The sequence below is a fragment of the Oryzias latipes genome, chromosome 5 (genome assembly GCF_053564925.1).
Source record: "Oryzias latipes strain Hd-rR chromosome 5, Olatipes_Hd-rR_3.1".
In the NCBI taxonomy this organism is placed as follows: domain Eukaryota; kingdom Metazoa; phylum Chordata; class Actinopteri; order Beloniformes; family Adrianichthyidae; genus Oryzias; species Oryzias latipes.
The window spans coordinates 33,254,503-33,395,325 of NC_136241.1; the positions used below are offsets into that span (position 1 = coordinate 33,254,503).

The following is a 140,823-nucleotide window of genomic DNA, read 5'->3' on the forward strand; positions in this document are numbered from 1 at the left end:
AATTTAGGTTACAGAATGTCACCGTATGACTGACTTTCAAAAAGGTTTTGTAAAGTAGATTCCACCCCCCCTTCCTGTCTGACTTACTGCCGGCTATGCAAACCAAGCTCTTACTCCGGTCATACAGAGACGGGACAGCCCTCAGTAAGGCTCCCCGGACCCCATACTCCCAGGATACCACGGGGGACGCGGTCGAACGCCTTCTCCAAATCCACAAAGAACATATGGACTGGATGAGAAAACTCCCACAATCCCTCCAGCACCCTAAAGAGGGTGTAGAGCTGGTCCATTGTTCCACGACCAGTGACCACGACCACAGAAATCCCACTGTTGTTCTTGAAGTTCTACTATCGGATGGACTCTCTTCTCCAGTGCCCCTGGCATAGACTTTCCCAGGGAGGCTGAGGAGTGTAATTCTCCAGTAGTTGGAACACACCGTCCAGTCCCCTTTCTTAAAGAGGGGAACCACCACCCCTGTCTGCCAGTCCAGTGGTACAGCTCCCGACTGCCACGCGGCATTCCTTCCACCGCCCGACAATGTCCCCAGTCGAAGTCAACAGCTCCCCACCTGCACTGAAAACGTTGCCTGTAGAGAACTGCGTTCCCCTCCTGAGGCGCCAGATGGTTTGCCAGAATCTCTTCGAGGCCAACCGATAGTCCTTCTCCATGGCCTCACCGAACTCCTCCCAGGCCCGAGTTTTTGCCTCCGCAACAGTCCGGGCTGCAGCTCGCTTCGACTGCCGATACCTGTCAGCTTTTTGCATTTTGATTGAGGTATCAAAGTTCTAGTAATGTCGAAAAAGCACAATGTTGCCATTAAATCATAATCACGCAAATAAACACAAACCAACTCGTGCAATAAGTCACTCAAAAACATGGATGTAAACAATACTTTGATTGACAGCAGATACATCCAAAAATCTGCCACGGCATTAGCACTCATCATCTCTCAAAGGAGACGTCGGCGTCTTCTTCAGGTCATGGAGCGGCGAGCTCTTTACACGTGGGAGGGGCTACGGATGAAGCCATTTTGGGAAATGGTGGTTGGTGGTTTTACAGAGGAGCTGTGGTTCCAACAACTCCTCATGACACGCTCAACTTTTGATGAGCTGTGTGACGCTGTGGGACCTCTGGTGGCGCCCGCTGTGCAGCGACCAAGGCAGCCAGTTCCTACCAAGAAGAGCAACGCCATTACTATCTGACTCATTTAATTTTTAAAAAGCGTTTCCATTGCAGTTGTAGCAGATACGTCAATTTCAATTTAAAAAAACACCTCTTCAAAGTACAAAAAGTTTTTTTTTCTTCCATAAATGCGAGGTTGTTTTTGAAATGGTCGAGTTTCCATCAGGGGAATTTTCAAACCATGCACGATTATGGTTATTGTCATATATATTAAAACAGCAGTTCTTTTAGCAGAGGTGCTATAACTAATGCTGTTATTCCAAAATGGGGGGGGGGGGAGTGGGGAGGGAAGGCTTTTTACTGGGTGGCAGCTGGCCCCCCTACAGCTCCGCCCCTGGATAATAAAGTCCTTACGCATCAAATGGATGATGCAGCAAAAATTTGGTTTTCAGCAGGAAAAGGTGAAATTATTGATCAATACGTGTTTCATGCTGAATATGATGTATTAACATTGAACAAAACGTTTGGATAATAGCTAAATCAAACATTTAAAAATTAAAGATTGTTGGTTTTATCAAAACTGGAGCCATTTGACTTCCACGGTACAGAAACACAACAGTTTTTGGAAAAATCCACATCTTATCTTTGCTGCCGGGCCACATACAGAAAAGACCTCCTGGTTGCCCTCCCCATCTCATCTCCTCTCCCCTCTCCGTCTCTCATTTATTTCAATTTGTCACGCTTTACTTTCCCCTTAAGAGAGCGGCGCTTGCTGGTGAGCGAGACCATATAGGCCAAGAAATTGTGTCTGCGCTTTGGCTGTAATGAAACATTTAGATGCAGAGGAGAGTGATGGTTATGCATTAATACCAGCGGTGGTGCCTCCAGTGCAAAGCCTCCGTTTCACGCAGCTGCCGCAGCACGCCGCTCCAAACAGCATGCTGGCAGAGGAGGGAGGAGGAGCCTCCCCTTTTTATTTTTTTTTTTTTTTTGCTCTGTGTTCTTGTTAGTTAAGGTGTAGTCAAAGATTTTCCAGTGGTCATAAACATTTGCCGACATCTGAGGAAGTAATAACTGCATCCGCTGACATCAATAGAAGCCGAGGATGCTGATTGGAGGAGCTAGCAGGGTTCGTTAGAGCGAATCGTTTTGTGCAAAACAGTCGTGTGCATAAAAATCAATGTCAAACCTGCACTTTCTACACTTTAATCATGCCTATTTGTACAAGTGTCAGCCATATTTCCTGATAGGTATTGAATTATACTTAAGAACTCTCTTCCAGGTTTCATCTTTCCTGTGAATTTTTAGTCAACAATTATCAGTTGAAGAAGCATCAGTGTTTTCCAGTCCTGCATTCAAACAATCAGCAAAGAAATATTTTAATACATGTGCGGGGAAACTTAAACATTTGAATAAAATATAAAGTAAAGACAAATGCAAAAACATTATTCCTTAAAACGTGTCTAATTGAAACATTTTAAAGTCCCACTCCAATCATCCTTTGCTCTATAGTGTTGGCATGGAGTAAGCCAGCCCTCATTTCCCATCATCCTTGTGTAGACGCTCTTGCCTGACAGTTTACAGCCCCTCACAACCTCAAACAAACATTATTGGTAAAGCAAAAATGGTGAACAATATCAGAGCCATCCAGCCGTACAGTTTAGATCCAGATTGCAGCTCAGACGAGGAAAACAAAGACGTTCATGGATCTATTTGTCTCACAGTGGATGCATCAGAAAGGGGAGGAGGGAGGGAGATTGAGGCCCACATAGTGTATTTTCTGCGTCACAAATACGATCTTTTTCCAAATTGCAGTCTTGCTTGCCCCTGGTTATCAACAATTTGAATAAAGAAATACTTTTAAACCTAAAGTTTTTATGTCCTTCATCATAAAAAAACCAAACACCAAAAACTGATTTTCATCCGAGTGGATCTTTAATGCCTATTTACATTTTTTACCCGTAAGCTTTGTCTAAATCTGTGTTCACATCACCCTCGGCAACCCATGTTCAAGCGGGCACTTTCAATAATGATATATGTAAATGCGCATTTCGGGCATTCAAAACTCTTCCATTCACGCATAACTGCTTGTTTTTGAGCTCTACATACAAAATGTGCTGCCACTGAGCATCAAAAGCCTCCAATCAGGGACTTGGATTTGGTCGTGACATCACGGAAGCACAAACCGTTTGAAAATTGATCATGAAGGAGAAATTAATAATAGTGGTTTCTGTCTTTCATATCGGAATAGAGCTGTGAAAGAAAAAGCCTGGAGCTAGATTCACACCAAGCCTCTTCTAACTGTAGGTGGAGGACATGCGCTGGTAAACCGTAGAAAAAGAAGTAGTAACCTCTCCAGTGGGAACACCATGAGCTAAATGCCCGAAGAGAATGTAGATTTACACTTAAATGCTCTCTCTTTAATTATTTTTAATCCATTTAAGTAAACCAAATCTAAGATCATTGCCTTTTAGGACAGCTTTTTGATTAAAAAAATGCTCTTGGTTTTTCTCTTGCTGCTTAAGTCTATTTTACTAAATGAACTTGAAAGATTAAATGTTTAACTTCAGTACTTATTATTGTGCTGATGAAATCTCAAAAAACAAAACTAGAAAAGAAGCTTTGGGTCTTAAAGCATTGTTTCCTGGAGCTTAATTAACCTCTGGCACCTCCGGCTGTGCAGAATCTCAGCTCCAGGTGAGGAACTGCCCAATCAACAGTCGGGCCCACGCTGCTGTTGCATTCCACATGTTGGTTGCTTTGTAGTTGTTAGCATTTCAAAGCAACGCATCATTGCAATGCAAAAGCATTAGTATGCTCAATGCATTCATGGCGTGCAGAGTTCTGTTTGCCTTGGGTTGCTAACCGAAAGAAAAGCACAGCTTGCTCTGACTTATGTATGAATGCTGCCTGCAGACTCTGGCCGGGCTGCATGTTGCACTGCAGATCAACTGGAACGGCGGCGTTAATGTGTGAATTTGGACGTGTTTAACATGAGTCTCACATCACATTACAAATGCATTATTCATCATATTTGGTTCGTATTCTGTGTTCTTTCATATTTCCTCAACAAATGATCTGAACACCGAACACACCTTTGGATGATAAGCCTTTAATCCGTCTTAAGGAGCCGCTAGCCAAAAAAATTCTCCAAACTTGAATTCTACTAGACTTTTCACTCTGCTTCATTTTATCCATCATCTCTGAAATATAAGAAAGAAAGAAACGTGCTGTAGAGTTGCCAGTTTCTTTTCTTATTTTCACTTACTTTGGCTTCAGGCGCACAAACTTTCTTGACTAGATTCGCTCAGAAGGGGCTTAAAACCTTTTCCAAATACAAATCTTTTCTGCGTGTGTTTTCCAGAGCCTGGTTAAGGGTCTGACATTATGAGACAGGAAGCAGCAAGCGCATTTGTGTTAGGAAGAGATCAAAGGCAGACGTGCCATTGTGAATTTTTTACATCTCTTTGCTGCTGCTGCTCTCCCAGGTGCTACTTTGAACTTTGAATGAAAAAAGGGCTCCGCAAACGAATCCAAAGAAAGGATTGGAGCTGTTGAAACCAAGGCTTATTGCGACCCGCTATGAGTCCAACATCAACCAATAAAATAAAATTATATTCAGTAATTCAAGAAACTGGGAAAAGGAAACTTTCTTCTGATGAATTGAGATCTCTTTGTCATGATCTCAAGGCTTTGCCTGCGTGTTTTATACGATCCTCGATCTGCAGATCTGGATGCAAAAACTGGAAAACGTTAAACATGCATGAAGGGTGGGAGCAGAGGCAGAGGAGAAGAACTGGGGAACAACATGGATGATCCACACTGACATGATAAATATGTCATAAAAATAGCATCTGAATTTAAACACCAAAAATTGATCCTTTTGATGGGACATAGAAGATTCTGAGCCCTCAAACCGAGTGACCCACAATGGCATAAATATGAAATCTGCACCATTTGACAGGTTTCTATATGCAAGTTTAATGATTTTTACGCAATATATTAAAAAATAGAACTAAAATTCTTAAACAGTTGCTTCACTACAAAGACATTTTGCAAGGATACAAACAAAAAGTCAACAGAACATTTGAACTATTTCAAATGTGATATTTAGGAGCTCCACAAACAAATATTAACCCTTGTGCTATCATAGATGACCCCCCCCCACCCTTACATTGACGCGTTCTCCCTACCATAACAAAGGTGGATAATGGTGGAAAGATTTCATGTCATCCATGGGCACCAGTGAAGATCACAAATCATTGAAGAAAAAAGGTTCATTTTGATTATTCTATAAATGCTCATACAATGGCATATTTGAGTTTGGCTCTTCAGCATAGACCTGACAGTATCTATGGCCTCCCCTGTAACCCTTGTGCTATCCTAAGCACTTTACCATTGGGAGTTGGGTCATCTAGACCCACTAGACAGTGCTCTGAACCTTTTTTCTTCAATGATTTGCGATCTTCACTGGTGTCCATGGATTACATGAAATCTTTCCACCTTTATCCACCTTTGTCATGGTAGGGAGAACACGTCAATGTAAGGGTGGGGTCATCAAAGATAGGACAAGGGTTAATGAGTCCATTTTATAATGGAAACGTTCAAAGCAACGTTCAAAGCAAAAATGAAATATGTGTCCAAACAAACAAGTAAACAAGACTGAATGGCAAATCCATTCACATGTTAGTTTCCTAAAATTCAGCCCACAGTTGTCTTTCCACATCGAAAGAATCCAAAGGGAACATTCTTAGAACATTCTAGCACACTGGATGGTCACATTACATGTCTTTGCTAAACTCAGTGTTTCCACACATTGGACTTTATTGATGGACTGATCAGTTTTTTGTTAAAATATTGTTTAAAAAAGGTGCAAAACATACCTGCTTCTCTGTCATGTATGTTCTAAAAAAAAACTCAGGTGAAGCTCTGGAAAGACAGTTTTCCACAGAAGAACAAAAAAAGTGGATGAGAAAAAGACTGCATTAGTATTTGACAAAATACCCCAGAAATGAGTCTGTCAGACATTCATTTATTCATCTAACTAATATCTTCACAGTGAAATCAGTCTGCATTATGTCGAAACCTCCAGCTAAAAAAAAATAACACAATCCATACGCCCATGCGTTTGCCTGGCAGGTTCCGGGAACCAATTTAAAATCAGCTCAGATCTTCCCTTCCAACTCAATTCATTTGCACCATGCAAAGCAGGCCGGCAGAGTTATGAAATAACCTTCATGACTAAAATAATTAGTCTGTAGTTATAAAAAGAATGGTGGGAATGAATTGTTTCATTTTGGAGCAGTCGTCATCCATCTACCCCCCCACCAAGTTCTGGCATCTCATAGCAGCCCGTTCCCTCCGAGGGCCGACATCAGCCACACTTGTTGAACATGGTAGGTATCTGCAGCACAAATCCTGCTTTAACACACGAATGCACCGTGGTAATAAAAGTGACAGAATTGGGCGCGTGCACGCGATGCCAGGTGCATCATAATATCCCGTCCTGTTGGCCCCGTCACTCTGATCTCCCCCTCAGGCAAAGGAGAGGGGCAGAGGTGGAGGGACTCCAAGCAGGAGTGCCTCTGGTCTTTTACCAAGGGGCCCATACAGGGTCCGCTGTCTGCTGGAGGGTGAAATGAGCCCAGGCAGAGCATACTGAGCAGCAGCTTATGCAGCCAGACCCGATAGGAGTTCCTTCCATCTTTGGCACTCCTGCATGTTTTGCAGCTGATAAATTGCATATCTGGCCTGGGTGTGAGGAGTGAAGACAGTCTGTCAGCTTCCCAAGTGGAGAAGCACTGAGCTGGTGAATGTGCAGCAAGGCTGGTGATGTCGGAGCTGTTAGCCATTAATGTGATGGTAAAAAAGAAAAAGAAAGCATATGACCTATGCATCTGATCTTTACCAGAATGATTCATTGGTTGATGGTTGTAAAATTAAAAAAAAAAGTGTAACCTAGCCACATGAAAACACTCACTGAGAAGGAAAAGATTCAGACAATTTGCCAATGTGGTCCTAAACTCACCTCCAGATTTGGTTGAAATGACCCCATAACCCGCATGGTGCCTGATGATCGGATATGTGAAGGAAAGGAAAGAGGGGTGAACAGACAAGGAGAAATGAAAGCTATTGTCAACATCACAGCTTGGTTGAAGTACTCTTGCTTGCAGTTAAACGCATTTGAAACAGTTGCAATGTTTTTCACCAAGTCCAATAAGAATTTCACTGCTGAACCAGATGTTTTTGTCTCAGGTGAAAGGCTGCAGATCGTGTCAGAACACAAATATCTGGGTGTTATAATTGGATTCAAAGCTGTCTTTCAAATCACATATCAAAAGGGTCTGCAATAGAATCCAATTCAACCTCAGTCATTTCAGACACATTCGCCATCAGATGTCCACACATTCAGCATAAATGTTCATGCACTCCATGGTTTTCTCACATACAGTATCTGTTTACCGGTCTGCTCACAGGCTTGTAATACATCTTTAAAACCTCTGCAAACATTATACAAACAAACCATTAAAACTTTGGATAAGATACCCAACATTGTTCACCATCGTCCCAGAGGCTGTCCTTGCCCTGGGCGAAACACTGGACGGTGCCCCCCACCCTCACCCCCCATTGTCATTGTAGCAGCAAATGGACACTATAGTAGAAGCATAAAATTTTATCAACTTTACGTAGAATTGGGCGGTTTAGTCTAGAAAAACTGAAGGGAAAAAACTGTCAATATTTGTTTTTGTTTTCTGGGTGATTCTGCGCCCCGTACAAGATTGCGCCCTGGGCTACCGCCCACATTGCCCAAAGGAAAAACCGCCACTGCATTGTTCTATTGTACTATTACAAAAACATGGATTACTGAGTTAGGAAAACATGGTCAAATGTTCAAATCTCTGTCTCATGCACAAAATCATTCATGGCTCATCATCCCCTCTTCTTCACCAGTTTGTTAACATCCGATCAGCTGATCACAACAGAACTCGGAGTGCAGTCAGAGGAGACTGTATCATTCCCTTTAGAAAAAGTGTTTTTGGTCAGACTGCTTTTTCTGTTAGAGCTGCTACTGAGTGGAACTCAGAAATCAAAACACTTAAAGAAATGGCTCATTGACAACCAGAGCTGTCAACACTGAGTAAACCTCCACTCACCAAGCCGTGCAATCATCTTGTCTTGTATGTGTGTATAATGTTCATACCTTTGGTAAATGGCGTATACTCATATAGCGCTTTTCTACCTTAACCTAAAGCGCTTTACAGTCACAGTCCCATTCACATATTCACACACTGATGGCGGCTCCTCTGCTGAACACTGGCACCAACCTACCACCAGAGGCCAGGGGGTTTCAGTGTCTTGCCCAAGGGCACTTTGACAAATGGGGCGTGAAAGGTGTCAATCGAACCTGCAATCTTACGATCATGGGTCGACCGCCCTACAACGCCCAATTACTTTTAGGTTCACTTCTAATTTTACTGAATGAATGGATTAGTATATGTACATAATGTTATGTAAATATGTTATTTTTATTTTAAACTTTTATAGCAGGGTGTCAAACTCATTTTCACCGAGGGCCACATCAATTCAGTTCAATTCAATTTTATTTGTATAGCCCAAATTTACAAGAACAGTCGTCTCGATGGGCTTCGTATCGGTAATTGAAAAAGTGAAACATTAACCTCAAAAGGATCATGAAAACATAAAGTTCAATAGGAAAATACTAAAATGAACTAACAATCTGACTAAGCTATACTGGCATCCCTGCCCTTAGACCCCCCTTCGCGGTAAGGAAAAACTCCTAAAAAAAACGGATTCCGGAAAAAACGAAGAAACCTCAGAGGTGCCCACATGAAGGAGGGATCCTCCCCCAGGACGGACAGGCGATTTACCAGAACTCTTAGAGAAGAATTAACTTTTCTAACTCTACAACTACATGTTTAAAGTCCAGCAGACGAGCTTCATCCAGCCGGAGTTGGGGAGACAGTCAGGGGGGCAGAGACGAGGTACTCGGTCAGGTACAGAGCACAGACGAGCCAGAGACGAGCCAGAGGCAGGATCCACAGTGAGGTGTAGGAGCAGGAGCAAAGACTAGGTACACGGTCAGGAACAGGAGCACGGATGAGCCAACTGGAATCTGGAAGCACTCCCACTCCCCAGGAGGGGAGAGGGGAAGATGGAGCGTACATGAATCGCACTGCACCAAACAGAAGCATGGAGAACTAAATGATGAATAATGATCAAGAATAGAGGAGAGAAGGAGGGTAGAAGTAGATGAGAAAAGAGGACAGAACCCCAGTGCACCATAGTTACCCCAGCTTCAAATTCTAGCAGCCTACTAAAAACAAATTGTTATTGTTATTAATTTTAATTTAAACACATTAACATTAAATATTCTCTGAATACTAGCTAGTCTGACAATAAGCCTGTCCAAAGAGGAATTTTTTCAGTCTAACTGTGAATGTAGAAACTGAATTTTCCTCTCTTACATGAGCAGGGAGTTTATTCCATAAAACAGGGGCTTGGTGGCTAAACGCTCTACCTCCAACCGTACTTTTACTAATTCTAGGAACCACAAGCAGTCCTGCATTATGCGAGCGAAGCGTTCTGTTTGGGTGGTCAGGGACCATGAGGTCCTTAATATAGGACGGGGCCATACCATGTAAGTAAGGCCTCATAGGTTAACAGGAGGATCTTGAACTTGATTCTGGAATCAACTGGGAGCCACTGGAGTGAAACCAACACAGGAGTGATGTGATCTCTTCTGCTAGTTCCAGCTAATAATCTAGCAGCTGCGTTCTGAACAGCATAGTGTCTATCCTCAAAGGGCCAGAAATAACTTATACATGTAACTAAATGAAATGAAAAATAAACTTAACTACTCCTGAATGTTAAATAACTCTTTTATTTTTATTTTTTAGCTTTTTAAAGTGACAATTACAGTTGCATAGAAAATATATGTTTGCTTGTTACTGTAGCATAAATCCTTTTAACCCTTGTGCTTTCTTAGATGACCCCACCACGCTGTTCATGTGCAACTCATTGATTTGTGTGTCAATCATGTAATTTTAACTTAATATGTGCGCTGCATACCCTGATTTAACCCTTGTGCGTTGCTTTGAACGTTTCCATTTTAAAATGGACTCATTAACCCTTGTGCTATCTTAGATGACCCCCCCCCTTCCATTGACGTGTTCTCCCTACCATGACAAAGGTGGATTAAGGTGGAAAGATTTCATGTAATCCATGGACACCAGTGAAGATCACAAATCATGGAAGAAAAAAGGTTCAAAGCACTGTCTAGTGGGTCTAGATTGTCATGATTTCACAAGGATGAGGAACCCAGATGCTGCAACCCAGAAGGAAGACAGGTAAGTGGATGATGAGAATGGATTTATTGTTTTCTCCAGATGTGAAGATGGCTGGTTTGAGGAGTGTCCAGATTAGACGTGGCTGTGGCGTGGCTGGAGGGTCTTGAAGCGGTTAGCGGTTGCCGAGGGTTTCCGTTCTCCTGAGGCGTAGAATGGAAGGTCCGTGCTGCCGTCACTCGTGAGCGGTAGGATCCTGAGACAGGGAACAAAGAATTAGTCAGAGTCAGAGACTTGGAACGAAGCTGTAACGAGGCTAGAACCAGAGCAGTCACCATAAGGGGTAACAAACTGGCGTCGAGTAGTGGCGTTGATCTCCTTTTGAATCCACAGAAGATGATGAGGAGAGTGATGGCAGCTGGTGGCAATCAGGAACATCAGGGCAGAGCTGGAGGGGGGAGGAGACCGCCAGGCACCGTGACATAGATGACCCAACTCCCAACTTTAAAGTGCCTAGGATAGCACAAGGGTTACATGTTATTCTGTCAGGTTAGGTCATATGGACAGTGTGTAAGTCCTAATGTATAGTTGCCCAATCCGATATTTCATTCTTTATTCATATTCATATTCATTCCACCTAGATATGAATAAATACACACCAATTTTTATTTTATAACTTTTATGCTCTTGTGGGCCACATAAAATGACATGGCGGGTCACATTTGGCCCTCGGGCCTTGAGTTTGACACATGTGCTTTAACATCTACCAAGGGACTGCAGATGAAAAATAGCCCTTTGGCTAACTCTGGCATATTGACAGGAATGTTTATTAATATGCGCTGTCCCTGTATCGAATAAATAAATACATCTCAAAAAATAAATCAATAAATGGATGATAGGCTAATGTAAGTTCTGGATAGAAAGAGGAAAGAGTACAGGGAAGAAATAAATGCATGAGTAATGTGGGGAGTCTGAGCAAAAGGCGACGAATAGGCGGGTAAATGATTAGAAACATAAATGTCCTTAGTCACAACTGCCCTTACAGGTGCATACGGGCTGTCAGGGGGTGAAAAATGTGCAAACCTGAATCCAGGTGGCACACAAGAAATATCTGTGATACCGTAGAGAAGATGTTACAACACATTATTTTAGTAAGTAACTGTGAAGTATGTGAGACGCAGGCATGTCGCACAGATTTATCTTCATTTTAAACCCCCCTTGCAGATTGTGCAAGGAGCCGATTAGTGCTGTTCACGTGATGATCGCTCGCTCCTCGCTGCAGCCTGTTTTTTTTAAATCAGGAAATTAGCCAATCAGATTGTAGTTTGTGTGGACATCCTACCGTCGTCCCACAGGCACCCTCGTATCACGTACTCCCTTGTGTGCACCTTACTAACGAGTAGAGCGTGATGTCTGGACGACATCACCCGTTTTTCATATGTGTGTGCGACTTCCATTAGTCTTACAAATGCTTTATGATACACTTACCACACACACAAACATGTTACGTTCCTCTTTCTTGACCTCCTTTGAGGTGACCGTACTGAAAGACACACCTGTGCTTCCCTCAGCTGCTCCTCTCTACAACCATCTACAGGCCTGGACAACCAGAAAAATACCTTTACGGGTGCATGTAAGCAAGACTAAAGGAATTTATGAGAGGGGAGTGTCAGAAACAATAAAGAGGAGGTCAGGAGAACGAATACCACGATTTTACAGAATGGGAAAAGTCACAATCATCAAACTGACATCCACTGAGGCATCCCATCTTTGACAGGTCTCTTTGGGAAGGGAGAAATGTATTTCATTTTGGCTTCAACCGTGGAAATATCTTCTAAGATAAAGTCCTGCTGAGGAATCTTGAACCCCACAAGCTTGGACTTTAGCAAACCATTCGCCTCTGCCTCACATCACTTCCACTGGACGGATTTAGAATCAACCGTCGTCCTCACCCACTGTAAATATGTCACTTTTCCCCCTATTTTCTACATTCCTCCAGCCTTCCTCCGCTTTGCAAATTGGGTGGAATGTTTGTGACAGCTTGAAGCTGGAAGAAGCAACAGCAAGCAGAGCTTTGGATAGCAAAATGTTCCCTGAGGGGACCGGCACCAGTTTGATACCCTTAATAAACTGCAAATCTGACAGCATCACAGAATGATGCTTCTTTTTCTTCCTTCTCCAAGCCAAACATGGCGTCCTGCGAGAATGAGAAAGAGAAATCTGAAGCTCTTTCTTGGAAAGATTCAGCAGAGGAAGATGCATGTGTTTGTGCAAACATCTCTGTGCTTCATTTTAAAGGTAAATAGAGTCAAACCTGGTGTGGTTACGTCCTATCAGGGTGTAGGAACGTCTTTTTGAAGACTAATAACAACAATTAAATAAATTTAGATTTTTTAAATCTCTTTTTTTAATGATCTCGTGTATTAAGCAGACGTAAACTCTGAACATGGACATTTCCCTTTTCATTCACACAAAATAACTCAACCTTAATCTTTTTTTTTTCTTTTTTCAAATATTTACATTTTATTTTCTGCCTGAAGATAAGTCAGACCTTTATGGCAGCAAACAAAATCTTTGTTTTTAACCTGCTTGGACTAAACTGTCAAAAGTTCCAGACCTTTCCTGCACAGAACAGTGGGATTGGTTTATTTCAGGCAATCAGAACAAAAACAAATAAAGATCCGACCCTTTTTATGTTGATGTTTGTGATGAATCGCTTTAAAGAGAGTAGGAAGAAGCGAACGTCTAAACATTTGCAGTATTTACACTAAATATTTTGGAGGAATATGTGGACTGTGCAGCTTTTTGTAATCAGGTTTTTGTCATTTTTGCACAAATTTGATTCTGGAATGACCAAGAAACAAGTAATGATCTTGGGCTTGTTTGAGGAAATAAATCATGCACTTACAGTGAATATGCTATTGTTACTTGTGTTAAATCTGATCATGAAGCTAAATATCTTAGTAAAAACCATAAAAAGTGACACAAAACCACATTCAGTCCCGTCTCTGACTTGGGACTGTATGAAGAGACAAATTAATCAGATTCAGGATTTTAGTATTTTACTAGATGTGGTTTTGAAAGGATTTGTGCAGTAATTTTAGGTGAGATTAAGTAATTTTTTAAAATAAATGTCAAGAAAAAAATCCCTAGTTTAATTTTTTGCACTGTTTTGTTGTAATAATTTGTGTGACAGCAGTTTGATTAAGTTCTAAGTTTCAATGTGAAAGAAAAAGAAAAACATTCCACAAAGACGGAAATAAAGAAATTTTCAACTTAAAAAGAAGAAAAGGTTTTTTGATAAATAAAAAGCACAGAAAAGCCAGCAATAAATAAAAAATGGATAAAAAAGAAATTTTTTTTTCTATCTGAAAAGATAGATCTGAATTAATTACCAGTTATATTCTTTGGTGTTTTTCTTTTTCTTTAAGGTGAAACTAAATTAAGTCCTGGATTAAAGACAAATTAATGACAAACGGTTAACAACTTCTGAAGAAGATTGACAGAAAACTTCTTAATAAAATGTCTGTGTGTGTCAGAAAAGCTTCTCTATCCTCTACGCTCACGCGATGACTGCAGAACCCCTCAGACAGCAGGAGAGTCGAGGATCCTCTGGACGTTTCTCCAGCTGATCACAGAGCTGCTGGTGTTCATTCATCCTCTATGCTGTCCATTTCAATCATCCCCAATGTCATTCACCTTTAAAACAGCAGCAATTGTAATGCAAGGAGGAAAAGGAAAACCCAACTCGTATGAAAGATTCTGCAAGTGTCTGCAAGATTACTACTACTAATAAAACTTTAAATCATTTAAATTGAATGTACTGACATTAAACGTTCTATCCCAGATACTTCAGACTAATGCATTTCCTGTGTCCTACACCCTCCTCTAAGTCTATAAAACAATGTTCGTCCTGCAGTTAAAAAAACTGTAAAGTGCCATAACATAATCCTACAACATCTCTCAGGAGCTCCTTTTAATCTTCTTTTGATGTCTAATTAAGTAGAATGCACACAACAGAATATCCCATTCAAGCCCCATTATCGAGACAGGAAAGTGCTCACAGCTACCGCCGAGTTTCCTGTCAAAAATGTTCCTGATCTGCATTTCCAATGACGCCGACTCCTCTCACGCTGATGAAGAGACCGGGGGGCATGTGAAAGAAGACAAAAGTCATGCTGATGACAAAATTCAGACTTTACAGGTGACTTTGTAGGAGCTCTACTTCACTTTTGTTATATAAAACAAAGACCAAACAACCAGCAATTTAAACCTACATGTATATATTAAATAAATTAGGGATATGGACTAACTTATTTAAACCATAATTAAGATATTATTATTTCAGTTTAACCTTTACCATAATATGGAAAAAAAAAAGTTTTGCTTTTGATAACACCGACAGGAACAGCTGTCTATGGGATTTTGGCTTCTTGGAGCCACTTCCTGTTTGGAACGCCAGGGGGAAAGGGGTTATTCTGTTTATTTTTTTTTATATATACAGTTAATAGCTACAAAACAGCTGTGGGTTGCAATATTTGTATATTAACATATGGTGTGCACAATTAGAATATAAAATAATTCAAGTTAATTTATGCTTTGGAGCTTTCATGGCCAAACTGCAACATTACTGATTGGTTGCAGAGGTGCAGCTGCAGCAGCAGGAGCGTGTCTGTGGTCTGTGGCTGACGGTGTGAGCTTCTCTCCTCTTTCCACTGGCTGTTCTGAGGCAGCCATGTACTGACATTTTCTGAAGCCCTACCACACTCTAATAAGCCCCTGTGGGACCTGCTTGAGCATAGCTGCAGATACAAGCCGGGCGTCGGAGAAGTGGAAACGCCAGCTAATTTCAGGGGGGCGGGAGCCTAGCCAGACAAGTGTGAACATTTACAGTTAGAGACTAATGGTCTAATATAGCTCTTTGCTCCGCGACAGGTTATTGCTAAGCGCGGTGGGGATACCAGAAGATGTCAAAATCATTAATGGTTCAGCGCCCAGAGTCGCATTAAATGTTTCGCTCCACGTATAAACTGAATCTTTTAGATCTGAACGTGCACGTAACTTTCTCTTATAGTGCTGTGGAAAAATAACTCCACCACTACATTGCAGGTCATTTCTTTAGCACTAAATGACCCTGAAACTGGCAAAGTTTAGCACTAAATGACAGAACATAGTTCTCTATGATTCAAAGTAACACACCTGTTGCTTTTTAGCTCGAAAACAATGTGAAATTTTCCATTTTGAATGCAGAGTTTTAAACCAAACGGTTTTCTAAAGCAGATTACACATTTCATTTCCAAAAATGTCTTTTTGTTCTCCCATCACTTTTCCCACTTCAGTCTGCTTTGAGAAGAAAAAGCATCACTGGTATAAAGAAACTTTAGGCAATGCTAAAAAAAACATTGGAGAAAAATTATTCTAGAAAGGCTAAAGGCTGTGTACGGAGCCCCTAAAGGGCCATTGATGAAAAAAAAAAAAAACTGGAGGAAAAAAAATTTTTTTTGAAGTAAAAAAAAAATTTTTGTGAGTAAAACATTTTTTTTTGAAGTAAAAAAGAAAAAAAAATTACTGTTGCGCACCAGCTAGTATCAGGTGCGCACCAGTTAGTTTCAGGTGCGCACCAGTTAGTATCAGGTGCGCACCAGTTAGTTTCAGGTGCGCACCAGTTAGTTTCAGGTGCGCACCAATTAGTTTCAGGTGACAATAAGACATTGTCAGTAATATTTTGTGTTTTCATAAAGTTTACAAGGTCTGTATCCTCAACTTTAACCATTCTAAAGACAACTGTAGCTACTTGGTGCAAATGAGCAAGCAGGTCAACTATCTGATATCTTCTGAAACTAACTGGTGCGCACCTGAAACTAACTGGTGCGCACCTGAAACTAACTGGTGCGCACCTGAAACTAACTGGTGCGCACCTGAAACTAACTGGTGCGCACCTGAAACTAACTGGTGCGCACGAGTTAGTTTTTTTTTTGTTCTTTTTTTTTACTTCAAAAAAATTTTTTTACTTCAAAAAAAAAATTTTTTCCTCCATTTTTTTTTCTATCAATGGCCCTTCAGGGGCTCCGTAGTTGTGTCACACAGCCACTGTGTACATTTTGCACATTTTCCACGTATGAATTTTCGGTCTTTCTGGATACATAATTCATATGTGTTTCTTGAGATCGTCATTCGTCAATGTCCGCAGATGTCCGTCGAGAGTTTTGGTTGACCGGTTCTTACTTAAATTCAGTTTTGAGCTGTTCAAAATTTTGGGTCGGTTGAGAATTACGCAGTTTATGCGTATTTCATGTAGCTTATAATTATCATGTCAATTTTTGGTGATTTCTGCAAGCTACATATGCAAATTTGTGGCGATCCACATATGTCTAACAGACTTTTTACTCACACCACCAATAGATAACTTTTAACCCTTGTGCTATCCTAGGCACTTTACCATTGGGAGTTGGGTCATCTAGACCCACTAGACAGTGCTCTGAACCTTTTTTCTTCAATGATTTGTGATCTTCACTGGTGTCCATGGATTACATGAAATCTTTCCACCTTTATCCACCTTTGTCACGGTAGGAGAACACGTCAATGTAAGGGGGGGGGTCATCTAAGATAGAACAAGGGTTAAATCAGGGTATGCAGCGCACATATTACGTTAAAATTACGTGATTGACACACAAATCAATAATGAGTTGCACATAAACAGCGCAAAATCATGCACGGTTCATGTTCTACATTGATTTACGTGCATGGGGTGTGCACATGATACATAAGTGGCCATAGGATGTCCACACAAACTATGCTCTGATTGTCTCATTTCCGGATTTCTAACAGCTAGAATGTGTGCAAGGTTCACAAACATTTGCATTGAGCAGCACTAACAGGCCTCTGTGCAGTCTGTAGAGTTTGAGGGGGTACGCTTCGCCTGTGTCTCACCTATTTCCACCTAGACTATCAGAAAACCGAACTTGAAGCATTTCTTGAGCTGCTTCTAATAATTCATGTCCCTCGCTTGGTTCAGATTGCCCAGCTGTGCTGCAGCTGCTGCATCAGATTGCACAGCTGGACCAACTGAAGTGGCCTTGATCGTGTGAGTGAAACAAACACACAAGAGACTTGCACTGTTGGATTCCCACCAGCCTGATGTCTCCATTGTGAGGCTGATGCTGAATGGGCTCCGCCTGTGGACACACCAACCTTCATCCCAGCTTGCCGGGCTCTCCGGCAGAAGCTCTCGTCAAAGGCATGGAAGGAGGCGGTGCAGGGGCTTCGGTGTAATTAATTTCTCTTGGAGCCATCAGCCCGGGGAGCCTCTTCCTTCCATTTCCTATCTGGTCCAAAGATCCTGCCCCCTCGCAGTTTGCATTTTGTGCTGTCGGGGTTCTTCAAACCGTATCAGTGGCCCCGTCTTATCTCAAGCTTGTCCCTGCAACCCGACTGGTGGAAGATTAAATCCTCACCTCTTGAAGTTCTTGATTTTTCCCTCCAGCAAAGACAGAAAGCCGCCCAACAGAAAGCCAGATTAAGTTGGGGCTGCAGATGTGTTAACAGTGTTCTTCTGCAGCTACATTGGCCTGTCTAAAGGTCAAAACCTCTAGGTGAGCCTTCACCTTTCACAGGATAATGGAAGGAAGCTGCAGTTTGGGAGACGCAGCGTGTCTTTATGAGCGGCGCACATGTCCACTGATGGGCTCTTTCTCTATTGGTGGAGATCAGGCCAATGTTCCTGATGTGGGCGTTTAATAAAAAGACAAGACAGGGGAATGTGCTGGGTGTAGAGCGGTGTCATGACCACTGGTGCGTTGCAGCAGATCTGGGTCAGTCGTTGGCTCTGGGCTGTCACGGCGAGAGCGCTGAAAGCAAGAAGAAGCTGAAGGCTCTCTTGACAAGACCTTCCGGGAGAGATCACAAGCTCTGCTAATTAGCAGCTGAAAGGCCGGCACTGACCTCTGACCTCAACTGCTGTAGTTTTATTCTACAGAGACATCTCATTTTGTTCATTAAGTCCAGTGTGGTACATTTCCTGCCATCTACAAGTCATTCCAACATCAGAAGCAAGGCCGCACTTGGTCCAATTAGGATTTGACTTCAGCATTCTGACATGAAAAAGAAAGAGTTGTTTTGCAAGGAAGCAAAGATTAAGACTATCCAGAGACCTTCATCCTCCACCGCCCACATTCTATTATGACATATCAGGAGCTATTTAAGTTTTTATGCACAATTTTCTGGGATGGCAATAGTTTGTTTAGGTTTAACCAAAACTTTTACTCCAAAGATATAAGCTGTGCCTCCCCGTTTATAATTAGACCTTGACAGAATTCAGCTGCTCCCGTTCCCACTCCTGCCTCTTTCAAATGAAATTATTTTGGAGGGAAATAATGGCGCATACGTGTCAATTAAATCAAACCTGAATTCCCAAAACTGTCTGCCTTTTCATCTGCCACCAAGAATAAACATCAAAACGCCACCATGAGATGTTATAAATGACTGCTGGAGTGGCGTAAATAAAAACTCTGAGGCAAATTCCAGAACAACATTGAATCCAGTCGACAGAGAACTGTCTGCAAAACAAAAATAACACCCAAAAAAGCCTTTCCAATATGTAATGAGCATTTGTGATATCATGAACACATTCATTAATCCATCCATCCAATTTGTAAACCCACTTAATACTGTTATCTGAGTTCACATGGTTGCTGGAGCCTATTCCAGCTACCTTGATGTTAAGGTAGGGTTTACTGTGAACCAGTCCATCACAGGGCCACGGAGAGACAAACAACCACACAAACTGGTTTTCCCACTAAGGCTTAGTCTCATCTGGCCTTCTGGGTGGACATGAGCTGTCTGTGGGTGGACAATGGACAAAACTGTACGTGGCACTCAGGGACGAAATCTTCAGCTCATAGACCATTCAGTGAATTCATGGAGAGAAAACGTATGTATGCTGAAAAAAACACACAACCGTGTCTGATAACAGAAGAACCTAAGAAGTCAGTTAATAATACAGACACTATGAACATCGTTGATCTAATTAGATCTAGTCGTTTGTCAAATTTGCAGCAGTGGGCCTAACTGGTCTTCAGAAACGTGTCCTTGGGTGATTTCCGCACCTGAGGGATCTAAAAAACCTTTTCTGTCGATCTGCAAACTTTCTGATTTGTTTTTCTCTCTCACCTCACAGACTTGGTGGAATCACCGTTTTCCAACAACAAACAGGTTACTTACTTCACGTGCAAAAGTCTAAAAGTTGTTTTTCATTTTCTCCTTAAAAGCAAAATTTAGTGCAGGAAATCTAAATTTACCAGGGTAGAATTGTGCAACATGTAAGAATATTTTTGGAATTGATGATGGAGAAGTTTGCCTTTAACACGTGATCTCCACAAACTAATTGTGTTTCATTTGGCACTTTCACATCTCTCTTTGAGAAGAGGCCTGTTTGTTCCTGTGCGCTGCTCTGTTTGCACGAGCACACAGGAGAATTCCCATTCCGACTGTCCGTATTCAAATACGGAAAGCCTTGCGTCACCGCAAAACACTGGACCATCTGTGGGGGTCGGTGGGGACGGGACAGCCGGGCAGTGACTAAACAGTCAGCCTGCTGTGTTTGCACTGGAGCTCAGTCTGAAATCTGTTATAGTTTCTGTTGATATGAAGGGACTTAATCACATTTCATCACTGCAGTTTGCTTTTTATTTTTCAGAAAGTAACTACATTATGTGTCAAACAAACTTTCTCTAAACTGTTTAGACTAAAGCATAGCTGTTGTTTCTGCAGAGAACAGGATCCTTCAAAAATTTCAAGTCTTAACACAACACTGAGCCACTAATAAAACCAAAGAAACCCTGCAGGTGTTCATGAACATTTAATATGTTTGAATATAAAAAGCATTCTACATATTAAAGAACCCGTCATCGGAAAAAAAAAAAAATCAACACAGTTGTAAAAGCAGGAAATCACACCGTTTATATTTTTGCTACTCACCATAAACAAAGATGCATAACATTAAAAGATGCAGCAATAACCTTAAAATGTGACAGAGGCATAACAAAGAAAGAGTGAGGCTGCAGCCTACTAATAAAGAAAAAGAATTTGTGATTTCTCTTTTCATTTTGAGATACTTTCTCTTGACTGTAAACATTTGAAGTTACTATGTTGACAGTTTTCTTTTCTCATGTGAATTTCTAGTGTTTTTCCATGTCAACTGTAAAAAACCTAAAGGGTACACAACTGATGGGGGAAAATAGTACTGCAGCACTTAAACACATGAGCATACAACAAAAATGGAATCTTTGACAAAAATTTTAGCCAAGAGCTAGCCTTGACTGTACTGTATATTGAACTGGAGTTAGTGTGGTGACACCCATAGACAATGTCTTACTTCTGGCTCTAAACAAAGAGCCAGACGTCCTCAGTAAGTAAAGATTGGGCCGAGTCGTATGGAAGGCCACAAGGGACAAATGTAGGCCTTGATTTCATGTCTCAAGCATACAGGAGAATCTCTAGTTCAAATGTTTTGAACGTCGGACGTGGTGGCCAGTGGGCACCATCTACTTTAATTGAGGCATCTTATTGGTCCGTTTATGACTTGAATAACTTGAACAATAGAAAAAATATCATGAAAAAAAAGAGGATTACCAAGAACATAATAAAAAAAAATCAATAATAGTGTAGGAGCTAAAGGCCTATCAACTGTTTGGCAATGTTCTAGCTCCTTTGAGACACTGAGATGTGCGACGCCAGACTTGACTGACGCGCCAAGCGGGTTGTCGTTTTCCTGTACGACGAAGAAAATAAGTCTTTCACTCGGATCAACTTTGCAATTAATTTGTTTCTTTTACTATTTACATTACCGGACGGATGTGACTTCCCTTTTGCTTCATTTCCTGCACCGGCGGTCAAAAACCATTTCCCCATCTGGCTGATGCACACCTGCCTGAGGTCAGGTAATCAATCAATTTATAAATTGACAGCAAAAACCGAAAACAGCGACAACCATGGGACATGTTTCTCAGTAGGGCTCCTACAATGGTTATTCTGACCAATAGAATGACTGAGAAAAAGCTGTTTATTTCTCTATAGCGGTTCATGGGATTTTGGCTTCTTGAAGCCAGCAGGTACTTCCTGTTTAGAACGCCAGGGGGAATGGATCGCTCAGTCCAGTTATCATATACAGTCAATGGGAACTGTCGAAAAAACTTTAACCAGTGTTTGAAAAACACAACTGAGACAAGAGTTCAGCATGACCCACACGTGACAGCTGACAGGCGGACAACAGATGGAGTCACTGCATCTAATTAAAGGAAAAGCAGTAAAGTTTATGAGAAGGCATCACTGAATGCACTCATATCTGTCAATTCACCTTAAACTAGCCTGTCAGCATAACAGACTTCTTAAATGTAAAAAGGTTGACAGTCATCTGACATATTCTAACTCTGAAGGCTGCTGAATTTCTATCTGAAATATTCCGTTTCATTGCTGTTGGTGAAGCCTGGAAGCCTGATTCTTATTTCCCTGTACGTATTGGTATGCATGTGGAATCAATCAGCAGTGCCGTGTTAAAGAGGCAGTCCCTTTAAACTGTCATGAGTCTTCCACTCCCTGCTCTTTATTTATCTTTTGTGTGCTTGTTAACGCGCAAACTCCTTCTTGTTCGACTGGGATCACTTCCCCAGATTAAGAATAGGCCATTTCGGCCAAAACAGAAAGTGCCTAAGCAAGGATTTTGGCTTTTCACTTCACCTAATTGTGGTAAAAATGTCGAGATGTCTGTGCAGAAAAACCACACAACTGGGTAGAAATGAAAGTTTAAAATTCAGCTAAACTGAACAATACTGATGTAAATATTACAAAACTAAAAACAAATTAATGTATTTGAAAGGTTTTCAATATTTGAGTATATCTGTTAATGCTTCAAAATACTAGCCACTTTGACATGACAGCATCACACAGTTGCTGCAGATTTGTCTGAGATGATAACAGCTTAATGACACGGCACCTTTTCCTGCTGGAAGCGTAGCCACCAGAAGATGGCACACTGTGGTCATAAGGGGATGGACTCGGTCAGCAACAATACTCAGACAGACTGTGGTGTTGCAACCATGATCAGTTGGTACTAAGGGACCCAACGTGTGCCAAGAAAATATCCCCATACCATGACACCACCACCACCAGCCTGAACTGTTGGTTCAAGGTAGGATGGATCCATGCTTTCATGTTGTTGACGCCAAATCCTGACCCTATCATCTGAATGTGGCAGCAGAAATGGAGACTCCTCAGACCAGACAGCGTTTTTCCAATCTTTTGGTGAGTCTATGTGAATTGTAGACTCAGTTTCCTGTTCTAAGCTGACAGGAGTGGCAGCCAGTGGGGTCTTCTGCTGCTGTAGCCCATCTGCCTCAAGGTTGGACGTGTTCAGAGATGCTCTTCTGCAGACCTCAATTGGAACCAGTGGTTCTTTGAGTTACTGTTGACTTTCTTTCACCTGGAATTAGTCCGGCCATTCTCCTTTGACCTCTGGCATACCCGCCGACAGAAGCGATGCTCACTGAATATTTTGTCTTTTTCGGACCATTTTCTGTAAACCCTTCAGAGGTTTATGGGTGAAAAATCCCAGTAGATCAGCAGTTTCTGAAATCCTTAGACCAGCCTGTCTGGCCCCAAAACCACGTTCAATCACTTCAATCACCGTTTGTCCCTATTCTGATGCTCACTTTGAACTGTAGTACATCGTCTGGACCATGTACAAAAACACTATATGTTTTAACCCAAGTATTTTTTTTTTTTTGCCACGCTGGTGCTGTCAATCATTAAGAAAAAATATTCTACGAATTCTGGGATTAGCAAACATTGATCATTTTTATTAACTCACATCTGATGCTATGGTAGCCTCGTTTCTGTCTGTGTTGCATCAAATGATTGATAGTTTGAGTAGGTTAAGAAAAAAACAGCAAGTTCAAATCAATTGAATGTCTTTACCAACATTTTATTAAACTGTTTCACATTTTTTAAACATGCTTTAAAGTTTAAAATTGCTTTAAAAAAATGAAATGGTTTGCAAGGACTCTTGGTTCTCCAGTTTGACAGAATACATCAGAGCAAACGTGATGGTTTTAATTCACAATTTCAAGAGGAACAAAAAGATCAACTTGATCACAGCTACTTTTGATGTGAACCTTTTACCAAACTTTATTTTGACTCATCTTATCATCATATACTTTTTAGTAGTGTTGGAACTAAAGTCCTCCAGATCCGGAGGAACAGAACCAGAACCAGAAGACATCTCATCCAGTGGCAACCGTTTCAGTTGACTCAACTGGTGCTGTAAGCTGTCTCGGTCTTTTTCCAGAGTTTGATATTTCTTCAGGAGGTTGTTGTAGCAGGAGCACAACACAGTCAAGTTCTGCTGTAACGTTTCACTGCAACACAGATCTGTGTTTCCAGAGCTGTTGACAGGAAGCTGAGAGAGCTTCTCCTTTGAATACACTGGAATAAAGAAGGGAGAAAAGGTCTGGCATTAAGGACTAACACTCTGATTGTCATGTTTTGCACAACGTTTGCTCAACTTACATGCAAGACGCAACGACACATTGAGGATGGCTTGTGTAAGACACAAAACTCCCAAAGCTCCAACCCAAAGGGCAGGAATTCTTCTTTCTGTGAACATTAAAAAACATGCAAAAGCATAAAAGTTCTGGATGACCAATCAAATTCGTAAAAGTTCTTTCTGGGTGACATTGCAAGAAGTTGCAGATGATGTTAGTTTATGTCTAATAGAATCAATTTTACTTTTTCTTCTGTGTGGTTTCTTGAGATCTCACCTGGTCTGTCAGACTGACGGTTGGTCGTCCCGGTCCTCTGAGGTTTCTTCATCGTGTCCGTTATAAAAGTGTAGTCTGAGAGCTCCATCCCCTCTGCCATGTTCACTTGCCGGCGGTGGAAAAGTGAAGGCTAACACTTTCCTGCTCATAAAGCTGGAGCTCTTCAGTTTTCTGTTGACTAATTCTGCTGACGAAGTTACTGTTAAAATTAAAACACAGGAAAGACGCTGGTTCTTGAGTCCTATTTTTATTGGCTCTTGGAGTGATGAAACGTAAGAAAAGGGAAGTCCCTTTTCCTTCTTGTTATATTTGTATCAATCATTTCCCATTTAAAAACCAGGGGAGTTTACAGACCCACTCATGGAACTATCAAACTCCATCCAACTACTTAAGAGTTTCATTAACGGCCTGACTCAATTAAAACGGTTTAGACTGAACCAACGATCTAAACCCTTAAATCAAGTTCAATTTATTTCTATGAGACGTTTAAACAAATGTAAATTGAAAAGTCAACTGGAATGTCGAGCATCAGAACGTAACCCTTGTGCTATCCTAGGCATTTCAACATTGGGAGTTGGGTCATCTAGACCCACTAGACCAGGGGTGTCAAACTCATTTTGGTTCGGGGGCCGCATTCAAGGCGTCTGATCCCAAGTGGGCCGGACCAGTGACATAAAAGGCAAAAAACTGTTTTCCTTTGTTTTCTTTTACTTAGTTGGAAAAAAAGCCTCAGCCTACATCGTAGCCTAATAATTTATTATTACACATTCATTTACAGAGGCCAATGGATGTATGTAATGGATCATATTGAACTCTTTGTATTCGTGATCCTTTTGAGTTCATGTTTTACTTCGAAGCCCATCGAGACGACTGTTGCTGTGATTTTGGGCTATGCAAATAAAATTGAATTGAATAGGAAAATACTAAAATGAACCAACAAACTGACTAAGCTATACTGGCATCCCTGCCCTTAGACCCCCCTTCGCGGTAAGGAAAAACTCCTAAAAAACCGGATTCCGGAAAAAAACGAAGAAACGTCAGGGGTGCCCACATGAAGGAGGGATCCTCCCCCATCACGTGACCATCATGTGACCAGTTCACTCCAACATAGTCCAGCACTGTAACTAGAGAGCTGACTATGTCATCAGCTGTTGTTGTGTCCATCATCTCCAGAAACTCCGCTATGACGGTCTCTTCAGCACCTCTAAGAAATATGCACAGTTGTGCAATATCTGTATCTGTGCTTTCATTAATAGAGACCAAAAATACAATAAATGACTGGATTCCTTAATATGGCGCCCAAGTCTCCTCAGAGATGTTGGATCTGTAATCATAATCCTTGACAGACTGCTTTTTGAGAACAAGACTTCTGCAGCCTTCAGTATTTTTCAATAGGTTCAGCATCTGAAAATGGTTTGAATGTTTGCTCCAACTTGTCTGCAATCAGGTGTCGGTCACTGTTCCATCACTGACGTCACACTGCAGTAAATGCAGACGTTTGTTTTTTCAGTCCAGCTTTTAGTTGGTAAATCCTCTCTTTTCTTAACTGCAAATGGTGAAACTTGTAATATGTAAAATGTAATAATTGTTGACAATAAATGCACATTTACTTAGTCTATAACGTCACTTTAATAAACCTTTTATTTGTTTTGGTTTAAGGGTCATAAGATTACTAAAACATGGAGAAGGTGTACTTCCTTTATCCATGATTTAATGTCCCATCAAACATCTCCTACCTGCAGGGGCTGTTAAAATGAAACCAGGAGCGTGTGATAAGACTCCCACTTAGACTGATGTCTGTTCAGCTTACATTTATGTATGAACTCTCATCCACCCTGTTTGATAGTTTCCCTGGAGGTGAAATCCAGGAGAGGAAGATGTTAATGTCTGTCACCTGAGTGCGCCGCCACAGTACAAAGCATTACTTTATCATTTCAAATTAAAGGCTCCACGTTACAAATGATACAAACAGTGACAACGCCACACCACTCCCACATCCTAACAACCACGGGGGAGAGTTACATGATAGAGATGTGGAGATGGGTGAGATTAATGGGTGTGTTCTGCTGGGCCTGTGGCATGGAGCTGCATTAATGGATGCAACAGTGCATTCTAGAGGACAAAGTGGAAATGACTAGAAGATGCTGAAAACACGATTGATATTTTTTTTTTAAAGGAAGAAAAATCAGGTTTTTATTAATGATGATGGGAAGCACGACAGTGATTGGTTCTTACATCTGATGCTTTGTGTCCCAATCCAAGCATGTTAGTCGTTATCTTTTGAGGTGGGAGATAAGACGCATTTTAATACTCAAACGATAATTTAATGTTGCTAAGGTTAATCTCAAGCTAAACCGGCGAACCCAATTGGTAATGCCAGTCATGCTCATGAGACAAGACATCATAACAATTACTGCGATGATAGCTGAGGAGTGTGGTTTGGAAAGATAAGAGCGTATCTCATGTCCTGGACAGTATTTATAGCTGCATCCATCCATGCAGCAGAAACAATCCCAAGATCAGAGAAAGGGACGCACACACAAACACACACACACACACACACACACCTCCTCATGTGGTCATTACGCACCCTCACCAGAAAACCCGGATGTCAATCGTGCTCACAAACCTTTTCTCTATCCCACATGAGGCAAACATCTGAACAGAGATGCGGTCAGGTGGAAGAACTCATAAAACGACATTCAGCTGCTTCCATTCAGACCTCTGTGCGAATGTTTGGCAGGTTGGTGCATTAATTACTGATTAAAACCAGTCGACGTGTTTATGTGGGTGTGCACAAAAATCCATGAATGCATATGAAACAGTGTTGGGAAGCAGCGCCACTCAACCGCCAGGAACGCTGTAAATCAGTTTTGGAAGAAGCTTTGTTCCTTCAGCACGCGGATTTGTGGAACACATCCCTAAATCTCCAAAGAAGACACATTTTTGGGGTAAAAAAAATGGATTCTGGTTGCAGCTTTGACTGAGATGACCTCATGGAGGATGGCCAAGGATTCATCGTCTGAGAAGGAAACGAGGCAGATGTGACATGTTGCTTCTCATCAGTAACATCTCACTTTTTTTTTCTCCTTCCCACAAACTAAAACAAATACCCCGCTCTGAATGCGACAGCTGGAGATGAGTGCTCAGCTAAGTGGAGGAAAATGAATGGAAGATCTTTTTTGTGATGATTTGTCTAATTCTTGTCTGGGATGTTCAGCAGAGATTGAGCGGCAGCAGGGAAATGAGGAGACGTTTGTGTGTGTGTGTGTGTGTGTGTGTGTGTGTGGGCTACCAGCATAAGTCATAGAGATAGAATGAAACGTGTGTTTAGACCAGCTGCACAGCAAATCTGTTTATTCTGCACAGTTTGGCATCAAACACAACAGACTGCTGAGTGCCTGCTATTGCTAGTGGTGCGCCCATTAAAATAAAATGTATTGTTGCCTTAGGAGCTTTCCTGAATCAGACTTTTTTCTTCTTCTTCCTCTTTCTCCTGCTTCCTTCCTCAGTTGCATTATTTCCCAGGCTGCAGCGGTGTCAGGGCTGCGAGTTCCACCACTTGTCAAGCTCTCAGAGCTGCTCATTACACACCGTGGAAGACATGCCCACCTACCAGCCGTCCATCACTGCTGTCTCCGCTGTCACCTGCCTGTGTGGCATTCAGATGTCACCACTCTGACATCTCATCCAGCTTAGTTTCTTAGTAAACTTTTGCATCGTTAGTGAAACAATTAAAGCGTTATAGTACCTGGTGAACATTTCTCGCACACTTGAGGCCAGCGTTCCTGCTGGAAGAAGGAGCGTGAACCCTGGGCCCCCACTCTGGGCACCACAAATACCCTCAGCCAATGATAGATTCATATTTAATGACCGTGGCCATTGTCTGGGAAGGAGGAGCATTCTTTCATTATTGCCTCTTTCCCCTGCTGCTTGGTCGAGATAATTGATTTCTCTGTGGTAACAAGGTATCGACCATGCACCGTAGCGCTAAGACGCCGGTTCGATTCAAAGGAGGGGAGGAGAAGGACGGGGGGGGGGGGGGGGGGGCATGAGGAGCAAAAGATAAAGCTGAAGAAGAGAAAGCAAAGATGACCAAAAGCCACGGAGACGTGCATTTGTGGTGTAGTCAGACAGTTTCGGTGCATTCGTGGGTCTTTGTTTTCTTCACCTGATCAGCAGCGTTCTAGATAGATTTAATGAAAAGCTAACAACCCCGTGACGGCCATTATTAGCATTTTTCGACCTCATTAAAAAGGTAGCATCTAATAAAAATTGTCAGATAATACAGTGTCTATATATGTGTTAAAGCCTGATGAAACTTGCTCCATCTGAAGTCAGAGCCTCTGTCCGAAGTACCACCCTAACTCCTAACTACTAAAAAACTATCAAGTGCGGCACTATGTAGTGCCCTGGATTTAAAAAGCAATTCGGACACCATGCTCAGCGGATATGACGTCATCGATTTCAACAAAGTTCAAATCGAATTAATATGAGCGTTTTGCGAAGATTATTTATGAGTCCACTGCCTTCTGAAGATAAAAACATTGATGGTTTATTAAAAAAAATACATTTAAATAAATTTTTTCTGGCAAAAATTGTTCCGACGCAATACATTGTATCTATATTTGTCGATCTAGAGAGCATCGATGCCCAGTGGTTTTTCGCAGGGAAATTTCTAGGGCACTGGATATTGGAATTGTAGATTCAGACAGCTCTACAAAATGGCTAACGCACTATATAGTGCACTATGTAGGGGTTAGGGTTCGGACACAACCAGACTGTTATTTCACACAACGCAAACATTTGAGCAAAAACTGTTTTTTTCTCTGAAAAACTGTAGAAAAATGATTTTTTTAAAGACAATCAAGATGCAACTTCAGAGAAGTTTAACAACGACAAGATGGACACAACATCACTTAAACTGTACATCTCTGAGGACGCCAAAGTAATGGTTTTCTATTGTTAGAAACTGGTTTGTACAGTTGGTCTGTTACAATCATTGACCGTTTATGAAACATGGACAGAGTGACCCCCTCCCCCCCTGGTGTTTCAAACAGGAAGTGGGGTGAGATTAAAGACTTATTTTAATTTCTGTTTTTAATTATAAAGCGCTTCAAGCTGTGCAACGTAGAAGCACTTTGGATTGTTTTTTTTCCCCCAGGATATTTTTTTTCTCATTCAAGTTATGAACTGACCTATCAGATGCCTCAATAAAATAAGGCATCTGATTGGCATCAATAAAAGAACTCAACCCTACGTTAAAACAATTGGCAGATTTCATCTTGCCCAGTTTCAGTAGAAAGTATGGACTTCCAATAAGCTCACTCCTGATTGGCGAAAGTGGTTTCCATAGAAACGGAGACTCAGACCAACTCAGATCAATCACTGCCTCCTGGCAACGTCTGGCTCCAACATGGTGGCGTCCGTATTGCGAAAAATGGCGACTGAATTGACTTAATTTTGTTTGGAGCTGGACTAAGCCATTTTACTATGGGTGACATCCCACTCACTCAGTCCAGTTCTCACTTACAGTGAACGGTTACAACAAAACAATCTGAAAAACATAAACATACTAACTTTTAAAAGTGGACAACGTGGTTTTTGACACACTCCAAATTTATAGATTTGAATCAGCAGGAGCCACCAACCAGCTTTGGAGGATGTGATCCACTAAGAGAGCAGAGAAGTCAGTTAATAAGGTATTGCTACCAGCTCCGCAGTAAATTAATCCCAAGAAGAATTTTCCATTTTGATTTCTAATTAAAACAGCTAGTTGGTTAAATGCTATAAAGCATTCAACCCATAGTTTTCCTGTTTCTCTTTATCTCCTCCTACAATGTTTAATCTATTTTAACCATTCAACTTCAAATGTTCAGCTCCTTCTGCTTTTTCCAGCTATGACTTTTGGTCCTTCAAATCCTTGAACTTTTCCAGATATTCCAGGATTTCTGCCTTTCTGCCTTTATTTAAATACATGGGGAATCTTTGGTGCAGAAGCTCACTGGTTCGATACCCGGCTCTGGCATTTTTCACAGAAATATCTTTTTCTGTTATTGCGCTGTTTTTACTTTATTTATGGTCAACTTTGATCATTTCTTTCTTCTTTTAATTTTTCTTTGCCAATTATTACCCTTTAAGTTTCATTTTCATTCAACCCTGCATTTGCTTCTGGAAATGAAGCTCCTTCCAGACACAGAATTCCAGACTCCACAGTTAATTATTAAAGAAAAGCAACAACAAAAAAGTATATATATATATATATATATATATATATATATATATATATCAGACACATTTTTGAGACCACCCTGAGCAGAAGTTATTTGATTGAACTGAGGGTTGTTTCAAACTCAGAAGCAGGAGGTGAGACTTTACTCCCACCCGAACGCCATGCTCTCCGAGACAAGCTGGTCATTCATCAACCCGCGGGTCAACACTCCATATGGGTCTTGAGGCTTCAGACCGCGATGACCATCCCTGGCCAACGAGTGACGTCACATTTTAAAATCGACTCTAAACTGAAGCCATACTAGCAGATTCTACCAACAATTCCCAATAAAATAACAATAATGAGCAGAGCGTGCAAAGAAACTCTGCTTGACAAGGTATTATTAATTATTTATTATATTATTATTTATTAATTATTAATGCTATCAACATAATAATGCATCAGAGTTGGATATTAAGATATATTTTTTATTGGACATAGACGAATACATATATTGACTCGTTAAATGAACACACACATAATTTCTTTTCTCAAGCAGCTTTTTCTTCATAGATTAATGTTTGTCAATATAAAGCAGCGTCCGTCAATACTTCAACAGTAGTCATAATACAGTCGTAGCCTCCAGCAGGAGATACAACACTATGAATATGTCGTCACGTGACACATTTCCATCCAGTCATGGTATAAGCCAGACCTTTGGTTTAAGGATTGATGTGGATTCTCCATCTGATTAGACTGGCAGTACAGTCAGGTGGGTGGATTTGGTTTGCAGCTATTGAGCCGACATCTCCGAGCTGCTGACATCATTGACCCTGACCTCCAGCAGCCAGTGCTGCAGGAGCCGGCTACACGCTGCACAACAGCTTGACACATATGGACTGCTTTTACAATCAGTCAATAGCAGCAATAACTAAACCTTATGACTTGAGTAATTATTGATTTGATTCAGCTTCCAAGGCTGGTGGTGGGAGCTCTGATGTCTCCCTTGGCGTTAAGTCCTGCGGTTCACCGTATAAATTGAGGAATTAAGCGTTGCTGCTGACGTTACTCGCTCCCTATCTCACTTTGTTATTTATTTAAGCGCTCTTAATTGGACTAGTTACTCATCTGGCCCCTTGTTGGTCCCACAGCAGAACGGAGCGCCGTCACTGCACGCCGGGGCACTCTGGAATGTGGCGCCGCAGAGATACAAGGTACACAGCCAGCTGTTTGATGTCTGCAGCGGGCGAGCGTATGTTGCTCTGCATAGCATAAATAAACTCACAATCCCCCAGTGGCGGGGCAGAGACACACACCGGAGACCCTATTTCAGGCTGATGAACTATTCATGTTCATTATAGATTCTAACACTTCTCTGCAGTTACTCCTGGTTAAATGTGTTTTAAAGAAAACCAGAACAGTCCTTTGGGTAAAACGGGCGCGCCACACTTCTGAAACCCCGCCCCCAAAATCCCAGAGAAGCTGGGTTGTATCCTCGTGGGTCCTAAAGTGTTGCTGAGGCTCTGCTTTAAATGAGGGCACATAGGATGTGTGTCATGGAGTTCATTCTGGCGTAGCACTCGACAATAACTGCTAATGGAATAACTATAAAATGTATAAATGATCCCTGCTTTAATTTGTAATAATGTGGGACCTCGGCACCGACCCGCTCAGCCCAATAGATTATGAAAATAGGCGTAATGACTATTGGAACAATGAGCCACATTGCATTATAATTAAGCTTTGGAATATCCAGCACTGTGCTTTTACCGAAGGGTCGACATAATGGCCTGTATTCCATTATAACCAAGGAGGGGGAAAAAATGAACAGCACAAAAACCTGAATAGCAGACCTCTGAAAGGAAACATTTTCCCGTTTCACACTATAAAAGGCTTTTGTTGTGCTGGGACTGTTTCAAAAACAGTCTCTGCATGTTCAGTCTCATTTCTGTTTTTAAGAAAATTAAGTCAAAAAGTGTCACGCAAGGTTTTATTTGCAGTTCAGCAACAGACTTTTTTTTTTTAAACCAAGAATGAAAAAATACATAGCTATGCTTTTCCCAGAAATCTTTGGTAAAGTTATGCATGAGTTGCAAAACGATTCATTTGTAATAATACAAAAATATATAGAAAAATGTAGAGTAATGTCACTGGATTCCGTTTTTTTGTGTCGATACATAATTTTTCACTGCTGTAAAGAATACCTTTTACAGGTTTGAGCTCAGCAAATATTAAAAATCAGAGCTATGACTGCATTTATCTATATTCCCTAGGTATAAAAATCGTCTTATATTTTAGTTTGAACACAAATCTGAATTATTAGGCAAATAAAGCAGCCAGTTTTGACTTTGTGTGGATTGTTTCAAATCTATTAACTGAATAGATTTTAAGCAAAGTATCCAGTAAATGTGACTAAAGTGATCATATCAAAAGTGGAGCAACATCAGCCCCTAGTGGCGACGGCGTCATGGTGTTTCCAGGCGGTGCAGCAGCAGCAACGTTCAAACATTTCTGAAGGAGTTTCCTTTTCTAAAGTATCACTACAAGCAGTTACCATCAGTATAAAATAGAGGTTAGATCGTTAGAACGACTTAAATGCCAACATTTTACAAAGTGTAATATTTTAAACAAACACTGGCCAATATTAAAACTCTGTGTTTACATCCACAGGATTCATGCCAGAAATAAAAGCAGAGCATTGCACAATAAAACAGTTTTTTTTCCTGTTAGTAAAAATGTATACAAATATGCCCACAGTTAGGAACAAGAATACAAAATAAAAAGATTAGAAGTAAAAAATGGGAACAAAACATTCAATTTTCTTTTAGAAAAGCATAAAGCCCTTTGGTTTAAAAGGTTTCTGCGTAGTCATTTTTTTTGCATGATAATATGAAGAGATGAGTTATTGCATCAAAGACGTATTACTTCAGCTGTGGAGATGTGAAGAAGTTGCCCTGTCGGTGTGGGGCGGATGTTGCTTTGCTCTTGCTTCCAAAGCTGAAGGTGAACAACCATGACAGGAGACACACAAAAAAGAAGCTTAGTGTTGTTTTTGTGCACACTAATGTCTTTTGGTTTCTTTTACCTCCAAGTCTACAGCAGCACTAATTTTGTTATAACTTCTGATTTTTCCTGTTCCTGTAAAGTTCAAACCTGTTCGCAACTTAATTGCAAGCTGGTTTTAACATTGCATGGTAAGAGAAAAAAATTCTTCCACTAAAGTTGACTTCAGATTTGTTTGAAAGTGACAGATATTTAAGGAGAACCAGTTTCTTACAAGCTGGTGCTGGACAGGGTCTGCATCATCCGCTGGGACAGCGAGCCGGAGGAGGGAGTTTTGGTTATCGTCTGGTGTTCTGGGGTGGTCACTGGTCCCAGGATGCTCACTGCAGAAAAATAGGAATAAAGTGTGTGTGTGCGGGGGGGGGGGGGGGGTTAGTGTTTTTACTCTGCCACATCTGTACGTTAGTCTAAACCATTGCCTTTATCTGAGAACCATAGAAGACCGTTTACTTCCAGCTCTAACCAAATAAAGTCAATTCAGTCGCCATTTTTCCCCAGACGCCGCCATGTCGGCGCCAGTAAGCGGTGCTTGGTCTGAGTCCTTGAGTTAAGGTTGCTATGGCAACCACTCTCACCAATCAGGAGTGAGGCCGCTGGAAGCGGGCTACACGAATTTTCGTCAAACACTTTGAACGTGGAGGGCCAGCCAGCTCTGCCTACTTTTATTCAAGCATCTGATTGGTCAGTTTTTAACTTGAATAACTTGAACTACAGAAAAAGTATCATTGACAAAAATGCAAAATGTCATGAACGTGCTAAATAAAATAAAAGGTATCAGATCAAGAATGGTGATTCTGACCAATAGCATGACTGAATATCAGCTGTTTATTTCTCTATAGAAGTCTATGGGGATTTTGACTTTTTGGAGCCAGCAGGTACTTCCTGTTTGGAACGCCAGGGGGAGGAGTCACTCAGTCCAGTTATCACATACAGTCAATTCAGCAAACTGACAAAACTTTATGGCACATTTCTACAAATATCTGAAAGAAAATTTCCCATTCATGTAATAAAAGAACCCAAGGAAGACAAAGCTTTTAAAAGATTCCTGATTATGAGTTTCTCAAGCTGCTTTTGGGTGGTCGATTGGAGGAAGATCAACCGTATATAGGAGCCAAAAAGGGGTAAACGTCCAGATCAAAGCCTGTAAACATGCAGCTACATATCATGTGCCATTTTCACTGCACCTTCATTTTGTGAAGAGCGTTGACATGTAACTATATCCAGATTAGTTTAGGTAAATTCCACATTTTTAACCTAAAAATGTCTCCCCTGTGGTAACTGCCTGTTAACATGGTAGTGTCTGACTTAAATGATCAGATTTGAGAGTAATGAACCAGGACCACGAGTTTAAGAGCCGACAGGAAGATTTTCTTTAACCGTTTCTCTGTAACTTGATAATTAGACCAAACAGGAACCGTTTTTGTCAGAACTCCAAGCTTTTAGCGCCTCTGAAAGTCGGCTCAACAATGGTTTACCTTTGTGTTTGGGAGAGTCGGGCTGATGCGAAGAGTCCATGTCTGCGACGTCTGGATAAGCAAAGCGGCGCCAGTAACTCTCTGGAATACTCATCAGGAGCTCTACAACCTATGAAGGCAGAACATGAACCGAGTACTGACAGAACATTCTCTCAATTGGTCCTAAATAAAGGAAGAACCAGGAAAACACGCAGAGCTTCAGCTTTCATTCCAACAAACGGAGAACAATAATTCAGAGCGTAAAGAGTGGCGCCACCTTTGGTTGTCTGCTGGTGTCGTGCAGGATGGTCATGGGGTCCGGATCAGGAACAGCGTGGCCCACCAGAGTGGGGCCAAACACACGGGCCAGGTTTTGGATGTCCATCTTAGTGTCAACACTTCGGGCTACCCTGGTTCCGAAAGAATTGAAAAAAAAAACTAGAATAAAGTCGTCATGGAATGTTTTCACTGACTCTTTTAGACGTATTTTAGACGTTTACTTGTGTAAGTGGATCACGAGGAAGGCCAGCGTGTCTCTGTTGGGTTGAGGCAACTCACTGATGGTTTGATACAACATGGCCAGACAGTTTCCATCATCCTGGATCTCTACAACGATAGAAAAGGCAAATGTACTTTTAGATACCCAGCGCTCATCGATGCAAACAAATGAAAAACTCTGCGGTGAACAGACTGATGTCGCAGCAGCAGACATGTCTGAGGGAACATTTTCCAAACCAAAGTCCGGTGAACCAGGATTACCGTTTTTTAGAGCCGTGCTTTTGTTGATCTGTTCTAATAAACCATATCCTGTTGAAAATCAATCATTCTAATGTTTACATTATTTTGGGGGAATAAATAGGTTTAGCAGCACGAATAATCTGAACCACTTAGAGCTGGACTTCTTCAGCTGCTCGTCAGTAGAATCATCGGTGTGACAGAAACCTGCAACAGGAAACCTTTAGGCAACATCTGAGCCCACAAGCTCACCGGCTGCTTCCATGAAGACCTTGTTGAGGCGAAAGGTGAGCAGCGGCTCTGGAAGGTTTCTGAGGAAGTCCTTCAGGACCCCCGCGACGACGTTGATGTCCTCCACTTTGTTGAGCGAGGGCAGAGTTTTTCCTCTAACCAGCTTCTCCTTCAGCTCCTTCACCGCACGATCGTGACCAGAGACTCTGTACAGACCGACCTGAGGAGAACACAGTCAAGGATGGGATTAAACTACTGCTGTGGCATCAGATTACAAAACAATCGCATCACCTATTAAAAAGGTTACCAACTGCTGCATCCATTTATGGCTGTGGATCGTAACTTAGGCAACGATTTGATTCATGAATCAAGATCAAGGCATCACAAATCAACCCAGCATTGTTGTTATTATTTCATTTATTGTGTTTTAATGGTTGCTATATGTTTGCCTTTTCTGGGTGTATAGAAATGAAAATAATGTGTATTTAATCGCCATAATTTGATCCTTCATTTAGAAGAGGAGATCAGAATCAACAAAACAACAGATAAAAACACAAAGATTTAGAAAGAAACGGTTTGTAGCACTTTAAACAAAGTCACACACAAAAGTTTTGATGCCAACTTCCTGGTTAACTTCAGCAGTAAACAAAACCTAAACATCATGGTTGCTTTGGATCATTTATCAATCTTGAAAATGTTCTCCACAGTTCTGCTGACTAAGATAGGAACGAGAAGACAAAGTAAGACCTCAATAAAAAGGAAACAACTAGAAAACACAGTCCTTTCATCTAAATGGACAACAGCGTTTCCAACAGAAAACATGTTTTACAAACTGACTTTTTCTCATCTTACGACTTCTCTGCCATGGTAGCAGACACACGACGCCACATAATTAACCACAAGATCTTCCTAATATTCCTAATTAAATACAGTAAACCCTTGTTTTTCGCGGGGGTTACGTTCCAGAAAGAGCCCGTGATAGTCAAAAACCGTGAAGTAGAAACCTCTATTTTTTTTTTCAATTATGATACAATTAAATACTCTATTATACATTGAAAAGAAAGAACAACCCATTTTATAGGCTCAAGCATTTGTTTCACAAATCAAAGTACTTTAGAAACGTTTTTTAACAAATAACTTCTGTTCTGTACTGTCAAATAATAATTTTAATCATCAATGTGAACAGAAGGCGTCAAATCGCGGAGATTAGCCCCGCCCACCGCGACCCGCGTAATTGGATTAGACGGGAGAAAATATAAAATGATGATTATGAAAAAATACAAAGTACAGTCGCACAAATAGTGACTCGGGTGTATTTAACTGCTCTAAGTTCAGACTGAGCCGCTGCATCCTGACTCCGCTCTGCAGATTTTTCTTCTTTTGAAGCCCGCGGTGCAGCTGCAGGTGTGTTTGTTCGGGAGAAGAACATAGTGATCGGCAGTTGGTGTCGCTCTTTTTTTCTTCTTCACAAAAACATCCTTATACATAGACATTGCCAACATCAAGAGAATTTGCAAGTACATAATGTAAATTTGGCAAGCTGTTTTACGTACGTGTACATATTAAACTGCAACGTTATTGACGCACAGGTAGAGAAGAAGCAGAGTGGCTTTTTAGCCAATCAGAATGCAGAACACAATGCACGCTGCAAATCCGTGAAGTAGCGAAACCGTGAAAAGTAAACCGTGTTATAGCAAGGGATCACTGTATTCATAACATCTTTGGTTCAAAATGTCCACTATATTTAAAACCAAACTGAACTTTTTTTCCTATCTACAATAAACATTTGATACTTTTTTGGTTCAAATTCGGTTTGTTTAGCTTATATGCTTAAAATCCAACATTATTCTGAAAATCTTGTGCGTTCACTACATTGCCTGAAGTTTATTTGTACTTTACTATATTCATAAAGACATATTAGCGATCTTGGACATCACAAACATTCAAAGGTTTTTTTTCTGGAACAGATCGCAGAGATCCAAGTATTCCGACACTCCATACAGCTGTAATTTACAGAATGACGGTTGACAGATCTGCAGAGAACACAGAAGCCTGGCTCACCTCATGAAGGCCTCTGCGCTCAATCTCTTTGATGCAGTAGATGATCAAAGGTGGGATCATGGGGGGCGTGGAAGGAGCAAAGTCAGCCAGGGTGGCCTGCGCAAAGAGACGATCATTTTCTATGTGTACAACCGGAGGGTCGTCGTGGGCAGGAGAACACGGTACCTCTGTGTTTCTGATGGGGGTGGCCTCAGCTGGGGGGTTGCAGGGCAGAGGACAGAGGTCACGGCATTCTGGATGAGCCACGACTCGGCAGTCTTGGCAGCGGAGATAAAGCTTGCCGAACTTGGTTCTTCTTCCACAGGGTACACAGAACTCGGACTTGATTACCTGAAGAGCGGGAATAAAAGCGGGTCGGGTTAACAGGTTGGTTGTGCTTAAAAGAAGAGCGAATATTAATTTAATGGTAGTCTCACGGTTTTGGGGATGAAGTTATGCTTCTTTCCTCCTCTAGCTCGGAGGGGTTTGGGCGGGGCCGTAAAACTGGGTACCAGGGTGCCAGAACCCTCACTGACGGTGTCCGATTGGTCAGTTGTGGTTGTGTGACCAAACAGGAGAGCCTCTGGTAAAACAACGGTTTTGGTTAGTCTAAATAACATGTGGTTTAGTACGCAGAATAATTTAAACTCAAATTTAGATTTATTAGGCATTTTTGAATTTAAAAACTTAATTACTTTGTTTTTTTTTGTATTTGTATTCATTATCTATCTATGGCAACAAGGAAATTTGACCTTTGCGTGACCAATAAAGTTTTATTCTATTGTATTCTCACCACTTCTCTTTCTGCCCCGCGTCCAATAAGGCACAGCTTCAATAGTGGAGACGGCCTCAACAACACCCCCGTTAGTCGTGATGGTTGTTTTCGCCACAATGGACTCGTTAACCTGAAGAACACAGAAATAATGTTTCACGTCATCCAAACTCCTCAAGCTGTGATGTCTCGGGGTTACCTGCAGGGGGCGGTATTACCTTTTCTGATGTGCGTCCAGTGGAGCGGGATTTCTTTGCTGCCAGAGGAGGACCTTCTGAATGTTTTCTGGAAGATCGCTGCAGATGGAATCGGTTTCAAAAAATAAACAGGAATAAAAAATAAAAAAAACAATAACTAATTAATGAAATGTTTTTATTTCAAATGTTAAACGTACTCGTTTTGGTCTTTTGCGGAGTCTGACATTCTTCATCGCAGAAGAATCCCAGTCCTGCAGAAAAATTGAGGATGTAAGACATTTTACGGATTCCTTAATTTCTTGTTTTCTTTAATTAAATTTGTACATTTTAAGTAAGTGTATTTGACTTTAACTAAAAGGCTCAAATAAAAAGGACTTTTAAAAATCTAGTACATTTACCAAAGACTCGTCCGTTTGGTCATAACTGATGTCCGACAGCAAAGAACCAGATTCTTCAATTCTAGTTAATCTGTAAAAAGGATTGAAATCAATGAAGAAAAAGGTTTTTTTCTATACTCGATGCAACAAGTTCAGTTAACCTTTTGGGTGTTTCTTTTAAAGAATTCTAGTCAGACTATGGGTTGCTGACCTTCTGCTGCCGTTCAGGTTTGTTTTAGCTCCTTGTGCTGCTTGCGAGTGGGCACTGAGGAAGGCCAAAGCTGAGCGCTGCTCTTCACTGAGATGGACACTGCTTCCATTGTTCTCAGAAACCAGGAGATCCCGGATCAGCTGCAGCTGCCGCTCCTTCAAGTCCCACAAGGCAAGCAGGTCGATGGAGACAAACAGAGGTCCATCGTGTTAAATGCAAATGGGCGTTTTAATGAATATCTCTTCAATAAAATGTGACACCGACCAGCTTCTCATAGACTGCCTCTGCCTTTTGCCGTCGACGGATCTCCACGTCCACCTGGTTTCGAGCGTGCTTCAGTCTGACCTCCAGCGCCCCCCTTTCGGTCTCTGCCTTGGCCAGCATCTCTTTGCAGGAACCCAGCTCGTCGCCCGCCAACAGCCACTTCTTTCTGCATTCCTCAAAATGGACGGCCATCTGGAGGAACTCTGCAAGTCAGCCCATAGATGTTTGTGAGGAGCACAGTTGTGTCAGTCCGAGGGATCATGTACATAAAAGGCAAAAACTTTTTGATTCAACTGTTTGTGTGATATTGCTTGTGATTTGTAATGTTATCATTTTAAAATGTCCTGTCCTTTGATAAATGGGTAATAACGCTGTTGCCATGGTCACCATATACTTCTGACCTTTCAGAAAGAGCCTGAGCTTAAGGTCAAGTTTCTCTGCTACACAGCGTCATTCATGAGCTCTTTCTGACCTAAATCAAGAACTTTTTCCGCTGCTTGAGATGTAGGTCAGAGCGCTTTTGGACGCCATTTGTCCCAGGGACAGTTCGGCTGTGGAATGCGGCAGCCTAAAGAGGGAGGAGTGACCTCACCTGCTGTTTTAACTATTTATTTGTGGCTTTATAAACTGTGTATGAGGCTGTGTCAGGACGATGATGTCATTTATTCTTATTCATTTCATGATGTATGAAGACGCGTAAAGAATGGAAAAGTTTAATTTCCCTTTCAAGGGTGAAAAAACTGTTGAAGATCGACAGTACAAGGACTTAATTACAGCACCAAGTCATCAGGATAAAGTATGAAATGACTGATCACAGATTGAGTTTTTCCAGACAAGTTATTCTTTGAAAAAGTCTGATTTTTATTTTTTAGTCTCAGAATCTGATCACATCTTGGAATGAATACAACCAAAGAACACGTGGAAATGCTATGAACTTTGTTTTTTCTTTAACTAAACTGTAACGTCTCCTTGAACTCAGTGGATGGTATGTTGACCAAATCCCAGAACAATGTGAGGAAATAACTTACGAGGTTCCACGCTCTCATTCAGAGCTTCCACTTGAGCTCTGAGACTCTGGAACTGGTTGTTCAGGTTCATCACAGAAGACTCCATCGGGGTTTTCAGTCTAAATGTAAAAAAAAAAAAAACGTGGAGTTAGTTAGTGTGGCAATAATCTGTCTTTTAAAAAAATTAAAATATACAGTCAACAGAAAGGACAACTATTCAGACACAAATTCCACACTTTTTTTACAAGCCAAAATTTCGAAATCGTTAAGCTAATTCACCAGAATAACATATCCACATAACAAACCGGTAACGTAAACATTAGCAAAAACCCCACTAATTGACAGCAGGAAACGCGTACGTTTGAATAAAAACAACAGGATTTACCTGCGCCTTCCCCGTGCTGCAAAATCGCCGTGAACAGGTATTTTAACCAAATTAAACTTAGTTGTAGACAGAAGTCTGAACTAAGCAGTGGCAGGGCCACACCTGCTAACTTCCAGCATTCCTTTGCAGTTCAAAATCAGCGCCGGTTTTCTTCTTCGTTGGTTAAAGGCAGAGTCTTCGCACTTTGTCGCCCCCTATCGTACACTGCTATAACTGCGGGGTTTTCGCCTGGACAGGACCTACATAAGCAACCTTGGAAAGGAATTATCAAGTACATTCATTAAAAAAAGTAATATATATAAGCAGTATAATATATAAGCAAAAAATGAGAAATTAATTATTAAGAGAGTATAAAATGATAAAAATGCCTTAAATCAGACTAGTTGAAAATTAATAAAAGCACAAGGCAGATATTGTCTTACTCTTATCTATCATTATTCCCTTTTTTTTCTTTCTTTTTCCTGCTAAAAAAATAAATAGGTTCAGGAACCTGGATCACCATATTGGCTGTTTTTACCTGCTAGTAATGCTGAGCTGAAAACTAATGCATGTAAAGAAACAGACTGTCTTTATCCTGACACTGGGACTTTCACAAGAGAAGCAGCACCATTAATCACCCATGGCATATTTAGGCTCAGTAGCTGTGTGACACTGTGCTACATTTAACAGACTCACATGGACAACCTCACATTTTATCCAGAAAAAATATGATATAATTTGTGCACAAACTAAACCTTTTATGGGTTTTTTAATGCCTAATGCTTAACCAGAAAATTCTGGTTAAGCATCGCAGTCTGATGAACTGCAAACGTGTCTTTTGAGCACTACAAGTCCACCAGAGTTTATTTGAGATAATAAGATTTCTCAGTCAATACATCCTCTCTGTCTTTATCAATAATTCATCTCCACAGGTACATTTCCTGCAGTCATGGATCCTTTTACTCTCTTTTCCGCCACTTGCTCTCTGCCATTTTATGAGCTAAGTGGAGCAGATGTGCTAACTGTAAATAAAAGCACACAATTAATCAACGAAAGTTTGAAATGATTACATTTTCAAGGAAATGCTTTATGGAGACAGAGATTTTCTTTTCTTTTAGAACATTCCTCAAATGTAAGCATTCATTAATTATTGATCACTGCTATGAAAAAATCGTGAAAGGAAAGAGATGACATTAAATAAAATATAATACATAAAACAGTTGTTTAAAACAAAGCAGACATGTTAAAAATGATCCTTCAGGTGCATTATTTATATGTTTGTCTTAATGTAAACATTCACATTTTCTGTGCCTAGTCTGTGTTGTATCTTGTCTAATGAGCTTTATGCCTTTCTCTTTGTTTCTGTGTGTTTCTTTAGCTTTTACCTGCCTCTGGACAACACATATAATTTAGTTTTTGAGCTAATTCTGGCATATTTATGTTCCAGCTATGATAAAACATTAATAAATGTGCACTGTTCTAATTTCCTATTTATTTAAACAATTTTTTGATGTATATTCTGCATTTAAAATAATTGTTGGATACCCAGCATCATTAAAAAACAGAAAAAAACTATTACTTGACCAATAAGTCTTAACATTTTCCATTGCTTGTGTGAGAGGGCGTGATGATGTGAAACCGCTCAGAATTGGATTTTCAAAGGGTTTGATGTTTCGTTGCACCGTAGTTTGCGAGAAAGCACTTGTGGATTATGCTGAGTCAAGAGTGAGGTCTCCTCTCTGGCACCACCGGAGGGTTAATGGTTTCAAAAACACCCTCAGGGGTAACATTTGGCAGATATGCAATGCAAGTACTCAGGAGAACACACCCTCTTCACATCATGGGTGAATGGGAGTTCGCAAGGCAAAGGAAACTTTTCTGCAAATCAAATGCGTGCATTAGGGGCTTGTTTGAACGCTTTGTGCATGTTTTGTCTATAATGGACCAAAAATGATGCATGGTGACTATACTCAACGTTTTTGTTATGTCTTTGCAGGAAATTAAAGCAGACGTTAACATGCAAAAAGCATCTGAAAGTGCCTTAGTGCACCAGTTTATCCCTTTCCAATGAAAAAAACTCATTTGTGTCAATGAATTTCTTAAATATAAGAAGATTAGTCTTTAAAATATTGTTTTTGATGCTTAGCTGGATCATAATTCTGATAATAATCTAAGCCTCACTTTAAAGTTTAGCGTGAAAAACTGAGCTTAACTGAGTTTTTAGGGGAGATATCTAAAAACAAAACAAAAAAAAGGTTTAATTCTCTTACAAAAGACATTTTGTGATAGTTGTGCTCTAGACCAGAACTGTGTGACTTAACCAGACGTTTGAAGAGAATCCCTCCGTCCTACAAGTGAAGATGCACCCACCGTTGGTTCTGAGCGCCTCTGTAAGTGTGCCAGAAACCAAGTCGTTTCTAAAGACAACATACAAATAGGTGCACTTTAAAGTTCCCATCAATTGGATTACAAGGGGAATCTCCCACTTAGAGAGCGTTTACTGGAAAAAAGCTCCCACTTTCCTTTATTGCTTCTAAAGCATCGTCATCAACAACAATCTTTCTAGCTGCAACCTGAAACTTTAGTAAACACTTTACACCACAAAGAATACACAATTTCAAGCACAGCAAATACATCACACTTTCCTGTTAGGAAAAAAAAAAAGAGGAGGAAGGGACTTTATGAAAATACTATTTTTATTGATTTCCACTTATTTTAACAGCATTTCTTGTTGCTTTAAGGAAGTACAAGAATGCTTGAAATGAAAAAGATGCACCAGTCAATGCTAATATACAGTACATTTGGGAAAGTGTCTAAAATCTCACCTAGTAAGGAATTTTGAGCCCTGTGTTGTTCTGAAGAAGAGGAGGAACCACTCAGGCAGTTTTCAGTGCTGTCATTGAAAAGGTACCCTGCAAAAACCGGCCCCCCAGGAAAAGATTGTTCTTTAAATAAGCAAAGATATCTGCCAATGGGCTACGAAAAATTCAAGTTGGGCTGCAAGACTAAGCTTTCTTTAATAAGAGGATTTTTACTTTCTTAAGATTAGGTTTTTTGCAGTTTATGGACAAAAGACAGAAGTCAGACGGAATTGGCATGTTTGCATTGGCTCAGTATTACTAGTTTAAGACTTTATTATGCAGCCAGCTGAAACAATCACAGCAATTTGAAGAAAAACTCTTGGCAGGATTTACAGTTTAATCAAACTTTATGCACAACTTGCATTCTCTCTGGAAATCAAAGATGTTGCATCGTGCCAAAAAAAAACCACGAGGAGGTACTAAGAGTTCACTTGATCACCATTTCCCAACTCTGTTAGGATGACGTGCAAGTTTCAGATAACAGCGGACGGAGCGCAAAGAAAGGAAAGAGGATAGGCAACAACGTGAGTTTCTGTGAGGGGCTTTAAGAGACTACTGTGCAAATGGGGATGACGATGATGAGGGTAATGGCCACCACAATGGCGACGAGGGCAACCAGCTTGCAGATCTTGATGCGGCGGAGGTTAGCCTCCTTCCGTCTGAGGAGGGCGTCGTAGCCGGGAGTGTAAATGTCGTCCACCCAGAAGTCCATGTTGGGGTTGAGAGAGTCCTGAGCCTGCAGGACAAAATCCTTCCTCTGTTTTAATCATTTGTGCATTTTTGATGACAAATACAAACAGAATAGGACATTTTAAATAATAGAACCTTAAGGCTTTTACTAAATCGACACTTTTCTTTAGATTTTTTCATAAAAAAAAAAAGTATCTATAAAGCTATGGAATATGTTTCATAGCATTAAAAAAATAACAATTTTAACCCAGATGCTTTAATCCTTCAAGCAATCAGTTCAACTTTTAAACGGAAAAACATTTCCTGAGGCAAAATGAATGAGCTTTTAACTGCTCAGTAAGAACAGACCCCAAACAAATAAGTCAAAAATGCTTAAAAAATTGGAAAAACAAATGAAAAAAATATCATAAAAGTAAGAAAAATGCTCTTGCCAAGAATTCTAGTCATGTTTTCTTAAAGTAAACTGCTATTGAAAAACCTTATCGCTATATTTTTTTCATGCAAGAAAAAAAAATTAAACTTTTTTACTTTTGCCTTTAAGATCCAGGTTTTCGGTGTACCTGTAGATCCAGAGGGGAGATCCGGGCTTCTCTGTCGTCGACGGTCCATATGGGTCTTCCTCTCCCCTCAGCCAGCTTGGGGTCGATGACCTTTGCCGTGGCGAGCCCCCGTGTGAGACTGGCGTCCTTTTGATGGAATAGGGAGGAGTTTAACACTTGTTCCACCATGCTGGTGGGCTTTTGGGAGAGTAGGTTGGTGGTGCTCTCCGACTGATCAGCCTAAAAGGAAATGCATAATTTAGAAACTGCTGACGGTGACAAAGTTGTATCTGGAATATCATATCGGGGACACTTTATGCATGAAAGGATTATTGCAGATGCTTCAGCCTAAGAAAACCTAAAAGCCAGTTTGTCAATGCATCCTTCAGATTATCATTCATGTTGAAATTGGCGTGCAGATGTCAATGCAAATGCTTTTTAAATCCTGGAATGAAGATGCAGATCTGTGCAGTACGCGCCAAGGGGAAATACTTTACCTGCCCCAGTTTTCTTTCTGATGATTTGCTGCCTTTTCTCCTGGAGAAAGACACTTTCCAGTCTTTTGCAGAGTTGGAAACAATCGGCTGTTTGTTGTCAGAGACGGTTTTCTCCTCCGCCTGAGTTTTGGAGGCGCGGCGGGACGTTGCGTCCTTCTTCCCATCTTTAACCCCTTTGGAATCTCCCAGGCTTTTGCTGCTCTCGGTTTGATCCCCGGGGGTGTTCCAGCGGTTCCAGTCCAGGCTGCTGGTGCTGGTCCTCGGTAGCAGATGTCCGGACGCCGACAAAGGCTGAGGATCCGACAACTCGGAGGGAGTTATGGGTTGGCTCATGAAAGAGGAGACCCCGCTGAGGGCCTCGTACCATCTCCCACCAGTGCCTTGAACCCCCCCGACGACTGGCTGCTGGATCTTCTCGTCCAGCCGCTGCAGAGCGGAGAGAACCTGAGAGATCTCGGCTTTGACGTCGTTCAGTGACTCCAGCTGTCTTTCTATCTGACTCATGCGCAGCAGCAGCTTGCAGACGCTTGCTTGGAGTCCATCGTCACTGCTCTCCAAAGAATGGAACAGTCTTTTGAGCTGACCAAGGCGCCCGCGTCTGCCCTCGGGGGTGTCCTGGCTGATGCCGCCATCGCCGGAGTGCAGCACTCCCGTCGAGCCGCACATGCTGATGTCATCTAAGAAGCGGAAGATGGCACTGACGTCATCCTCACCGAACTCAGGGTCATCCAAGGAGGTCATGAATGAGAGGCGGTCAGCATGAACTAAGCTTCGGAGCCTCCTGGGATCCGGGGGGTCTGTTTGTGTTCCCTGAGCCTTCACGCCATCGCCTCCACTTGGTAACCCACTATCTGCACTGCCTCCACCCAAGGACCCCACCAAAGTGCTGATTGCAGGTGTGGAGCGCCTCGGAAGCTGTCCTGGTTTTGCTCCCATCCCCATATCGACACTACCGGCACTTATCTGGTCCTCCAGACTGTGACTCTTGCCGCTCCAGGCGGGCCTGGTCCTGGTCGGTAGAGGAAGGTGTATGGGCGAGGGCTCTGGGACCGACCCCGGCCCAAAATAGGTTGAGTCCTGCAGATCCTCCAGGTTTTGTTGTTTAGAGTCCGGCAATTTGTGCGTTGCCGTCGGCGACGCGTAGGGATTTTGGATCATGTTGAAGTTGACATTGTCGAAGCCCATGGGTCCCGCTTTGGGGCTTGGAGATTCGCTGCTGATGGTCACCTGCGGTATGAGAGGCGGCTGGCGATGGAAGTCCTTTCTGAAGATGTTCCTCTTCTGGTCAACCGAGGATTCTGGCTCAACCTCAAAAACATCCATGGAAGCCGAATCGCCACTGGAATCACTGTCCGTCTCCAAAGGAAGGTAGATGCTTCTCATAGACTCCTGGGGAATCGGACTCGTGGGGTATGAATGCGTGGTATGAGGCAGATCAAAAGACACCGCCCTCGTCCTGATGGGAGGGGAGGGCACAAAGGAGATGGGATCTGGGGGCAGACTTGCTCGTTTGCGGGCAGAATAATTCGGCCTTGGAAACAGCAGGTGCTGCTCCACAGACCTCCCTCCAGGGTCAGAGTGAGCCCAAACACGTTCCCCACCAGAAACCTCCAGAGGGTGGATTCCGGGCAGGCTGGGGCCCGGAGACAGGTCGACGGGGAGGACCGGCTCAGATCTCATGGTGTGGCTGGAATCAGAGACTCCACCCGTCATCTGAAGGAGATTAAAGATAGTCACTATGTCCGCAGCGACCCCTATGGGTGAAAGCCCCTGACCCCTGGCGGCAACCCGGTCTCTGAAGAGGGTGGCTGGAAAACAGGGGTCCCTGCTGGCAGCGGCAAACAGCAGACTCCTGAGCTCCACGAGGTGCTCCAGGTCGAAGCGGGTGCTGACCATGCGGCACAGGTCCTGGAAGGTCAGCCACTGCCGCATGTTGGCCAGTTCCTCCAGGATCCCCAGGAGGACTGTGGGGTATTCCTGCTGCATGGCGGCCATAGCGGCGCCTCTGGAAGAGAGAGACAAGCAGTTAGAGAGACAACTGTGTCGAAAAAGAAGACAAAAGATTTCAAAATAAAACCAAAGAGAAAGATTAGATGAGGATGAAATCTGAAAATTATTTTATATAACACAAAAAAGTGGTTGTGATTTGATACAGAAGTTTGTTAATAATAATTTGTTTTAAACATAATATATATCGTCAATTTATAATGATAGAACAATATGATACATTTATGTACCTGCTTTAATTATTTTCCTGTTTTATTTCTTTGCTGCTTTCTTACAGATTTAAAGTTCGGTTAGAGCAAAATGGTTTAACATTTTTTCAGATGGAATCAAAGCAGCAGTTCCAAGCGACCTTATTTCCAGGTCCTAAAATAACCGTCCATCTGAGCTGATGACGCCGTCACACCGTGTGGTCTTTACCTCTGACGGTATGCTCCTGCTACTTTCACCTTAAACAAGTTGGGGGATCTTTTATTATATTTTTTTTAGTGTGGGATGTAAATAAAAATGAACAGAGGCTGCAAGCTGTTACAAGTTTTTGTCTGCAGGTTTTATTACAACAAGATGCTGCATCAAACACAATATGGGTCATAAACATGTCTAATGCTGTGCCAAAAGTCAAAGTCAGCCGGAGGGAGCCGTCTTACCTGGATTTACTGACAGGTCAACACAGTTACACTGTTGTCCATCGACAAAATCCACATTTAGGGAGAAAAGCAATGACAGAATTCCATTTCCTAAAAAGGTCTCGTTTGCTTCATGTCCTCACTCCTTTCATTGAGCTCTCTGTAGCAGCCACTAGCCCACAGCGCTGGCAAGCAAGGAGAAAATTAGAAATCAGGTCATCTTCCCACAAGTCCTTGCAGTCCCCAAAGGGAACTCAAAATACATCCGAATGGTTTCCCCTCATCACAGATCAACAGTGACGACACCTGAGAAATCAGCCAGACATTCAGATTTCAAACCCTGAGAGTCACACGACCAGCCGCCCGGATGCAGCGCCGAACGGCTGGAAGTCATGGCAAACTGGGTGATGCGTGCAGGCAGATCGTACAATTACAGCGAGAATGCACAATGGACGTCTGTTAATTGACAATCCCCAGGCCCCAAGATGACAGGAAACTCACCACTAAATTGCAGCACACAGAAATCTGCCAAGGCTACAACTCAACCAGACTTTGGCCATCTCTGTGCATTATTGGCCATAAAGGACTGTACTTAAAACCCCATTAGAGGCAGAGGAGGGTGAGGCTTCCATCGCTGAGTAGCAGCACTCTGCTAAAATCAGGAAGGACGTCTGTAATTCATCTCACAATTGACTGAGAGGCCAGCATCCGTCGTCCCGTGCACTCAGGAATCAATGCAGCCAATGAGACATGGGCCGGGTGTAAATATTGGCAGGAATGCATTACTGCCAGGTTTGCTGTGTTACCACTTTAACAGCCGGTGGAAACAGACAACAACAATCCACGCACCGCACACAAACATCTCAAAAAGACACAAAGATTTAAAAAAATGTAAACACCAAAGTCCATTTATGCATTAAAACCCATGTTCAAAAAGAATGAAAGCAAAAATCTTACACAGCAGAATAGTATATTTTACAAACTATAAATGGTCAGTCATCTTTTTAACCCACTGCATGCCACAAATTAAAAGAACTCTGAATATTTTTAAATCCAGGCCGAGATTGGAGGAGAAAGTCACTTTTATCTGTACCTATTTTACATAAACTCTATTTTTGATTTACTTTATTTAGGTTTTTTATGTTGACATTTTATTGTAAATGTAATTTGTTGTTTCCCCCCAGCCAGGACTCCCTTGGAAAAAAGATTCTTAATCTCAATGGGACAATTTCCTTGTAAATAAAGGTTAAATAAAAAAATGTTTTCAAATCCCTTTCAGAGTCAAGGAGCTGCCTAACCTGGCTGCTGTCGGGCAAAGGCGGAGTACAGCCTGGACGGGTCCCAGCCTATCACAGGGTCACACAATCACACCCAGGGACACCTTAGAGTCATCAATCAACCTACGAAGCCTGATTTGGACTGCGCCACCACGCAGCCCGCTAAATCTTTACGATGCAGGTGAGTTTTTCAGCTGACAGGAGCCTCTCGTTCTCTCTTCTTCTTGGGTCTGGACTTTGCCGCTGGAGCAACAAAAGTCGGAGTGAGTGAAGGATTCAAGGCTGGATCTAGAGCAGGGTTGAGGGCCAGCAGGTCCAGCACAGGAGGCGGACACGGGTCACCTGGGGAACAAACACACAAAAGGGGCAGATGCTTTACTCACCCAGACGGAGACACAACCTTCAAGACTTCATATCAAAATATGAATGCAAGTCATAGAATGAAAATAGATCTGAAACTCGACTTTCCTTCCACCAGCGGAGGACTTGCGTTTGTCCAAAACACAAAGCGTCTTCACAAGCCTTTCACAACAGTACTTTGACATGGATTTGTAGCATTTTAGAAACGTCTGGTCTTATTTTTCTGGTTAGGGAAGGAAGAAAGTAGGAAAACTGGGAGTTACTAAACCCTCAGTTCAGTCTGATCCAAAAATATTGTAAAGGTTTGCTTATGGAGCAGAGGTCAGCAGCCGTTACCGCCCAAAGAGCCATTCGGGTCAGTTTCCCACAGAAAGTAAAACACAGGGAGCCACAGCACCCTTTGGAAAACCCGGTGTTTCCAGTGAACGGCATTATTTCACTCGTTTTTAAAGTTCCTGAAGAGATGTTAATTTTTTCTATCCTCTGTCATTTAATGGTTTCCGATAAGAACTATGTCCCCAGAGGCCACAGAACTAGCAAATATGTCATCATTAACTAGCAGTTAATCCGCTTCTCCAATAGACTTTTGTCAACAAACTTCATTTTCTCATCTCAATCAAGATGTCTCTGGGCAAAAGCTGCGTATTTATTCTGGGACGTCTCGCCACATTTGAGACTTTGTTGTTTGCTAATTCCTAATTACATATGAATCATACTGGTAAAGTCGTTGAAAGCAAACGTTTAACGTACTGTTTTCTTCAAGAGCTTCCATTTTCTCTAAATTCTCCATCGTTTTTATAACTGAATCAATGAGAAATCTTTGTTTCAGTGTGATGGGGAACCTGATAGGAAAGAAAAATGAGCACCTCCTGGTGGTGGTGCCCGTACGGGGAGGTTGACCCGTACGGGGAGGTTGACCCGTACGGAGAGGTTGACCCGTACAGGGAGGTTGACCCGTACGGAGAGGTTGACCCATACGGAGAGGTTGACCCGTACAGGAAGGTTGACCCGTACGGAGAGGTTGACCCATACGGGGAGGTTGACCCATACGGGGAGGTTGACCCGTACAGGTGGCTCATGCGGCCACCTTCACCCTAGAGCACCATCTCTGGGGGATTCTGACCCGAGCAACACTATCTACATGAATTTGAATATGTTGCATGTCGTGGAGTCTGTGCCTTCACCAGGGAAGTCTCACATGTTCCAGGAATGGGTGGACCAAAGACCAAGTTTCTAGTATCATTTTAATATTTTTGAGGAATTTTTTGTTCTCAAATTCCTAATTTTTCAGTAATTCTTGAGAATGTTTTTAGGAACTTGCCATGTTTTTCTTTTGTCACACATAGCACAGTTACAAATAAAAGGAAACCACTCTGATGTATCATGTGTTGTCATGTTTTGATCTATTCTTTATGACAATACTTTTTGTTGGGTATATCATGTCGGGTAAAAACTACCCGGCAAAAGTAACTGTTTATAGCGAAAGCGTTGTAGGGTCAGGGGACATCATGGAAACGGAACGTACCATTGTTGTGGTAAGTGTCTTCAAATATTTGTTAGGCTAATGGAAGATGCACACACTTATGTTGCACTTATGCTGCACGCATGTGGTGTGTGCACGTGATTCATAAGAGCACGTAGGACACCCGTAGGACACCCGTAGGACGTCCACACAGCCTGCACTCTCATCTCCTACCAGCGATGCTGTCCTCTTCCGCACGGAGCTCTGGTTCGGGAGCGTGGACGGAAACGCGGGCCACAGCTGCCAGCTCAGCTATGAAGCTTTCTTCTGCCTCCTGACGGACACAGGAACACGAGTCTGAGGTGGACTGTAGATGTTTTCACTGGTTTTTGAGTTGAGCTACACATGCAGATCAACCAACCGTCAACTGTGTTTTCATGGCCTCCATTCTTTCTTCCTGAGCAACCTTCTTCTGTCTGATCACCTCAAATAGGAACTCATGGTCCAAATCACTCTGCTCCAGCACTTTTCTCTTATTTAGCTCCACCCTAGTGTGTTCAAAAGGCACAAGATGTTATGCTTGCTTGTTGGCCGAGCTTGGTTTGACACCACAGCGAGAGGCGGACTGCTTGCACCTCTGTTGAAACTCAGCAGAAGCCGGTTTTTTGCCCCAGATCTCCAGCTCCCTCAACAGGACTCTCCTCAGCTGACGGCTGCCCTCCTGCCGTCCGCTCGTCTCTGGAAAACAGAAATGTTTGCAGAACCGTTCTGACATCATCGCTGTGATAAAAACATACTTTTCATGTTTCTGTAAATAAGAAAAATCCACTCACCCTGGTTTGTGTTAAACGGCTGCATTTTTCTGCTGACGTCTTTCAGACGGGAGTAGTAGCTCTGAACAAGTGCAGTAAGAGAGTCTTTGGTCAAATAGACGCTCTGTGCTGAAGCTTCTGTCAGGTGGTGCTGAGGTCAAGAAAAACAAAAATACAAAAGAAAACTGGTTTATGTGCGTATCAAGTCGTTTAGAAAAAGAGAAAAAAATGTTTCTTTTTGGTGCAAATCTTATTAGTTTAAAGTGGAATTATCCAGATTTTTATTCAAATTTAAATTTCGACAAGATTGCAGAATTAAAAGGTAAATTTTTGAGATTTTAAAGGAATTTTCATCAGTAATTCAGTGAATTAGAACAAGTTAAAAAAATTTTTTTAAATGCTGCACCAAACTGCACAAAAAGAAGCGACTGGCTCTGCTTTAATCAGAGTGTAATAGCTTAAAAAGGCTGTAATTGGAGTACTTTCAAGCTGTCATCCAGTTTGGGAGCAGTCGGTAACCGTCTGGCTGCGGCCTCCATGCTCTGATGGATGGCGTGACTGAGGGCGTTGCCAAGCACCAGCTGTGCGTGGCTCTGAAGGAGCTCTCCTGCAGTTTCCAGCTCCGACAGGAACTCCTGTTGGCGGCTGTGCTCCAGCAGCTGGCTCTCCGGGCCCAGATGCCTGTCTGCCAGGCTAGCAGCACTGCTCTGCTGGAAGACAACGAGGACAATTCCTTTTCATTGCTTGAAGAGGTTTAGAGACTTTCCACAATTACAGTGGAGCAGCCTCCAACTTCTGAGTGCATTTTTTTGTACAAATGTGTTTCCCACATTCCCACCGTCCCACCTTGTGAGGTAAATGAACCCAGGGCCAGCCTTGACCGGACTCCTCCACCAGCAGAGCTCTGAAGTCAGTCTGAGAGAGAGCCTTCAGCTTGGACAGCCTCATCTCCTTCAGCATGTGCAGACACACGTGCCTGACAAGGAAGTACCTCTGTACCACCACCAGGAGGTGCTCATGTTTCCTTTCTATCAGGCTCCCCATCACACTGAAACAAAGATTTCTCATTGATTCAGTTATAAAAACTAAGAATTAGACTTACACGGAGTATTAAGGCCACCATGATACATATATGAGAACAAAATCTTATGAGAAAAAAGTTGTACAGTTGTGAAAAAAACAACATTTTACAAGAATAAAGTCATAAATGTATGACTCAAAATGTCATAATTTTACAAGGAATGTTTAGTTTAAAATAAAACGTCACATTTAGATTCAAAGATTTTTCCACAAAGACTTGTGAACATCAACTGTTTAAATAATACTACAGACAATTCAGAGGAATTGGAGAGACATCACTCCGCTCAAGTATCTCACCGAATCTGCTTAGATTTTTTTGTAAATATACAACTTTATTTTCAGAAAGTTATAACTTTGTTTTTGAGAAAATGTAACTTTTCCCCTGCGGCAGACTGGCGATCTGTCCAGTGAGCACCCCGCCTTTGCCTGGGATATAGAAGGGATATAGAGGATTAAGAAAATGGATGGATGGATGGATGGTTGGATGGTTGGATGGATGGATGGATGGATGGATGGATGGATTTCTTTTTTAAATTTAAAACATTTAAGTAGTACATTTATTTATTTTTTCTCATAAAAGTGACCTTTTCTAATAATTGTATGACTTTATTCCTGTAAAAGTTTGACTTTTCGCATAATTTTACAACTTGATTCTCATACTTTTACAGCTTTGTTCCTTTTTTTTTCTCTCTTTCTTGGTGGCCCTAATACTCCATTGTAGTGTTATCTTGGAGATGGATAAAAATCCTTAAAGACTGTGTCAGAAACATAGGGAAAAAAATCCCCAAAAATATTATTTAAGATCATTTTCTCTGCAAAATAAACATTGGTTTGGAAATATGTAAGTAAAAAAATCAGCGAACAATGATATCATATTAAAAACTATCAATTTCCTGGGAAAGAACAAAACTCAAAATGATTTTTAAATCTACAAGAATGTCAGAAATTTTAAAATCATCCATGTTCCAAACTCGCTTTATTTTCGTTTGGGGTCACAGGGTTGGTGGCGTTTATTGAGCTAGTGAAGGGTGGAGGAGGTGGGGTTAACCCATGTGACACAATGTAAGTCAAATTAAAGCCCCAATAATCCCAAACTGTTGTTTATCCATTCAACAAACTTTTGCCTGTCTTCAAGCTTCTTTGAAAAACCACGACATGAAAGATCAGGACTTTGTCTCCTTCCAACTGCTGTTCTCAACAGATGCAGTTAAAACAAAGAGGTAGTCTGTTTTGATATTTCATTGAAGCTTCAATGAAAGCACCGTCTCAGTAGAGTATGTCTTCATCAAGAATGGGTAAAAATACTGTCAGGTCTGTGCAGTTTCACCTGCTGAGTGTGTAGCTTTGTCTGACCACCATGCTGTGGAGGATTTTCATCTGTTGTTCACCCAGATGCTTCAGGCAGCCGCGCACCACAGCAACGCCATCATCCCACACCTACAGAAAGCAGAGGTTGGTTACAGAAACTAAATCAGGCCCATCCCATGGTGTTTACCCTCCCGTCTTGCTTCAGCTCGGCCTGAATGTCACGTAGCTGCCGTCTGGTGGCGCCTTCTGCCTGCTGGAGCTGAGCGGCGAGCTCCTGCCCCACATCCAGCCACATCTTCTCGCAGCGTTCTGCACTGAGACTCGTCTGGGCGGGAAGTGAGGAGAGAAAGACGTCCTTGGCTGCTTCTGCGAGCCTCTTTGACCAGCAGGTACGAAGTTTCTGATCATTCAAGAACAGACGTGGTGAACACAAAAAGTGAGTGTAAACAACGACTGAAATGACAGTTTTCAGGATTTCATTCACCTTCCAAAGGTCAAAAAGAGCCTCAGTGACCCTGTGGTCCTGCTGGAGCTCCTCGTCACAAACCTGCTGTCTGTGTTTGCTCAGCATGTCCAGATACAGCTGAGGGAAACAAAAGCTCTAATGTGAAAACCAGAGGAATCGTACCAGTTGTTCGGCTAAACTCAAATCATTAACTAAAACGTTTCGAAAAGAAAGAAAACTGAAAAAGGATTCACTAACAGCCAAGATTGTGTGAATAACACAAAAGTACGTGAAATCTTCTGACCATGGTGAGATCCTGCAGATCACTGGGAGCCTGTTCTGCTTCCAGAACTCGGCTTTTCTCCTTCATGTGTCTCCTCTGGAGCTTCTTCATCTTAGATTCTTTCTTGCTGCATTTTTCGTTCACCAAATCTTCTGTCTTTTTTTTGCACTCTGAAGAGAAAAACGATGGAGCTTATAAAGACCCACTCTGATGAAAAAGGTTGATTTTTTTTCTGATGACGGAGAACATCTAGTAGGAAAATTAAGCTTTGAATTGCATTTCTGTATATTTCTGTACTCATGTTATTTTAAATCAGGACCAGGAGGAAGAAGATGGTATTTGCGAGTAGAGGGTACGCTGGGCGGGTCACAAGCCTCCTGCTCCGCTCCATCCTGATGCATCCTCTAGCACAGAGTTTTTTAACCTTTTTTGAGCCAAGGCACACTTTATCCTTGACAAAAATCTTGCGGCACACCAGCATCCAAAAATTAAAAAAGGAGAAACTCTAAAGAGTGTTTTGAAGACTTTAACAAAACCGTTTTATTTCTTTTTAGATGATTAAATTGTTTCAATTTAGTTTAATTATGTCTGTTGTCCACTTCACCTTGATCCTGTTTCTTCAATGTTGTTCTTACTTCTTCTTAAGTTTAACATATAAAATAATCCAGACGTTCTTAGAAAAGTGTTTCAGTTAGAACGATGACTTGGACCAAACTCTGGGATGTTTGGCTGTTAATAAACACAAACCTAGAAGGAGAACTAAACTGTTGACCTCTGAGTTCATCCAGAAGATTTTAAAACTGGCTGATGTGTGTTTGTTGTGGTTTCAAGACGTTTAACAGGGAAGACTCATTGTAGTGCAGAGATGCTGTCACTTTTAACCAATTGCATCATGGGAGATGTAGTGTGAAAACTGTCGCTGATGGCAGACAGACTCGCTGCTCTGAGCTTCATTGTTTTGTTCACTTGTTCCACTGTCTGATTCCGGACTCTGTGTAAAACTACACCACTAAAGACGAGCTTTAGCTGGTATTTTTGTTGGAATTGAGAGACTTTATGAGCAGAATCAGAAAAAGGAAGTGAAGACTTTAACCACTTCTGATTGGTCGGACTGATGACGTGTGATTAAGCCTCCAAGAATGATTGGCAGAGACAGTTAAAGGGGCGGGACTTTTCCGAAAGCAGAGCTGTAGCTGCGGCTAAATCGCGGTACCGTCATTCTTATCAAAGTGTCTTTGATAGAATCAAATAAACACAAAGAAAAAAGTATTTTATGATCTTTCATATTCCTTACTACTCAGTGTTTTATCAGGGCCTGTTTGGATGAACACAGAGCTGATTTCCTGGAGACGGTAAATGTTTTTAGATCAGAGCAATTTCCCACGGTACACCAGACCAGTGTACCGCAGCTCACTGGTTGAAAAACACTGCTCTAGCAGACAAACAGATCCATGAACGTAATGTTAACTTGGGGTTGTGAGGGGCTGTACGCTAGAAGTAGAGTGAATAAACAAATGATTGATGGGAAGTGGGGGCGGGGTTGCTCCAAGCTCAGATGTGGATTTCAAATGAACTCCTGCTGCTCTGCTGAAAATAAGTCCTGGAAAACAACACAGGTTTTTTGATTCTGGTTAAAAATCCCATAATCTTAATTAAAAGACCACAGGGAACGTTTTGAAACTAGATCAAAAGATGATCAGAGTGGAACTCTGTGACCAATTTTAGTTTAGAGATGTTCAACTATCAAGTGTTTCTATTATAAGAAAGGTTCATTTTCTAAAATGCTGCTTGAAGTTGTTGTTGGATTGGAGTTTTTTTCCACACATCTTACCCTCAGTGCAACGCTGAAGGCATTCGTTCAGAGCCGCGTTGATCTCTGAAAGTATGGTTTCCATGAGGCTAAATTCCAAGACGCCGTCGCTAGTTAGCTGTTCCAGCAGTCCTGCTATCAGGCCGTGTCTCAGAACCGCTTCCCAACGGAGCAAAGCTGCTTGTGACTGAGCAAAACTCCCCAACTCCTCCCACCAGAGCACCGTCTCCTGTATCCTCTAAGAAACAGAAAAGAATGTGTTCTTTTGAGATTGCCTTTGAAATCATTGCCATATTTCAATCCAAAGAGCCCGTTAGAGAGTGACGCTGTACCTTCAGATCCAATTCTTGTGTCTTCATGTGGCTGTTTTCGACTAAAAGCAGGGTATGAATGACCGAAACAACAATGTTCTGTGCGTCTTCTGTGATGTTCTTCAGAAGAAGCTGACACAGATTCTCCACCTGTCTGCTGAACTCTTTGGACTATGACAAGAAATGCACATTAGACATCCCTGAGAGACCAGAGGAACCGGATTTCTAAATGTTCTCACCAGTTCCAGGCAATGTTCAAGGAGATCCTTCTGAGCTCTTTCAATCCCCTCCAGTGAACAGTGAGCGTCACAACTCAAAGTTTGGCTCCCTGGGAAGCGTTTCCTCAAGTCATTGAGGTCCTAGAATGATCAACTCCAAGGGTTAGCATTTTATTACAAACCATGGCAGATATAATCCAATTTGTCATGCAGATATGCCGTCAAACTCACTCTGAATTCACAAAATGACAACTTTCTCTACCTTTTCTATCATCTGAAGAATATCATTGGTGAAGTCTGCATCGTTTTGGTCCTTTGAAAACCGACTGCTGAGTATTTTTTTCAAAAGCTGCAAAAAAATCTGCAAAAAAAGGCACACAAAAAAACTAAATCCCACAAATGTAAAGCAACCTTTGCTGGGATATTTAGAAAAACTCACCACGTATTTGTCTTCCTGAAGCCGACAGCTGAGCTGCTGTATGTTGTGCAAGGCTAAACAGTAAAGACTGATTCTTCCCCCAAAACTGCACAAGTAACAAGAACAAAAAACACAAAAATTACTTTCAGTTTGGGTTGTGAGAAAGTGTGAGGCAAATATGGGGCAACTCCCCCCCCACCATGTCTGTGTCAGCGTCTGGGGGTAGTGGGAGACCCGGATGAAACTTTGGTTCTGCAGGCTCTTCGGTACCAGTGAGGAGGAGATAAACTGACTGCTGTCATCATTATCCTGTTCTTGACTCAAAGATTCTCCGTCCGAGGAGGAGGACTCATCATCAGCCACTGGTGGACGTTTGGAGTGCTCATGTAGTGATGGGTTGGAAGCACCATCTGCTAAAGGCTGAGGGGAAACCCAAAATAAGAGAAGTACTGTCACATATCAGGGCTGCAAAATGTAAGAACTTTTTTCTAGACTTTTTTTTATGTCTAGTGTGTGAATCCAACATGGAAAAAGACAAAATAAAGTTAATGTCCATTGGGTGGTTTGTGGTTATGCTGATTAAAATGATACCTGATGGATGGATGGGTGGATGGTTGGTGGGTGGCGCAAGGTATATCGTCATCACGGTATTAAGTAAGGGTTATTGGCCGACAAAGTGTGTGTTATTACTTTTTACCGCACGCCATGGAAGCCTGAACCGTCCGACGCAACGTGGAGGATGGTTCCTTCCGCGAAGTGCGTTAAAAAGTAATAACCGCACTTACAAAAGTAATACATATTAACCAGTTTTTAGTCCTTAATTCTTGTTACGTCTTTAATTGAGGAGCCGCATCAAGGTTGTTACGTCCTTAATTCTTGTTACATGCGCCGCATCACGTAACAAATAGTCTGCGTTGCACCGCACCACCCCTGCAGTCAAGATTCGGCGATATATATATGTGCTGATCTTTCCGATGGGTTGAATAAAGCATCAGTTCAGAGAGAAAGTTCACCTCTCGCTTGTTTTTGTCCAAATGATGAAGCAAAAGGTTGTTTTAAAGAAGCTGGCGCAGTGATACAGAACATTTAAGCTAGGTGACCGGAACTTCTTTTTTCACCGTGCGGTTATCAGGTTTTAACGCACACCTAGCAGCCAATCATAATCGAGTATTCACCCGGACCATGGTATAATGATTAATATGCCATGTCGGAAATTTTCATCATACCGTGCAGCCCTAATTCTAATACTGTGTATGTTTTAGGGGGGCATGAGAAGCGTTTTTTTTAATAAATAAAGCTTGATCTGATTTGTGGTGGACTCACCCTGTACTTCTGGTTGATGGGGTAAACCACCTTTGCTCTGGATGCAAAAGCCGTCACGTCACTGTTCATGGGCTGCTGCTTCTCCTGTCAGTCATGGACATATTAAAAAAAGAAATACACAAGAGTGGAGAGATATAAAGTATCTGAGGAGGCAGGTTGAACCTTTTCTTGCTCTCCAGAAAGCCCAATCAGAACACATATCAGCTGTAAATCCATTCAACATTAGAGAAACTCTTGTTTTGACAGTACTTTGTCATTGTGGATGGTCAGACTTGCAGCTTCCTTCCTGTTGCAGTCGCTTGGATTGGGATCAGTCTCTCCATCATCATCATCAGGCTCCAGCAGCCTCCTGGCATTGTAGCCCTAACGGTAGACACAGAGGTCTGTGATGAAATGACTCTGTGGAAACTAGGAGGTTTTTTTCTACACAAATGTCAACATATAGCAATAACCTATTTAAACCTGTTTTCAATTGAGTCTTATTTTCTAAATTCCACATCAAATCAGTCTGAAACTTTATTTTGTGACATCACTAGACAGTGAGAAGTGAAATGACTGTGGAAACTAGGAGTTTTTTTTACACAAATGTCAACATTATAGTAAGTACTCCTCAATACATGATTTGAATTGGGTCTTATTTTGAAATTCCACATCAGACAGCGTGCGTGTGTGTCTATACATGTAAACTCAATGACAGTTTTTACACTTTGATATTACTCTAAAAAGAAGTCCTACTTGCTGCTACCTCATGGAAGAAAGACGCACTGTTTTCTAGAGAGGCCCGTCCGACGAGAGAGAGGACTGGACCACCAGTGCTTACCTGTTTGGTCAGGACCAACGGCTTCACGCAGAACACGTACAGGAGAGAGGCGGCTAACGCCCCGCACAGCCCCCCGCAAACCGTCGCCACTGTCAGCAGCCCCGCATAGACCTGCAGAGACTCCCCGAAACTGACCAGAACATCGGCGTCGCACTCCGCGGCCCACTCCGCCACTGCCATGACCCCGCGACCGCAAACCGGAGACAAAATGATGACGGATGGCACGCGCGCATTTTAGCTCAAGCTAAAATAATAAAAGGGGTCTTTTTTGCCTCCCAGGTCACCAACAGATGGTTCGTCTGTATTTCCCTCTTTGCGTACACTAAATACGCGTAAAACATATTGAAAAACAAACCGTTAACAGTAATGTATCAAAGAAATGTGCCTTCCTTCCAACAAAAAGTGTACTTTAACAAATGATTTCGCCGCTGTTCCGAAAAAAAACTGACCAATTCGTCAAGCTAATAGGTTTAGCCATCTTTGCCGGAAATGTTTAGTTTAGTTACAAAAATAATACTCAATTGATTATTTATATTCCAAAACGTGGTCATGTCTTGTAAGCAAAAATAATCGTTTTACTAATTGTTATTTTATTTTATGTTAATTGTGTATTTATGTAGAATTTATTAAAACCCCAAACTCGAGACGCATCGCGTTTATAGTTTTATTGTGAAAGGAATGCCCGGAAACAATGTGCCCTCATTCATTTCACTAGTGGAAAAAGTTTAGAACTTATGTGTGGTCGTTTTTTCTTCTTTTCTTTACTTTTCATGAATCTTTCCTCGAATATCTTCAGTTTTAGCCCATATAAGTTTTGCTCTAGTGCAAAATCGGAGAAAAGACGCAACTTTTTTAGTGTAACTCGAACAGCAACAGAAGATGGAAAAGTCTCAAGGAAAGTTGGGATTTTTTTCCGGTAACGGCGGCGGCAGCATGAAAAATCGTTGCAGTCAGTCAGCTAGCGGCTGTCTTAGCTGGTAGCAAACAGTTACGAATGTTTCGACTCCGCGCAATCGTGGGAAATCCTACGATTTTGTGGGTGTTTTTCGGTCTGCTTTCACCGTCTTTGTCGTCCTGCTGCCGCCGCTACGGGACGCTGCTGTCGTCGGTACCGGAGTCTGGACATCCCCCGGGCTGTAACGGGACATACCGGGCTCCATCAGAGCTCACACCTCCGGCGTTTTACTCAGGGAAGCATTGGGTTCGTACGGAGCGCGAGCTTTTTACTTTGAAAGCTTAGTTTTCGGGTGCGTGCACGAGACATTTTAGTACGCATGCGCGCCACATCTATAGGCGCACCATTATCAGTTTTAGGACCAACAAATCATTAACAACCATTTTATTTGCCTTATTCAAACTTTAAAATGTACATTTAGGAAGTTAAAAGAAATCAAACTAATTCAAACTTTATTATTTTTTAATAAAATCCTCAAAATTCGGATTTATTTATTCAGGATTCCAGTGTTCGTCTAAAAAAAAACTATAATCTACTTCACTATAATCTAAAAATGCTGACTTTTATATCAGAATTTAAACATATTTATGTCTGACTTTAATCTATAGATTCCGTCTCTTAAATCTTAGAATTTGACATTAATCACAGTGATTGATATAGTATTTAGTACAACTGAGTGGGAAAATGGTTATGTTTAATCTCAGAGTTTTGGGATGTTTGTGGCATCCTTCTTATATTTTAATTTCAGAACAGAAACATTATTTTCTTCAATAAAGCTAAAACAAGACCTATATTTTTTACTGAAATCTTTTCAAAATAAGATAAACTGGAATTTCCAATCATCCCAAAATGCTGAAATATTATAAAAAAAACCATCATAGATTTATTTGATCTGTTTTGATGATTTTTTTTGTTTTTTTTTACAGAACTTTTGCACTGAGTGGGATGGGCTGCGTGTCCAGAGAGGTGAGACTGAAGGTCAAATGTTGCCCAGAATTTATGCTTTTTTTCGTTGTTGTTATGCAAAAGGAAGTAAATCAAAGTTATTTTAAAAATATTCATACAACTGGTGTCTTGGTGTCTCACAGCTGAACACTCGCTTTTGTGTTTTCTCGTGGGACCGCTGTCCGCAGGATCAGGTGACTCCGGCCTGTCAGGTGCGGTGGGATTCAGCGGAGCCCGGCTGTTTTCTGAAGAAGGGCCGCTCTCCTCTTCAGCCCCTCATGGCTTCTGGGGACACTCGCTGTACTCGTCCCTCACCTTCATGTCGAACGCGGTGCTCGTCAGAAACAGCAGGAACACTCTAACCAGACAAAGCCCTCATCACAGCCTGCCTCAGGTGTGCCTGTCCTCCTGAATTCACCTCTCAGACGCTCCTCAAATGGCTAACTAGCTCTGAATTGTCTCACAGGTCCAGAATGTGGCCCGTCCGTCATCCTTTTTGGTGAAATTTAGGAAGTGTGCTCAGGTGCGTCAAACATTCACTGAATGTCGGCCCTAATGTGTTGAAGGGCGATGCTGAAATCCTTTGCTTGTCCATGGTGGGGGCTCCAGGTGAACCTGGATGCGGCTCCTCCTCAGCTGACCTTCTACCTGCTGATCCATAACATGGGTCCCGCGGGGGGCACCAACCTGTCTCAGGTGGCGATCCGGGACTCGGTTTCAGGAATAGTTCCCATCAGAACTGATGGCAGAGTGGTGGAAAGAGGCTTCCAGATGTTTGCAATCGATTCCCTGATGGGTATGTCTCCCAGCCACTGGAGCTCAAATGCATTCATCTGCTGTAGGATTCATTTGAAACGTTGCTTCTTCAGCTGGATCGTATGTTGCTGTTAACTATACTGCTTTTGTGAGAAGTCACAAGAGCGAAATCCTCCAGCTACCTGCCTTCCTGACTTTCTCAAATGCCTCCCAGGTATTTTTTTTTACTGATTTACTGAGACAATGCTGGTTTATTTTGAGCTTTGCTGAACTGGGATTTTTTTGGCGTTTTTGTCAGAAAGTGCAATGTTCTCTTTATTCTACAGAATGACGTCTGTATGTTTGGTCCTTTACAAGCCAATCTGACGTTGAGGGTAAATTCCACCGATGCTGTAAGCTTCCCGTTTTCCTACATGGAAATAAATGTGTTTATTGTTGCTGTATTTTAAAGCCTGGAGATACTTTTCTATACATTTATTTTGCAACTTTGTTATCCTAGATTTCTCCCAACCATCGAGTCCATTTTGCTGGCTTTGCTGCTGGATTCTTGGTGGCCTCGGCTCTTCTGTCGGTCGGCTTTCTGGCCATGAACCTGGCAGGTCCCAACGCCGGACTGCGTCTGCTCCAGCAGAGAGTACGAAGGAGCCTTTTTTTCTGAAATCTGTTGTTTGCTTCTCTTTAAATAAACAAATGATCAGTTGGGCGTCCTCTCTTTAGAGGAACAGAGGGGATTCGGACCCTGAGTATGCAGACTGCAGCATGAGGGAAGCCATCAAAGATGAAGCCACATTTGAAGACAACATGGTGGATGTCATGGTGCTGGAAGAACCTCAGAACATGTACCAGGCTTTGGAAAAGTCAGTTAATGGAAATGCAAACACAGAGAGAAACGTGTTTCTGAACCAACTGAACTCCATACTTTCTCCCCTTTAAGCGTTGAAATGTCCACACTGCTGCGGGCCAGCAGCAACCTGGAGCTCATTCGGATTCAGATCTACAAAGACGTGATGTCCTGCTTGCTTGGCGGTCTGCAATCTGAGCGCCGGACCAGCATCCGGGCCCAGGAGAGGCTGCTCAGCGTGCTTCATGGACAGCTGCTGGCCATGGAGGGGCGCCTGAAGGAGGACCGCGGGGCCCGCATGGCTGCCCTCGCTGGTCATTGCAACCTGGAGACCCGGGAGGAAATGGAAGCAGAGCATCGGCGTGAAGCTGCAGAGAAGGCCCGGGCAGAGCGGCTCTGTCAGCACGCAGACCAGCAGGTGGACACAACTAGAGCCGTTTTCATTTGGGTTTCAGAGAAACACAACATCTGTTTTAATGTATTGCATTCAATTAAACAAAAATCTGACGTTTTTTGAGATGATTTTTCTGTAAACACAATTTTTTGTTTTTCAAAATAATTTACTTAGTTTTTTTTTATTTCAAGATCATTTATTTACAAAATTAGAAAAAAGTTACAGTGCAAAACAAAAATAACTTGAAAAAAAATTTAATAACCATAAAAAATATTCTCTTCAATTAAAATTAAGAAACCGAAAAAATAGATGTTTTTTGTTTTTGTTTTTGATTCTCAAAAATCACAAGGAATCGTCTACAAAGTGCTTTACTCCACAATTGTAGTATACTGTAATAGAAAGAGTAATGGTACTCTGATTAATTTAGATTTTGTTTATGTATCCCTATAAGTGAGTGTGTGTGATGTAGTTCAGATTTTTTGTCGTGAGTTTGAGATCAAATCAAACAGATTGTCTGGGACGTTCCGGTGTACTTTGTTGACGGCCCCCACCTGTCCCTGCAGCTCCACATGCAGGAGGCGGAGCCTATTTACATCCCATTCACTACAAACAAAAACGACCAGTTCATCCTGGACACGGACGCGCTGTGGTCAGTTTCTAATTGCCAATCAGCTTGTAGTTTTCTTCTAGTTCATAGATAAATTATCTTGGAATACATTTCTCATATTTTTGTAATTATCTTTGAAAAGCACAAAAAAAAAAATTCAGGAAAACAGAGGAAATTGTTTTTTAATAAACACAAAAAAACTTAAAAATAATCTCTAAAAGCACCAGATTTTTTATTATTTAATGCAATACACTTTCCTATGTTTGTTGCATAATTAATTGTTTGTTAAACTGGATAAAAGGAATAGTCTTACCTTTTTAGGAGCTCCTCCGCTGCAGTGTCCTCCTGGAGAAGCTGCACAAGCTGAACCAGAGTCGGCTTCAGCGCACGCTCCTGGTGCGGCACGAAGAAGCCTCGGCCAAGGTCCAGCGGCAGATCGTTGAGCGCAGACGGGTGGAGCTGCACAAGATCTTCTCCGAGGAACTGGAAGAGGCCGTGAGGATGGACGAGCTGGAGAAGAGCGCAGCAAAAAGTCTCCTGCACAAATACTTCACCTGTCAGGTACGGCGGACCAGAATCCTCTGCAGGGGGGGCGGAGCGTCACGCTTTGGAGGCGCCGCGGGGAGTCGTTTAGAAAGACAAGGCGCCAACAATGTGTTGAGTTCCTCTGGGTTTGCTTTCTGAGCAGGATGAGCTGGAGGAGGTCCTGGATGTGGTCGTCGCCAACCAGCGCTACGTGCTGTCCGAGCGCAGCGCACAGAGGAGGTTCCTGGTGCACAGCCTCCACAGCCTCAACGGCCTGATTTCAGACTCCTTCTCCACCTCCTCCAGGACCCTGGACAGCTGGTTTGCTCACGTCAGGAGGTTGGTTCATCTGATCATGTTCATTAACTCACTTTGTTTGTAGATTTTTGATTTTCCTATAAATGTTCAGTCTTCTCCTGAAGTTTTGTTGTAACTTCAATTTTAGCTTCTTTAACTTTTTAATCTGTGAAAAACAAACCCAAAAACAGAAGCTTTTTTCTACAGAGCGGCACGTTTTAGAGAAAAAAGCCAGGCAAACGGATCCCAGGAACTGACAGACAGACGCAGCACAGCAGAGGAACGTAGCTCGGCTCTAAAGGCTGTTTCTGCATGGAGGATTCTCTAGTTTCCTCTAAAAACTCTCCTCTGATCTTGTCTCTGCGAGTCGTCAGTCCTGTGGCAAGCAAAACAACATAAAACATGCTGTAAACAACAGCCATAAATATTGTTTACATCCATCTTGAGGCACACAAAGAGAATTACATGCTACTTTGAAAACATTTGTTTAAAAAACTGCCTTTTTGGACAGCTGTTTCGCTGTTTAATACATCACTTTTCCTGGTGTTTTGTGATGCTTTTCGCTTGCCGTACAGAACCTGAAGGTTTACGTGTTCCCTGCTCGTTCCATCCACCAGGGGGAGTCTCATTCCTGCCGAGCATATAGAGCCGCTGCAGGAGAAGGCCCAGAAGGAGCTTGTGATGGTCCGACAGAGGCTGGATGAAACGCTGAACCAGGAGAGGAGAGCCATGCGCTGTGAACTGATCAAGAAGAGGAGAGAGCTCATCTCTGACATGGTCAAGTCTACATACACACACAATCATCTTCTGATCTATTTCCCAGTGCTCTTTTAATCATGATGATGGCGTCAAAATCCAAAAAGCTCGTGTCATTTTCTAGGACATAGTTTCTGCAGAGCAGCAGGAGTTCATTACAAATTCACCTCTGAGTTGCTGAGATAGTGATTTTGGGCTATACAAATAAAATTGAATTTCATTGAATTGAATAATTACACCTCCAAGGTTAAAAGTTGGATCAAATATGCCAGGAAAACTTTGAGCTCACGGACTCATGGTTGCTAGGCGACAGGACATACACCAATGTAACGGCTAGACTCGTCCACATTTACAGCCGTTAACATCCGACCTACCCGCTCGACAAAGGCCACAGCCCTCGAACTTGGACACGCCCTATGTCACAAAAACAATCTTTATCAAATTGCTCCTTTTTTTTTTTTTTGCTTAATTTTGAGCTTAATTATCTTTATATATATGTCCTCCATCCTCAAAAAAGCCTCAAAAGAACATGTTAAAAACACCATTAAGGTGATTTTCATCGTCCTCAAATGTTTTCCCTGCTTCCCAGGTGACGCTGCACAAACAGAGACAGAGGGATTTGTCGAGCGCGTGCCGAGACCAGGAGGAAAAAGTGGACGTAGGACAGCATCTACGCTGCTGGCAGGACCTGTTGACGGCTCACAGCTCAGAGCTTTCAGAACTCATCAACAACCTGGATGAAGAGGCTGCCGCAGACATCCGGAAGGTGACAGCAGAATTATGAGAGGGGGAAACGCATGGAAAGGCTTCTCCAAACTCAGAAGTCAGCTGTCATGGTTGCTCTCTGTTCATAAGTGGATCTTCCGTTTGCTGCTTAGGTGACCATGCGGGCGATACAGGCGGCTTTAGCTGAAGTCAAAACCATCCAGCCCTCTGCCGCTCAAGCCGCGCTGACGCTCCTGCCTCCAGGAGCTAAACTCCCCTCCCTGCCGCTGGAAGCAGAGGCAGGACCACGGCAGGCCGCGGGACAGGGCCAGGAACGGCTCCATCAGGAAGGCAAGGCGGCCCTCTGCACCCTCAGCTGCACCCGGGAGGCGCTGCGGCGAGCCATGGAGGAAGAGCTGCAGCAGCAGAGAGAGCTGAGGACGCGCTGCAGGGATTTCTTCAGGTCTGCTATTCTCTGTTTCTGTCTGAAGCGGAATCCCTCTTTCCTTTGGGAATTGAAGGGAATGTTTTTGCGTTTGCGCCCAGTAGACTACAGGTTCCAAAGCAAATTTCCTAAATCTGCTTCCAGAGGATGAAGTAAGTTAAATCACAACAAAGAACTTTTTAATCTTTTGGATTCATGTGCGTTTGTGGACATCGTGCGCTGGCAGTAGAGGAGCAGCCTTGAAGAAAAATCCAATTCACCAGAAGGAGATCTAATGAAAATGACTCATTTGGCGCTAAATGAAACTTTTGTCCGTCATTGAAAAGTAGGCGGACAAAATTAAAGTAAATTGGAAGTTCCTCATTGCTGCCCTCCATAAGTTTGGGTTTGGAGAATCATTCATCAATTGGATCAAAATATTATATCACAACCCCAATGCATCAGTTAGAACTAATAAACAGACTTCCAACAGGTTTTTTCTTGGAAGAGGAACTAGACAGGGTTGCCCACTCTCCCCCTCTCTTTTTGCAATATTTATCGAGCCTCTAGCTGCAGCAATAAGACAGAATGAGAGTATTAAAGGAATTAAAACCAAACACAGCCATCATAAAATTAGTCTCTATGCAGATGACATATTACTGTTTTTAAGTAATATACATTCTGTAAATGAAACGGCAACAATCATTAATGAATTCTCTTCTATATCAGACTATTCCATTAATTGGAATAAATCTGTTTTATTACCACTGAACAGTAATGCGGAGCAAGGACTCAGAATACCAGTTAAAACAGGAAATATCAAATATCTAGGTATTTATTTTTCCCCCAAAATATCAGAACTGGTGCAGCTAAACTACACCCCATTACTGAAAAACATACAGGACGATCTAACACGCTGGACCAACCTGCCTTTGTCCCTTATGGGCAAGGTAGCCACGGTTAAAATGAAAATCTTACCCAAAGTTAATTATCTCTTCTAATTGATTCCCACACAACCGCCATTAAAATGGTTCAAAACATTAGACTCATCCATATCAAGCTTTCTATGGAACAATAAACCTGCAAGAATTAGTCTAAAAACTTTAAAATCTGCAAAAAGCTGTGGAGGATTAGAATTACCTAACTTCCACAATTACTTTCTTGCAAATAGATTACAATACATCTTAAAATGGTTAAAAAATAATCCAGAAACCAACTCATGGTTAGACTTGGAACAGGCGTTATGTGGAAAGATCAACCTGTCAGATCTTCCATTTATTAGTCAAATAGTTAAAAAACAGGATTGTTTCAAAAGTATTAATATAAATGCCACTTTAACAGCCTGGTGGGAATTTCTCAAAATATCAAAATCATCAATTCGACCGTGCAAAATGACACCCATCTGGAACAACCCAGACATCCTCATAAACAAAAAAATTATCCACTTCCCAGCTTGGCAAGCAGGGGGCATAAAACAACTAGAGCACATAATTATTGATAGAAGATTCATAACTCCCCAGGAACTTCAAGACAAACATGGAATATATAACTTCTTGGAATATCAGCAACTTAAATCAATTATTACTAAAAAGTTTAAATACAGAGACAACGATTTAAAGCTACCAGATGTAGTTACCACTCTGATCAATTTCTCAATGAATAAAACTCTCTCCAAAATATACAAACTTTTATGTAATTTAGATAACAATATTTCACTTCCGACAACAAAATGGGATGCGGATTTGAGCATCAGCACAGATGAAAGTTTTTGGTCAGAACTTTGTCTAAACACCTTTAAAATGACAAAAAGTCCAAATCTGCAGCTAATCCATTTCAAAACTCTTCACAGAATTTACTACACTGGACAGAGGATGTTCAAGATGGGTCTCAGTAACTCAGACATTTGTCAGCACTGTGACAGTAATCTACCCGACAATTACATGCATGCACTATGGTTCTGCACGCCTGTCCAGGCTCTCTGGCAGCAGGTATGTGCCGATCTATCAGTCTGGCTTAAGGTTTCAATCACAGCTTCACCGTCACTTTGTGTGCTTGGTGACATGAGTGCCATCGATGTAGAAGGAGGATTAGGCTCTATCATTTTCATAACTCTTTGCATTGCTAAAAAAACTATTTTAATAAATTGGAAAAGCAAAAAAAATACTAGAAGGAGCTGCATTTCCAGAAGAAAATGCAGGGTTGAATGCTGTATTGCTGAATGAAAGCAGAAATATGATAAAAAACTTAATGTCTAAAATAGGTCAAACATTGTAGAAGGAGTTAAGCATGAAAGCTGAAATTATTGAAAAAATGGCTGAACTGTCCTGGAAAATCCTGGAATATTTTGAAAAGTTAGAGGACCAAAAGTCAAAGGTGAACATTGTAAAAGTAGAATGACCGAAACAGGTCAAAATTCATAGACGGAGTTAAGCATGAAAGCTGATATCATTGAAAAAATGGATTTTCTGTTTAAAATTTGAAGATTTTGCTAAAATGGCTAAAAGTGCTAGCATCAGCATCATCAACTGACTCAAAAAAACACATTGTTTAAGAGTATCATATAGGTCAAAACTACATGTTCTAAGTTGATAGAAAATCTACTTTTTTCAAAAACATGGATTTTCTATTAATTTTATCTCCATAGCAACCATTTTATGTTTGGGTCGCCTGGGGATGACGAACAAATCAACGTCAGTTTCAGATGGATCGGAAAAAGTAAACATTTGGACGTCCTTAGCAACGAAGTTTGTTTGTTAACCACGCCCACATTCCTTATATGTCCAGATCCAGTGAATTTCAATATGTTCAGTTCCAGGCATGGATGAAGTTTATTGCAATATTTGTGTCAGATTTTGTCATAAAATGGCCACCAAACAGTAGGTTGTGTTGACATCCCGTAATGATTTATAAACGTATTTTATAGTCCAAAGCCTTGTGATCAATTTAAGGTTTGGACGGTGTCTGTAGCTAAAGTTACAATGGTTGAAAGAACCAAAGGTTTTCAAGGATTCTCAATGTAATTAAATGGACCAAAAGTTTAGGAAAATCCTGAAATATCTTGAAAGGTTCAAGGATTTGAAAGACCAAAGGTAATAGCTGAAAGGATTAAGCTGAAAGATCTTAACATTGCAACAGTAAAATGGTTAAAATAGGTAAAAACTGAAGTTAAAAATCGCCTCACATTTAGGCACAAAATGGCCGCAAAACCGTAGTTGGAGTTGCCATCCCATAATAATTTCAAAACTTATATTGAAATACAAAGTCTTATGAGCAGTTTAATGTTTGAACTGTGTTTCTAGCTAAAGGAATGCCAAAGGTAGGAAAGTTAAAAGCAACAAAGGTTTCAGATTTGAAAACACAAAATGGCTGCCAAACCCTTCCTATCTCTTAATGATTTCAAACCTTGATGTTACAGCATTGATCATGTAAAACTAAAGTATAAATGCAGTCATCTCATCCAGTAGGGGGCACCATGTAAAATACTGTGCCAAATGATTAAATCTCCCATCTCTGCTACATGTGTCATCAATCATAGCACACGCATACATGTATAATGGAGAGACATTTTGATCATCAGCTAGCTAGCTGAATGACACAGCATTATATTGTCATTTAACCACTAACATATGTGGTGTAACAACATGATAGTGACTTCTCGTAACAGCCACCTAACTCATGGTGTGGGAATCAACACTTCCCATGAGCCTTAGCGGTCGTGGGCGGGGCTAAGGCCAGGGTCCTGACGTTTGTTCACAAGATGGCTGGAGCACATGTTTGAACTGCAGTTTCCAGCTACGAGGAGGAAAATAAAAAATACATCAAAACTAACTTAGATTTGCTCCCACTGTTTTTTTTAACATACATCGAGTGTTTGTGTGTGTGCTTTAAGCTGCTCTGATCATTTTAACGTTTGAATGGTGTCTCTAGCTAAAATTGTATGGAAGTTGTAAGGGTTGGAAGAATCAAAGGTTGTCAAAGATTGAATGCTGTACTGCTTAATGAAAGCTGAACTTGCTGATCAAATGGCTGAACTGTCCTGGAAAATCCTGGAAAATCCCTAAAAGTTAAAGGATAAAAAGTCAAAACTTATGAGTAACACCACCTGAAAGAAAATTCTTCCATGTAACGAAATATATTTAAGTGAGTGGAACTAAATTTTATCAAGAAAGGCAAGGTAAAACACCATGCAGAAAAAGTGGAATGCCGGATTCGAACTCAGAATCTCAGTATGATTAACCTGCCACCTTAGCCACTGAGCTAACACTTTAGTCAGAACGCAGTGCAGCCGGTGTAAATAAATAAGGCTTGTCGTGCACTGTTTTATTGGGCAAAGCCTAGTTGAAACGATTTCATGCCATAGTTCGTATTTTATTTGGAAAAACGAACAAAAGTCGAAAGATTTGAAGGACCAAAAGTGATGGTAAAAAAATTGTGGAGGTAAAAAAATTGTAGAAGGAGATAAACAAGACCCGAAATTGTTGAAAAAATGGCGGAATTGTTAAAAATTTGAAGATTTGAAGGAAAGGAATGGTTAGTACAATGGTTAAAGTAGGTAAAAACCTGTAAAAGAAGTTAAGCCCAAGAATTCCCTATGCATTTTAATGGAGCAAAAATCCTGGAAAATCCTAGAATATCTTGAAAAAATCAATGATTTAAATGACCAAAAGTAATAACTGTAATAAGTTGAAAGAGTTGAACATTTTAAAAGTTGGTTGGAAGAAAATTTTGAAGCGTCCGAACCGGGAGTCGAACCCGGTACCTCATGCACCATAACTTCCCAATGTATTTTAATAGGGCAAAAATTCCCGGAAAAACTGGAATATCTTAAAAAGTAAAAGGATTTGAAAAACCAAAAGTCATAGCAATAATAAGCTGAAAGAGCTGAACATTTTAAAAGTTGAATGGTAAGAATCGGTTAAAAATTGTAGAAGTAGTTAAGTGTCAAAAAACGGCGGAAGATAGTATAAATAATAATAATAAATAAACTAGAAGGAGCTGCATTTCCAGAAGAAAATGCAGGGTTGAATGCTGTATTGCTGATAGAAAGCTTAATTTGTAAAAGAAATGGCTGAACTGAGCTGAAAGAGCTCAACATTTTAAAAGTAAAATGGTTAAAAAAGGTGAAAACCTGTAAAAAAGGTTAAGCACAAGAATTCCCTATGTATTTTAATGGAGCAAAAATCCTGCAAAATCTCGGAATATCTTAAAAATTTTAATGATTTGAATGACCAAAAGTAATATCTGTAATAAGTTGAAAGAGTTGAACATTTAAAAAGGTGAATGGTAGAAAAATTTCAAGTGTCCGAACCGGGTGTCGATCCGGGAACCTCTTGCACCATAACTTTCCAATGCATTTTAATAGGGCAAAAATTCCCGGAAAAACTGGAATATCTTAAAGTACAAGGATTAGAAGTACCAAAAGTCATAGCAATAATAAGCTGAAAGAGCTGAACATTTTAAAAGTTGAATGGTAAAAATAGGTTAAAAATTGTAGAAGTAGTTAAGTGTCAAAAAACGGCGGAAGATAGTATAAATAATAATAATAATAAACTAGAAGGAGCTGCATTTCCAGAAGAAAATGCAGGGTTGAATGCTGTATTGCTGATAGAAAGCTTAATTTGTAAAAGAAATGGCTGAACTGAGCTGAAAGAGCTCAACATTTTAAAAGTAAAATGGTTAAAAAAGGTGAAAACCTTTAAAAAAGGTTAAGCACAAGAATTCCCTATGTATTTTAATGGAGCAAAAATCCTGCAAAATCCTGGAATATCTTAAAAATTTCAATGATTTGAATGACCAAAAGTAATATCTGTAATAAGTTGAAAGAGTTGAACATTTAAAAAGGTGAATGGTAGAAAGATTTCAAGTGTCCGAACTGGGTGTCGATCCGGGAACCTCTTGCACCATAACTTTCCAATGCATTTTAATAGGGCAAAAATTCCCGGAAAAACTGGAATATCTTAAAAAGTACAAGGATTAGAAGTACCAAAAGTCATAGCAAGAATAAGCTGAAAGAGCTGAACATTTCAAAAGTTGAATGGTAAAAATAGGTTAAAAAATGTAGAAGTAGTTAAGTGTCAAAAAACGGCGGAAGATAGTATAAATAATAATAATAATAAATAAAGAGAAACAGGAAAACAAAGGGTTGAATGCTTTATAGCATTCAACCAATAAAGAGAAACAGGAAAACAAAGGGTTGAATGCTTTACAGCATTCAACCAATAAATATAAGTCAACACAGAAATCTGCTGCTTGATCAAATCAGCTTGGAAAAAATGTCAGCCCAAAGTTCAAGTAACTTTGAAAGAATTCGGTCTCTCTGGTCTCCCATAGCTAACTCCGTGACTTAGGGGGTGGGGGGGGGGCATGGTCGTCGCTGCTCCTTGCCCTTCTGCCGTGGGCCGGGGTGGGGGTCGGGGCCTCCGGTGCCTGGCCGGGGGTGGTGGGGGCTCCGTTGGTCGGGGGGTCGGGTCCGGCGCCTGGGTGGGGCGGCCTGGGGCGCTGCGTGGTCCTCTGGGCTTGGGTGTGGGGGTGCGTGGTGGGGGGGTGGGGTGGTGGTCTGGCTTGGCTTGGGGGGGTGGTCCCTTTGCCTGTGCTGGGGGGGGTTGGCGGGGGGCGCTGCCCGGGGGGGGGGGGGGGGGCAGCGGCGCTGGATGGGCTTCCCGTCTACACCTGGGGCTGGGATCGGCCCTTCCCTGGCTCTGGGGCGGGACGGGACAACCCTCTTGGGGCCCCCGGTCGCTCTGGGTGTCATCCGCTTCGGCTGCGGGGTCTGGGGGTGGGGTGGGGGTCTTGTCGGCCCTGTCCTGTGGGGGGGCATTCTGGGGGAGGGGGGGGGGGGCACTATTGGTACGGGGCAGGGGGGGTTGACGGGTCGGCGTCTCCGCTGAGGCCATCGGCGGTTTCCCCGGCCGGTTGGCTGCCTCGGTCCCGTCGAGGCCTGACCAGAGCTCTTCTAGGGCCGGCGTTTGGGGGTGGGGGCCTGGGCTTGCTCCGGGGGGGGGGCGCGCTTTCTGGCTCCCCTCTCTCTGTGTGGGGGTGGTGGTGCTGGGCCTGGGGTGTCTGCGCCTCCGGGGGTGGGGCCCCGGGGCTGGGTGGGCCTGGCCCCCTTGCTGGGGGGGGGGGGGGGCGGGGGGGGGCTGTTTGACCACCAGGGGACAGTCTATCATCTGTCCCCAGCTTACCCCCTTCCTCATATAACCTCATAATAGGGTGAGGGGGTGGGGGGCTTAGCCTGCGATGAGCCTTGGGGGGGGGGTTTACTAGGCAGTGGCCCCCCTCCTGTGGTTGCCGTATGGAGTGGGCCCCCCCTCTTTCGGTTTTATTTGCACCTTAGACATGTAGGGCCCTTGGTAGGGGGGGTGCTTGGACATCACTGCCAGCAAGCAGCGGATGTCCTCCTAGCACCCTACCCGCCAATTTTAACCGCACCTTAGACATTTAGGGCCCCTTGGTGGGGAGGGTGAGGGGACGTCACTGTGAGTAATCAGGAGATGTCCCCTTAGTGCCCTACCCGCCAATTTTAACCGCACCCCCCTTAGTACACACACCCCTCCCCCCTCAATATATACATCCCAACATAAACACACACACATGCACACACACACTCTCTCAAACACACATACACGCACACACATTTTGCAAGGAAGGTGGGACCTAGGACCATCTGTCCCCTGCCTCTTCCCTGGTGGGGGGTACGGGCCCCTTTGCAACGGCGGCTGTGTCCCCGGGGTGCCGGCTTCCTGGGCCCGGCGGTGCTCTCTCCGCGCGGTGGGGGGGTTCACATTACATCTGAGCCGGGGGTGTTCGTGTCCCTGGGGGGTGGGTTCTGGTCCTTGCTCCTGAGTGCTGGGCCCCGCCAAATTTCCAACTGTGGCCGAGCCTGGTCGGGCCATATTTACAACACCCCTTGTGGGCCCTCTTTTTTCCCCGGGGTTCCCCCCTCTTGGGCGGGGGCGGCGGGCCCCTGCCTCGCTCCTCCCTGGACCAACCGTCGGCCGGGCGGATGGCTGCCTGGAGTGCGGAGTGGGTCTCCCTTGGGGGGTCCTGGCTCGTACCTGGGGTTGGGGCGGGGGGATGCCCGGAACTCCTGGGTGGTGGTGGGGTGCTCGTCTGGGGCTGTGGGCGTCCTTCTCCGGTGGGGCCCTGCGTTGGGTTCTCCCGGCGCGGCGGGGGGGCGGCTCTCCTGGTTGGGCTGGGGCGGCGCCCTCTTTCCCTCCGTGCCTCCCTGCTCTCTGGCTCTGGGGGCCTTGCGGCGGCCCTGCTGGCCCCGGCCTGGGTGGCGGGCTTGGTCGCCCGGGCGGCGGTTGTTCCCTGCCGGTTCCTGTGTGGCGTTGGGGGGATTCCGGCTGCCGCTGCTGGTGCGGTGGGGGTCTTGGGGTGGGGATGGCTGGGCACTCTCCCTCCTTCTTTTCACGTTCCACCATCCATTTTAGAAGAACATAAACACTCACCTGAGCACAGGTGTTAGCTCAACAGACTGAATGACTGAAATATTTCACACTAGTTGGTTTTAAGGCATAAGTATGCGTGTGAACACTATCTGTTTTGTGTACATGTCGACAGGTGGACATTTTTGCAACTAACAGGTGTGTTTATAACATTTGAGTGTGTGTGTGGACAGGCTCCGCCCTTTTTTTTTTTTTTTTTTTTTTTTTTTTTTTTACATTTAAACCTTACCATAATGATTAACAACCAGTAAACTTGTTGCTTTATGCTGCTTCATGGTCTTATCCCCCTTCCCCTCCTATTATCACCCCCTACCCCCCCTCTCTCTAACGTCCCTCTCTCTTCTTCCCCTCTTTCCTTTTCCGTCCGGTCCAACACCAAAGATTTTCAGACATGTTTGAAATTAATAAAGTTTGGCCTCAATTACAAAAGGGGTTTATTCAGACATTCCTTTGGTTTGTCTGAAGATTAATAACCCCTCTTGTTAAAGTAAAATATGTCCAACCCAAGAGGCCCTCAGCTCTCATCTGACTGCCCAGCTGTTGGACAGGACAAGTTAAAAAAAAAAAAAAAAAAAAAGTAGGCGGGGACTATTTTACTGACAGATGGCCAATTCTTTTCCCGGGTGTTTCCTTTGAGGCTGCTGTGTCAAGGCCGTGTCACACAGCCACTGCATACATGTTGCTCTCGTGTGTAGTTTCCGTCTTTTGTGATTTATGCGTGATACACGTTATTCATAAGTGTTTCTTGCGTTCGTCATTCGTGGATGTACGCAGACCAAAATTCGGTTTTCAGCTGTTTCAAATTTTGGGCCGGTGGAGAATTACGTAATTTTTCGTGTATTTTACGTAGTTTATATGCTATAAATTATTACGTAAATCTGACACAGTTGTGTGTGATTTTTGCAAGATGCATACGTAAATTTGTGGCTTTTACACAACCGTTCCACACATGTGTAGCAGACTTTTCTAATGCACCGATGGATAACTTTAATATCGCATATACGTTGCACATTTCACGTTAAAGTGACGTCATGGACCCGTGCAATATGCACAAAACGTGACTATGACACGGCCTTTATCGATGACTTAAAGTTCTAAACGTTTATTCTAAAGAAGTCCGAATCTGTGCTCTTTCTGTAACGACGATTCTCCACAGGTTTTAGGCAATGCATGCTGGGAGTTTTCTCCCGCAGCAGCCATGCAGTCCCGCCTTGTTGATGGCGTCCGTTTCTTTCTTTGGCCTCTTGTTAGGCGTCTTTGTCTCTCCCAGCTGAGTCTGTCAGAGGAGGACGGACTGAGGATGAGGCTGGAGTTCCAGAAGTGTCTGTCGGTCATCGACCGCTGCCTGGTTCTGCCTCACGCCGTCTCCAGAACCAAGCTGCACGCCGCCATGGCAACGTGGAGGAAGAAGGGCGGAGAGCAGATGGTGAATCTCATCAACAGTTTTTTCTTTTACTCTACATTATTTTTACGGAGGGGTCCAAACGAGGCCGAAGTTGGCGTTTCATTTCTTCAAGCTTATAGATTTTTAAAAAAATATATTTTTAAAAAATGTATTTATTGTTATTTTCTAAATAAAAACACAAGATAAACAATGACAACCCCCCCATGCTTATAATTGCAGCATATTATTAAGATATTTAGTATACACGTGTATAAATGTTTTAAGAAGACAATAATATGAGATGTAAAAAAATGGTCAGGATATAATACTTATATAAACGACAAAGGAATCAAATCTGATAACAGCCTGAAAACATCCCAACGGCTTCCAAACTAAGCCAGATTTACGTTCAGAACGTCTACCTTTAAGTTTTGAGTGAAGTGAAACATCCTGGATCCAGAGTGATACTGTGGGTGGAGCAGCGTCATTCCATTTAAGAACGATCAAGTATGATTTTCAAAATGAAAATACTACGACAGGAAATGTAGCTTAAAAAAGACCCAAAGTTGTTCAGATGTAAAAGTCGTTTCTGATGAATAAAAATTCATTAAAGGTTTTTTTTTATAGAATGCCATAACATGAACATAATATTTCAGAATTCTGCCTCAGATTTAACTAAAAAGATAAACCCTATTCTGTTTTTACAGACGTCTCTGTGATAAAGACAGATCACGTGTATTTTCTGAGCTAAGCTTTCTTCACATGATTTGACTTTATTCGATTGAGTTTCCACTCTGATAGAAACGTTTGCAGCTGCTTTAAACTTAGACTTTGTGTTTAAGTGGATTTTTACTTCAGCATCAAAGCGGAGGCTAAAAACCCTCTTCAGCCTCGTCCGTTTGAAGGGGGGTGGATATGGAGGGATATTTCTGCCACCACGTTGCACACAAAACTTTCTAAGTTGCAGGTGAAAATATTAAATATTTGCTTTTCAACTTAGAAAGTTTTGTGTGCAACGTGGTGGCAGAAATATCCCTCCATAGGTGGATAAATCCATGATGTTTCTCCTTTTTTGCATCTTTGTGGAACCAAAGAAGTTTAAAAATCTTTAAAACAGATGCAAAGGAAGAGATATTTGTCGTTGCATTAATACACAAAACACATGGAAATGCACAAAATATAAATCAGTTTGTAGGATTCGCTGTTACTGTGATTCGCTAAGAAATCTTTGTTTTTTTTGTGAACTAAAAGATCTTTTAAATAAAGCGGTTGTCTGCGACCTGAGGCTCCACTGTGGCTCTCTGCTTAAAAACGTAAAATGCCTTTCATTTGGAAAGTTACTGTCAAGTAAAAAGAAAATATGAATCAACATTTGGGCGCCGTGTTCCACAGAAACTCAGTCGGAGGTCAGTAAGCACAACTAGAATTTAAAGTGGATTTTCTCTTTTTGAACAAACTCCTTAGAGTTCAAAAAATAGAGTAAGGGTCACTTAAGAGGCTCTAATTTATTTTATTTAGATAGATTTACAGATTTGTGACTGAGATGCTCCACAAACAGTAAAATCAACTTGTTTGTTTGTTTGTTTGTTTTGTTCACTGCTGACTCTACACATCCTACTACTACTTTTGTTGCATTTTGATGATCCTGTGTGACACGGGGTGTCTTTTATTTTGAAAGGGAGCCATGTAAACCTCTGTCAAAACTACTTTTTGCTTTATTTCTTTGTGCTCATGTTTTATTTATGCTAAATAACAGTGTATATTTATTTGTCATGAGAGCAACAATAGCATAAATACAAGTCAGTGAACTGTTTTTATAATTGAATGGTGAATTACGAGTGTTTTGGTCGTCACCGCAGCCCACAGTCCATCCGCCGATGAGCCACGTTTTCATCCCGCAGAGGGCTTGTAGTTCTGCTCACTGAGGGCTTTTGTGGTCTTTCCAGACGGACTCCAGAAAGAAAACAGACACGTCTGATCTGCTGCTGTTCCAGGAGAGCCTGCAGGAGAGAATTCAGCTGTTTGAGAAGGAGAAAGAAATGGAGACGGGTTTAATGGAGGAGGTGAAGAATCTCCATGCTGTGAAACACGCACAGCTTCCATCAGAACCCTTGAGGTGTCTTTCCCTGTGGCAGGTGCTGGAGGAGATGCAGAAGGAGAGGTCGGCTCTCCTGCTTTCTCAGACAGACGGCCTCGCCGTTCAGATAGCTACAATCCACTACCAGAAGGCTGAGAGGTGCAGCAAGCTCCTGGAGACGTCCAGGGCCGCGCTCGCCCTGCAAAGCCTGCTCATTCAGCAGCTCAGAGAGGGGAAACAGCTGGAGAAGCAGGAGCTGGCTCAGGTCATACAGAGCCACTGTCAGGTGGAAACTGCCGTCTAATTCAAGGATTTGAGCTCACTTAAATGTGCACTTTCTCCCTAAAAGAGGTGTATTTGTGACGATCAGGACCTACATCTGCAGCAGGAGAAGGATGAGCTTGTTCTGCAGTCGTGTGAGTCTGCAGCCCCATCAAGTCAGTGCTGCCATAAGGTCTCTGAGGGAGAGGAACGCAGTGAGGAAGATGAAGGGTTTCAGCTGCGCTCAGACGCCACGATGACGTCCGTCCTCCAGGAGGCGCTTCACAAGTGTGAGCAGGTTCTCACGCTGATGGCTGAGAGGTCGGTCAGCCGTTCCTTTTCTCAGGAATAAGATCCTTTTGTTTTTGGCTGAGGTTTCATAATGTCGTTTCCAGGTTTCACGTCTTGAACCTCAGCGATCAATCTGTGGAGGATTCCAAAGAGGGGACGGAGCTGGAGAGGCTGCGTTCCCTCTGTGACCTGGTGAGACTTCGCAGGTTTCTGTTACCGCGCCGCAGGTATCCATCCGGTGAACCTGATCACCGCTTTTCCCGTTTCTCCCGGTTGCCGCTCCCATTCAGGATCTGGAGTTTGCGTCTCAGCTGCTGAAGCAGACTCGCGTATCAGCCGCCGCCCTGCAGGAGGCGCTGCGCCTGCTCCTGCCAACGCTGCCGGAGAGCGAGCTCCTGTCGCTCGCCGACGTCCTCTGCCCCAAACACTCTGCAGAACAGGAGCATTCTGGGTAAGAGCTGGATTTTCTCTACACGCCAATCTGCAACTGTTGATTCCCGTCGGCAGAAACAAGTTAAACATTTCCTAAATGTTTGCCTCAGAGGATCCTTTGCATCTAAAAAAAACTTTACAGATTTGAAGAACTTCAGTACATTTCTTAAAGGTTTGTGTCATTTTGTAAGTAAGATTGAGCAGAAATGCTGTTGGATTTGTTGGGCCTTCATTCATTTAGGTTGGCCCATTGAGAACAGTTTCTCAATTACAACAAGGACCTGAGTTTGTGATTTGGATCCATGGATGATCCCATAATCTTGTCACAGAATCAGCCATCATTCTGTAACTTGTTCAGGTTGTGAATGAGGTTTAGGTATTTAAATTTACCTCATGGCTAGAAACAAGAAAAAGAATCCATCTTTTTGTGATTTTTCTAGATTAGCAGACACTTTTCAATCCCATTCTTCTGAAAACTTCTGTGTTTTGAGGCTCTTCAGCTCAGACCTTTGCAGTTCAGAGACGTTTTTCTGGGTGAAAACGAGTTGGAGACTCGAACAGCTTCAATAAAAAGTTCTGGAGCATTTTTCCCTTCAGCCAAGATGCTGATAAATGACTTTATTTATGGTTTCATTTTCTTCTTCTCCAGCGTCTCCCGCTGAGTTTGGATCACAGTCTGAATCGGGTTCCAAGCACGAACCGACTCAGGGATTGTTTTGCTGAAGGGAGGAGCAGGAAAACAGCTCTCATGTGTTTTTATTTAGGCTTTCTGGCGTCTCTGAAGCGTTTTGATGTTTTCCTCAGAGAAGTCATTTTTATGAACCTTTTTGTCCATTGTTCCCGGATTCTAAGTCTGTTATGTTTCTTAATTTAATGCTTAAATGAGATAAAATAAGAAATGTAAAGGTCTTTTTTTTTCCAGTTTTGCCACAAAGGACTCGTGTTTGGAGATCTTCTCCAAACACCTGTCTGACTCCTTCACCTGTCTGGCGTTCTTCACAGACACAGACCATCTTTAGGAGTCTGTTCAGGAAGTTCCCGTCATCCAGACTCTGCTGGATGACGGGAATGTTTAGCTCGTGATTTTAAAAGACAAATTCCTGCGAACATAAACAGCCCTGTGTCGTTTGGAGTTACGTCAGCAGCCTCCAGCGCTGCTCTGTTCCAGGAAAAGGTGGAACTATTTGAGTCCTGCAGGTCTTCTGATCAACGCTCTTCATGACCCTTTGCGATCAGATTCCCTGGAGACGTGAACGCTGTCTTCCTGGTCAAGCTGCGAGGAGATGTGGTGCAGAAGAATGCCATGAGCGTGCCCGGCTGTGCCGTGGCAGCAGAGAGGTGAGTGCAGCTCGACGTCAATCCCACCTCCTGGACTCTTTTCAACAATCCCACGCCGGAGGGAGTTGTGCTTTTCATCAGATGAATCGTGCGGTTTGGCTGCTGCCGCCTCCTGCATGAGGTCAGACCTTCAGCTCTGCTGTCCCTCTGACAACAGCTCCTTTGTCCTCTAAACTCTCCCAGACTGCAGGAGCAGAGGCAGAGTCTGATGGAAAAACTGCTCCCACCACCCATCCTTCAGCTTCCAAAAGACGGCGAAGCTTCGCTCACTGGGGGAAAAGGAGAGCAGGACGGACCATTGAGAACGCCGCCGCCGCCGCCACCGCCACCGCCTCCTGGTCTGAAATCAAGCCTGTCAGAAAAGCAGCAGCAGGTGGAGCTGCCCTCAGCAGAGGAGCTGAACTCGGCTGTAGCAGAACGTCTGTTCGTCTTCCGGGATCCCACTGAGGCGGATCGGGCCCAGCAGATCCCTAAGAGACCGAAAAAGAGGAATTTCCTCAATTTAAAGAAAAGTTCGGTGGCTCCAGCAGACTTTCCATGACGTTAACCTGCAGAAACACCTGTACTTTCTGTCTCCTCAGTGTTTCATGACGCTTTGCAGGATAATAAACCTGAAAAAAGCTTTCGTTTTTGTAAATGTGTAAAAGCATCCGGCTTTGTTATGTTTAAAGGCAGCTTTGAAATGTTCACTTAAATTCAGGAATTTAAAACAAATAAATCTTAAATGTTTATTTTGTTTTGTTTCAGTTCATAAACATAAAACCTTAAATATTAATGGATTCATATTTCAAATACAGACTATTTGGAAACTTTACTTTGTTTTCTCCTGTAAATATCAAGATTTACTTTTGCCAACAGCAAATATAACAGATAAAAAGAGCAAAGCTGGCTAAACAAATAATCCAATCTCTATTTTTAAAGTTAAACTTTAATTTTATATGAAAATGTTTTTTGCTTATGTGGCAAAAAAAGCTTTTCTGACAGTTTTTAAAGAAAACATTAACATCTTTGTTTTTCTGCTTAAACCCGATAATCATAAAATGAATTCCTAAAAAATGCTATGAAAGGTGGTATATATATATATATATAGATATCATATCTATTTCATCATATCTATTTTTGCACATTTTTGTATTTGTATACTTGCACATTTTGGAACACCCCTCACTTTTGCACATTGCTGTCACTTTTCTCTGCTTTTTGGAACTGCTGTGACAATTGAATTTTCCCAATGTGGGATCAATAAAGAATATCTTATCTTATCTTAAAAATACTATAAATCATACTTTGATTTTTTTTTTCACTTGAACTTGTAGCAGAAGCTTTTGGGGAAGAAAAGAAACATTAGCATTAACATTATCATTTTTCTGAGAAAAACACAGATGGAAGCGGAAACCCAGCAGCAGAAGTTTGGCTGACTTCTGACTTTGCTGCGTGATTTGCGCTCCAGCTGCTTCCAAATATTCTCCGGCGCGCAGCGCCTCTACGTCATCCTCTGCCCCCACCCCCCACCCTTAAAACGGCCGCCTGGGTGCTCCGTGCAGCAGCTGGACCTTCAGTCCGCAGAGGCAGCAGATATGAGGCCGGGGCTCGTGGTTCTGCTGTGCGTCTTCAGCTGCGCTCTGCGCTCGGAGTGCGCGCCGCCGACCTGCTACTCTCGCGCGCTGGAGCTCAGCAGGGAGATCATGACCCTGCTGGACAGGGTGCACACGTCCCACCGCACGGTGAGCATGCGCACCTCACGCACGCTGTCCTTCCTCATTTACCAAGAGACTCATCTGTAACTGGTGACTGTTGGTTTGCAGAAGACGTGCGCGGAAGTTCTACCGACGATCTTCATCGATGTGCATGTGAGTCTGCGCGTGTGCGCGTGGAGAGAAATAATCTTTCTGATTTCTGATTGGCTGTGCTCTGTCAGAACCCTAACTGAGGTGATTGATGCTGGTTCCGGCCTTCTCTGCAGAACGCCTGCATCACCAACAAGCTCCGGGACTTTCTGTACGTGGTGCTGAACCACCCCAGTCAGTCCTGCAGAGAGAAACCCAGGATGAAGGTGCTGAAAGGGAAGATCCAGAACCTGTACAACATCATCACCAGGATTTGTTACCGGGTAGGAGCGTCTGGAGGCCTCGTGACCTTTAGCCTCTTGTCTTCCAGCTGCAGCAGCTCAGGCTTTCTTCTGTTTTGGCAGGACCTGGTGTTTTTCACAGACGACTGTGAGGCCATCGATACAGGACACAGCCGGCTGTACGTCGCAGAAGACCGGCTGCAGATCCTGCAGGAGGAGAGATGAACCTCTCACCACAGCCTCTGCATTCCCCCCAAGCTGCAGTTTTATTTACCACCAGAGCTTATCAGATCTGCTGCTGGGCTGGACGGGAGCCTCATTCCTGCAGTGTGTGGAATTTTCCACAGGAAATATGCTGAATGCCAACCATGCCAATGGAAGCACTGAAATAATAAACTGATCCTAGATGCTTGGGAGCGGCCCTCGACCCCTGCTTCCTCACAGAGTCTGATCAAAGCTCTGCACCTCATTAGGTTCTAGAAATATGCGCTGTTGGCATAACCTTTATTCACAGCTGCTCTGCATGTCATCCTGAGTGTCCTGGAACAAATGCCTTTCTTTGTGCACGCTCAGCCCTGCAGCTTCATCACCATGAATGATCTCCTGAGTTCTGATGTTTCTGGCATTGAAGCTGAAGGAGGCCTCACCCATCTATTTTACATCAGCGTTGTGCTTTAGCCGCAGTTACTACAGAACGGACGGCATCTGTTTAGAGACACATGTATGATTTCTATTGCTTTTGTACAAAGATACAATTAGTATCAAAATCAAATAAAAATGTTTATTTCAGCCGTTAAACTCACAATTGTTTGTTAGATGTTGGAAATGTGAAGGGTTTCTGCCAACAGGACAGTCAAAGCTGGTAAAATGCTGCCATCTGCTGACCAAAATGGGGTACTACGCCAAGTCTGAAGAGGTTAAAATGTTTCTGTATTTGGGGCTCAAACCCCAACTGCATTTCATTTGCTAGAAAAAGAAGAAAACATAAAACTCAGAAATGGCTGTTTGTCCTCATCAGGAGTTCAATGGGATTCTTTAAAAAAAATATCCACGTAAACTTTATTTTTAGTTTCCAGCAAGACCTGATTTTAAAGTAATTATTAATCTGAATCACAAAACAGTGGAGCCGAAGAACCTCAGCAGAGAGCAAAGCTGAGAACTAAAACATCTCCTGCCTTCATAACTAATTATCTTAAAACTTTCAATTAAAAACTTCTCTCCTCTGTTTTTTTCTTATTGGTCAATAGCTAAACTCCCCACTCCGATCATCTATTGATCTATTGTCACATTTTTTGTAGTGGTCTTTTTATTAACATACCGTTTTTAGCCAAAATCTAAAAACTGTGTCGTTTTCTAGGACATCTTTTCTGCAGAGCCGCAGAAGTTCATTAGAAATTGGCGTCGATTAGGCCTGCCCAGATTTCCCGACATGCATCTGTTTACACTCTCTCCAGCTAACCTACGCTCTCTTACAGCCCCCCGCTAACAGAACCGGTGCAACAAAATGTTGAACAATATCAGAGCGGTCCAGCTAAACCGTTTGGATCCAGATTCCAGCTCAGACGAGGAAAACAAAGACGTTCATGGATCGATTTATCTGCAGGTGGACGCATCGGAATGGAGCGGAGCAGGGAGCTTGCGGCCCGCCGACTGTAGCTTAGAAGTCACTGCTTCAGGCTTTTTCCGACTCTGCGCCTGCTCAACGATTTTAAATAAAGAATTACTCAGAAGTTTAATTTTAACCTCAACTTGTTTTATGTGCGTCCCATCATGAGAAAAATGCCACAAGAACATGCAAAAAAAAAAAACATGTCATGATTCTTCAGGCCAAGCGAACCCAGATGCTGAAACCCAGAGTAAGACAGGTAAGTGGCAGATGAGTAATCGTTTATTGATTCTCCGTGTGAGGCTGAGGTTTGGTCCCGGCGAGGTCCGAATGTGAAGATGGCTTGTGTTGTGGCGTGGCTGGAGGTGTTAACGCGGTCAGCGTACGGCGAGGAGTCTTCCGGTTCACTGGAACGGCTTAACTGATGACCCACACTGGTGTCACTCGTAACGTGGTTTCCTGAGGCAGGAGAATAGGAATTAGGTTGGGTACGTGAGCAAAACAAGATAGAGCATAGCAAGACCAGGCGAGTCACCGTAAGGGTTAACGATCTGGCGTCGGCTTGAGGCGCTGGAGCTCCTTAAGAGCAGAAGTGATGATGAGGAGAGTGACAGCAGCTGGTGGCAATCAGGAGAAGAGTGAAACAGTGCTGGAGGGGGAGGAGTCTGCCAGAGGCACCATGACAAACATTTTCATCTGAGTGGGCCCTTGTCTTTGGGTACGATAACCATATTTCATTATCTTTGCCAATATTTTATAACACATTCTTTTTCAAATCTGGATTTTAGTACATATACATGCCTGGGTGTTGCTTTACTGATGTGATTTTTCATATTTTCTGTGTTCAGAAGGTGCCATACAGCTGGTAGATATTTTATTTAGCCAAAATGACATGATTGGTTTTACAACACAGTCAAGTCCTGAAAAAATAAAATAAAATATACGTCCATAAGCACTAAGTCCTTCCCTTTGCATATTTTTGATTAAACCACTTGTTTTTATTTTGAATGTACATTTTTCATTATTTGATGTTTATTTTTTTCCCTCGACAACAGAGCACACTGGTGGAGATATGCAAACAATAAACCAGAGATTTCACCTTGACAGATTGATTGCTTCTTTTGTTGTGCAGCTCTGCCTGTGGCTCTCTGGTAGGTGACACTGACATGCTGTCAGGTCTGTTCCTACCGCCATGATGTCACGGAAGCCCCGTGGAATAACCGGCTGTGCAGGATCACACCATCCTGCCAACAAAAGGCTGCAGTCACTCTGCTTGGGTTTGCTGTCCTGGTTTCTGCTGCAGAACCGTTTGGATTCTGGATCCTCTCCTTCTGCATGGGGACATCTCAAAAGGGACTGCGCCTCAGAAAACCACCAGGTGGCGCCAGTGACTCGCGGAGGCGTCACTTTGTCACATCAGAAGTTTGACCTCAAGTGCGGTGACTTAAAACGAGTGAACCTAAAAAGAATAGTTCCGTTTTTCTCTGCTTGAAAGTAATTTATTCTACTAATTAGCCATTTGTTTAACAGCAGAGGATTACAAAAAGACATTATCTGCTTAAGTCAAACAAAATGCTGGCAAAGAAAGACAATTTCTTGCTTTGCAAACACAGTTTTTATAGCAATTTATTTAATCACCTTACAAAATACGCATCCATGGAATCTACTCCAATATCCCAATGTTTTTATGCAAAGTCAAGGAGGTCAAATGCATTTTTATAAACTAAATTTGGTATTTTTTGGAAAGTTTACAGCAATTAAAACTTCTGTTCTATTAGTTTTGATTTCATACGTAGGCCCGTTTATTTAATTAAAAACAGGACTGAGCGTTTAAGGGGTTGTGCAGTTTTTCTAAAAATAAAATACTGACTGCCAATAAGAGCCTCAGCTTCGCTGGAACTCATTCTTCTGTCACTAGTTTGTATAAAAATTCTTTCTTCTCACGTGTTTGCTAGTTTTCAGGCAGTTTCCATCACATTACGCGTTTTATTGCATTCTGGAGGAAACGCAGCTCGTTAATGCGCATAAGGGAACGTTTCCCTCGTGGGTTAACAAACATGACTGACACACGCACACCGCTGTTGGAGGGTGCAGCTCGGTGCACGGGGCCACTGTCCTCGAGTGTGCGCGCGCGCAGGGAGCTCCCCTTGCTTTTGAAAAAAATAAATTAAAGAAAACCCTAAAGCTTCGTACGAAAACTCAAGGCGTTGTTGATTCAAAAATGGGAACATTTTAGTTCCGAGAGTAAAAACTTGTGAGTGCTTGATGGAGACTAACCAAATTCAGACCGAGGGCCCCCAAAAAGAGACCCCATCATCCACCGCGGCTCTCTAGTGGACATCATGGCAGATTCATGGTCACCATGTCCCAAATTTCTCCTGATAAATTCCCCATCTGCTTATGAGCGACAGTTCCTCTCCTCCTCCATCCACCAGTTTTCCTTCCTCTCTTTCCTTGTTGTCTATAATTGTCCAAAACTGACATGGTGGAAGTGGGGGGGGGGGGGGGTGAATTTCTTCTGTCATTGCCATAAATTCATGTGAACATCTGGTTTTTCTCACGAGGCTGTTATTGTTTTTTTAGGTTGAGACATCCGTGATGATGGCTATCTTCTAGTGCTGATTTACAGCGTCCGCGCGGCGCTTTGGAGCTGAGCGCAGATTTCACGCGCTGTTGAGACGTCATGAAATATTAAGATGCGTTCATATTATTATGATCATGCATTTTATGCATGATGTTTAAGTATTCTAAAAGGTTCGATGGTTTTTTGAACATGCACACGCTCATGAGCACACCTGTTTGTTTGGAGGTGATGCGGACGAAACATCATCGCTACATCATCCGATTACGTGCAAATAAAAAAAAACAATAATTTATTACAAGAGTTTACGAGATCTAAGAATAAAATAATCCATATTTTTTCCAGTTTCAGGTGTGGAGCGTCTCGCGTCCACAGTTTTGGACACATTCGAACAGATTTAGGTTTGAAGAAAACGGAAGGACGTGTGTTTCCATCCAAAATGGACAGGAGAAAACTGTTGACAGTTAGAGACACATCTAGATTTTTAAAAATATATACATGATCAAAGTTAAGAGAAACCTTAAATAATGTAAGAAACATTTTGCGGGCGACTTTTCTGAAATCTGATTCACTAAATGTTAAGTATCTAATAATTTCTAATGCAAATCAGGAAACATCAGTTAAAGAAAATAAAAGAAAACGATAAAGATCTCGTGGATTTACCATAGAAACAATGTGGTAATCCTCTGTCTGTTAGCCAGAACTCTATAGGCATCAAGAGTTGAGTCCGGAATGGCTCCTGTGATCTTTAGGATGATATAAACAAGCGACTTTTGTTTTGCCTTTGGCTCCTGGCGGGATGGAGCGCAGAGACAAAAGAGTGAAAGAGTTTGGAAGAATGGACGGATCCCCTTTGGCTCCTTGATGTCAAATGTCTCTTCTTTTCAGACGGAGCGTTCAGCCGAGTGATTTCTAGTGTATGTATTAAATCTGTTTCGTTTTTGTTTTTTTAAATATTGAGCATCTCACAAAAGGAAATCCGAAGAAGCGCTTTAGTTTAGTGAAATCATAGAAAAAGTGACGCGTAAATTAGAGAGGGTGTTTTGTTTGGGACAGCGGAGCTGCTGCGAAGGAGGAAATCAGTGCGCAGAGCAGGAGTGTTGCCCGTCCCAGTCCCCGTTGACATTTTAGGAATGATAAAAGTTCCGCCTTGCCTGGAGCTACAGCCTCGCTGGAGCCGACCTCTGTCTGCGGCAGATTGCCTTTGCTCATTACAGCAATTATTTTCCTGGAGTTTAACCCCAGCCTCAATGGCAGAAAAGTCCTGAGAAAGCCTTTAAAACTGCAGTGAAGCGGCCTGTAATTTCCTTCCTATCTGATATTATCACTTAAGTCTTCTTGACTTTGTTTGGAAAGATATTCTTTATTTAAAAGTTTCCTGTAATCTCTCTGACGCACAGAGGCCTGCTATTTCCCCGCGCGCGTAATGGAGTGTCACCTCGCTCCTTTCACACCTTAAACACACATAATGACACGGACGGATTGTCCCTGCAGAGGCAATCTCCAATATTTATCGGTGTGTTTTCAAGTCTTCTGGCATCGCACCCCCCACCCCCATCCCATCTCCGCCTCTTAAACTCTCTGGCGCCAACAAAATCTGGGTTAGTTGTCTCAAAGCAATAAGGGACAGCTGGAGCAATACATTCCGCCAAATAACTTTGGAAAGGTTGACATTTACTCACAGCCAAAGGTTAACGTGCGCAAAAAGGCCTTTCCAAGAGGCCATAATGAGCGTGGAAGTGACGGGGTTTATGCTTAAAGGCGGCTTAACCGACGTGGTAACAACTATGAAATCTTATTTTGAGTCAGAAAAGTTTAAAATTTAGCCTAAAATCTAAACAAAAAATAAAAAAAAATAATGGCTTCTTAAATTCAAATAAAAGATTTCAGCCCATCAAATAGAAAAAAATAACAATTTCTACATGAAAAAAAGAATATTCAATTTATTGTTAAGTTATGTCACAAATATATTCATAATATAAATGGGGATATTCTTCAAATATACAGTATTGTACAGTACAACTTTCCCTTCCGAAGGGAATCAATGAGACAACAGACAGAGCTGTTAGAAAAACAATTGCTGTGGTTCTTTAAGTTCACCCTCCCCGCTCAGACCGCCGCAGCGGCTGACCCGCGCGCCCTCACATCCCGGCCTAAGTGTGCGGACGGATGGAGCGCATCAGTCTCTGACAGGAGCTCCGCCACTTTTACGCAGCGGCCTGGCCCGGCACGGCCCGGTTCCCCGTCCATACTGTCATTTTTCAATAACTCAAACAGCTAGAAATGTTTCCCGCCTCTGCACCACAAAGACCATCTCATCTGAATTTTCCTTGGATTCAGTTATTCAGACTTGGGGTCACATGACCGATGAAGTTCGATCATTTTCGCAGTGTGTGAACTTACTGTCCAGGTCAAGAGAAGTGGATTCTAGATCCTCGTGGGGGGTTCCGTGGGGGGGCCGTACTCCCCCGCCCCCCCACCCAACAGATGTGACCCTGTCAGCTAAATGAGTCAGAGCCCCCACCCCCCACCCCCCAAAACAGTCCCGATCCCGCACATCCCGTATCCCTGTCAGGCGAGGTGGTACATACTGTATCCCACGTGCGCGGCGTAGAGTCCCACCGGAGACACCGGCAGCGAGTGCCTCTGGAACGGGTGCGAGCCCGCGTAAGACGCGGGGACGTGCGCACCCAGTGGAAATGATATCCCGAAGGCTGGAGGCAGCATGGGCTTCGCTGCCATTTTCAGTTTTTCCAGCTCTGCCTCTTGCAGCCGCTTGGCTTTGGCCCTCCGATTCTGGAACCAGATTTTGACCTGAGTCTCCGTTAGGTTGAGGGAGCTGGAGAACTCTGCGCGCTCCGCGATGGAAAGGTACTGCTTCTGCCGGAACTTCCTCTCCAGGGCGAGCAGCTGGGACGTGGTGAAGGGGGTTCGGGGCTTTCGGTTCGTCTTGTGTTTTCTCAGGGGACAGGCAGGGGGACTCAACCGTCCTGAAAGAGTAAAACACGATTTCAAAAACTCAGTAGAGACGTCAACAAAGACTCACCTGTTGGTCTTCACGAGTCCAACAAGTTTGGCCAAATTTGAAGACTAAATATAACAGCACACAAAGAAACTTTTTCGGCGCCGCATTTGGGAGGAACTTACTCGGAGACGTCGGAGAGAATCGCGGACTCTGAATCCACGAAGTCCTCTCCTTACTGTCCGGGCTCTCTGCCTTAATCATCACGTCCTCTGACATGTTCATGATCTCGCCCACTGAAAACGGAGAGCTCGTGGGTAAAGCGGAACCTGAAGTATCCAAACCCCCGAAGGAGGCAATCCGCGCGCCCTTCCCCAGCGCCTGGGACGTCCCGGCCGCAGAATCCGGAGAGGACGCCTCTCTGCTGGGCTTCCTATCAGCCATCAGCGCCTCCACGCTGAACGGCAGGATCGCCACTTTGGGCTTCCCGGAGTCCTCCAGACTGGTCTGCATGTTCACCACAGCCGCGCGGGGGGAGAGGTCTTCCGTCTTCAGAGCAGCAGTCAGAGCGGACATGGCGGTCGATGGGGCCATGCAGGTCCGCCCGGTATCGGTGAAGCGAACTGGAGACTGTAACGGGAACCGTGGGAAGGTCTGCTGTTGGGCCGCGCGTCACGGTGACCGTATCCTCATGTTCATGTGGGCAAATTGGAGCGCAGAGGCGGTAATAAGGCAGGCGCAGAGATGAAGGCGGCCAATCAGGGCCCGAGGGGGGCTGGACTCCGTGAAGCGGAAAAAAAATCAGTTGGAAGTTTTACAATTGTGACTTTAAATAAAAACACACACACAAAATCCTAAGGAGCTTTGGTTTCACCGGGAATGAACGCAAACAATAACGTTTCTGTCCAACCCCTAAACCCAGATGGTTGCTTTTATTATTATTGGTTCTTCCATCTTTGATGATGAGATTATGAGCTTTAAAACTTTTTTGACAGAATATGACTTTGGCAAACCCGTCCTTCACGCCACTTCCCCGTCCCTCTGCGCGCGGTGAACCTTTGGCTGCGCTCAGTTTATTGATTGCTGCAGGGCTCTAATCAGATTCAAACGCACAGGCCTTCGCAGTCATTTAGAAGCAATTATCGGACTTGAAGGAGGGATCACCAGGACCCCCCCCCCGCGCACTCCCTCTGCTTTGACTGCACGCATTAAAGTCAAAAATGATGTGGAGTCAAAGTAAGGCAAAAGGGGAGGAGGGATTTAGCCCCGGACTGTCATTGATTTACCTGTAAGGGCCTTTCATTATCTAAATACCGAGGAGTTTTTTTTGTTCTTTTGTTGCCTACAGACTTAGTTTAAATACCTCCACAGTCTCTTAAAAATCTGGACTCTATCAATAAAAAGGTTTTGGTTAAATCTGTGCGTAAAGACAAGGCGCGCTTTAATCGCGGTCAGGACAGCGCTGCGTAACACCAAGCGTAAACAATCTGTCACGATTTGTCAGTCTTTCTAATGGGCAGACACGTTATGTTCAGGCGCCAGCGGCGGCGCGGATCAAAGGGCTCCACTTTGCGGGGACGATTGAAAAAGTTTAACCCGCGTAAGGAGCGCCTTCATCCGCCCTATAGCCCTGGGACACTGAGCCATTCAAGCTGAAAGAAATGAACCCTTTTCTCAGCTGATCGCACGCCACTTCTATTCTATTCAAATGAGAGCTATACGGTCGTGTAATAGAAACCTTCTTGGGGGGAAAAGGTCACCGGTTTTCTTCCAAGATGCGCAGGTCTGTGGGAGCAAAGCCGAGCGCAGCGTTTTGGATGCTGCTAAGGGTTCGGTCTGCTTCAGGAGAGAGGCCACTGAGGAACAGAGAGCAGCGCCTCAAAGTCTGAACTTGTTGCGGTTTATTCACTCTTACGATGTGAAGTGTGCGTCAAAGGTCAAGGTTATGCAGTCAGACTGTTGAGCACAAGTGAGAGGTGTTGAAGTGGAATCAAACGTTTCAGGGGCAAAAAAAACATCAACTATAGAGAAAAGTTTGTTTCTGCGCGTTAAAACAACAGGTGCTGCGTTTTAGACCTGAACAAAAACGTGATCATTCCTGCACATCCCGTGTTTGCCGGAGATGCGTGTTCTGTTCCAGCAGCTGTCGCGCGTTTGGAAACAGTTAAAACCTGAAAACCTGCGTGGAGAGGCAAAGCAGCCCGACGGACGGCTTTGAAGTGCAGCCCGGAGTCTCCGGGGGCTCCCACGGGGGCTCCCACGTCCTGTGAAGTGCCCTCTGCCCGGGGGCCCAAAACACTTAACCCGTCGACCAACACCAACTCTTTACCAGGCTGTGTCCAAACACACAACGGCACACGTGAGAAGCATTAGCGCGCGCCACGCGGTGAGATGCGGCGACGCGCACGTGCGCCCTTCACACTCCACGAAAAGTTAACTTGAATTAAAAAAAATCCGTCAATTTGAGATAAAAAATAAAATATTTGATGTGCTCTCAGACATTTTCCCAGTGTCTTTGTTTGCAGTTTATTTGCCCCGCGGGGCAACTTTGAGGCAAAACAAAGAGTTCACGGCAATTAGCATCCCAAACACTCCTTTAAAACACTGATATGCCATGGAGAAGAAGATTACCATACCGTTTTATTTAAATCCCTGGGCAACAAATGAGGGCCGAGTTGAGTTACAAAAAACTGCAAGGCCCATCGGGCCTTTCTTTAACTCCATAAACTGGCTTTGATTCCCAGTGAGGAGGCAGGGGCTGCAGACAAAGACCCACTGTTGCTTCCTCTCAAAGTTGTCTTAACCCTTTTCATGCGGGCTCTGTCACTTTAGGCGTGTAAAGACATAAAAGGCAGAGTCCTTGTCAGAAGGCATTTTCTGGACAAATATTAGCCCTCGCTGGATGTGAATGACTTTGGCCATCAGGGTGAGTAAATACCAACATTTTTTATTTTTATTTGATTCATGAGTTTACTTGCCGTTTGGTTTAAAGTTTGTCAGACTGACAAACTATGTATAACTGCTCATTTTGTGGTCACTTTAAGAGGATGAAAGAAGTAGAAAAGTTCCCCATAATTATGTACAATGTCTCCTCTTTCAGGGTAATTAGCGCGATCAGGTGGATCACAAACTGCGAAGCTTCAGCCGGACTTTTACGCACAGCGGGGCTCAGGTTGGCAGGTGTACCGTTCCTAAAACCCATGCCTTGTTTCCTGTTTACCACGTAAGCTCACGTTTTTAAAAAAAAATCGTCGAAATTTTTCCCAGAAAATTAATTGTTTTATTATCCGAACATGTATTTTTTAAAGGAGCATTATTTTGTCAGTGATCAAAATTGGGCATGTCTAAATATGTTATGTTTTAAAAATGTGTTTATTCATAAACCCAACATGGTTTTATGAAAATTGTCAAACATATGTGGTGAAAATGCTGATCACAGAAAGAACCACTTCTAGTTTGGATGTTTCGGACTAAAGTTCAGAACAGCAGCTGGCAGAGAAATGAAATCCAAATGTGCAGACTCCGTGCAAACGCAGAACCCTTTTCTGCTGAAATATTAACTCTCAGAGTCAGTCAAGTGGACTTTTGGTTGAACTTTATTTGCCATTCATCTCTTTCACCTTCCCCGGGCTGACAGTGGGAATGAATGCGTCCCCACGGTGATGGGAGGAGGATGAAACCCTCCAGAGAAAGGAGCCTCTCGGCTCGGCTGTCGCCAGAGTAGCGGGGGTCTCATTGTTGGGGAAGAGTCTCTATAAAGAAATATGTGCGCGGTATAAATCAGGATAGTGGGGTAATTTAAGGCTGCCAACAGAAAAAAAGTGACACCCAGACACAGAGAGGTGCCGAAAATGTGATGTGAGCGGGAAAAAAAGAGATGTTTTGTTTTTATGGTCATTTTTGCGGAAGAAAGTGCGTAACTACGCACTTGGCTTCAAAGCGACTTAGGCGCTCCGCTCTGATTGGCTGATTCGGTCCGCAAACGCAGCAAACTGCCTGTTGAAATTTAATGCGCTAATTACAGATGACACTAAATGGAATGGCAAATAATTCATAAAAACAGCACGATAATTAAAAAATCTGTTGTGCAGCAAAGTGGATCATAAAATTCACATTTTTCGGCCAAGATGTGACCAAGTGTTCAGTCGCACAAATAACGCCAAGAGTTAATAACGTGGTCATCAAATTAATTATGATTTATTATTAGTTTTAAAGATGGCAAATTGTATGGATGAGCCTTTTTAATGAAAACAAATTACTCGTTTTTAAAAGTTCAGACTATTTTAAAAATAAAATATCTTTATTATTATTATTATTATTATTATTATCATTATTATTATCATTATTATTATTATTATTATTATTATTATTACGGTTATTGTTATAAAAACATGGTTAAAAAAGTAATAAATAAAATGAGGAAATATTACATTAAACAGAAAATAATATACAACTATACATATATATGTATATGTAAAAAAACATATATATGTATATAAATAAAATTGCTATTATTTTTTTACTTTTTTGTTCGACAAAACTGGCTGTGTGTTCCTGACCTCGCACCTCAGCATTCCTCCCACCGTGACCTCTGCGTGACTTTAAAACATCCCGCGCGCCTCCACCGCGCGCCCGCCGCCGCCGCATTATCAGTATCTGCTCATTGCTCTGCAGAATTCAGATAAAAGTGCAGCTTTTCAAGCTGACAGCGTTTCATCGTTCAGCTGACGACATCTCCATCAGCAGAGGTGGGTTATTATCGCAGAGGAAGCGAATTATCGCCGCTTTACTTCACGCCATTGAACCGCGCGCGCGCGGGGATCATTTGCAAATCACTGGTCTGCATAGCTATTATGCTCTCTTAATAGATTGATTAACTAATGGCAAATCACGGGATTTATTTTGATAAGTCTTTCAAAGGTCGAATGCTTTGCTGATTAGGAAATGAAATGCTTAATAAGCGCATAACAAGCAATCACTTATGCACGAGTCTATAACAATGCAAAGATTTAAAAATAAAGTATTTTATTGCTATACAAACCTAATTCTTTTTCATGCATGCAGGAGTTTCGGAAATAGAATAAGACATGTTTTGAAATACATTTATGAAGATTTATGTTTTTATATTCATCCTTTTTTAATTGGTTCTCTTTTTTTATAAATCCTCTGTAAAAACTCCTGCCCTCCCAGTGACACCGTCCACATAACCCAGCCCTCACAGCAAAACTGGAGCTCATCATTTCAGCTGCTGGCTCTCACTTTATGGATCTGGATGAAGGAAAGCAAACCAAAGAGAGAGAAGCAAATAAAAATAATCGCCAGCTCGTCCTGAGACAAGCTGCTACCCGCTTTGTCCTTCAGATCGCTGTGTAGCAGACCTGGCTCCATCCTAATCTCACAAGTCTAAACTGTCTGCAATTCAGGTTTATCTAGAGGGGGTTGAGCTCCTCGCTGCCGCCCTCCCCATCCCTGTCTCAACTGACCCACCTCTGCCTTTTGCTCGCCTCTAAACACCGCCGGTGACCTTCCACTGACTCTTGCTGCCTAATCCTTTAAACGTGGGAAAATCCCGAAATGATGAGGAGTGCAGCTTTTTTCAAAATGTATTTATTTACAGGTGACGTTTCTGTCTTAGTCTTCTTTCATGTGTGCAGAGTGATCTCCTTCACGCACAGGAGCTCCAACGGCCGAAGGAGCAGGAAGATCCACGTCCAGGAGGATTTGGGTCATGTTCTGCTTTATGTCAAATTCCGGGGGAGGAAAAATCCTGTTCGAGCAGACGGATGAAGCCGTTTCAGCAGCATCATTTGGATTTTTATACTCTTTAAAATACAAATGTGTTCAAACCAGTCTGGATTATGGTATAGTGGAAATGTGGTCTGTGGTATAGTGGGCTCAATAAAACCAACAGCATAACCTAATGCTGCATAAATCTGTCCAGTAAACGTCTAAATTACTGAGTTGAACAATAACACAGAGTGAAAATGGGCTTAAAAGGCCCACAGCAGTTATGGGGAGAGTGTGGCTGAGTTTTAAATCTGTCCTCAAGTTCAAATGATGGAGCAAAAGTGGAAGCGCTTTGACCTTGTAGGACATTTTCTTCAGATTCAAACTCAGGATTTTACTCTGACGGTTTTCATCGCTGCAACATCAACTTTAGTTTGAAGATTTGTGTTGTAAAATCGTATCTTTTGCCTTAATTTGTGGTCAGATAGCTCCACGGAGCAAAGGTTCTGCAGTCAGCGAGTTCAGTCAGGCAGCCGCATGGACGCCCGCCTCCCCCTTCTCCCTCCCTCACCCCAACCCTCCTCCTATGGGAGACATATTTAATTTAATTAAGGCCTGTCACCGCTATTGATTTTGGCACTTTCAATTATGGCCCGGACGTTTATGGGCTGTATGTGCTTTGGATCTACTGATCTGTGATGAGGGGGCCCTATCAGTGCGGGACCACATGGAAGAGAAGCCTTTTTGTCTTCCTTATTGCTCTGCCCTGTCTGCAGGAAACACTGAGGCATGGCTGCCGCCTCAGCCCCACTCCCCTCCTGCTAACCATAATTAATCCCTCATTAGACAGCTCTTTATTGTTTAATTTGTGCCGTTGGTAATCAAATTGGGCAGATTAATTGCTACAGAATTTAGAAACCGGAGTGAAAAATAGCCACTTTTAATTGCCTTTAGGTTTTATGACACCCCAAGCTCTTCGCTAAGCCATCAGGGCAACACTGGCGAAATATCTCACACTCTAAAGATTTTTCTTTTCTCTGCATGATGAACCATTACTCTGTGCTTTTTCCTCTTTTTTTCTTCAAACAAAAGCACAGTGACTTTGCTGCAGCTCATTAAAATGTTTCTTGGAGAGGTATTTTCTCTTGCAGTCCTAATTGCAAAAGTCAGCTCTACAAATTCTTCCATTTATTTACGACGGTGTCTTTTTCCTCGTCTTCTGTTTTTGTCCCCGCTCAAGCCCGTAGAATTTAGCAACACAAGCTAAAAGTGGACCACTTTCTACTTCTTTTTTCTTTTTTTTTTTTTAGAAAACAAGGTGTAGAAGTCGAAGTGCGTGAATTCTGTCAGGCGTGACAATAAAACTGTAACAAGCGATTTGCTTGACACGTTTTTACGGCTCAGATTTAAGTGGAAACTCAAACACCGGTAGCTTCTAACACTCAATAAAGACACAATTGTGCACGCTCTGCACAGGCACCTTGTAAGAAGTACTAAGCTGTGTTTAAGTGAAAACAGAAAATATTGTTTTGGTCACTCCAGTCGCTACGCTGGAATTTTCCTGTGGCAAAAAAAAAATATATATATATATATATATATATATATATATATATATATATATATATATATACATATATGTAGATTTTTTACATGAAAATATGTCTTGGAACAAATGTGTGCATTATTATGGGATAGTGACAAGCTTCTCTCAACATTCTAAGACATGGTTGTCGAGGAACTAGATTTGGCCTAGTACTGTTCTTTATTTGCAGACTCTCACATTGATGCTTTAACAAAAGTGTTTTTGAGCTTTAAGCAGGAAATGCGCAGGAAAAGCCCTTCTACTGCCCCTAGTGGAATGATGAGCAAGTCCAGGACAGAAAACATGGACAAGTTAAGGACATTTTGGCTCATAGGCGTCCCAGAAATGTATGGATCAAATATGACACGAATGGTTATGAAAGGTGTGATGGATGACGAGCTGCCCATCATCAAAAATGAACGTACAATGTGGATATTATAGAAACTTCTTGGACCTTTATCCTGCTCATACCATGGTCCCTCACAAAAGAAATAACTATTCAATCAGTTTTTAGCACTTTATTCCTGTTATTTTTTTTGGTTCAAATCACTTTTTTTAACAAAAAGTGGAGTATTTGATACGATTGGAAACCTCATTTAATCTTTTTTTTCTTTTCTATTTACAAAAGAGATTTTATTCAAAACAAGGATTTTAACATGTTTCATAGAGTAAAATATGGCCTAAATACAAGGAGAAAGTATTCAAATATTGTTGGCAAAGCTGTTGCTGCAAATAAAATAAAAAAAGTTTCACACACTTCCCTCAGCTACAGCAAAACACGCTCATTGCTCTTTAGTTTTTCTGCTGAATGCTTGCAGCAAATCCGTGCACAGCCTGCAATGCACGTGTGTGCACGTGTAAAAGCGTCTGGGCAGTGGTGTGTGTGGCTTAGCGAGGCATCGTGTTACAGTGACATCATTTAATGACAGCATTGATGTCAAAAGTAGGTTAAATTGCGTCGGCTGTCGTGTTACCAAACACCTTGGCAATTATGGTGTCACTAAACGATTATGGTTCATTATCTTTGCGAGGGGCCGGCAGTCCAAACAATGGAGCCGCACAAACCTGTGTACTAATTGCTAGCAGACACAAGCGGAGCCGTGGAGCCAGCAGAAGTGGTTCAAATTTGGCTTCTGTTGAGTGTGTGGGAAATATGGGGGCGAGTTACACAAATATGATTATTACATTTCACTTGACGGACAGATGAGCAGAGTGAGACGCACAAGTGTGCTGTTTAGAGACCAGTCTGACCTGTAACTGTGCTACAGCGGGACAGGACGGGAGGGAGGATCAGAGGAGCCGCTTGAAAGCTAGAAATTAATCAACCCTTTCTTTAGATGAAAAGTGGAAGAAATGCTGGCTCCAATTTGACTTATTTCATTAGTTTAATAGAATAGAATATCCTCAAAATAGGATATTTTTTTATTTGAAGTTTATAATTCCATATCCGCAGATAAGCCAGAGATGAGCTGGAAGGGAGCGTCATGCGTGCCCTCACCAACCCTTCCTCTCTGCATCGGTGGAAACCTTATAAGGCAGTGAGGATTCCTCGGGCCTGTGTGCTTCTTATTATCTTCACATCCCCCTTATTCAATATCTTTGATGATTATCTTTGTTGAAGTTGAGGCCCACGACCAGGACTTTCAGTCCTTTGATGCACAACTGGATTCTGGTTCCTGTTTTATGTGTCCTAGTGTCCCAGTAGGCTTTCAAAGGATAGTTGTTCACAATTACATATAGTCAGGGTGACTGACAAGGCACACGCAGACGGATCTACAGGTACAGATGTTGGGCCAAGATAGGTCTTTGTCATTTAAAAAAAAAAACAGATCAAGTTTTCTTTAATGTTTCTATGTTTAGTTGAATGCCAGTCGGCGTTAAAAAAGCAGCATCAGCAGCAGCGGCAGCTTGAAAACCTGTATTTGTATCACAGGAAGAAGAACCTGCGATCCTAAATCAAATATATGAAATTATTAATAATCAGAAACACGACAGCTGGAAGCCTTCAAAATTGTTATTAAAATGGAAAAAAGAAAACATACCTGTAAAGTTTCCTAAGTTATACATTTTAGAATATATGGAAAACTATATGGCAAAAAAAATGCACACGAGAGGATTAGTGGAATAAATGCATATACCTCTGATGGAATCTCAAGTATGATGTGAAAATAGTAAAAGGGTGAAATAGTTATTTGACTTTCACCAGCAGTCCTGCTTAAAAAAAAAACAACAACAACTCACTTGTTGACCTGAAGATTTAAAGTCAAAATTGAATGAGGTTATAATAAATAAATGTTCCCATTTTGTGAGGCAGTTGTGTTTAGGGTCAATGCTGCGTGTGGGAAAAATGGCTTATGATCAAAATGCTGTGTTTGTTATGTCACAGAAGTATCCATTTAAACAAAAGGTAGCCACAAATAAATATCAAGACGCGCACAAACCACCCACCATCAACCACTATTCAGCTGAGAATTATATTCCTCTAACCTTTGACCTTCGAGTGAGTTAAAGTAAGGCTGATGGTGGTGTGACGCAATGATGCGATCAGTTTGTTTAACCAGCGTGTATTGATGATTTTGCACCTTCTTTAAAACATCGACAGTGTGGAGGTATTTTGCAGTGATTGAACGCGACAAAAGAACTGCAGCTTGCAGCAAATGTGCACTGAAACATGCTTTTCTACAATATTGCAGCGTTATAAAAATAATGAAAAACTAAACATCTACATTTAATATTTAGTAACTACTGGTATTCAACCTTATTTTTTTTTATTGGCCACAAATGTTCATTTTAGTGCCTTTACCTCCTGCGGCGTCTTTTTCTGCCTGGACTCTTGTTAAACTTCAAATCAAACTTTATTCATCTTGTAACTCATCACAACATCTTAGACCTAATTAAACATGTCTCTTCTGTTCCTTTTTCAGTCAGATGTTTTTATATTTAATAGAAACATAAACATTTTCCAATCCACTATTTTTTTGTGAGCAGAACAAAAACTGGCAGCTGTTTAATTTTTTTAATGTATTTTTACAGTTTACCTTTTAAATGATTCATTACAATTCATCTTATTCCAGGACTTAACTGAAATCCATGATGTTTCTTGTGCCTTTTGCTGCTAAACCTTTCCGCTGTTTTTCTACAGTGTGACTGTCAATAACATCCATTGTAAGACCATGTGAGAAACTGAGATCTTTTTTTTTTTACATTAATCTACAAGTTTGTTCCTAAAACACTTAAACAGAGAGCTAAGCCAAAAACTAAATTTCTAAAAAAAAATAAAAAATACTTGCTTGGTTTCTGTTAGAGGATTGAAATGTAAACAAAAAATAAACAAATTAGAAAAGAAACAAAGAAAAAAGTTGGAACTGATTGGAAAACAAACATTGAGTCACCAGAGTTACATTCGGCACAGATTACTGTTATAAAGTAATAATTGACCTCATAATATTATCATTCCCTCAAAATAAAAAGAAAGTGTAATTATTTTACCTTTCATTCTTCATGACATCCGCAGAAGCAGAACAAACGTCTGAAGTGACAAATGTGCCAAAAAGTATTTATACACGGGTCAACAGGGTTGAATCAGGACTATTAACAATGTTTTGGTGAAGTGAAAGTGCAGGCACATCAACAGAAGAAGGATCAACCCTCAGCTTTAGTCCGTTTGTCCCATAAAATTCCCAAACAGAGTTTCTACTCTGGAGAAAAGCAAACAGATGAGAGAACTGAAGGTCTGTGCATCTAAAACGAAAAATTCTGCCCAATAAAAGCCGGTTAACATGACTGCACAGAGCTCACAACAACAACAAGACAGGCAGTTCTGTGGAAACCAGGCCTGAACTCACTCACAGAAAGCACAAACAGAAATGAAAAGGTCCACAAAGGCTGATGGGAAATTTAACTTTTGTAATGAGTCAGCAAGGTGCCACTTGAATCCTTCTGTTTTTAGGTCAAATGTAGACGGTGTCACACAGTGTCACACAGTGTAAAGTCTTCAACTTAGCGTTCGCTCGTGGCTTCGGCTGAAAAAGCTGCCCTGTCCTCCTGGAGGCCGTTGATCCACAGCTGCTGTTTGATCCCCTCTCTGGGTAAATCCCAATTGTGTTTTTGAACCAAGAAACAGGGATGCGAAGCTGACTGCATACTTTACCGTAACATAAAACACTTAAAGCCTGCTAAAAGTAGAATCAATTCATCCAATCTTTTAAATCTAGATTTTTAGAAGGAATTTATGACACAACTAAATCTCAGCGTATTCCAAAATATAGAAAAATACACTGATGATAAATTCAATTATTATGTTTTAGACCTAGCAACCAAATATTTTAAACAGATGCTACTAACCATAACATTCAGAATAAACAATAATGAGGCTGTATGTTTGCTCACTTATGATTGCATCCATATCATCTGCAAAAAAACAGGAAATGATACCTGTTAAAAAACAGAAAAATGCTGCGTTATTCACTAAAATTAAACAGTTAACTGTGATTTTCACCTCTGGCACCAAGAAGTGACAAACTTCACAGTTTTTGTCTGTTTAAAAAAATAAAAACAGTACTTCTTTATTGAAATATTGCTGTACACTCTAAAAAGAAAAACGGTTGATCCAACTTCAATGAATCACTTCAATCGGTAACACCTAATTGAATTAAGTTTAATCAACTTAATTTTTTATCTCTATTCAACTATTTAATTTTTTTACTATGATTTTAAAAATGTTTCAGTTTAGGCCAATAACCCTTGTAATTTCCATATCAAAGACATAAATGACCCAGCAATGTTTTGCACTACAGGGCAGGAGCTCAGATGTCGCTGGCTTTAATAATGGGACATGGTGTTGTTCCGCACAAGGGGGTTGGTCATCATCCTCTCCCACACTTTAACTTATGGCGCAGAAATAAATAAACATAACAGGTTAAAGTACTGGTAAAAACAGAGTATAACAGCTAGACAGCAAAACACATGGACAAAAACTCACTTAAACCCCAATCTGTATTTTTAAGGTGAATGAACTCAAAAAAGTGATTTATTTTCATCAATCTAAATAATTAAGCTAGATCAATGTAAAAAAGTTCATCTTTCCAACTGCAGCCCAAATACTCTTTTTAGAGTGTACTTTTGCAGCAGAGTTACCTCTAATAAAGACAGCGTTTGCCTGTGAGTGCCGGCCAGCATGTGTACTACACTTTTATTGCATGAAGTATTTAATCTGATTGGTAACAATTTTGGTCATATTTCTCTCAAAGCATGATTTGTTTTTTATTACCGGCCCTTTTTAAAAGAGTAGAGATTTATGAAAAACATTTCACATTACAATTAAATCAGTTAAACATAAATATTCTGCCTGAAAACCGACAAGATTTTAATTCTTTAACTAAAAGTAATCAGTAGTAGGCTGGACACTGGTGATGGAACCAAAATGATTGTTATATTTGATGGTAAATCTTGTTTATTGTGCTCTCTTGATAATCTTTGAGTAATCACAAAAGGCGGATCCGTCCTCTGATGGTTTCAAATCCAAACTAAAGTTGACGCTGCTGTACGCGGCCGTCAGCGTTTTCTGTTTGTGCTTCTTCACAGAAAACAATCAGGAAGGAGGGCATGGAGCCTCCTCTCGAGTCGACGGCGTGCTCCTCGCTGTGTGGTGGAGCCGCCGAGGCTGCACAAACATCTCCTCGGGGGCCCCTGCGCCCTGTTTAATGAAACATAGCAGGGGCCCCGTGAATGCACACACAAACTGACGGACGGAGTCACCGGGGCCATGCCAATTATCTTTTCAGCGAAAGCCCACCAACTCTTCCCCTTTCTTGATCTGAAGCGATCCCCCCCCTGCCGTGCTGAAACTCTGAATAACAGGTCGCAGATATGATTACTAATCTGCCCCTCTAACTGCCCCTCACAGTAAAGATGTCGGGGTTTGTTTGTTCAGTCGTCAAGACGTGTTTTGAACTGAAGAAGGGCTCTTTGGGGGATAATGAGGGTTTGCAGCTCCAGATGTTTGTTTTTCTTCTGATTGGATGGCGTGAGGCTTGATGCGTCTCTGAGAGTTCTCTGCTCTCATTACGGCTGGAGCAGTCTACTATTAATGGCAGCAATTTGTTGAGTCCACACCCCCTCTGATGTCATGGACTGGACGCAGGATCCCAAAGGCGTGTTTGAATCTGAACAGAGACTCCGACTTGGAGGCTTGTTTGTCATGTCTGCAAAAACGTCTGGAAGTGGAAGCCTCCAGCCTGAGCTTCAGCTTCAGCAGACAGCCTCTTCCTCCTCTTCCTCCGCTGAGCTGCGCTCGAACGTTGATGTGATTTAGTGCTCTGCTTCAAAAATTCATTCAAACTCAGTGGTAGAGGTATTTCATCCCCTGACAAGAATGGGTGGATTTCCCATCAGTCAGACTCTGTTCTGTGTTGATGTTAGACGCTGCCTATAATGAATAGTGGGGAAAAGGCACAAAAATAGAAGAAAAATGGAGTACAGAGGGGTCTCTCTGAAGGTGATTTAGCTTCTTATTTGAGTGTGATGAGAAGCTCCAGTGTTATTGTCTGCTTGAATGAGATCTGCCGGCAGATCGGCTCATCCTGGAACTGCAGGCCGGCGCTCATTCTGAACGCCACGGCGGCGTGCATGATGGAGACGCCGGTGTTGAATAAGTGCGGCTCTTTGAGCGCATCGATGAAAGCTAAATGTGGTTTGTTCACTCAAGTGTTTAATATAATCAACTCGTTAAGATATTATGAAATAAGACTCATAATTTTTTCCAAGAATAAAAAAGAACTTATCAAATCTTTAAAATGTACAGTGTTTAATCCTGTTAGTAACCATATGCATCATGATACAGGATTTCCTTAAAGGGCCTTTTACCTAGTCCATGTTTTCTGCCCTGCAGTGTATTCTCATTCCACTAGGGGCAGTAGAAGGGCTTTTCCTGCTTTTTTCAAAATGGCTGCTTCTGTAAAATCGCACACTTTTGACGCAAAAAGTTTTGCTACTTTTTCGAAACTTTATGGTGAGAACAACTGACCTATTGCTACATATTTTTTAAATTGTTCTATTGAAAGAATGCAAAATGTGTTAGTAATAAAAACTTACCAAATCACCCAACAGATAATAGCTAATACTATATAGAATTATATTAAAAAAGAAATTCCACCAAACGGTCTCAAAAACTCCTGAAAGAATTGAATCTTTTATCCGTTTGTTGCTGTAGTGGTCTTCACGGGGTTAAGGGCTGATTGTTTTCCTGAATGAGAAATTATCAGATTTTCCAAACCCCAGTTTTAATTTTTTTTTTTTTTTTTAGAGATTACTAAAGTGGCACAGACCTCAAGTTAAACAGAAAAATCCACTTTCATGTTTCTGAGCCACAGATTCCACATGAGGCTCTGCTGGCAGTGATGGTTGAGTTACTCATGTTTGTTTACAACTGGACATGTTAACAACACACAACATGATAATCCCACTGATGAGACCACTGAGATGAGCGGTCGGTCCAGATGCGACTCAAACTCAAGACATGTGACGATGGACGGCAAAGAACTGACAAATACATCCAGAGAAAATAAAGAAAAAAAGACGGGGTCCATCCATCAATCCATCCATCCATCCTCCATCCTCCATCCATCCTTCCATCCATCCATCCTCCATCCATCCATCCTCCATCTATCTGTCCTTCCATCCATCCATCTTCCATCCATCCATCCTCCATCCACCCATCCTCCATCCACCCATCCTCCATCCATCTTCCATCCATCCATCCATCCATCATCCATCCATCCATCCATCCTCCATCCATCTGTCCATCCATCCATCCATCCATCCCTCCATCCATCCATCCTCCATCCATCTGTCCTCCATCCATCCATCCATCCTCCATCCATCCATCCTCCATCTATCTGTCCTTCCATCCATCCATCTTCCATCCATCCATCCTCCATCCACCCATCCTCCATCCATCCTTCCATCCATCCATCCTCCATCCACCCATCCTCCATCCATCTTCCATCCATCCATCCATCCATCCTCCATCCATCCATCCATCCATCCTCCATCCATCTGTCCTTCCATCCATCCATCCATCCCTCCATCCATCCATCCTCCATCCATCTGTCCTTCCATCCATCCATCCATCCCTCCATCCATCCTCCATCCATCTGTCCTCCATCCATCCATACATCATCCGTCCATCCATCCATCCATCCATCCATCCTCCATCCATCTGTCCTTCCATCTATCCATCCATCCATCTGTCCTTCCATCCATCCATCCGTCCTCAATCCATCCATCCTCCATCTATCTGTCCTTCCATCCATCCATCTTCCATCCATCCATCCTCCATCCACCCATCCTCCATCCATCCTTCCATCCATCCATCCTCCATCCATCTTCCTTCCATCCATCCATCCATCCATCCATCCATCCATCCTCCATCCATCCATCCATCCATCCACCCATCCTCCATCCATCTTCTATCCATCCTCCATCCATCCATCCATCCATCCATCATCCATCCATCCATCCATCCATCCTCCATCCATCTGTCCTTCCATCATCCATCCATCCTCCATCCATCCATCATCCATCCATCCATCCATCATCCATCCATCCATCCATCCACCCATCCTCCATCCATCTTCCATCCATCCATCCATCCATCCACCCATCCTCCATCCATCTTCCATCCATCCATCCATCCATCCATCCATCATCCATCCATCCATCCATCCATCCATCCATCCCTCCATCCATCCATCCTCCATCCATCTGTCCTCCATCCATCCATCCATCCATCCATCCATCCATCCATCCTCCATCCATCTGTCCTTCCATCCATCCATCCATCCATCCATCCATCCATCCTCCATCCACCCATCCTCCATCCATCTTCCATCCATCCATCCACCCATCCTCCATCCATCTTCCATCCATCCTCCATCCATCCATCCATCCATCCATCATCCATCCATCCATCCATCCTCCATCCATCTGTCCTTCCATCATCCATCCATCCTCCATCCATCCATCATCCATCCATCCATCCACCCATCCTCCATCCATCTTCCATCCATCCATCCATCCATCCATCCACCCATCCTCCATCCATCTTCCATCCATCCATCCATCCATCCATCCATCATCCATCCATCCATCCATCCATCCATCCTCCATCCATCTGTCCTCCATCCATCCATCCATCCATCCATCCATCCATCCATCCTCCATCCATCTGTCCTTCCATCCATCCATCCATCCATCCTCCATCCACCCATCCTCCATCCATCCTTCCATCCATCCATCCACCCATCCTCCATCCATCTTCCATCCATCCTCCATCCATCCATCCATCCATCCATCCATCCATCATCCATCCATCCATCCATCCTCCATCCATCTGTCCTTCCATCATCCATCCATCCTCCATCCATCCATCATCCATCCATCCATCCATCATCCATCCATCCATCCATCCACCCATCCTCCATCCATCTTCCATCCATCCATCCATCCATCCATCATCCATCCATCCATCCATCCATCCTCCATCCATCTGTCCTCCATCCATCCATCCATCCATCCATCCATCCATCATCCATCCATCCATCCATCCTCCATCCATCTGTCCTCCATCCATCCATCCATCCATCCATCCATCCATCATCCATCCATCCATCCATCCTCCATCCATCTGTCCTTCCATCCATCCATCCATCCATCCTCCATCCACCCATCCTCCATCCATCATCCATCCATCCATCCTCCATCCATCCATCCATCCATCATCCATCCATCCATCCTCCATCATCCATCCATCCATCCTCCATCCATCCATCCATCCATCCATCCATCCATCCATCCACCCATCCTCCATCCATCTTCCATCCATCCTCCATCCATCCATCCATCCATCCATCCATCATCCATCCATCCATCCATCCATCCATCCATCCATCCATCCACCCATCCTCCATCCATCTGTCCTTCCATCCATCCATCCATCCATCATCCATCCATCCATCCTCCATCATCCATCCATCCATCCTCCATCCATCCATCCATCCATCCATCCATCCATCCATCCACCCATCCTCCATCCATCTTCCATCCATCCTCCATCCATCCATCCATCCATCCATCCATCATCCATCCATCCATCCATCCATCCATCCATCCATCCATCCATCCATCCATCCTCCATCCATCTGTCCTTCCATCCATCCATCCATCCATCCTCCATCCACCCATCCTCCATCCATCATCCATCCATCCATCCTCCATCCATCCATCCATCCATCATCCATCCATCCATCCTCCATCATCCATCCATCCATCCTCCATCCATCCATCCATCCATCCATCCATCCATCCATCCATCCACCCATCCTCCATCCATCTTCCATCCATCCTCCATCCATCCATCCATCTTCCATCCATCCTCCATCCATCCATCATCCATCCATCCATCCATCCATCCATCCATCCATCTGTCCTTCCATCCACCCATCCATCATAGAACTTGTCCTCTGTTGACTGAAAGCAGCAGCTCATTCAAAAACATATTTAATAGTTTCAAAATATGTGTTTGCCTTTTATATTCGCACTGCTTGGCAAGTAAAAAACCATAAACATGACAGATTGAAACACTGGATGCCATCTTTTCCAGTTACTCATTGTGTTTTGTTTTTCAACATTTCATTGTGTTTAGGGAATTTTTTTTCTTTCTACGTTTTGGTTTCTGGAATTTTGTTTTGTTTTGATATTTTTTTCATGGTTGTTTGGCTTTTTTAATTGTGGTTGAGAAAAAGTGATTTGGAAAACACAACACTTTTAAAGTGTTGGAACAGTTTTAGATGGGATGCTGGCCTTATATCGGAAAATGTCAAACTTTAAATATTATTTTAAAAGTAAAACATGTGAAAGTAACTTTAAATGCTCAAGTAGTGTGATTTTTCCGTCTTATTTCTGGTGTTTAGTGCATCAAGAAGAAACACAAACACATTTGTGAAGGCCGAGCAGAAGAGTAGTTCACATCTTCATCGTTGTGTAACCGGATTAGTGAGTCCATGAAAGGAGCACAAAGTGACAAGATTAGGGGGCAGACGCTTTTCACTTGACATTTTCAGAAATCTCCTCCTTGCAGCTCAGCCAAGCTCTGCCCAGAGTCCAGGTCCTAGGTGTGTTTTTTTTTGTGACACGAGAGACCGATCAACCTTCCAACCCCCCCGCAGCACACTCTGCATTTGAGACATAATTAAATTCAGCTAAAGCGGGACCACTCACTGCTCTGCTGCTGGCTAATAGGCTTTAGAGGGGAAAATGAATCTAATTGTGTGTTATTGGTCAAAGCTAATCCTGCATGACATCAGGGGGAGTTCGGCTAATAAGCTGCACTTTGTGCTTTTGTAACAACCTAAGAAATTTGGTTGTAATAATGCAGGGAATTGGGGGGGGTCACAAAAAAGCCTCTAAAGTGGTGATGAGACTTATCAAGTTCTCGTCACGTATGAAGAGAACGGCAGTGACAGAACGCAGTGATCTTAGGAACGCAGCAGCGACCTATGATACGAGGTTTCACTTTCATTCAGCGGGGGGGGGGGGGGGGTGTCTGGCAACGTTCCACTGATTGTTGGCACGGGGGGGGGGGGGGGGGGGGGGGGGGGGGGCAGCAAAGTGAATTATTGTTTCATTGGACACTTTTAAAAACATATTAGGTGGATTAATACGCGCTGCTCGCCTGACACCAGAGCTGATTTCTGTGTGCCGCCTCAAATGAACCAAAGCGTTATAAAACACTTAACTTGCTGTTTGCTTTCTGAAATTGTTTCCAGGCCTGCAGCAGTCCTGTGAACAGACTGCATTTTCCTCTGGTTTCAACACAACTGGAGCCTCACTTTTGCCCTTTTGTACATGTTATTAAGTCGTTAAAACTATTAAGTCTAAGTTCTGGCGTTTAACCGGATCGCCACAAGCATTGATTATCTACTTTCTGATATGCCAACTAGTCAGGGTTTGGCTTCTCACAGCGGACTCGGTATCTTTCATCTCTACAGTCAGGAAGGTGATGGTGCAAGACGGCCGAGTGGGGCAAATAGGACCCAGACGACTACACTCCAAACTAGGTGGAAACAGTTTTCTATCTTGTTAATGTTAGAGTGACCAAGTAAACCAAGAAAAAAAGAAAAAAAAGAAAAATAGAATTCTGTCCCTGATTTTGTGGGAACTCAAACACTTTATTGTGACAGTAAAGGAACCAGAAACCTTCTGCAGGACAGCCTTTACCTGGAAACAAACACACATTTATGCACAACAACAAACAACTCTGCCAGCTTCAGCAGAACTAAACTAATGTTGCAAGGACAGATTGTTGGTTTATTTTGACCCCACAAATGTGGCTCCAGCCTGGAGAACAAAGACATCAAATGTTTCTGCCGAGGTTTCTGCCCTCTAACTGGTATCAATTTGATGCAGCTAAAGAAAAAAAAGTTCTTTCAGGATTAAAGAAAAGAAAAGAAGAACAGAATCAAACAATTTTTTTCTTTACCATGTATATTTATATGGCCAAAACCCATCGCTGAATTTTCATAGAAAAATTCCAAAGAAATATATTATGACAGTAAATTTAATAAAATGAGGCTTAAATCTCAATTAGAAACTGGGATTTTCTGTCTTATAATTTTTGGACAGGGGTTAGGGTTAGTCCAGTTTCTATAGGGGAAAAGGCTAAAGCAAAGTACTTTGTTCAAACTGCATCCTGAATATAAATCATTTTTATATAAATCATTAGTTTGAAAACTAATACAGTCAGAAACTTTGTTCAAATCAAAAAGGGATAAAAAATCAGAAAAACAACCTTTAACCAGAAACTTATATTCCAATATTGATTATCTTTTTAAAAACACAAAATGTCACCATAATGGGATTTTTTTTTCTTTTTACATTTTTAGGTTAACTGTTGCAATGGGATTTTTGAATACTGTTTCATTTTTGGAAAGTTAAAAAAGTACTTATTGTCTTTTAAATAAGATCACTTATTAAAAATCTGCTTTTATTATTTTACTCCTAAGTCAGTCAGATATGGACCAAACCCTTTTAACTAACATTCTACATTATATTTTTTAAATGTGTTCATCATTTTAAGGTGGAGTTATGAAAGCTCCACCTTCAAAGCTCAGTTCTCCAGGTCAGAAAAACAGACATAAAGATGTTTTTATCACCTTGACAAACTTCTGGATTGCAGAACTATTTTACTATAGGTACCATCAGCAACAATACAATTAATATATTATTATTGTTTAAAAAATAAAAACAGAAACATTAAAATAGAAAATAAAGATGACCTAAATAAAATATATATAGTAAAACAAAATATTTAATGTAAAAATGTATAAAGAATTCTTTAAATGTAAAAACGTTATTAAAAAAAAGGTTAAGCAGACATATTTGTTAAAATAAAATAATATTTAGAGTCATAATCAAAATGAAAAAATCTGAAGGAATTAAAGTCAGGCTTGAAAAAACAAAGTTATTGAAAAACTTAAATATCCCATCACTTCAGTAAAATGTAAAAATCAGTAGGGAAGCAGAAAGTCTGAGGTCCTTGAAGAGGAGCCTGACGGTGAAATGCAGTTCAGTGAGATTCATTTTCATCTTAGTTCAGAAAGAGCACCTTCCACCACCATTCAAGGACGCCCAAAGTGATGTACGCAATGTTACATTAATAAATGGTATCTTGAATGTGTTCATCACCTTTTTGCTCACTAAGAAGAATCCCTCTAAGTTCCAGTAACGGTTCTCATTCTGGGTCTTTTAAACTCTTAGAAATAGAAATAAATTCCTTTTGGGACCAAAGTTTCTCGTCTGGTCTCGACGTTTGTTAGAGAGCAGCCGTATTTCTCTCTTTCAAACTCAGGCAGCTTTAGTTTAAATTATTTATTTATACTCAGATAAGCTATTTAACAGTTTTACATTCAATCTGATTAAAAATGAACTTCAAGCTGTTTTTTTCTCTAAGTAAACACAATAATAATTTAATCCACGAGTCACAAATTCGCAACACACCAGTAAACCCATTTAATTTAGCATCACCTTCAATGGAAAAAAACACGGTGGAATATTTTTTTTATGATTGGAAATAAATTCAGGCTGGATGGAGTAATTTCCAATGACAAACAACCCCCAAAAAATCAAAATATTTGTAGAGCTTCATGTTAAAAACGTTTGCATTTTGTTGTCCTTTTTGCATCCATGATCAGGTCTCATCAAAAGTTCGGCTTCAATGAAGGTGTGGAATTAATGTTGTGACCGTGTTGGGCAAAGACTCAAACTCTGCCTCGACAAGCTCATTCCAGGAAACCACAAACCCCAGAACGAAGGTCTTCTTTAGCTCGACGGGTTTACGATTTTAGGTCAGGGTTTTGGACTTATCGGGTCTAAAAATGTGGAAAAATTAAATGTTAGCATAAGCTCAGCTTTGACGTTACCACTGGCATTACATGAAGTCAAAAGGAGGACAAATGAATAATTGGTTTTATGTCTACAAAGCACTTTCCAAACAATTCAGAATCTAGAAGGTTGGTAACAACCTGAGAAAATGCAGATTTGAACCCTCCATCCCAGCAACTTTACTAAAATTCGTCGATAAATTCAAAAGTTGTTAGTCTTTTTGTTATTTTAGCTGTGAAGAGGTCAAAATCGTGTTACAACAACAACAACAAAACAAAACAACAAGCAGGACTACAAAAATCACTAAAAACATGAACAAAATTCACAAAGATGGGCTTTTAAAATGTTTCTATTTTGTAGTTTGGAAAACAAAAGTCAAACGTCTTTAAGCCATTTATGGTGTAAATGATTGTCTCTAAGGAAGCTGATTGTCTCTGAGCTCAGAGCGTAGTGCCGCAGAAACCAGTTCCTCAAATGACCGGGCTTCGGGTTGAGAACACAGATGATCCTTAATTTGTTCATTTAAAGACTGGTAAAAGATCCCCTTCAAAGCTGCGTCGGGCCAGCCTGCCTCGACCGCCAGAATACGGAAATCTATAACGTGTTCACTCACCGAGCGGTTACGCTGCCTGAGCGCGAGTAACCGACGGGTTGCTTCGTCCTGTTTACGTGGTTGGTCGAAAATTAACTGGAACTCTCTGAGGAAACGTTCATAAGTGAGGTGGCTTATGGGATTGGAGGAGAGGAAAGCCTGGGCCCACTGGAGGGCTTTATTGCGTAGAGAGTTGACGATCAGTGATATTTTACTGTGATCCGACTGATAATGACGGGGGGCTTGTTGGTAAATCAGCTCGCATTGGAGGAGGAATCCTCCGCAGGCTTCGACGTCACCAGTAAATGGTTCCGGTTGCAGCCGGATGTTTTCGTGAGCGGAGGGTGATCCGGAAACGGAAGTAGCCGAGTTAGCCGTAGCTTGAGCCGTATCTGTTGGAACATGGGAAAAATGTCCGGTTAAATTGTTCAATGTCTGTGTCAAACCGTCCAGGCGATGAAAAAGGTCCTGTTGGGCCGCGGCCATCTGGGATAGGGCGTCGGCCTGGCGACCAAGCAATATGCCTTGCTGGGATACGGCTAATCTGAGTCCCTCCGGGTCAGCTGGGTCGGGATTATGGCCAGTCCGTTCTGTCATGACTATAGAACGACTGAGACCCAGATGCTGAAACCCGGAATGAGACACAGGACAGAGATGTCTTGGCGAGAAGGTAGATTTAATATGATGGCCAGACAGGTAGGTAACTGTTACTGGAGGTCCGAGAATGTAACTGCGGCTCGTGGCGTCACTGGTGGAACTGCTCGTTCGGGTCTGGAGTCGGCAGCGTGGGTCCGTTTCGTGAGGCAGCTGGTTCGGCAGAGGCTCGTGGTGAGGATGGAGGGAACAGACCAGTAGAGGAGTCCGGATTACGGCTGCTGTGGGTGACCACTCGTGGCTGAGGTTTCCTGGAGACAGGTAAGACAGCATATGTTAACTACTTGGCTTAAGGCAAGGCAACAAAGCATGAACTTGACGTGAGGCCAAATATGCACCATCAGGGGCAACGGACTGGCGTTGAATGAAGATCCTGGAGCTCCTTAAGAAGGCAGGTGTGTCGATGAGGTGAGTGGAAGCAGCTGGGGATAATCAGGAACCAAGCGGAGAGGAGAGGGGGGAGGAGTCTGACAGAGGCACCATGACAGTTTACACGTTTTTCTCTTAAATTTGTTTTCCATTCAGTTAATTATCGATACAAACAGATTTCTCTTGAGGATTTTTTCTCAGATTTTTACATTTAATTATAAAAAATGTGGGGAAAAATATAAATTTGACCTTTTTATGTCCTCCACTAGTTTTTTTTTTTTACATTGATCGATCGAACTATGATTACACGTTGATTATGATTAACATTAGACAATATTTCTCTAGTTCAGATCTCACAGTGTTTGTTACCATGTTAAATTTTTACAGGAATATAAAAAAAAGGAAAAACATCCAGCAAATCCCAGATGTTGAGCTGGACTGGAATGTAAGTGGACGAGGAAGCAGGAAAATGTCTCTGGTGGGTTTTACAAGTCTAACATATGCATGCATGCATGCAGGAGAATTTATCAGCTTATGCTGTAGTTATCCAGGACTGCAGGGACGGGACGGGGGGGGGACGGGGGGGGGGGGGAGCAAAAGGGAGCAGGAACCTCTTCTGGTATCTAAATGATTACAATGAGCCCCTTTCAAGCCACGGCAGCCAACACTGCGACTTGATATGATTTTTATCAGATGCTGAAATGCTACATTACCAAGTGAGCAGTAAATTATGTCTAAACCAATTACAGAGGGACCCTGTGCGGCCCAACATCCACTGTGGACTGAGCAGGGGGGGGTGGCAGGATGAAGGGAAGGGGGTGGCGGCCAGAATGAGAGGAGGATATGATAGGGTGGGTTTAGGGAGGGGGTGAGGGCTGGAGTTTGTCTTGATTAGTGGAGTCTGGGGGCGCATGAAAGTCTGGCGATAAGGTTGCTTCCAGGCAGGGTGTGCGTTTGTGTGTGTAAAAGAAGAAAAAAGTTGCAGATGAAAGTGTGTAATCGAAGGTAAGCGTTGTGGGAATTTGTGAGTTTGCCTGGGAGGAACATGTGTGTGAAATGGAAAGAGACCAGCATGAGAAAGTCCGATTCAAAGCTCCATTAAATGAAAAACAATAAATTAACTTTGGTTGCTGGTTAAGCTGGTTTCCTCTATCAGCTCATTGAATCGGTTCATATTCCCCTTTTTATTGTCAAAGAAATGTGTCTCTGGAAGGGGTTGTGTTGTCACTGTGTGGTGATAAAGGAGAAAAATGTTTTACTTGGTAATGAAATGTGATGAACAGAGACGTCATAATAAAGACCGTCGCTGTCAAAAAAAACAAGGTCAAATAAGCTTCAATGGAATTTTTTATATTCAATCTGAGAACAGGATGTTTTGGTGAAGGTGACACATGTGGGATAAAGGGCAAAAGGAAGATGACATTTCAATGCTTTTATCGATTTATTTTTAATATCAGTAAATTGAATGGTCAAAAACAAATCAAGAAGAGGTCAAGACATCTCCGAACTAGATAATAAAAGTACTCCCTCAGATTATTTCACATCAAACTCGATTTCTGATTACAGTCGATGCCTTTACTTTCTTAAAGCAAAGTTACAAAAAGTTAAAATAACACGACATTTGACCAAACTCCTTATTTTTCCCACGTTTTGTGGCCGCAGCCTTTAAATGGGTTTTTGCAGCGTGCGATTTGTCGCTCCAAGTCAGAATTCACAAAACTAAACCAGTTCCAAATGGTTACAGAAACGTTGTCCTGTTTTAGGAACACGCTTCTCTTGGCTTAATCATTTTGTTGGGAAAGATGAACGGGCTGACATTTTAACCAACAGTAAAAACCACGATAACAAACCACGATAAGTACGTGTTAGATTAGGGGTGAGAAAAATTTTTGACCCGTGGGTCACAAAGCGTTCTAAAATTTGATAGAAGGGCCGGACCAGGAGCGGATGCATGGGGATTTTTCGGAAGTAAGAGCAGAAATAATCTGGATGAAAACATTACTTTTGACTAAAAGTGTATTTGAGTTATTTATTTCAAATCTATGACTTTTGTTCTCATTTTTAAGCTAATAGCACCAGTGGGTTGATGTCACTCAGGGAAAAATGCAAACTGAGAGAAACGCTGCGTTCATGTGGCATTGGAACGATGGGACTGTCCGACTCAGAAACACAACAAATCCTCCAAACCAAAAGAATGCAAAGCAACTTTCTGCGCCGCGACAAAAGTCCATTTTTGTACTGCATAATCTATGCGGAGGCTCCAGAATAATAGGGAAAATGGAGCATTAAAGAGGATCATCAATGTATTCCAGTTTGGTGGGCCAGATTAAGAAGTTGGCCCACACCGACATTAGATCGTAAAAAAGTACATGGACAACAAGGGCTGAAAAGAGATGTTCGGCCCTCAGGCAAAGTGGAGACATTTCTGCGGTGGAGACGCCTCATCCTCACCAGAGTTCATTTCAGCAAGTCAAAGGAATTCCTCGTGGTTTGATAAATGAAAAATCCAAACTCCTCTAGGAAATGAATTGTCCTGCAGGCTGAAATCACAGCCTGAGTGCACGTTTCAAAGGCCGTCCTCTACAATACCACCCGATTTAATAATGCACACAAGAGATCTACTTTCATGAGAAATGTATTTAGAAATTATCTATTTTTTTTTCAAGAAAGAATAGTCAAAGTAGGTAGGACCCAAAGAGCAGGGGATCACTTAACACTTAAGAAATTAATCAAAACATGACCATAAAACCATGGAGAAACAAAAAGCTGCCAATCCAGTGAGCACTCATTCCGGTTAGGGCGATACGAAACTGAATCAAATCGTTTTTTAGCGTCAAAGGTCGCAGACCTTGGATTTAGGAAAACAATCGGCTCGCTTCTGTCCAGGAAAAACACCAAAACCTTTATTCTTAAAGTCAACATCAACATTTTCCCTTTGGAAGTGGGACTGAAACGCAGCTATCGTAAATACTTAAGGACTTAGGACACGGTCACATGTTGCAGCGTCTTTATCCTGTCCATCAGCAACAATTTGTTTATCTGTATCCTTTTGATAAACACCATTAGGGTGCAAATAGGTGATCATAAAGTGAAATGACTCTCCCTTCCATCTGCTCTGACAATTAAGATAAAGTGGGGAGATTGAGAAGAACATCTTTATTGGTCTCTCCTTCCAGACCAGTAGAGAAACTTTGATTCTGTGAGGATGATTAAACCGCTGTGGTTCATTCCAATTCAGAAAACTGTTTGAAAAAAAGAGGAAATCAAAATTGATTTGTTAAATCTCACTCGTTAGGTTTGCGGAATCATCACCATCACTTGTACAGAGATGGTGATGTAAAGCTACCTGGACCTCGTAGAAGGAAGCTCTCTCATCTCAAAGCCAAATTTAGCCTTTTTTTATTGTTGTGGTGTACATTTTTATTGTTGAAAGGGGTCCTTAAAGTCTCCAGTCTTGGAAATGTTTACTCTGCCTTTTCCCATATCCGCTCCCGCTCCGTCTGCAGCCTCCCACCCCTATTCACCATATTCCCGGATGACAACAGCTTGGAGCCAGCAATGGAGCGCAGATGAAAGGGCAGAGAGAAGGGAGGAAGATGGTAATGAAGCGGAGGGAAGAGACAAGGGGTCCCTGTGGGGACTCTGACGTCTCACGGGGCTTGTTTTGCTGTTAGGCCACGCTGACCCCCACGTCCACAGCTCCCTGTGGAGAAGATGTGTCAGAAGATGTTCTGGGTCAGCCATGGGAAGAGACCATGTCTGAGCCGATAACGGCTTTCCGCCAAATTACCACTGGTGTGTTTGATGCTGGGGAGAGTAAATAAAAAATACAAGCAGGAAGAGGAAACTGGAGCTCCAGCTCTAAAAATTACTGAGGCATCTTTGTGGTGTCGGCGCACGCAAATGAAATCTTTTTCATCCGGCATGATTTTAAAATCCTCTGATTTTGTTGAAGCTTTTCTGGGTTTGACATCAACTTTCTACATCATCCCTGCTTTTGCTCAACAATTTACCACTTTGGCCCAATGGCCAATCTGCAGACAATCGTCCCCTGTAACACTATCTGGGCTCTGCTGATAAAATGCAGATGTGGCTTCCCTCAATGTGAATTTGCGACCCATTAGGAGAAACCCCTCCTCTTTCCTCGCCGCTCCATCCTTGCTCTTGGCAGGAACTCCAGGCTGCCTTTTCACATGCATTCCCCAAAAGCAGGTATGTGGATAGTATCAGCCTAACGAGTCACAATGGTGAATTTGTTCAACAAGAAACACAGCATTACTTAAATCCAAGTGTGGCTCTCCCTCTCTTTGAGATCTGCTGGCTAGATTGCCGGGCTCTCCCCAGCGTCTCGTTTAGGGACGAACAAAAGGTGAATTCAGGCGCTCGCCTTTGAGGTTCACAGGACCTGGCTTCGCTCTGTCGATGTCCGCTCTCCCAAAATGTCTTCATTGGTCGCTTGTCACCGCCGTGCCTCAGAAAACCTTTGTCACCGTCAGGTTGTGTGACCGTTTTAAGAATGTTATAGGCGAGCGAACGAACAGAAGAATCGACATTCATTTTCTACCATACTATTTCCTAATTCCACAACTTTTGTTTTGTTGTGATCATGACAATAAATGATAAATGACATCTTAGAGCCAAAAATAAAATAAAAACTATTCAAGTAAACTTTACATTTTCGAAATATTTTACAACCTGACCCGGACATATGACTTTTTTACAAGTATGTTTGTTATTTCTGATTTCCTATTTATCATCTTAGCAGAGTGATCAATCAAATCAAATCAAATCAAATCAAATCAAATCAAGTCAAGTCAAGTCAAATCAAATAAAAGCAAACGTTATTTATTAAAGCCTTCCAACAGCAATGCAAAGTTCTTTACAGTCAAAAAACTAATTGTGGGTCCAGTGTGTCTTTTTTCTTTCCTGCTGTGCTGTGTAGCAAATTGATTTTTTTAATGAACATTCTCAAACCTTCAGTGATTATTTAATTTTGAAATTATTTTATTTTGAGTTAGCACGTTATATAAATATTTGGTTAATCTCATTATTTCACAAGAAAAATGTGTTCCACATGGTTACCTGTTGCGCAGGGAAGGCAATTAGTGGGACACACCCTGCCTTCACCATGCGGCCGCTGCCCCTCCCTTACCAGTTGGAGTGAGCGGTCTGAGCTGGTGAGTCGCGTTTTCTGCAGTCTCCCAATATTTTTAGTTAGCTGTTAAAATAAACGGGTATAAGTTTCTTAAATATGTTTAAAAATGGATGCAGTTGACAAGAAACTGCTCTCGAATAATTTACATTTACTTTTAACTATATTTTTATGTGGTTTTTGGTGCCGGTTTTGATCGCGCTCTTTTTCCTTTGATCAGGGAGCTGCAGTTGTGATGTCCACTGATGCTATTTTCTTTTGCGCTGTTTTAAAGGTTGGTCTCCGCCATTTTGTCTTATTCTGTTTAACAATGTTTTATTTTAAATGCTGTATTTACCAAATGTGTGTTTTCTTTTTGTTTTATTATTGTATGGCATTGTGTCTGAGTATATTTTATTCTGAAAATTGTACATTTATTGAACTTTTTGGATGAATGTAAACAACCGGTTGGAGTGAGCGGTCTGAGCTGGGAGCTGCAGTTGTGATGTCCACTGATGCTATTTTCTTTTGCGCTGTTTTAAAGAATTAAAGACGCAGTGACCAGATTTGAGTCTCCCCCTCCTCATTGTGCATCGGCGACCGAACTGAACCTGTTACAGCTGCATAAATGACACAATGGCCAAAAAGGCAAATTTCAATACATATTGGGAGAAAAACATGTGAATGAGCAAATTGGAAGTAAGCCTAATTCATAGCAGTGAGGGAACTGCCAAGTGCTGATTCAGTACTGACTTCATTACTTCAGGAAATAACCAATTATAGAAGAAAATCTGAATTAATGGGATGTTTTGTTCTTTATAATGTTATGAATAAAGGGAATTGAATATCCTCATTTTTTACTGGCATTTCATGACATCGTTGTGGAAAAAGAAAGTAAATATTACCTATAAGAGTTTATTATGAACATCCCACAAAAAAGCTGAAGATTTGTAATGGCCTGCATAAAGACCCTTTGCAATGAAAACTATGTTTAGGTGTTTTTAACAAGTTCTTGTGGCATTTTTCTAATGATGCAGGGCATTTATTGAGAAAATCAAGCTACAAAATTACATTTCTGAGTATTTCTTTATTCAAATCGTTGTGAATCAGGAGCAGACGAAAAAATTACTTTCTAAAAAAGCTGTGACGTAGGCGCTACAGCCGGCGGGCCACAAGCTCCCCGCTCTACTCCATTCTAATTCCTCCACTTGCAGGAAAGAGATCCATGCACCTCTTCTGAGTTTGAACCTGGACCAGATTTGGCTGGATAGCTCCGATGTTGCTCACTATTTTTGTGGCACTGCTTTTGTTCGTTTAGGGATGGGAAAGACTGTAAACAAAGGTATGGTGGAAAGTTCCTTTTCCTGCATTAACCGTCCTGCTAACAACTCAGAGATGAATATTTGATGAACTCTTGCTGCTCTGCAGAAACTATGTCTTTGAAAACGACACAGATTTTTGCTAAAAGCTCCATGATCGTAATTAAAATACTGCTGGGAAGGCTTTGAAAATACACCAAAAAATGTGGGACTTTTTGGTCAGGACCTACTCCCTGGATTCTGTTCCGACCTCCTCGCTGTTTTGTCTTCATCTTTTCTCTTGGTCTTCTTTAGGTTGTGCTGAGTCTCCTTCCAGATGCTCTTTGGTTCCCTTTGTTTATTATTTGTTTACTCTTCTGTTTCCGTCTTCACTTTCTGTTGGATGAAATTTGTAATTTTTCATCTAAGCGTCCTGTTTTGCTCCTCTTCATGACAATGACGAGTCATGCGCATAAGTACATGACTCTTAAATGTGTTTTTAAAAAGTACTTTTTCTTATATTTGCGAGAGCTTTAATGATTTGTGATCTAACTTTAGCATAATTCTAATCAAAGGTTAATAAGGGTTTTAAGTAATTATAACTATAATGTAACTATATGATTTCATTAGTTTGTTACAACAAATTGCTTCTTGTTGATGACACAAAATTACTAGAAATTAAAGGAATTTTAATCATTTTTATTTATTGAATTGTGGAGCCTTTTGCACTGTGATGCTTCAATGTTCCTGCAGTTTGCATGCAGGGGGGAGCACAAACATAAGGGGTCCTGGGACAGTTTGCACCAGTCTCAAGTCTGGAATGTCAAATTATTTTCAATGTATTTACTTTTATAAATATCAGAACTCTCACTAAGTTGTTTACTTTTGACACATTTTCTGTCACAGAGTTTAGAAACTTTCTGAAAACCTACCGATTTCAAAGAACATCTATTTCTAGAATGTTCAAAAATCAAGAGTTCTTTGGGGGATTGATGTCACTGAAGTTAGGAAATGGAAAAACTCTGATAAAAGTATTCAAAAACCTTGTGAAAGTGTTTGTTTGGGGATTTTTATACTATTACATGAATGACTTGCACAGCATTTTGTCAGCAATTGTGGACCAATCAGATGGGGTTTCAAGCCATCATGCAAACTGTGCGCTCTGCAGCACCTGCATGCTTGCTTTCTCACATGCAAAACAGCAAACAACACTTTCTTGTAAAGTCACCCTTTGTCTTCATGAGTTCACCAGTTCATCAGCTTTCCTGAGTGTTCCTTAAGCTCCACTGGCCAGAAACCATCACTAACAAAGAGCTCTGGCAAATAACAAACCAGGATCACCTGACACAGATCCTGACCTGGAATCCCCAGGAGACGAGAAAACGAGGTTAACCTAAGGAACACAATGAGAAGGGACCTGGAGGCGGTCGCCAAGCAGACCGGTCACACCTGGAGGGAGCTTTGGGATCATCCATGGGAAGAAGACGGTGGCGACAGGTTGTTGATGACCAACGCTCAACCAGTGATGCAAGGCCTGAACCACAGCCTTGGTCACAACTGTGCTTAGGGGGGATGGGCTGTTGGCTGGCGTAAAATTGGCAAACCTGTACGGAGGACGTGTAGCTGCCCCACAGGACATATCAAGGTCGTAGACCCCTCAGTGAACCTGTTCTTTCTACATTGGAGTGAACAATAGGTGGGAAGCAGGCGTCCCGTATGGATTTTATCATTTGTCAGCCCCCCAAAAGACTGTGCAAGGAGCTCGTAAGTGCTGTCCACGGAATAAGTGTGCGCAGTCTGACTGTTAGGAATGAGAAAATTAAATAATTAGAGTGTAGTTTGTGTGGACATCCTATGGGCGCTTACGCATCATGTGCACACCCCGTGTGTGCAGCTTTTGTGTGTCAGTAAGGAGCCAGCACTCACACCTTACTAACAACTAGAGTGTGGTGTACCACAGCATCCTAAAGGCATGTAACGTCCCGTAGCTCTACGGATATTTCACAGTGCATCCCCCACATGCATGCCAATGGTACGATCCATTTACATGACGTCCCTTTAGTTGGCTATCATGGGAACTGTTGGATATTGTGCTCCCCTTAAGATGTAGCCGCTCCTCTCTATGACCCTCAAAGGACCTAGACAACCCAAAAATCCACAGCACACGTACGGGTCAACCCCCCCCCGTAGAAGTGCATGTATTAAAGGCTCATCTACGACCCTCTACGTGCCCAGACAACACGAAATCCTGCAGCACGCGCATGTGACTATTAGGCTTACCTATTCTTTCAAGTCTCTCTCTGTTTTGGCCTCTGTCAGGTCACCCAAAAATACTCTGAACTGAAAAGTGTCAAGATCCTAAGCTGTTGTATTGTTTGAATGTATTTAACTTTAGCAGCTTTACCAACGTTTAGCAAAACGTTACAAACCTAAAGGCGGACCGTTCCATTCTCTTAGTAATCTTATTATTGATTAGAAACATTTGAAGACATGAACATCTTTCCAGTAAGTCTTTGTTCTCAAGAGTTTGACCTGAAGACAGCCAAATGAAAGCGGTCATACCTGTTTCACTGACATTTAAGGACCAGAAAGGGTTTTGCTCCAGGCTAGAGATGGAGCTTCATGCAACGATTGAATATGAATGGAGAGAGTTGGTAACAGAAGGCCGCAGTATGGATGAGCAGCTTGTGAAAAAAAGCATGTGACAGTTTAATGGGTCGAATTAGTCACGATATTTAAGTCGTCCCCGCCGACCGTCCAGCGACTGAAGTTCTACAGCCGCCCAAGCCAACCTCAAAACTCCGTCCAGACTAAAAATGAGACACATTAGGTTTTCTCTTCCTGCCAACAAACCCCAGACCAGAGGCGCAGCGCTTTTGCTCATTCAGCTCATTTAAGATGTTTCATTACTTCTCTCTTGCTGTATGGAAAACGCTGAAAACTCGTATTATATCTGTCAGCTCCCCTGCTGTCCAACATAAACAGGTGTTCCACCCAAGCCAGTGTATTTACTTATGTCAAAGCAGTGCTTACACATACAGGCACTCAACACACTTCTCCTCCACGCTACAGTCGAGCATTGAGTGTCTGCGGCGGCCGCTCTGTTTCAGCACGACAAATTAAAACCATCTCATTTGCCCGCTGAAAGACTTGCTCTGTTTCAAAGGTGTAAGAGCCTGGAGCAGGCGATAACTCCCTCCAGGCTGCGCACATAAAGAGCACGCTCACACCAACTGTACGCAGCAGAAAATATCTCAAGCTGTCATTTGGGTCCCCGTAGCATGGTTAACATGCTTGTAAAACACACAGGCCTGCGTGTGGATGGAGCTGCTTATATCTGGTGATGACAGTAATATGAGTGCGTGTGTGTGTGAAAGTTTGCAGACAGTTTGTTTGAGATTAGTTCCGTTTATTTTAGGAAGCAGATTTTTTGGTCCCCCCTCCCTTTGTAAAATGACATATCAATCTTATGTGGGCCATAAAAGTCAGGAGCCGCCGCTAAAGTTCTCACACTATGATGAAGTGTTGTTGTCAGTGGGAGTGGCTGACAGCTTTCTGTCATGTCAGAAATCTCCCATAAACGTGTTAAAGTTCATGTTTCTTCTGTTAGACTCAATGGGAGCAGAGCACTGACAACAAAGGTGCTTCAACTTAAACCTGTCGAGATGTACAGTAAAAACAATAACATTTTAAGAGTTTTGCATAGCTGTTTCAGCGAACGGGTAATTCTTTGCAGCCGTCGACATTCCTGATGAATAATTTTCCGTCTTTGCACAGATCTCATCACATCCCTGCAGGCGTGCTGCACAGCGTCATGGTGTCGTCTGCTGACACGCTCCTCTGGAAGTGATTGATCTTTTGTAAAATGCTTGTGACAGAGAGGCCTGACGGCATTCTGGCAGACACACAGAGAGATATGAAAGGGAAGCTGGGGGAAAGGTCAAACATCATTACACACAGATGTTACCACACTTCTACACAACGGTGAAACACAAAACCAGCAGAAGACTATTTATTATGGTATTTAAGGAACTTTTATTACAGAAGCACTTAGAAGTGGAGGATTTTTGCTTGAATATTCACAGAAACCAAAATGACATTTTGATGGTTTTGTTACTTGAACTTCTTTTTAACCCCCTTCATGGGGCCATTAAATCCAGGAACCCGATTAATGAAATGGAAATATTTAATTCAATTTAACTTTATTTATATAGCCCTATATTTACAACAATAGTCGTCTTAATGGGCTTCATACCGGTAATTGTGTAATAAACATGAATCATAAAGAACATAAATTCATAGAATTCAATAGGCAATGGCTAAACTAAGCTAAACAGACTAAACTAAACTGGGCATCCCTGCCCTTAGACCCTCCTTCTCTGTGAAGAAAAACTCTTAAAAAAAGTAAGAGGAAACCTCAGGGGTGTCCACGTGAAGCAGGGATCCTCCCCCAGGATGGACAGGCGATACACCAGAACTCTCAAAGAAAATTTGCTTATCTAACTCTACAACTATATATGTAAATAGTCCAGCAGATGGGCTTCATTCAGATGAGTGGGGGGACAGCTGGGGGCGTGAGACGAGCCATAGGTAAGGTCCACAACCAAGTATCTATGGAACATTAAACATTTTTTCACATCATTGGAAGTAAATTTAGGCATGAAACGGGTTAAGATGGTCCCCCCTCCCTTTGATTGTTTGTGTGTGTCTGTGTGTCATTCATGTAATTTTGTTCAGGTTTATTATTTTCCAGGATGTTGTGTTCATTACCTTTAGGCTTCATACCCAGCAGGCTTTGCAGTTGCTGAGGGCGTAGTCTGAATGCTCCCGATATACAATGGGACAAAAAAGTATTCAGCCAGGCACCTCCCACTTAACAGGTGAGAGAGGTCTGTAATTTTCATCATAGGTATACCTCAACTATGAGAGACAGAACAAAAAAAAAAATGCAGAAAATCACATGGTCTGATTTCTAAAGAATTTATTGGAAAATAAGTATTTGGTCAATAACAAAAATTCAACTCAGTATTTTGTTATATACACTTTCTTGGCAATGACAGCAGTCAAACATTTTCTGTAAGTCTGCACAAGGTTTTCACAAACTGCTGCTGATATTTTGGCCCATTCCTCCATGCAGATCTCCTCTAGAGTAGGGATGGGTACCAAGCCCCGGTTTTACCACAGTATCGTTAAGATCTGACCTCAACAGTTCTGCTAGCGGTACTGGAGAGGTCGCATTTTCTTTGTGTCACACAAGATGTAACCCTTGTGCTATCCTAGGCACTTTAACATTGGGAGTTGGCTCATCTACACCCACTAGACAGTGCGCTGTCTAGCGGCAAAAGTTTAGGCAAAAGTCAAAAATATTTCTTCCCCTCCCTGTTGCATGGAGCTTGGAGCTTGTGGTTATGTTTTCTACGTCACAAATAGGATCTTTTGGAAAAAGCTTGTTTTCGTCTGCTCCTGTTTCACAACGATTTAAATGAAGAAATAATTGAAAAAATAATTTTGAAGTTAATTTTCTCAGTTTGTCCTCCATTTGAAAAATGCCACAAGAACATGTTAAAAACGCACTTTTTATAGGCGTGGGTCTTTAAGAAATATATAATACATTTGTCTGTGGATATAAACAGTCTCAGTGTGTCAGCTGACTGATGACACTTTCTGACATTTTCCTTCCTCCAAATTACAAATTTGAATGTGGTTTAAACAATAGTAAAATGTACAAAGATATTTTTTTATCTGAATTTTCCTTGTGGGATTGATCAATAATCAGATGTTTCCAAAAGTTTTCCTTCTTTAAACCCCAAAAAAGGTGAAGGAATTGGATGAGATTAAGATGAAGAACAACCCCAAAGACACCATCTTCTCTTGTGTTCCCGTGTCAGTGTGATGATGATGATAATGCTTGGCCTTCAGCCACTTCCAACAGTTGGAGAAAGCACCCAAAAGGAGAACAGAGGCTGTCCCTTCCACTTACCTCCCCCCTGCTTCCCCCTCAGAGCCTCTATATATAAATGCTTGGCAGTTTTACGCATGGCTGGGAGCAATTTCCCACAATGTGTAAATTAGTCAATCTCCCAAGTCAGTAAAGTGGGCTTTGATGGGGAGGACATTAATGAAGTGTACCATTAGGCCTCACATTTGTATTCTTAGGGGCTCTCCAAGCGTTTGATGTTGCAGGGCCCCACGGCTGATTATCCACATGCCAGCACTGCATGCCTCTGTTACTTAGACCGGAGGGAGGGAAAGGAGGAGAGAAACGGTGATGCTGGACATCGAATGCTCTCGCTGCCGCATCGGATGGTCCACGCTGTCCTGCCAGAGAAGGCGGAAAGTCCAGAGCCCGACTTCTCGCTGGCACTTCAAAGCGCCGTCTGGAGTAAATTGCTGTGGACTGCTTCATTCAGAGTGGAAGGGCCCTCTCCCGTCCAGGATGACAGTTGCGTGGTGACAAAGTTCAATTGGCACTGGAAGGACTGGAGGGGGGGGGGCTCAGATCAAAGCAGGGCCATTGTAATGGTTTTGTTCCGTGGAAAATCGCTTTTTGTCCCCGGCCTTTTCAAGCCCGCTCCTGGCTCCAGTCAGAGTAAATGGGATTTTTAACTCTCTTGTGTGGGTGGAGGGGTGAGGAGCAGAGGGGAGGGGAGATTCTTAGCCCCGGGGTAAGGAACTCAAATCCCCCCACCTTCACTGCGTCCCTCTGACAATGCAAGGCCAACTATGTTGATGCTATCAGGCCTTACATCTGAACGCAGCACCAGATTCTCGGCAGGAAGCAGTTCAGCAGAGCAGCGGCACAATTACATTGACTGTGGTTAAGAAGAAGGTGACCTGGCCTTAAGTCTCCACACTGTCCTAAGACAAGTTCTGTTCTGTATTCATGCCCTTTAATCAGCTCTTTCTTCAATTTTTTTTGAGTCTCAATTCTGCCTACAACTTCTTTTAAATTCCTAAAGACTCACTCCGATGAAAAGGTGTTTTTAACATGTTCTTGCATCATTTATCTCATGATGGAGGACATATTTAAAGAAAATTAAAGTTAAAATTGCATTTTTGAGAATTTCTGTATTCAAATAGTTGTAAATCAGATGAAAAAGAAACAGTTTGAAAAAGGTTGATTTTGTGACATAGAGAATCCGCTGGTCGGGCCTCAAGCTCCATATTCTGATGCGTCCGCTTGCAGACAAATAGATCCATGAACGTCTTTGTTTACCTTGTCTGAGCTGTAATCTAGATCAAAACTGTACGGCTGGATAGCTTCAGTGTTCCTCGCCATTTTTAGTAAACCAGTAATGTCGGATTGGGGATGTGAGGGGCCGTAAGCTTGTGGGAGAGCGTGTAAATAGCTGGGTGACAGGAAAGGGGGCAGGGTTACCCGACGCCAATGGTCCCGCCCACAACTCAGAGGGGAATTTCCAATGTACTACTGTCACTCTTGTTAGCATTTGTTAACCATATGCTAACAGACGCTTCCTGTACTTTGAGTTGAGTAATAGCTCTGTCTCGGGCTAACTACAGTGTACATGTATATTTACCTAATAATGTGATTTTCACAAACTTACAGCACAAATAACCCTGCTGCACTTTCCAACCTTGTTCTTGGCCGTTTGTCAACGTTTTAATCCATGCTACTATTAAAGTTTCTAAGAAACGAAAGTCCCGCCCCGCTGCCTCGCCCGGATTTGACATGCAAATTCCGGCCAATCAGATCAACCAGAAAGGTAACCGCCCCCAAATGACAAAACCCTCCCTGGATTTTCCTCCCACCCCCATGTCGAGTAGTTTGTCCCGTTCTCTTTGCTCATCCAAAACTTCAGCAAGCAGGCCCTATTTCCTCTCCTCCCTCACTGAGTCCTCGTAAAATGCAGGTTTTATGTAAAAACATTTCATGTTTTCATATTTTTGTAAAAGTAAACAGTTGTTGTCCAAGGCGAAAATGGACGCCGGTGTTACCTACGGTGTTAAGGTGCGTCATCGCCTGAGCACATCACCTTAAATATACAGTAACATTTTATTTTGAAAGTACAACGGAAGTGTTTATTTGTGTTTCCAGTTCCATCCAACTGACGCGTGAATGGACTGGACATGGAAACCCTGCATAAAGCTTGTGTTGGGCGTGGAAAGCAGACACGACGGAGGAGATGTAAACATTTTTATCGATCGATGAACATTGTAATTTTTTTATGTGTGTCAACGCAATGGAGACGCACTGCAGACGGACCATTGGAAAGTAGATAAGCACTGGACCTTGAACGAGGAGTTAAAAATAGCAGCTCTGTCATGAGTTGATTTCCTTTTTCCTCTTAAATATTGAACAGGTTGTTAGGAACTACCAGTAATGATCCTCTTGTAGTGTCAGTGCGTTGAGGTTTGTATTAAAGGCAGGAGGAAGAAGTCATGTAAAAACTGGAATTTTAGTTTTAGTTTCAACACTGAAGAAAAAGTTGTGCTCATATTCCATAACAGCAAATGAAACTGTAGACCAAAACCAGAGAAAAAGTGTGTGTGTGCATCTCTTTCTCCACTCCCACAAGTTTTGGGGACTTTTTCATCGCCAAACGCGTCAGATGGAGTTTGAGCTCAGCCCGTGGGATTGATTGCTGGCCAAATGTCTCCGTCCCCCGTCCCCCCCCCCCCGTTAGCTTGGGAAAGGAGTGTTGTTTCTTCAAAAGGCCCATTTGAGAAACCCAGCAAGCCTGTAATTGCAAGGGAAAAGGTCGAACAACCTGCCAAACCAAACACTTGAGAGGGAATTTGAAATATTGTAAACAGTAGAGTAACCCACTCAGTTTTGAAGCTGGGGTGTTTGGACCTTGTGTGTGTGAAAGAGAAACGCTTTCAGATATATAAGTGGGAGTTATGACAACTGATCACCGCCACCTTTGTGGCTCCACCAGAAAGTTGGTTTTAACCACACACTCAGGACGCCTGTTTTTCCCTTCCTTTCATTGGCTGGTTGGTGTTTTCAGCTCAGCAACACCTCCCACTGCCGAGTATTCAACAGGGACTGGGGTTTATGATACCGCTTACCTCCTTTATGTGTTCACGCAATATTTTTCTTGCTCTGTCAAATCAAAGCACGGCGTTATTTTACCAGCGCGCCCTTGTCTTCCCGTCGAAGTGACCCAAGATTCGCTTTCCTGCAGCGGCAGCCATTAAAACCCAGTTTGGGTTCAATGCAACTCTGCAGTTTTGTGAGGTTAAGCCCCCACCCCTTCTTTCCTCACTCCTGCCCCCCCCCCCTCCGTCTCTCCCCTTTTAAAACCAAAATCCCCCCGACACCAATTAGAAGGCAAAAACGGAAATCTTCCACCAAACATGACATTTACAGGCCAGAACTCCAGGCTTCCTCTCCTCCCAGCCCACCCCCAACCCCTCAAACTCAAATTGTGCAGAAGAGGGATGCAAAGCGCCCGTTTGCACCCTGGATTTGTTTCATTTAACGTCTTTTCTCTGATGTTTTTAGATCTGGGAGGAGAATCTGAGTGCTGCCATTGATGCGATCTGATGTCAGGCCGCCACCCTCAGCGCCGATCCGCGCCAGTCTCCACAAAATTACATCTACATGTGTTTGTGTGCCTGCCCTTCAACCGTTCTGGACCACAGCATTAATTAAGATGAAACACATCATTAACTCTGACGCCCCCCATCCCCCCATCCCTCCCCAGCCAGGGACTACAGAGAGTACACAAAAACCCATGGGTAATTACTGATAATTAAATCAATTACAGGCAGTCTGTGCCTTGCCAGCTCTGGGTGGCAGCAGCTGTGTCGGGGCATTACAAATATTTAAACAGCGCAGTCCAAATATTCTCTGCAAGTTGTTTTTGCTGCGTGGTCATGTGGGAGGGGCTAGCAGGTGGAATGGCTGAAAAGCCAGAGCATCATTGAAGAAGTGATTAGTCAGCATTTCCTTCCCACAGAGGAGAAATTTCATCACAGTCATACTTTGAAATGTTTTTGAAACCCAGTATGATAAAAAAAAATAAAAAATTAAAAAAATAACTGAGTGAGGTTTGGTTTCGCCTGATTGCTATCTGGGGCTTTTGGAGTCATGGTTGAAAAAAAAGAGATAAAATGGATCATTTACTGCCTCTTTAGGAGTTGGACTCAGGCAGGAAGCGAGAGGAACCGCAGGCACAAAGAACGATATGCTAACCCAGTTCTATTGGTGCCTGTGATGATCCATATTTAGCTATACGTGTTGTTTCCATTTTCCAGTAAATAGTTTCTGATATTTCTCTCTTAGCAGACGCACAAACTGCCATCCTGAAGGCGGCCTATCTCTCCCTGGAAATGTGTATAATTGCTATTTACGATAAAGCGGGTTCACAGAGGTATGGCGGCTCTGTGATTTACGTTTCAACATGAGCTGCAACAAGTCAAGCAACGTCAGATTGTTTCTTTGTGGACCTTTTCGGAGCGGGCGGGCAGGCTTTCATCATCCCGCCGGGTTTTGTGTGGCCTTATGAGCTGTTTCTGATGTGGGGCAGTGGGGTAGAAAGGCGGGGGGGGGCTTATCAGATGCAGATTTGGCGGCAGGGTGGGGTTTTTATAAAGGTATTTAGGCTCTTCCTGCATTAAAATAGTGTTGTGAGCATGTTCTTATTTCTCATTTTTCTAATACTGGAGGACACGTATGAAGAAATTAAGTTTAAAATTGCATTTCTGGGTATTTTTTGTTCAAACTGTTGTGAATCTGGTACAGTTTGAAAAAAAGATCAATGTACGTCTTTGTTTTCCTCCACTGAGGTGGAATCTGGATCAGAACTGGATGACTGGATAGTTTCCAATATGACACCATTTCTGGTGCACGGCTAATGTTAGGTTGGGGTTGTGAGGGGCTGTAAGCTAGAAGGATGTGTGTAAACAGATACCTTTCAAATATGGGTGATGGGAAGGGGGGGCAGGGTTGCTCCGCCCCAACAATTCCACCCACACCTCAGAGGTGAAGTTCTAATGAACTCCTGCCGCTCTGCAGAAACTATGTCCTAGAAAACGACACAGGTTTTTAGATTTTGGCTAAAATAATCATGATAAAAAAGCCCACTGGGCATGATTTGGAAGTAGACCAAAAGAGGACCGGAGTGGGACTTTAACGGGTTTGGGGTATTGTGGGGCTGCCACCACCTGACATGGTGGGGGGGACACTGGTGCCTCACTGAACTGCCTCTTGAGTACGGTGACCCGATGAAGCAATAACCACAGAGAGGTTGAGATGTGGAGTTTTTGGGAGTTTTTCCTTACCGCGAAGGGGGGTCTAAGGGCAGGGATGCCAGTATAGCTTAGTCTGTTTGTTAGTTCATTTTAGTATTTTTCTATTGAACTCTTTGTATTCGTGATCCTTTTGATTTCATGTTTTACTTCGAAGCCCATCGAGACGACTGTTGTTGTGATTTTGGGCTATACAAATAAAATTGAATTGAATTGAATTGAATTGGAGGATTTCCCAGCAGTCCCTCTGTTGGCCTCTTGTTTTCTTGTGCCACGATGTCACGAGGGAGGGAGCTGGAGGGGACGGGGGTGGGGGGGTGGGGGGGGGGGGGCGTCTTTTGATGCTTTAAATAAAAACATGAGGGAAACAAACAAACAAGAAAGAAAAGGAGACAGAGAGATGGAGACGACGGAGAGGTGGTAAGGAGACACCCCGTTAGCCGTGGCATCTTGGGAATGGTGACGGCCGAGAAACCATTTCCTGTATGCATGATGGGAAAACGGATGCTCTCGTCTGAATAAAGCGGTCTTTATGAGTGCCACAGCTTCTCATGAGAAGCTGGGGAGGCAGACAACGTTGACATTTAATGTAAAAGAGGAAATTTAGTGATGAGAGTGCACCGTTCTAGATTTCAAACCTGAATGTGTTTTCTTTTCTGCCAGCAGGTCATCTTAGGTTACAGGTTAGTGAAGAGGCTGCTTGCTGCGTGGAGTGAAAGTAAAAGCACTAAAAGCATTTAAATTTCTGGCCATGACAGTAAATGAAAACATGAATCAAAACGTTATAGAATGTATTCAATGCTAAACTGATCAAAATCTGTTCTAAAATAGCGCCTACTATCATGACCTTTCACCTTCAAAGTGTTTATAAAACATTTGAGCTTCTAAATTTGGGTAAATATTGCACTATTGTGTGTCTCCTCTTATATAAAGAAATGACCACATTTTATTGTTTTTTAATGCATCTATGTGATGTAAATCTTCGAAAGCTACAGACTAAAAAAAAAACAAGTTATCAGCAAATACAAAACAAACATCACTTTATTTACTTTAAGTTTAATATTTAATCTGAAAGTGCAAACCATCAGGAGTCATTTTTATGTCTCTGTGCTGATAAATATGAGGGTGAAGTTTAATAATAATAATTGTGGATTAACCAAATTTCAAAAAGTGAGTTTTAAAACTGATATACAATCATCTTTGCGTGAGGTTTTTGTGTATTGTGTTATTTTCTTCCTGGTTTTATTGAACGTTTTTATTTTATGCACACATTTTTTACTTTTCTCGTGACTAAAAACAGTTCAGCCTTTGACTTGGTTCTAAGATCATGTTTTCCTACTTTTTTCAGAACTTTGGTTGTTTCCGAATTCCTTCACTGTTCACTATATAGCGTGTTCGCCGTTTTGTAGCGCTGTCCGAATCTACAATTCCAAAATCGAGTGCCCTAAAAATTTCCCAGAAGTCTCTGCGAAAAATCCATGTACATCGATGCTCACTAGATCGGCGAATATAGGCCATAATGCATTGCACTTAAACCATTTTTGCAAAGAAAACATATCTAAATGTATTTTTTTAATAAAATATCAACGTTTCTAACTTCAGAACACAGTGATACATAAATGATCTTTGCAAAACGCTCATATCAATTAGATTTTAACTTTGTGAAATCGATGATGTCATTTTCGCTGTTTGAAAAAAAAAAAGTAGAGAATTGACAAAGCCTTTTGGAGAAGAGGTGAAACGTCTTCAACTTTAAAAAACAAGTCCAGATAACAACCTTTAAACTTACTACTATGATAGTGACCATGATGTCACAATAGCTTGTAAAATCCAGGGCACTACATCGTGCCGCACTATATAGTTTTTTTAGTTTTACTGGTTAGGGTGGAAATTCAGACACAACCTTTGTGTGTTTTTTAAATGTTTCCTGGTCATGTTTACTTGTGGTAAATGTGGGGGAATTTGAACTTTTATTGCCTGTAAGTGAATGCACTCAAGAAAAGGTCACCTGGATGAATTTTTGCCATCACTTTTTATTTAATTTTTTTGCTTTATCTTGTAAATTTGGTCTTTTTTTAAAAACTGAAACCAAATTAAAGTGCGATGTGCCCCAAACCTACGATCTGTAATCTGATGCAGCATGCAAACCCTGACGACAGTTTAATAAATTCTATAGTAGCGGATGTTTCCATACTTTCATATAGCCTCTGTCCATATGAGCTTTTCAATCTATTCGCAGTAAACAACAACCAAAAAGGTGCCGATTAGAGAAAAGCATGTTGGTGTTTTGAAATAAAAAGCATCTTCTTCCACTTTCGGCTTCTCCCATCAGGGGTCGCCACAGCGAACAAGTCGCATGGTAAATTTGGCAATGTTTTACGCCGGATGCCCTTCCTGACGCAACCTTCTCAAACCGGGCTTGGAACCGGAAGAGGAATAGAAGGGAACAGGGAGCAGCCCGGAGTCGAACCCGGGTTTCACGGACGGAAGGCGCCGCAAACCAGCACGAGCTAAACCGGCTTCATTTACCAGCATCTAAAGTTCAGATTAAAAATATGAAAGTGAAACATTTCTGAGTGAACATAAAGTATCTGCTAAGGCTGAAGGAGAAATTATTCAAATCTGCCCTCTCACTAGTAACACAGAGAAACACTAAAAAAAGTAAATAATTAACTTTTGATCATCTTGGTGTGAAGGAGAAACAACTTAATCAAAATGTGGAGTTTTGCCTGAGAAGGAACTATTTCAACAATTCAATGTATTTGCTGTTTGCATATTGAAAAATTTCATTACTTTCAAGTAGCATTTTTTTTTTAAATCACGCAAATATAATAAAAAATATTTCACTTCGAACAAATGACGTGTTTTGGGGTCATTTTTGAGAAGTTCTAACAATGCAGACCACTGAAAAGCCAATCAGAAACTGATTGCGTCTGGAAATGATGAAGAAAGAAAGCATGTTGTTGGTACAATCAAGCTTTATCCAAGCTATTAGGTGGAACTAATTAATTAAAGCATGGAAATGCGTTATAATGTCTCTCTACCACTGAAGACAGCGTCCACTTACAGAATCGAAAGGCAAGAAATGTAATTAGTGACATAACGGTAAAGTAAGGTTTGGGTTGATTCAAACCATACCGCTCTTGTGGCGTCTCCCTATTTCCCATTACCAGATCTGTAACACAGTATTTTGTTCTCCAAAAGATATTCAGCATTTTCTCCGGCTGTCCCCTTTCCCGTTGATGGTTCAGGTTTTTATGCAAAACACATGCATCCAGACTCAAAAGTCAGAAACCGACAAGACAGAAAGAATGGTCTGAGCGTACAGATTACCAGGAACTCAATCATCGAGTGTCTGGGGACGGCAGGGATCTGTTTCAACTTTGTGACTCACGGGCTCCGTGTCTCCGTGAGCATGCGACTCCACTCTAATTGGACGACACAAAGTCTGGGAGTTCTGAATCTGGACAGAGCTCACGGCAAATTACCTCTCACTTCCTGTTCAATCCAAGGGAGCGCTGGGGGCGTTGAGGGAGCTGTTGGGCTTTAAAAAGAGTTTTGCTTTGTTTGGCGTCTCCAGAAACCACCATCCACTTCTGAAGAACAGATTACACAAAGCTCCGCATTGGACCAGCCTTCTTTGGAGCAGTGGCGTTTGGAAGGTTTATCCAGGAATGGAAGAGTATCAACTAAAATGGCATCAATGAAATTCAGGAAGAGGAATGTCGTTTATGAATTACAAAAAGTACTCGAAACAAAAAATAAATAGAATGAGTGTTACAAAGAATGATTTCAAAAGGTGCTTTCATTTTTAAAGTCCCACCCTGATCATATTTTGATCCATTTTTAAAGTCTTTCCAGTGGTCTTTTTTATTATGATTTTTAGCCAAAATCCAAAAACTGTTATGATCAGTTTGGAGCAGGGGGGCGTGGCTGACCTTTTCCCAGGTGCCTCTCTACACTTCACACCTTATTCTTATCTCATAACCATCTCTTTAAAAGCCTGCACCTTTCTCTTTCTCCCTGCCGGATTATTACAGCAGCTCTTAGCACCGGTCCTGTTTATCGGTCTAACTCTGTGAATTCAGCATCCTGTCTGATTTAGTTTTGGTTCCTGAGGAATAAATTGTCAACCTGCCCTCAGCTTCAGTCTCTGCTTTGGGATCCTTCCACTCAACCTAACAAAAACCTGTGTGAGTTCATCCCCTCGCTGTTGCTGAGAGGTCTCTGTCTGAGCCAGATTTCAGCTCAGACGAGGAAAACGCATCAGAATGGAGCGGAGCAGGGAGCTTGTGGCCCCCGCCCAGCGTATTTTCTACGTCACAAATACCATCTTCTTTTGAAACTGCATTTTTTTTTTCCCGTCTGCTCCTGATTCTCGACGACTTGAATAAAGAAATACTCCGAAATTTAATTTTGTAGCTTAATTTTCTTGACATATGTCCATCAGAAAAATGCCACAAGAACAAGTTAAAATCCCAATTTTCAACAGAGCTGGTCTTCGGAGGAAGGCTGTGTTCGTAGACACGTCTGTTCTCCTCTGCTGACTGGTGAACACAGAGTCCAGCAGCAGAGGATTGCCAGTGACGTCTGGCAGTTTGATAAAGTGGATTTGGTTTCTCTGGGGCACCTTCAAGCCGAATCTGGTTATTCTATGACTTACATGTGTGTTCTGCAGAGAGTCAGGAGGGGTGGGTGTGTGCTTGAATGAACAAGAGTGTCAGTTTAAACAAGTATTTTGTAAGCAGGTACTATATATATATATGTGTGTGTGTATTTATGTGTTTGTGGTTGTGTGTTGGGAAGAAGGGAAGCGGTTTGGATCAAATGGGAACCAGCAGCCCATCCACCCCCTTCATTAATGCAAGCCTTTCATCGGCAGCTCCCCCCAAAGCACGGCCCCCATCCCTCTAATTTACTTTAAACGAACACATTAGTCTCATCAATAAACTCTAATGGTTCTTTATGAGACAGAGGACTATTCCCCATTTTTCTAACGAAGGCCCTGCTGCCCTGCACAGCCTCAAAGTCCGGTTTAATCCACCGCTGAGACGGCTGATCCGGCCTTTCCTTCACATCCTCTGAGAACAAAAAGCAGGCAGACACAGAGACCCCAGCTTGCCGACATGTTCTAACTCTCGCTAGGATACAAAGGAAACGAGTCTCAACTAAATAACTAAAGAATCAGCAATTTAAAATTCTTTTGAGCTTTCATAACGTCATCACTACTGCTGTGTTTGTCCCACTGATTTAAGGGCATGTTGTGGGTTCAGATGACCACCTTCTGGCTGCCCCTCAAGTCAAGGTGAAGGTCAGCCACGCAGCCCCGGCTGTGGCCATGAAAACATCTTTTTTTCCCCCACATGAACTCAGCGCTCACGGACTGTCTGCAGCTCAAAGACCGGCATGGCTTCAAATGAAAAGCAACAACATCTACCGACGAACTTTATCTCACATTCTGTCCTCAGAAGGAACAGACGCATTTCAACATGTCCCATGAGCAAGGAACCACTGGCACACATGTCATTATTAAACTGGATCTGGAGAATGTTAACGCTGCAGGAAATGTGTACTTCCTGCTGCCTTCCACACAAAAAATGTGATAATAACACTTTAAGATGCAATTATGTACTGTAATTAATGCAACGCCTGAGGAAATTGTATGCAGCCCAGACCTAATATACAGGTTTGTGACGACACTGACAATTCTCTTTGGCTGGAAAATTACTCGACAATTATATTTTCCATTGGAAAAAAACACATTTAGAAAAATGTTAGTAAATCCAAGATCCAAATGATCCCTTATGTTGGAGGAAAAAAGAGATCATTATTAATATTGAAATATAAAATAAATAATATTTAACAGTTGAGACTAAGTATGAAATGACTGGAGCAGCTTTTTGAACCAAAAAACCATCAAAACTGTCACTTTAGCTGCAAAGTGCAACACAGGAATAATTCAAAAACAATAATAAAACAATGAAAAAGGTGATTGTGGAGTTTTTCAGTGACCCGGCGATTGAGACGCACCATTATCACAGGGTACAAACAAAAAATGAAACTGCAAACAAAAAGGAAACACTGAAAATAACAAGATGTGCAGCTACAAATGAAAGAAATACAGGCGCAAATAAAAAATGCATGCAAATAAAAATGCCACCACAGAATTGGATTACATCAGTATTTCTTTATTTGTAGCATTTCTATGCAGAGTTTTTTTTGTTTGCGCACTTTTGACTGCGATGGCGAGTCTCAGCCACTGTAGCAACAGACATCAAAACTGTTCTCTTTGTCATAGCACCATTCTGATAAACAGCATCATAAATCCTTTGAAAGAGGCAGTAAAAGCATAACTTTTTTAGATTAAATGCTATTTAACTTTGATCTTTTTATTTATAATCTATCTAGATTAAAAGAAGTTAAGTCTTGGAGAATCAACCATAGAAAACTTTACTGTTTTTATTTAGAAAGCTCCATGCCAAATGCAGGACTGAGGATGTTTGACATAATTAAGGACTGAGATAAAAGTATGAACCTGCAAACGCATGTGGTTGTTAGGCTTAAAAATATTTCTTTTGTTTTCCTCTTCTCTTTTGAGCTGATTGCAGCTTGTTTGCTAGTCCCTGTCTTCCAGTTTTACTCTGTCATGCAAATCACAGACAAGACACAGTTTTAGCAAAGTTGTCCTTTGAATTAATACTTAATTTTCATGTCCATGTTTTTGCATGTCCGCCAGCCCAGCTTCTCTGGAGGTCAAGGATCTCCAGGTGGGCGCTACCTTACCTGCAGCATTGCACAGGGAATTATGGGGCTTAGCTCTCTTAACTTGACCCTGCTCCTAATAACTTGTTGGATAAGTCTTTTGGCTCCTTGTGGAGTGTTGTCCTAACCTCAACTTGTCTGCTGTGTGTCCAAACACAGAGAAGGGAAAACACGTTCTGGTGGAGCAGGGGGGCTTACCCTTTGCGCCACATTTTCACATAGTGAGACGCCCCACTGCAGGCCCCCCAGATGCAGGTGAGACGGAGAACCATGGCGCCTACTTATCAAACTATGACCAGAAGGGTAAAAATGCAAATAATGTTTTATTTTGAAAGCCATAAAGGGAAAAATTCAAATCTTCAGCTCTCTTTTTTTCTTTTAAACAGCAGATCAGACAAAAAAAAATCCTCAACAAAAGGAGCCTTTTTGAAGTGGAGAAGAAGAATGGAGACAACCTGTGGTGAATCTTTTAAAGAGCTTGGTATCGTAACTCTCTGAAAGCCTTTTGAAGCTAATTCCTTGTAATTATGGCCCTTTAACCGACAATGATCTGTGTAACAGCTTGAATGAGTGTAATTGATGCTAATGTTGGATAATAAAGTGTTCTGCAGAGAGACAGGGGTCTTTTAGCTGAGTTTTTCTAAGGTTTTTTTTTTGAGTCACACAGCTCAACACAATTTAATGAAAAAAAAGGTCAAACATTTTGCCCAAAAGCCGAAATTAAAAAGTTAATGTCTAACGTCCCGTTGCTTTTGTTACTGATCATATCTGCACATTTCATCCCTCCCCTCTGCTCCAACTCTGGGAAAGCTCTCTCAGAGATTACCAAACTTTGAAATAATAACCACGCTTGGGCATTATCAGAGTTAGAGATTTGCTTTAAAATGAGAGCTCCCCAAAAGGCCTGTGGAGCGGGTGATGAAGAAGTTCAGCAGCGAAGAAGGCCTGTCCTCCAGGGAGCGTATGAACTAAAGGGATGGAGTTCATTCCATTACTGTCTAATAGCTTCCATAACCATCACCCTTTACCCCCAATAAAGTCTCCATGGCTGGAGGATTGAGTCTGGATTACATGGTAGCTCTGCTAATAATGTCAAACACATGAAGAGACCTGACCCCGAGACTCGGCCACGACTACAGCGAGCGGGACTTTTTAACTGCAGTGTTAAGTGTATCACAGCGTGGTAATTGGAAAAAGGCCCCATTCTTCAGCATCTACCGCTCCTTTATCTGCTGTATTTTTATGGCACGCAAAAAACTGGAAGAAGCACAGAAAGACACAAAAGTGGGACAATACAATCTGTATGGCCTTTGGCTTTTCAGAATAAGTGTGCAATTGTGTGCGCATACCTCTGCTTGTAGGTTGCAACACTGTACAGCTCCCCCCGAGGCGGCATTGCAACGCTGGTGCCAGAGAGTCTCAACTCGTCAGGTTGGCCTGGGAAACACGGCAACTGCAGGCATTTCTGTCTCTATCACACACACACACGCACACTTAGACATGCTCGTGTTTTCACACGCGTGCACACAATGCAGCCCACATCACAAACTAATGAGCCATTATAGTGTCATTAGCGTTTTATTTGCACCGCCCCGTCTTTCAGAACTGTGCCACACTGCTGGCACTCACAAACTAAACACGTTTCCATTTCAGCGTGCACGCACCGATGCGTTTGTGCACATTTGCAATTCTGTAAGCGATCTTTTGTCTGTGTGTGCCGTGTAATCCACTTCCACTTGTCAAGAACAGGCAAGCTCTGATTCCATCTTGATGTCCACTTCAAATCCAGCTCATGGCGGGTCTTCCTGCAGGGCCTCAAAGACCAAATGTGATTTAAGTCAACTTGAAATTTGTTTAAGGCAACATCTACTGTATGAAGCATATGTTTATGTGCATAGCATGTCATTATCTTTGCATCTTGATGAGATTTTCCATCTTTTCTCATGTTTATACACCTAAATAAGAGAGCGAATTGGCAGGACCACCCAAATGGAGTGATTGCACATGCAAAATAAAAGTAGAGATGCTCATTATGTGGCAGACAGTGAGACGCTCGCTTTTAAAATGGGTCTAATTTGAATTTTAAGATCCG

At 42.3% G+C, this 140,823-nt stretch overlaps 6 protein-coding genes and 5 long non-coding RNA genes across 16 annotated transcripts; 5 read left to right on the plus strand and 6 right to left on the minus strand.

The window, feature by feature from the left end:
• Nucleotides 1-10,495: 10,495 nt before the first annotated feature.
• On the minus strand, nt 10,496-10,905 carry LOC144992277 (uncharacterized). The gene is made up of 2 exons (XR_013656149.1): nt 10,763-10,905; nt 10,496-10,683 (listed from the first exon to the last, which is right to left on the minus strand). It is a non-coding gene; the product is annotated as an uncharacterized LOC144992277 (long non-coding RNA).
• Nucleotides 10,906-23,378: 12,473 nt separating this feature from the next.
• LOC144992354 (uncharacterized) lies at nt 23,379-24,517 on the minus strand. Its single transcript, XR_013656235.1, has 3 exons — nt 24,239-24,517; nt 23,988-24,074; nt 23,379-23,903 (listed from the first exon to the last, which is right to left on the minus strand). It is a non-coding gene; the product is annotated as an uncharacterized LOC144992354 (long non-coding RNA).
• A 7,908-nt stretch (nt 24,518-32,425) lies between these two features.
• LOC101175643 (rac GTPase-activating protein 1) lies at nt 32,426-41,368 on the minus strand. Its single transcript, XM_004069294.5, has 17 exons — nt 41,186-41,368; nt 40,822-40,919; nt 39,794-39,996; nt 39,530-39,684; nt 39,340-39,409; nt 39,139-39,192; nt 38,963-39,040; nt 38,766-38,877; nt 38,410-38,555; nt 38,159-38,323; nt 37,994-38,089; nt 35,954-36,152; nt 35,467-35,572; nt 35,244-35,376; nt 34,988-35,096; nt 33,727-33,835; nt 32,426-33,446 (listed from the first exon to the last, which is right to left on the minus strand). The coding sequence occupies exons 2-17, from the start codon at nt 40,904-40,906 to the stop codon at nt 33,371-33,373; spliced, it is 1,896 nt and encodes a 631-aa protein (XP_004069342.1). The 5' UTR covers nt 40,907-40,919; nt 41,186-41,368; the 3' UTR covers nt 32,426-33,370.
• A 2,474-nt stretch (nt 41,369-43,842) lies between these two features.
• LOC101154944 (membrane integral NOTCH2 associated receptor 1) lies at nt 43,843-48,543 on the minus strand. The gene is made up of 4 exons (XM_020703579.3): nt 48,403-48,543; nt 45,752-47,756; nt 45,276-45,494; nt 43,843-44,761 (listed from the first exon to the last, which is right to left on the minus strand). The coding sequence occupies exons 2-4, from the start codon at nt 47,744-47,746 to the stop codon at nt 44,570-44,572; spliced, it is 2,406 nt and encodes an 801-aa protein (XP_020559238.1). The 5' UTR covers nt 47,747-47,756; nt 48,403-48,543; the 3' UTR covers nt 43,843-44,569.
• On the minus strand, nt 48,284-60,488 carry evc (EvC ciliary complex subunit 1). 4 transcript variants are annotated; one of them, XM_004069296.5, is made up of 20 exons: nt 60,309-60,488; nt 59,738-59,851; nt 59,489-59,572; nt 58,365-58,585; nt 58,187-58,271; nt 58,010-58,108; nt 57,769-57,888; nt 57,551-57,700; nt 57,240-57,456; nt 55,430-55,578; nt 55,165-55,263; nt 54,868-55,080; nt 54,700-54,809; nt 53,139-53,340; nt 52,775-52,999; nt 52,314-52,443; nt 52,116-52,218; nt 51,902-52,028; nt 51,715-51,814; nt 48,284-50,000 (listed from the first exon to the last, which is right to left on the minus strand). In XM_004069296.5, exons 1-20 carry the CDS (start codon nt 60,486-60,488, stop codon nt 49,849-49,851), a joined length of 2,880 nt encoding a protein of 959 aa, XP_004069344.1. In that variant the 3' UTR covers nt 48,284-49,848. The 4 variants fall into 4 exon arrangements, with proteins under 4 accessions (XP_004069344.1, XP_011473914.1, XP_078804268.1 ...); XM_011475612.4 differs by having other exon boundaries at nt 52,775-53,002; XM_078948142.1 differs by having other exon boundaries at nt 60,234-60,488.
• On the plus strand, nt 60,458-82,474 carry LOC101155424 (limbin). 2 transcript variants are annotated; one of them, XM_011475611.4, is made up of 23 exons: nt 60,458-60,601; nt 62,190-62,229; nt 62,397-62,602; nt 62,675-62,731; nt 62,818-63,004; nt 63,078-63,178; nt 63,291-63,356; nt 63,464-63,598; nt 63,682-63,821; nt 63,899-64,223; nt 65,128-65,367; nt 65,495-65,670; nt 66,246-66,405; nt 66,974-67,150; nt 67,263-67,552; nt 77,212-77,386; nt 79,291-79,407; nt 79,480-79,707; nt 79,792-80,003; nt 80,078-80,165; nt 80,264-80,424; nt 81,642-81,743; nt 81,927-82,474. In XM_011475611.4, the coding sequence occupies exons 1-23, from the start codon at nt 60,599-60,601 to the stop codon at nt 82,282-82,284; spliced, it is 3,744 nt and encodes a 1,247-aa protein (XP_011473913.1). In that variant the 5' UTR covers nt 60,458-60,598; the 3' UTR covers nt 82,285-82,474. The 2 variants fall into 2 exon arrangements, with proteins under 2 accessions (XP_011473913.1, XP_011473911.1); XM_011475609.4 differs by lacking the exon at nt 60,458-60,601 and adding an exon at nt 61,002-61,509.
• Nucleotides 82,475-83,270: 796 nt separating this feature from the next.
• Nucleotides 83,271-84,609, plus strand: LOC101167701 (cytokine-like protein 1). The gene is made up of 4 exons (XM_004069184.5): nt 83,271-83,467; nt 83,549-83,593; nt 83,707-83,853; nt 83,935-84,609. The coding sequence occupies exons 1-4, from the start codon at nt 83,321-83,323 to the stop codon at nt 84,034-84,036; spliced, it is 441 nt and encodes a 146-aa protein (XP_004069232.1). The 5' UTR covers nt 83,271-83,320; the 3' UTR covers nt 84,037-84,609.
• A 1,417-nt stretch (nt 84,610-86,026) lies between these two features.
• Nucleotides 86,027-87,298, plus strand: LOC144992356 (uncharacterized). The gene is made up of 2 exons (XR_013656237.1): nt 86,027-86,135; nt 86,550-87,298. It is a non-coding gene; the product is annotated as an uncharacterized LOC144992356 (long non-coding RNA).
• Nucleotides 87,299-89,913: 2,615 nt separating this feature from the next.
• On the minus strand, nt 89,914-91,691 carry msx1a (muscle segment homeobox 1a). The gene is made up of 2 exons (XM_004069185.5): nt 91,146-91,691; nt 89,914-90,988 (listed from the first exon to the last, which is right to left on the minus strand). Exons 1-2 carry the CDS (start codon nt 91,552-91,554, stop codon nt 90,570-90,572), a joined length of 828 nt encoding a protein of 275 aa, XP_004069233.1. The 5' UTR covers nt 91,555-91,691; the 3' UTR covers nt 89,914-90,569.
• Nucleotides 91,692-93,749: 2,058 nt separating this feature from the next.
• On the plus strand, nt 93,750-96,776 carry LOC111947472 (uncharacterized). Of its 2 annotated transcripts, none has more exons than XR_002873323.2 (3): nt 93,750-93,886; nt 94,061-94,183; nt 96,636-96,776. It is a non-coding gene; the product is annotated as an uncharacterized LOC111947472 (long non-coding RNA). The 2 variants fall into 2 exon arrangements; XR_013656236.1 differs by having other exon boundaries at nt 96,615-96,733.
• Nucleotides 96,777-119,379: 22,603 nt separating this feature from the next.
• LOC144992353 (uncharacterized) lies at nt 119,380-120,020 on the plus strand. The gene is made up of 2 exons (XR_013656234.1): nt 119,380-119,500; nt 119,696-120,020. It is a non-coding gene; the product is annotated as an uncharacterized LOC144992353 (long non-coding RNA).
• Nucleotides 120,021-140,823: the final 20,803 nt, after the last annotated feature.

Excerpts from the sequence above, each read along its gene's own strand:
- msx1a (XM_004069185.5), bottom strand. The coding sequence starts at position 91,554 with ATGGCCCCATCGACCGCCATGTCCGCTCTGACTGCTGCTCTGAAGACG. Across the intron at positions 90,989-91,145 it reads ATTCTCTCCGACGTCTCCGA|GACGGTTGAGTCCCCCTGCC; the intron begins GTAAGTTCCTCC and ends TTACTCTTTCAG.
- LOC101167701 (XM_004069184.5), top strand. The coding sequence starts at position 83,321 with ATGAGGCCGGGGCTCGTGGTTCTGCTGTGCGTCTTCAGCTGCGCTCTG. Across the intron at positions 83,468-83,548 it reads TGCACACGTCCCACCGCACG|AAGACGTGCGCGGAAGTTCT; the intron begins GTGAGCATGCGC and ends GTTGGTTTGCAG. Across the intron at positions 83,854-83,934 it reads TCACCAGGATTTGTTACCGG|GACCTGGTGTTTTTCACAGA; the intron begins GTAGGAGCGTCT and ends CTGTTTTGGCAG.
- LOC101154944 (XM_020703579.3), bottom strand. The coding sequence starts at position 47,746 with ATGGCCGCCATGCAGCAGGAATACCCCACAGTCCTCCTGGGGATCCTG. Across the intron at positions 45,495-45,751 it reads CAGAAAGAAAACTGGGGCAG|GCTGATCAGTCGGAGAGCAC; the intron begins GTAAAGTATTTC and ends ATTTCCTTTTAG. Across the intron at positions 44,762-45,275 it reads TCTCCCCTCTGGATCTACAG|GCTCAGGACTCTCTCAACCC; the intron begins GTACACCGAAAA and ends TTTGTCCTGCAG.
- LOC101155424 (XM_011475609.4), top strand. The coding sequence starts at position 61,303 with ATGTTTCGACTCCGCGCAATCGTGGGAAATCCTACGATTTTGTGGGTG. Across the intron at positions 61,510-62,189 it reads TTTACTCAGGGAAGCATTGG|AACTTTTGCACTGAGTGGGA; the intron begins GTTCGTACGGAG and ends TTTTTTTTACAG. Across the intron at positions 64,224-65,127 it reads GTCAGCACGCAGACCAGCAG|GAGCTCCTCCGCTGCAGTGT; the intron begins GTGGACACAACT and ends TTACCTTTTTAG.
- LOC101175643 (XM_004069294.5), bottom strand. The coding sequence starts at position 40,906 with ATGGAGTCTTCTGTGATGAACCTGAACAACCAGTTCCAGAGTCTCAGA. Across the intron at positions 39,193-39,339 it reads ACCAAACGGACGAGTCTTTG|GACTGGGATTCTTCTGCGAT; the intron begins GTAAATGTACTA and ends ATTTTTCTGCAG. Across the intron at positions 35,377-35,466 it reads CTCGTGATCCACTTACACAA|GGTAGCCCGAAGTGTTGACA; the intron begins GTAAACGTCTAA and ends TTTCGGAACCAG.
- evc (XM_078948141.1), bottom strand. The coding sequence starts at position 60,488 with ATGGCAGTGGCGGAGTGGGCCGCGGAGTGCGACGCCGATGTTCTGGTC. Across the intron at positions 58,109-58,186 it reads TTCAGGAAGACAAATACGTG|ATTTTTTTGCAGCTTTTGAA; the intron begins GTGAGTTTTTCT and ends CTTTTTTTGCAG. Across the intron at positions 55,081-55,164 it reads CTCTTTTTGACCTTTGGAAG|AAACTTCGTACCTGCTGGTC; the intron begins GTGAATGAAATC and ends TTGAATGATCAG.